General features: G+C 37.2%; 5 protein-coding genes, 1 long non-coding RNA gene and 1 other non-coding gene across 7 annotated transcripts in view; 4 read left to right on the top strand and 3 right to left on the bottom strand.

Moving 5' to 3' along the window:
- Positions 1-14,080: 14,080 nt before the first annotated feature.
- On the bottom strand, positions 14,081-15,893 carry LOC146930750 (uncharacterized). Its single transcript, XM_085702230.1, has one exon. The coding sequence runs from the start codon at positions 15,826-15,828 to the stop codon at positions 14,188-14,190; it is 1,641 nt and encodes a 546-aa protein (XP_085558356.1). The 5' UTR covers positions 15,829-15,893; the 3' UTR covers positions 14,081-14,187.
- Positions 15,894-22,680: 6,787 nt separating this feature from the next.
- LOC146930749 (uncharacterized) lies at positions 22,681-24,707 on the top strand. Its single transcript, XM_085702228.1, has one exon. It carries the CDS (start codon positions 22,848-22,850, stop codon positions 24,525-24,527), a length of 1,680 nt encoding a protein of 559 aa, XP_085558354.1. The 5' UTR covers positions 22,681-22,847; the 3' UTR covers positions 24,528-24,707.
- A 6,965-nt stretch (positions 24,708-31,672) lies between these two features.
- LOC146930746 (uncharacterized) lies at positions 31,673-67,932 on the bottom strand. Its single transcript, XR_015006459.1, has 2 exons — positions 67,767-67,932; positions 31,673-32,230 (listed from the first exon to the last, which is right to left on the bottom strand). It is a non-coding gene; the product is annotated as an uncharacterized LOC146930746 (long non-coding RNA).
- Positions 32,754-34,833, top strand: LOC146930748 (uncharacterized). The gene has a single exon (XM_085702227.1). The coding sequence runs from the start codon at positions 32,962-32,964 to the stop codon at positions 34,726-34,728; it is 1,767 nt and encodes a 588-aa protein (XP_085558353.1). The 5' UTR covers positions 32,754-32,961; the 3' UTR covers positions 34,729-34,833.
- Positions 37,404-37,509, bottom strand: LOC146930747 (small nucleolar RNA R71). The gene has a single exon (XR_015009235.1). It is a non-coding gene; the product is annotated as a small nucleolar RNA R71 (small nucleolar RNA).
- Positions 67,933-119,198: 51,266 nt separating the features above from the next.
- Positions 119,199-121,538, top strand: LOC146930745 (uncharacterized). The gene is made up of 4 exons (XM_085702223.1): positions 119,199-119,312; positions 120,551-120,615; positions 120,803-121,197; positions 121,278-121,538. The coding sequence occupies exons 2-4, from the start codon at positions 120,580-120,582 to the stop codon at positions 121,318-121,320; spliced, it is 474 nt and encodes a 157-aa protein (XP_085558349.1). The 5' UTR covers positions 119,199-119,312; positions 120,551-120,579; the 3' UTR covers positions 121,321-121,538.
- LOC146930744 (uncharacterized) overlaps positions 119,291-125,891 on the top strand; it is a 10,266-nt gene continuing 3,665 nt past the window's right edge. Inside the window, exon 1 of the mRNA XM_085702226.1 lies at positions 119,291-119,309. The gene's annotated coding sequence lies outside the window, so the exon portion shown is untranslated. The remainder of the gene's footprint in view (positions 119,310-125,891) is intronic.

The following is a 125,891-nucleotide window of genomic DNA, read 5'->3' as shown; positions in this document are numbered from 1 at the left end:
ATGTAAAGTGCATCAAAATCATTGGAGTTCATCCTTACACAAACAAACCAAATCAAATTCCTCGATTTTACGTCAGAGATACATGCCTAAAGATGATATATTATCTATTGTGATGTTTACTCAATCTAGCTCTAGTAATAAAGAAGTGTCTCACTAGCACAAAATCATATTCTCTGTTAGCTTGATCCATTAACATCCCAAAAAGTCTTGGGTTTCTCATTCTTCAAACCTTGCGTTTAATCTTATATTTCCAACAACCTACCTTCACTTTCCCTTATCGCAAGGTTGCTTACGATTTTAGTGAATTATGGTGTCTAAGATCTTTTAATCGCCTCATTATCAACTTTAACTTTCAGTCCATCGTGGATAACATCGAAAAATGATTGTAAGTTCTTGTTGTAATTAGACCAATCTAACTTGACAAGGCAATATCTTACTACAACTATATCATCATTATATTTGAAAAACAACAAGATTAAATTAGGTGGATGAATATCCTAAGTAAAAGAAAGAAAACAAGGATTATGAAAAGTTTATCATAAGACTACTTTTCATAATTCCAAAACTTAGAAAACTACTCACTCATCATAAGAATGAGCTTAATTAAATAAAATAAAGACAATGCAAGAAATAAAAATAAGAAAACTATATTGAAAGAACGATGCAAATACAAGAGATATTTGGTGCTAAGTGGTGTCAAATCAAAGAAAACCTAAGTATATTTATAGGCCATAAGCTAACACCTTCGTGCATAACATCAAAAGACTGGGATTAAATTACATTACAAGAGAATCATTCAAGTTTCTTTCAAAAAAAAAAAGAGAATCATTCAAGTTCTTAAATGAAAAAACAACAAACATGGAGTTATGCAGCCCATTTTGTCGTAGCCCCTCATTACGGGTGACCATAACAACCTCTGACTTGATTACATGACCATTACGCTTTGGAAGTTGATTGAATGATTTCTAAAGAGGTGTTGAGTGATATCCCTATCGTTGATCATTGAAAATGGTTTTGATTAACATTTTAGCGCCTTATGCCATGGTCTGTTAACGAGGAATAAAGATAGGTTGACACCCTTAATGTGTACACCCCTTTGTACCATTCTGAAAAATTTCAGTTAACTAAATATATAGTATGTGTGACCACATTTTTTCAGCATTTTTCAACACGATATAATGAAGTCTTCAATGGTGAGTTGGGTACAGGGCACCAGGAGCAACTAATTGTCAAACAAATTAATTGAGCTTTGAACTCATCTAGAATAATATGTCGAAGCTTGTGGTAACCGTGTAGTGAGACATAGAATCGTTGCAATATAATCCAAAAGGTGTTTATAAGGTTTAGCTCAACTAACAATACCAATATTAATATTATTAGGTTGGACACTTTCACTTAAATTTGAACTCGAGATCTCAAAGTTGTGTGCGTGAGTTTTATGGTCCTCTTTGTCATACACCAACGACAAAGAATCCAAACTTTCCGCATATGTTGAACCAAACTATATGATATTATTATTCTCGACACATTAAATTGAAGATGTGTTTGGTGTCCGATATGACAGAAACTAACGCATATAATTACATTTAATTTATTTATTTTCTCAAATAATTATTGATGTCCACCGTCGTTAGTAACCGTATTTGTGCTTCATAGATTATTAATTTTTGTCAAGTGAGAAAGGAGACATTACCAGGTCTTAGGAAACCGCAAGGAAACTAATAATACATGTACTTTCGTACAAGTATGTGTAATAAGCAGTTTTTTTTTTCTTTTTGAAAGAATATATTGAATTGTTGATAGTTACTATTTAACAAAGATTGAGAATACTTTAACAGGAGATAAAAACAAGAAGTATGATTAAAAGGATGAGGTGAGATACCGTGACTAAGGGGTATGTATTGGATTAGGATTCTATGAGATTTTAAAAGACTTTTTAATTATGAAAAAGTCTTGTGGTATTCAATCAAGACTTTTTGCAACTTAAAAAAAAGTCTTGTGGTATTCAATCAAGACTCTTTGTCATTTTAAAAAAGTCTTGAGGTATTCAATCAAGACTTTTCATCACTTAAAAAAAGTCTCATGGTATTCAAAATCATTCAAATTTCGAAGGATTGTTTAATAAATTGGATTTTGTGGGATTTTGTAGTGTAATTTTAACAAGAGAAAGTCTTTCATGAAAAGATGAGATTTCTTGGGATTGTTTTTCATTTAAAAATTACTATCTCTTTCTTCTTCCTTCTCTCTCTCTCTCTCTCTCTCTCTCTCTCTCTCTCTCCCCTCCCCCCTCTCTCCTTTCTCTCTTCTCTCTCTCTCCCCTCCCCCCTCTCTCCTTTCTCTCTTCGTCTCTCTATCTCTCCATTCTCTCTCTCTCTCTCTCCCTCCCTCCCTCCCTCCCTCTCTCCTATCCTCTCTCTCTCTCTCACCTCTCTTAGAAAAACTCAAACTACTTCTCTAATTTCAAACACAAAATGAGGGCTGACACAATATTTTTTTTTTTGAAAGATTTGTAAGGGCTGTCATAATTTTAAATATGTACAATTGAATTTTGTGGGAATAACATTTTTAACAAATAAAAAATGTGTACGGAGAATAATGTGTTAAGAGTGTTTTTTAGTCCCTTAAAATCTTATAAAATCCATAAAATCCTTAAAATTTTAAAATCAATAGTAAAAGAATTTTTTATTGGTTTTATTTTTCTTTATTCAAACGCTAGAATTTATTTGTTCATTATTTTTATCATTCACACTTGTAAGTTTGTTCTTTTTTCCCCTAAAATTCATTGAATCTTTTAAAATTTTAAAATCCCATAAAATCCTTTGAAATCCTTAAAAGTCAGTGTGATAAATCCATTAAAATCTTGAGTGTATAAAGTCTTTTACATAAAAAGTCTTTTAAAATCTCACAGAATCAATACAATCTCACACAGTCTTTTAAAATCTTAAAGACTTTTTTTATTAAAATAGTCTTTTAAAATCCTAATCCAATACACCCCCCTAATATATATGTTGCAACAAACTTTAATTCATTGTAACAAAAAAAAAAACTAACTTTAATTCATTCGTTAAAAAAAAATAAAAATTCCTTTCAAGAAATAACTTGCAATTAACTTGGTAAACAAATGAACACAATTTTCAAATTGAAGCAGAGTATAATAGATTATCAAAAGCAAGAAGAATGACTCTCCAAAATTCTGTATATTAATGTGTGTGACATCCACAAACAGCTAATTTTACGAGCACTTTAAATTGAGAAATACTAATAAACAATTTGTAATACACTCATTTTAACGGAAATACTAATAAACAGCTGATTTGATCAAGTTTTTTTCTTTCTTTTCCAATAGCAAAAGGGAATATATTAATATGGGGAAATTACCTTTACCTCCCATTAGGTTTCTTTCACTAACACATAACCCCCTCTAGTTTAAAAGTGAACACTCACCTCCCTTGTTTATTTCTTTAATTGACACATACCTCCTCTCATAAGTTACCATCGTTCAAAAAGTTATAGTGTAGGAGAGTTGTTCCATAGTTGAAGGAGATAAATGTTGTTCAGAAAGAAATCAGGAATCACAGAAGTTTGATTATAAATAGGCATGGCAATGGGGTGGGATGGGGACGGGTTTTGCATTCTCCGTCCCCATACCCGATTCTCATATATTTACCCGTTACCCTACCCATATCCAACGGGGATGAGAAATTGAACCCCATCCCCATCCCCGACGGGTTCGGGTATCCCCGCCCCATCCCCGTCCCTGCATTGAATATTTTGTTTTTAATAAAAAATAGAAGTTTTTTTGCAACCCCTAGAGAAATGTTGTAATGCATTATCCAGCAATATGCCCACTTTGATATTTGTTAGACCGATTGATTTAATTGCTTCTTTAAATATCAACAGTAGTTTTTATAACACGACAATTATCAAACAAAATAAGATGGCATAACAACATAAAATAATTTTCTACATTCAGGACGGGTTTGGGTATGGGTACTTATATACCCGATACCCGTCCCATACCCGTGTTTTGAAATCGGGGAAAACCCAAACTCATACCCAAACCCAGTCAAAACGGGGAAAACCCGTCAAATTGGGTCTGGTTCGGGCAGGTAACCACGGGTATGGGTTTTGTTGCCATGTCTAATTATAAACAGCTTTAACTAACAAAGGGGTGGTGAATTCTTTTTAAAAACTAGATGGGATCTATGTATGTGTTGTTTAATAAAACCTCAAGGATGATCAGTGTAATTCTCCCTATTAACGAGGAGCACAAAATAAGTGTGCATAAAAATTTACAACCAAAACCATTACCCAAACTTGGGCAAGAAAATGACATCGACAACAAGAATTTTTTTAGTAAGGGTAGAAAATTAAGAAAATATTTAAATAAAAAATAGAATTTTTTAACAAAACATGAATTTAATATGAATTTTTTAGCACCAAAAACATAAAAATTCATATTTAATTCATGTTTTGTTAAAAAATCCTAATTTTTTTTGGGAGAGGTTGTCATAATATTCTACCTATTTCTAGAAAATTTTATTAAAAAATATGAAGGTTAGACATGAGTTTACTAAAAAGTATGGACTAATTATATGTAAACTTCATGTTTACAATAATATGAGTTTCCATTGCACTAATATAAGCGTAGTAGAAATCAGAGATAATTATTATTTTTTTCGCTACACTTATTTTCTCCAGAGTATATTTCGTAATATACATTATTTGAACGATCCTTCAGGGATTGTTTAATATACTCAAGAATGAGCATTTGAAACATGATTTTTAACTTCTAGTTTACAATAATATATGATTCATTTGTTCTAATCCATTTGAAATTTGAAACATGTTTTGTAAACTTCTGGTTTACAATAGTATGTGTTTCATTTGTTCTTGTCTATTTAAAACAATAATGAACAAAAAAATATTATATCAAAGTGAAGCTATATAATAAATATTATAAAATCTTTATTTATCTTTTGCATTACCATAGATAGAAAAAAAAGTTAAACATAAATTTTTTGCAATAAATAAGACTTTATAAATCATACACATTTCTCTAGTTAGGCAACACGAATTATCAATAGAATATATTTTTTAAAGTTTGACATCTCCAAAGTTTATATTATATGTAAGATCAAAATCAAATAAATTTATTTCAAAAGAAAATATGCATATCTCCCATGTAATATTTATGAGATAAAATTCTTGTGGAATAAGAAAGAATGAAATCATAATCAACATATTTTTTTTTGAAAGAATAATCTAACATATTTGTTCATAGAATAAGTATTTTTTTTATTTTTTTTTGCAATATTCTAAAAGAAAACAAAGCATAAAACATAAGTTTAAAATATTACCTCATAAAAGAATTCTTTGATCAAATAATGAAATAAAATAACTTTTTGATCAAATACTAATTTTCCCTTGGTCTCCAGTGGCAAGGAGCTCCTTTCAAGGACCTACATGGGAAATACCGGGTTCGATTCCCAGGAGGAACAACACTTGGCCAAAGCGCATGCCTCTACACACGAACCAGATTAGTCGTCCACCTTTAGTGGGTCGGAAACTGGTACGAAAGCCAAAAAAAAATATTTGCTAAATCAACTACCATAACCACTATTGGTCAAAAAAAAAAAAAACTACCATAACCACAATGTTAGTTATATAAAGCAAATAACATGAATCATTCACTTCAGAGAATGACGTTCAATTTTTGATTTGATCTTTCACTATTTTACTCAGTAACCACTCTTTTCTGAATTGTAAATTTAACTAATACTTCAAATATATTCTTGAAGATGCTTTCTTAATTTTGCTACTTCAAGAGCACATTCAAAAGGCATAAAGTCATAATTTTGCAATCCTTTAAGTATGATTTAATATTAAATTTAGTTCTTCACGAACTATATTCCAAATCTTCATAACAATGATAATTTTTTTTTTTTTAATTGAGCGATCCTTCAACGATCCTTAAAAGAAAATTATTCTTCGACAACTATATTACATTTACAACGTGTTACTCTTCAATACTTTCATTTTAAAGGTTACACAAAGGTAAAATAGATCTTATTTTCAACCATAATTCTATCAACATCAAGGAAGATCATAATTTTTGCTATCCTTCGAGGATGTTTGATATTAAATATTTAGTTCTTCAAGAACTATATATATCTCAAACCTTCATAAACAATGATAAAAATTTGATTGATATCCTTCAGGGATGTTTTAGTCTTAATTTTTCTTTCTTTTAAATTAATATTAAGATCAAAGAGAACTTATAGACTACATTATGTTCTAGAAGTAGTTCTTCAGAAACTATACCACAAATCTCTATCAACAATGACCAAGGAAATCACAATATTTTTATTTTCCAATCTTTTACGAATGCTTGATGTTAAATTATTAGTTCTTCGAGAACCATATCTCAAATTTTCGTTAAATTATTAGTTCTTCCAGAACCATATCTCAAATTTTCATAAATAATGAGAAAAAAATTCTTGTTTGAGCGATCCTACAAGGATGCTTTAATATTAATAAAAATAGTTCTTCATGAACTATTTTAGACATGTTGATCAAGGATAATGCATTCTTTATGCAATCCTTCAGGGATGCTCCATATTTAATTAAAAATACACTCAATGCATTCTCCAAGCTGATTATCGAATCACTCATATTATAGAAACATACACCATTTTCATGATTTGTCTGCTTACTTGCAACTGCTAAGACCTTATTGTTGAAAACACAAAAACTTAATAAAAAAAATTGTTAGTAATCGATTTGAACAAAAATGAAGGATTCAAGAGAATATTTAAAAATTCAATATCATGATATGGATAATTGTAAATAAAAAATGGAGGAAATTAATTTAAAATCACGCTTATAAGAAAATCTAACTATTATATGATTTAAAGGATGAACATTACCTATTTCCCTCATGGATTCAAGCGATTGCTGAATCATTGTCTAAAACCATTAGACACTCAAATTGCTCTGGTATAGATCGTGTTGTTAACGTGTTATTAAATTAATCTAAAGTATTACAAGATATTGTACAACATAAAAGAGTATAGAGAAAGGGATAAAGAGATAATAAAGAGTATGTTGTATTACTTCTCAAGTGTGTTCTTTACAAACAATGTAGGTTCTATTTATAAGATACAAAAGTTGTAACTTACAAGTACATGAAGAGTCATGAAACTAAATATCAATAAGAATGAATAAAGCCATTTGGTCATAGTAGTTAAGGGATATTAAAGGTCTAGAGAAAATGGACATCCACGTTATATTAATATTATTCATAACAAAGTTAAAGGATATGGAAGGTCCAAAAAAAATGGATATCCACATCATATTAATATTATTCATAACAAAAATGAGATTTTATGTGTATCATTTTTGTTCTTTTATTTTTATTTATATTTGCATATATTTTATGATTTTGGCATTTAAATAATAGAAAATAAACCAAATATATTTAAATTATAGTAAGAGGTATTTTCGAATTATATAATTCGAAAATTCATGGGCATTAATTTTGGATTATTCTTTAAAAAAAAAAAAAATTGGATTATAAAATCCAAAAGGGACGCGAGTAACACATAGGGGTGGGAAAAGTAATAGTCTAATAATAATAGTTCCCTAATCTTTCAAGCTAATAGTAAACTACCAATATACAAGGGGAGGTGCTTTGAGGAACAACCACGCACAGTCGATGCAGCTTCCAGTGCCTTAATCCCTTTACCAGGTTCTTCCGTGTTCTCTTTCTTCTTAGAAAATCATTTACATTGACAATCATTTTATACCATGTGTATTGTGGCGCTCTATAGTAAACTGCCTGTTGCTTATTATTAATGGCAGCAGGGTTTGTGGCATTCCGGTAAACAACCACTTGTAAAAAAAGGTGACTGAAATTGCCATTATTTGCAAAACAATTCTCCATTTTTTACATGTCTGTTTGTTATGTCTGATTTGATTTGTGAGACTTGTAATATTTTGTTCTAGTTCTAAGGGTAGAATTCAGATTACATGTCTCTCTTAATTGAATGATCTAAATGCTAAAATTTCATTTATTTTTCTTAACTGAAGTGGTAAAATGAAGATAAACTGCATCATAATGATGCTGGCTGTTGTGGAAAATAGGTTAGGAAGTTGTGTAATGCAATTTGATCTCTTCTTGGTTGGTGTCATTATCATGCTCAAGCATGGGTGATGATTTTAGTTGTAAACTTTTATGCACACTTTGTGCTCATTATTAATATACTCCCTTTTATTCTTGCAAAACAAAACCTGATCAAATCAATGATTCAAATTGCATTAGTTACTGATAAGTATAAGCAAACTTTGACATTCAACTATGTTTGTATCCATCTTTATTTGCATAGTTTGTTGAACCGTCATAATATTCCTAAAGGGCTTAGACGCCCTCTAGAAGGGCTCAGACGCCCTCCAGAAAGGCTGCCAAGGCCCAGGCGCGTCCTCCTAAGGATGTCGCCCTCCTTAGCTTCCAGAAGCTTCCAGAAACCGCCCAAAATACACAAATACCCCCGTTGCTTGGGAGCCAAGCAACCGAAACCCAAGCCCATAGCAGGCTATAAATACTACTCTTGAGATCATTCTCAAGGCATCTAATCATCAGTCTAAACCCTAGAATCCTAGTATTCCTTACCGTACTTTTCTGCAAGTACAGTTGGCGCCGTCTGTGGGAAGAGGTAAAACTAACCTCGACCACCTTTCTAAACCGTAAACCGCGATTTAGAAACCCCCAATCCAAAAACTCTGAATCGTAACTACAAGCCACGATTTAGAGAACCGTTCAAATTACAAACCCTAAATCGCATCTCTCATCGCGATTTAGGAACTCAACCTCGCCGTCTCTCCGATGAGTTATTGTTCCTTCACCGCCATAGGTTTCACCTCGCCTCCTTTCAAGTTTACCACCATGAGACCGTTTTCTGCACAATCATGTCTGGTTGTGCCCCTTTTAACTTTGTTATTAGTTAATCCTTATATTTATATTTAAGCTAAATATCGGCCGACTATCAGAGTTAATCATGATTAATCGTTGTGAAAATAAGTTTTCGTATCATATTATCATGTTAGCTTGAGCGATTCCTTTGCAATATTTCTTGTATGGTCTCTGTTTTAATTTGATGATTACGTAATTATTTTTGCGTTCCCATGATTTTTGTTCGGAGCTTCCGTATAATATCTCTATTTGTGTTATATAAGGAGACATGCATCATATAAACTGAATTGATTGTTGTATCTATGTACATAGGCCACGGCCATCTTTTTTTAACATCATCATGGCTATTTCATTTTACTAGATACATATGCTGTATATTCATGTAATGATTAAAACTGCTGATCATGTTATTGTTTGAAGCTTGCTTGTATTGTAATTCATGTGTTTTACGTAAATTCCGATCATAAGAATATTATTTATGTTATGGTTTGACCTCGTGATTCGTGCACCTAATTAAGTTCTTGGTTAGTCAAGCGGTTTGCTTATTACTTCATTTTTATCCTCAATTTTATGTGTGCCCTTGGAGCTGCACAAAACGCCGCTGGATCCAGAGACGATCTCGAAAAGACGACGACTAGGGAAGACCAAACCAACAACAGGTCTCAAAACCTTGGCGACGACATACTCTCTCAAAGTGATTCTCCCACCCCGAAGCAATTCACTTTCGAAGGAATATCAGGTTCTATGTTTCCAATAAACTTTGAGAAAATATATCTACGCTTTGCGATTTAAAAAAAAAAAAAAATTATGTTCAATATATTTGGAGACAATATATCTCCACCTTTTGATTCGAAGAAAATTTGTTGACCAACAAATTTTGAGAAAATATATTTTACAACCTTAATTTCGAAGGCTCTTGTCGATTTCGTCTATTTTGCAATTATTTGTTGGTGCATATACATCATATGTGGATAATAAGTCTTAGAAGCAAATTAGGCTTGATTTTCGCTGGGCGATTTAGTTACAATGTAATAAAGAGGGAAAAGTAAGTAAAACACAAAAGGTAGGACTAAGTTATTAAAAGAAAGACTACTCTAGGGACCCGTAACAGAAGTAAAGTGTAACATTGTTAAGAGGTCACATGTGAGGAATTCTGGCGAGGAAAGCCTTGGTATTTAAGAGGTCCAAGTGACCCACCTCTCTTTCCTGGGAACCCCTTCCATGTGCCATTTACTTTGCGAGCTGGACTAAACTGTTTAGTGAAAACATAAATAATGGAGTAATAAGCTAGATTGGACAAAATCAACACACATAGAAGAATAAAGTTGAGTAGAAAAACTTAGTTCCAATTTCATATATAGAAGGAAATATATACATAGCAAATAATGGAGTGAGCGAATTAGTCCGGATTTAATAGAGGAGTAATAAGTTAATGGGCGACACATATGCGTAATATTTTATTTTGGTCGTCTTTGTTTATGAGAGTTTTGCTGTAGCAGGCCATTTTGACAAGTTACAATTCAGCTTGCTCTTGCCCAGTGCTTGGCCGGGCGATTTTTTCTTTGTTTGTGCAGTGTTTATGCAACAACCTTATATGGCAGCTTGTCATGATTCTTCACGGTGGAGTTTGCAATCATATTACCTCATCGTTATCTCAAGATTGCCATCAACATGGCGATTTCTACAAATCAGGTGCTTTGTTGCTGCCTTATGAACGGTCCAGGAACTCGATTCAGCAGCATGAATGTTACACATCACCTTATATGGCGTTATCTCCACTTCCACATACGTTTTCGGTGCATATCCATCATAGATTATACCTTATTGTTCCAGACCCTGGTTAAGGCGACTTTAATGGCGAAAGCGTGAGTATAGGACGCCATTGGTAAACAAGTTAGAGGGTGAAAAAGTTTGGAGGAGGAATCATGATGACAAGCCAGGGCGACTGATAGCATCCGTATGCTGATTTTAAGGCAATGACATATCAACTCATTTTGGCTGATACAAGAGCATGGTGTGATCGACTTCCCTGTCAGTTAAAAGCTTTCGTACCTTTGAAATCATCCATAAGGAATCAGGTACGTATTTTTTAAAAAAAAGAACTTCACAAAAATCATGAACTTTAAGTCAGTTTTGTGATTGTGTTGAGTTTGCCTAGAAACATATATGTTGTAATTGAAAGTGATAATCTCGTCCTTTTTGTGAAGATACTATGATTATCTTTAAATGGTATACTAAGAAAAATTATAGGAAGGCAGCAGATCATGAGCAGTAAATCCAAATTGCTAGAAAGTCCATGACAGATTCTTTCCACACATGCTAATGTACCAAGTTTCTAGCATTGATAAGCTTGACCTCTACTTTTAAATATCTTGTTAGGAAATATATTTGTTTTATCATCCTACTAACTAGTAGTCACGTATATAAGAATTAGCCTACTGAAGCTTGACTTCTCGGCAAGCATATGGTAATTCCCTTCATTAGTTAAGTATTTATTTAACATGCTAGCTGCCAAATATCCTTAGCTGCCAAATATCCTGATGTGTTATTTCCACCCATAAGAGCATATGCTAGTATCATAGCCAGATATCCATATTATTAATCAAACTTCCTGTCTTACGATTCGAATGATACCTTTTGTTTTGGAATTATTTTCGGTGTATGCACACATAAATTTAATATATGTGGATATATGTGGATAATCGGTTTTGCATAAAACTCTTTCTTATTTACCTTGGAAGCGTGGAAGAATTGTTTCAGATAAATCAAGGATGCGATACTAACAAAACCGCCAAGGGCTAGATGAACGAAAGGAGAGAACTCGCCAAACAACATGCCATAAGCACGGAAGCAACAATCCCACACCTTTGACAAAACAAAGATGAAACGCGGAATTATATTCTAAAACAACTTTTTCGACCTTTGAGAATTGTTTTGCAGGTTTTTAATGAGCAACCTTAATCTCTATAAATACTTTGCCATTTCAGTTTGTTATTTTGTCCAGGTGCTACTACTACAATATTCACGGAAATCAACGAATCAACTAAGCGCCCTAAACGTCAACCTTAAAAAGGCTCTGGCAGGGTTCGACATCAAAAAATCTGCAATCTACAAAGCGCCCTAAACGTCAACCTTAAAAAGGCTCTAACGGGTTGAAATTCCTAAATAAAACGGTTGAAAATCCTAAATAAAGGTTGAAATTCCTAAATAATACGGTTGAAAATCCTAAATAAAGGTTGAAATTCCTAAATAATACGGTTGAAAATCCTAAATAAAGGTTGAAATTCCTAAATAAAGGTTGAAATTCCTAAATAATACGGTTGAAAATCCTAAATAAAGGTTGAAATTCCTAAATAATACGGTTGAAAATCCTAAATAAAGGTTGAAATTCCTAAATAATACGGTTGAAAATCCTAAATAAAGGTTGAAATTCCTAAATAATACGGTTGAAAATCCTAAATAAAGGTTGAAATCCCTAAATATGCAAGACTTCCCACGATGGAAGGATAACAAGGTTGAAATTCCTAAATATGCAAGCCTTCCCACGACGGAAGAATCGACAAGGTTGAAATTCCTAAACAAGTGAAGAGTCCCCAAGGGGGAGCACCACGATTCAACAAGTTATGAAGACTTCCCAAAATAAACGACTATCTGTTTTTGAGCAAGAATTGAAACAAAAATAAACAAGAAGCTAAAGTATTTGGAGACCTCTCCCATATGAGGGACATCGACAAAAAAAGAGAGAAAAAAGGCTCGACAATTTCGCTAAAAAGCAAGAAAGCGCCAATCTGTGATTAAATATGATCTGAGTATGAGTTAACCACTTTGCTCTTATGAACCTCGTGTTTAGGGTTTATGAATCTTTAGAAAAATATAAAGGGGCGACCAAGCCAGACAAAACTCGCCATAATATTCCTAAATGATAGACGTCGCCCGCCCCTCTGTTTCTAAAGCAATTTTATAACAAACCATTCCGCCTTGTTCTAAGTCTCGTGCTTGGGGGGCTGTGGACTATTGACTTCATAATTAATCACTTCGCCTTGTCCCAAGACTCGTGCTTGGGGGGCTGTGGACCGTTAATGTACAATTAAGAGCTCAAACGCCCTCCAAAAGGGCCAAAAACGGCCTTAGGCAAGACCCCTTAAGGGTGCCACCTTTAAAGGCTTCTAGAAACATCTAGAACGCTCTAAAAGCATCCTATGCGACCGACGTTATAATATTCCAAAACTCGTGCTTGGGGGGCTGTGAACCGTCATAATATTCCTAAAGGGCTTAGACGCCCTCTAGAAGGGCTCAGACGCCCTCCAGAAAGGCTGCCAAGGCCCAGGCGCGTCCTCCTAAGGATGCCGCCCTCCTTAGCTTCCAGAAGCTTCCAGAAACCGCCCAAAATACACAAATACCCCCGTTGCTTGGGAGCCAAGCAACCGAAACCCAAGCCCATAGCAGGCTATAAATACTACTCTTGAGATCATTCTCAAGGCATCTAATCATCAGTCTAAACCCTAGAATCCTAGTATTCCTTACCGTACTTTTCTGCAAGTACATTTGTGATTTCAATTATATCCATGCTTGGTCATTCATTACCTCAATTGCATATTACATTTTTCACACTCATACACTGCATGCATATAGTATTAGAAGTTATATTGTTTTTAGTCATTGCAAACAAACTCATATGTTACTCACTAAATACTTATTCAGTTATCATTCAATCAAAACTATGTAATTATTGAGAACATAGCATCCAAGGAGAGAATACTAAACTCATCATTTTATTAGTATGTACTACTGGTACATTTGTCGTATGTAGGTTTCATTAATTCCTGAAAATTTCATTAATCATATTGGTAGTCTATTCATTTGGTCTGCGATACTGCTATTTATTTGGATTCATCAATGTATATTATCTTGTGAATTCACTAGATTCAAATAATCAAATAATATTTTTTGGAATCTAATTTTGTGTGTCAATTTTAGTGATAAGAAGGTAAAAACGAACAAAAAATATATAATTTTTTTTAAAAACAACTAAAGAAGATAAATAAATACAAACTTATGAATTAACACCATACATGCACAGATGCATTTGAATCAAAATAAGGCTCGTAATTCACTGTAAAGCATACACTTTTTTATTAACAAAAGCTTGAATACAAATTAACCACAACAATGCTGAATATAATTCATTGAAAAAATTTCAAATAATAGCCGGAAGCTTAATAGATGGGAGGCGGGGGTGAGCTGTAGAGGTAGGGATGATATGGAGGAGGTGATGGAGATGGTGGAGGTGGAGACTTGTAAATGTAAGGAGGTGGTGGTGAAGGCGAAGGAGGTGGCGGTGAGTTATAGACATATGGTGGAGGAGGTGATGGAGAAGGTGGAGGTGGAGATTTGTAGTAGTATGGAGGAGGTGGTGAAGGTGAAGGAGGTGGAGGTGACTTATAGACATAGGGTGGAGGAGGTGAAGGAGATGGTGGGGGAGGAGATTTGTAAACATATGGAGGAGGGGGTGAAGGAGAAGGAGGAGGAGGGGACTTATAGACATATGGAGGGGGTGGTGAAGGGGATGGTGGTGGTGGTGACTTGTAGATATATGGAGGAGGTGGTGAAGGAGATGGTGGAGGAGGAGACTTATAAACGTATGGAGGTGGTGGGGATGGAGACGGTGGAGGTGGTGACTTGTAAACATATGGTGGGGGAGGAGAGGGAGATGGAGGAGGTGGTGACTTATATACATATGATGGAGGGGGTGAAGGTGATGGTGGGGGTGGAGATTTGTAGACATATGGAGGTGGTGGAGATGGGGATGGTGGAGGTGGTGACTTGTAGACATATGGAGGAGGAGGTGAAGGAGATGGAGGTGGTGGCGACTTATAAATATAGGGTGGGGTAGGAGAAGGTGATGGTGGGGGTGGGGACTTGTAAACATATGGAGGAGGTGGGGAAGGGGATGGAGGAGGTGGTGACTTATATACATATGGTGGAGGAGGTGAAGGTGATGGTGGGGGTGGAGATTTGTAGACATATGGAGGTGGTGGAGATGGGGATGGTGGAGGTGGTGACTTGTAGACATATGGTGGAGGGGGGGATGGAGATGGGGGTGGTGGTGACTTATATATATATGGTGGGGGAGGGGAGGGTGATGGTGGAGGAGGAGACTTGTATATATATGGTGGAGGGGGTGATGGTGACGGTGGAGGTGGGGACTTGTAAATATATGGAGGTGGTGGAGATGGGGATGGTGGTGGTGGTGACTTGTAGACATATGGAGGAGGAGGTGAAGGGGATGAAGGTGGTGGTGACTTGTAAACATAAGGTGGGGGAGGTGAGGGTGATGGTGGAGGAGGAGACTTGTAGACATATGGAGGTGGTGGTGATGGAGAGGGTGGTGGTGGACTCTTATAGACATATGGTGGGGGAGGTGAAGGAGATGGAGGAGGTGGTGACTTGTACACATATGGAGGAGGTGGTGAGGGAGATGGAGGTGGTGGAGACTTGTACACATATGGAGGAGGTGGTGAGGAAGATGGCGGTGGAGGAGACTTATAAAAATACGGTGGTGGTGGTGGAGATGGTGGAGGTGGAGATTTGTAGTAATAAGGTGGGTATTTGTGAACATAGGGAGGTGGTGGTGATGGAGATGGTGGTGGTGGGGATTTGTAGTAATATGGAGGTGATTTGAAATAATATGGTGGCTGCTGTCCATGACTTGGTGGTGTTGGTTGTGGATAGTTGTTGTTTGGTTGGCCACCATAGTAAGGTTTATCATCATCAGCAGCGACACTGCTTGCAATTATGCAAAATGCTATTGAGTAGATGAGTTGAGGCAAGTGCCTCAACCCAAATGATGTTCCCATCTTTTCTAAGTTTGTGTATTTCTCTACTCAGTTCCTTGGAGGAGTGATAGCCAGTTACTGTGATTGCTTAAGTTTGCATTCTAACTCTTTATATAGTGTTGCCCAAGCATATATTAAGATTTTTAATTTCTCAAATGCATTAGGACAACCTGGCTTAAAGTTTTAAATTATATTCTTATTTCGTGGATGGTGTGCTTTCTATACCTTTTGGTTTTTGTTCATGTCATTTTGTATATTAAAACTTGATGCATTGTGGCTTTTAATTGAATGAGTTAATGTTTTCCACAAACAAGCATGAACAAAGTCAATGAAATTAGTAGGTTAAGGTAACAAGGTAGTGTTGAATGAGTTCTTTTGAGATATGAACAACAAATATTTGTTAAAACGCGTTAGAGCAGGTGTATATTTCAAATTAGTATATCCTTTGGCTTATAGATAGAAGAATTGGCAAGCATGATTGAGAGCCCAAGTGTGAAACATATGATAAAGTCAAATTAATTCCAAATTTGCCAGAATTCTCTAATGTTCAAAAGGAATAAAATATATGTAAAAGAAGGAAGTAGTACATTTAATCCAAATTTGGACTAAATAGATATACAGTTTTGCTTATGATACATGTAATATGGAGTGATGCATCATTTTTAATTTTCAATGTAATTTAAGTGGGAATGTATTTGATCGAAATTTGGATTTAATTTATTGGTCAAGAAAACCATATTTCTTTATAAAAAAGCAAAATTATCTTTTATGCTAGGGTTAATTATGTTTCTAGTCCCTATAAAATAGCGACCTTGTAAGTTTAGTCCCTACTTAATTTTAATAGCATTTTTAGTCCCTATAAAAAAAATTTACTTATAATTTTAGTCCCTGCTAAAACAAAGTTTGATTAATTATCCTTAAACTCTTAAATTTTTGAACGATTTTTTTGAGACAAGATTAGAACACTATGAAATGTTCGTGTACTAAAATTTAGAATTTTCTGACATGAAATGAATTAAATATGAATTTTTTAAAACGACAAAAGTTAAAGATAAAAAGTAATAAAATCTGGATGTAGAAATCAAATTTTGCGATAATTTTTTGCGGACAAACTTTTAGTAATGTTCTAAACATGTCTGCAAAAAATTGTTCAAAAATTTAAGAGTTTAAGCATAAATTAAACAAATTTGAATTGAGTAGGGACTAATACTCAATGCAGAAAAACAAAATTAGGGACTAAAAATGCTATTAAAATTAAGTAGGGACTAAACTTACAAGGTCGCTATTTTATAGGGACTAGAAACATAATTAACACTTTATGCTATAACTTTGTGTCACTATTGTCAATGAATTAATAAACTACAACCTAATTACTTGTCTTGTCGATATAGTACTTTATTTAATGAGAAATGGTTATATGTATTGTAGGAATATTTCGTTTTGGTTTAAAAAATTCAATTGACTTGGTGTATATATAATTACAGTCTATCTCTGTCTACCTACCTTAAAATTTAATGTTTTTAAAACAACCAATGAGTTCTTATAATAAATCTTTGATCAGTTCCACCAAGAGTTCGACGGTGGAAAGGAGGTTAGTTGCAACATATTATTCACGGTTTCTCAACGCATTCTGTTAAATAGTGACTATCAGCAATTCAACATGCATGTTATATTATATATACATAATTGTACAGAAGATTACATATATTATATTGAATTGCGGCTTCCTCAGACTCGGTAATGTCTCCTTTCTCATTTGACAAAAAATTAATAATTTATGAAGCACAAACATAACCACGAGCGACACGTCGACATCAATAATTATTTGAGAAAATAAATAAAATATAATTATATTTGTTGATTTTATGTTGATATCATACATCAGTATGTGTCAGACAAAGAGGACCATAAAACTCATACACAATTGTAAGGTCTCAAAATCAAATCTGGACGAAAGTCTTCTTCAAAAAAAAAAATCTGGACGAAGGTGTTCGGCCTAACAATATCGACATTATCAGATGAGCTATGCCTTACCAACGATTCTATATCACACTGCACGGTTCACACAAGCTTTGTAGCTTCAACATATTATTCTAGATGAGTTCAAAGCTTAATTAATTTGTTTGACAATTAGTTGCTCCTGGTGCTCTGTACCCAGCTCACCATTGAAGACTTCATTTTACATCGTGTTGAAAAAATGCTAATCAGAATTTTGAGAAATGCCCTCCATTCATTCCGCAAATATTCACATTTGTGTCCCACACTCTCCTAGTTTGAGAAAATGGCATGATAGGAAGAATTCTAATCATTCGTAGAGTGAAGCACCATTCACTATCTTCATATATTAGATGGAAAAATGTATCTTCAGTACAAAATTTATTGTAGTAATATATTGCTATTCAAAGTTGATCGAAGTGACGAATTTATTAGAAAAAATTGAGTTACACGTGCGGTAGTAAGAAAGGTTGATCTGTAGTACTAGTATTCACTTTTTCTTGGGTCTGTATTAATTGACTTACATGTTTCATATTTTATATTGCACTTAACAATTTTTTTAAAAAATATATCACAACCAAATAAAAATTTAACTGATTTTTTTAATTCAAGATTAAAATAATATTATAAAAAAGATAAAAATGTAATTACAATAGATTAAATGAAGTGCGTAATTGAAAAAAAAAGTATACAAAAACTATGCATTCTCTTTATATATACTAACGAAAATACGGACACTCACATGTCCGTCTTTTCGCTTTTTTATTACGCTAATGTTTGAAAATTACAAACGGTATTTTTTTTTATGAAATTTTGATTTTGATTAAAACTAAAAATATATATGTTTGTTGCTTTCAAGTTATAACAAATCAAACTAACCATGATTATCTATTTTAATGGCGCCAACAACAATCTTCATTATAGAAAAAGTTGTTTAAGGGTATAATTGGGATAATGAAAACACAACATCTACTCTATTACAATCAAACTATTTCAAATACATATGACTCCATGACCCACCAATCTTGTAGATCAGTACTGCCACTAACACCAGGCAAACACCAAAACATGCTAATCCAAAAATCAATGACTTCTTCAACCATGACCTTGTTTTCTCCGATTCATGCTTCAACTTGGCATTTTTCTTTTGCAACTTTGCAATCAACAAATCCCTCTCATCAGTAAGCTCTTCATCCAGTAACTTAAAAAAATTACAACCTTTATCAAAGTGATTCTTGTAGTTTTTGCATCCCCAAAATCTTTTCCCGCAATTTGGATTCGTGTATCAGTGATAGTACGATCACTGTTTCTTCACCACACCTACATTCAGTCACTGCTCTTCTTCTCATACTTGAACCAACAGACCCTACGGATTGACCCATTTGCTTTGACATGTTTTGGAATTGAATTCAATTGGATTCAAATTTTAAAGGAAATGGAAGATTTTTGCAGAAATTCGAATCTATGAAGATGAAGAAGAATGAATACGAAAATAAGGGTTAAGAATTTGAAGGAATGGAAGAGGAGAGGAGAAGAGATCTTGGAGAAAGGGAAGAAGATGAGGAAGTGAGAGGAAACCCTAATTATGGGGTTGGAATTTTTTTTTTGCCGTTTTTTATACTAGCCAGTAGGACGCGCCACGTGGCTCAAACTAACGGGAAAGCAATTTTTTGACGGATGGGATTTTTTGACAAACGGAGGAAAAATTGAGAGACCAAAATGTACGTTTTATTAATTGTGAGACCAAAATGAAAACTTGAAATTATTTGAGGGACCATTGGATCAAATAAGCCTATTTTATTTCATGAAGAGAAGATTTTTATTTAAGTAATACGATAATTGTATAAATTTATAAATGGGTACGGATTTCTGCGAGTCTGAATACTTAAAAAAATATTTATTTTATTTTATATGTGTTGATAATTTTACTAAATCCCGTTAATTTTTTCCCTAAAAAAAACTGAATCGCGTTAATTTCATCCGCATAGGCACCTATTAATCTTCTATGAGTATTTAAAATATAGTCTATTTTATTATATTTGTGTGTATCCATCAAAATATTCTTCCCATACCAGTCCATGGGGAATTTTATTTGCTCCTACCACACATGCAAAATTTTGTTCATACTTAATTATATATCTAACACAGGCAACGTCGGATAAATACACTAGTATATACTCATATCGTGTTTGTTATATATTTTTTAATATTTAAATTTATTTTTATCTATTTGTTACATGTGTTATTTGTATTGAAAATTGAGAACATTTTTGGAAAGAGAAAAAATCAGCCCAAAAGTGCTGAAAGAGGTTATTTTCTTTATTCAATACCATATAATTATATATAAAGAAAACTACCCCTTTCAGCACTTTTAGGCTGAATTTTTCTTTCCAAAAATACCCTTAATTTAATATAGTGCTAACAAATCTTTTTCTAAAATATTTTGAGTCCTTATTTTTTTTTCTAAAATATTTTGAGTCCTTATTTTTTTTTAGAGGATTTAAAGTTCGATCTTTAACATTATTTTTTGCCCACATTTATTATATAATGCTAACAAATCTTTTTCTAAAATATTTTGAGTCCTATTCTTTTTTCTGTGACTGTGGGACACAAATGTGGATATTTGGGGAATGAATGGAGGCCATTTCTCAAAATTCTGCTTAGCATTTTTTGAACACGATGTAAAATGAAGTCTTCAATGGTGAGTTGGGTACAGGGCACCAGGAGCAACTAATTGTCAAACAAATTAATTAAGCTTTGAACTCATCTTGAATAATATGTGGAAGCTTGTGGCAACCGTGCAGTGAGGATAACATTTGGGTGACATTGATGACATTAGTCAACCACAGTGTAATAAGTGGCTTTCTTCTTTCTCTTTCACAAGGATGTTTGTTTTTTTGTGCACTTGTGACATTGTGGTTGACTAGTGTCACCAATATCACCAACCTCAATGTCACCCAAGTGCTACCTTGTTAGCCTGAAAACCTTCGTCCAAAATTGGTCCTGAGACCTTACAATTATGTGTAAGTTTTACGGTCCTCTTTGTCGTGCACCAACGGTAAATAATTCAAACTTTATGTATATGTTAAACCAAACAATATGATATTATTGTCGATACATCTGATCGAAGGTAGTCCAATGTCCGACACATATTAATGTCTGATATCGACACGAAACCAACACATATAATTACATTTTTATTTTCTCAAATAATTATTGATGTCGACGTGTCATTCATGATCATGTTTGTGCTTCAAGCTTCATATATTGTTAATTTTTTTGGCAATAATATATGTAATCTTCTGTACAATTAAGTATATATAATATGCATGTTGAATTTCTGATAGTTACTATTTAACAGAATGCATTGAAAAACCATGAATAATAATATGTTGCAACTAACCTCCTTTCAAGAAAGAAATATATGTCTTGCAACTAACTTGGTACAATTAGGGACACAATTTTTAAATTGAAAGTATATAACTAAAAGCAAATATTTGTTCATCCAAAATCCAAATACCGATTAATGGAAGTATATAACTAAAAGCTAGAAGAATGACTCTCCAAAATTATTTGTCTACTAATGTGTGTGACTTCCATAAACAGCTAATTTTACGTGCACCTTAAATTGAGAAATACTAATAAAAAAATTATAATATGCTCATTCATGGAAATTCAAATAAGTTTGATCAAATTTATGAAAAATCCACATATATATATGAGTTTTATTTTTAAAATAGTAAAACTTATTTAAATTTCAACAAAGAAAAGTAATGTGTCTTCCTAACATTCATCTTTCAAACCTGATTGCGGAATCCCATCTAACAGTATTGACATTTTTACCGTTTGAGTTAAGATATATAGACACCATACCATAGTTAATTCAATAGACTAGCTAAATATTAAAAATATTCATACACAACTTAACGTGATAACTAACGTATTTGTTTTGTCTTCTTAAATCAAATAAACAATATAAAAAAAAAAATCATATCATATTACTAGTATACCACCAAAATAAACAAGAAATGATTAATATTTCAAACCTTTCCACCGTCGAACTCTCAGATGGAACTGATCAAAGATTTATTACAAGAACTTATGGTTGTTTTAAAGAAGAGGCTAAATGTGTACGTACAATGACCGATTACAAGAATTATAAAAATATTATATGAAGGTAGGTCGACTGAGATGGACAGTAATTATATATAGATTATACACCAAGTCAATTAAATTTTTTAAACCAAAACGAAATATTCCTACAATATATATAAGCATTTCTCATTAAAAAAAAAGGTACCATATCGACAAGACAAGTAATTAGGTTGTAGTTTATTAATTCATTGACAAAAGATAAATTTGCTTTTTTATAAAGAAATCTGGTTTTCTGGACCAATAAATTAAATCCAAATTACGATCAAAACTGTATTACATGTATTATATTATAAGCAAAACTGTATTTAGTCCAAATTTGGATTAAATGTACTACTTACTTCTTTTACATATATTGTATTCCATTTGAACATTAGAAAATTCTGGCAAATTGGGAATTTAATTTGACTTTATCATATGTTGCACACTTGGGCTCAAAATCATGCTTGCCAATTCTTCTATCTAAAATCCAAAGGATATACTAATTTGAAATACACCTTCTCTAACGCGTTTTCACAAATATTTGTTGTTCATATCTCAAGAACTCATTCAACATTACCGTTACCTTCACCTACTAATTTCATTGACTTTGTTCATGCTTGTTTGTGGAAAACATTAACTCATTCAATTAAAAACCATATTGCATCAAGTTTTAATATACAAAATGACATGAACAAAAACCAAAAGGTATAGAAAACACACCATCCATGAAATAAGAATATAATTTAAAACTTTAAGCCAGGCTGTCTTAATGCATTTCAAAAATTAAAAATCTTATAATCCATGCTTGGGCAACACTATATAAAGAGTTGGAATGCAACCTTAAGCAATCACAGTAACTAGCTATCACTCTTCAAAGGGACTGAGTACAGAAATACACAAACCTAGAAAATATGGGAGCCTCATTTGGGTTGAGGCACTTGCCTCAACTCATCTATGCAATTGCATTTTGCATAATTGCAAGTAATGTAGCTGCTGATGATTATAAGCCTTACTATGGTGGCCAACCAAACAACAATTATCCGCAACCAACACCACCAAGTCATGGACAGCAGCCACCATATTATTTCAAATCACCTCCATATTACTACAAGTCCCCACCTCCACCCGCTCCATATGTCCACAAATACCCACCTTATTACTACAAATCTCCACCTCCACCATCTCCAGCACCACCACCACCGTATGTCTATCAGTCTCCTCCACCACCATCTCCCTCACCACCTCCACCATACGTGTACAAGTCTCCACCACCTCCATCACCCTCTCCTCCTCCTCCATACGTCTACAAGTCACCACCTCCTCCATCTCCTTCCCCTCCCCCACCATATGTCTATAAGAGTCCACCACCACCATCTCCCTCACCTCCACCTCCATATGTCTACAAGTCACCACCTCCTCCATCTCCTTCCCCTCCCCCACCATATGTCTATAAGAGTCCACCACCACCATCTCCCTCACCTCCACCTCCATATGTCTACAAGTCTCCTCCTCCACCATCACCCTCACCTCCCCCACCCTATATTTACAAGTCACCACCATCACCATCTCCTTCACCTCCTCCTCCATATGTGTACAAGTCACCACCACCACCATCTCCTTCACCTCCCCCACCATATGTGTATAAGAGTCCACCACCACCCTCTCCATCACCACCACCTCCATATGTCTACAATTCTCCTCCTCCACCATCACCCTCACCTCCCCCACCCTATGTTTACAAGTCACCACCACCTCCATCACCTTCACCTCCTCCTCCATATGTCTACAAGTCACCACCTCCACCATCCCCGTCTCCACCACCTCCATATATTTACAAGTCCCCTCCACCACCGTCACCTTCACCACCTCCACCATATATAAATAAGTCTCCTCCTCCACCATCACCCTCTCCTCCCCCACCATATGTATATAAGTCACCGCCACCTCCATCCCCTTCCCCTCCTCCTCCATATGTCTACAAGTCACCACCTCCACCATCTCCATCTCCACCACCTCCATATGTTTACAAGTCCCCACCCCCACCATCACCTTCTCCTCCCCCGCCCTATGTTTATAAGTCGCCACCACCTCCATCTCCTTCACCTCCTCCTCCATATGTCTACAAGTCACCACCTCCACCATCCCCATCTCCACCACCTCCATATGTCTACAAATCTCCACCCCCACCATCACCTTCACCCCCTCCACCATATGTATACAAGTCACCACCTCCTCCATCTCCCTCTCCTCCGCCACCATATGTTTACAAGTCACCACCTCCACCGTCTCCATCCCCACCACCTCCATACGTTTATAAGTCTCCTCCTCCACCATCTCCTTCACCACCTCCTCCATATATCTACAAGTCACCACCACCACCATCCCATTCACCACCACCTCCATATGTCTATAAGTCCCCTCCTCCTCCTTCTCCTTCACCCCCTCCTCCATATGTTTACAAATCTCCACCCCCACCATCTCCTTCACCTCCTCCACCCTATGTCTATAAGTCACCACCACCTCCTTCACCTTCACCACCTCCTCCATACCATCCCTACCTCTACAACTCACCCCCGCCTCCTGTCTATTAAGTTTCCGGCTATAGTTGTTTGAAATTTTTTCAATGAATTGTATTCAGCATTGTTGTGGTTAATTTGTATTGAAGCTTTTGTTAATAAAAAGTCTATACTCTACAATGAATTAAGAGCCTTATTTTGATTCAAATGCATTTGTGCATGTACGGTGTTAATTCATAAGTTTGTATTTATCTATCTCCTTTTGTTGTTTTTATAAAAATATATATATTTTTTGTTCGTTTTTACATTCTTATCACTAAAATCTACACACAAAATTAGATACCAAAAAATAGTATTAGATTATTTGAATCTGGTTAATAGTTTTTACTATTCATATGCACAAGATACATTGAATCCAAATAAATAGCAGACCAAATGAATAGACCACCAGTAGTATGATTAATGAAACCTACCTACGACAAATGTACTAGTAGTACATACTAGTAAAATGATGAGTTGAGTATTCTCTCCTTGGATGTTATGTTCTCAAGAATTACACAATTTTGATTGAATGATGACTGAATAAGTATTAAGTGAGTAACATACGAGTTTGTTTGCAAAGATTAGAAATAATAGAACTCCTAATACTATAAGCATGCAGTGTATCAGTGTGAAAAATAGAATATGTGATTAAGGTGATGAATGAATAAGCATGAATATAATTGAAATCACAAGAGTCAAACACAAACTATGTGAATAAAGATCAATACAAACATAGCTAAATGTCAAAGTTTGCTTATACTTATCAGTAGCTAATGCAATTTGAATCATTGATTTGATAAGGTTTTGTTTTGCAAAAACAAAAGGGAGTATATTAATAATGAGCACGTGCATAAAAGTTTACATCCAAAATCATCACCCACACTTGGGCATGATAATGACACCAACCAAGAAGAGATCAAATTGCATTACACAACTTTCTAACCTATTTTCCACAACAGCCAGCATCATTATTATGCAGCTTATCTTCATTTTACCACTTCAGTTATAAAAATAAATGAAATTTTAGCATTTAGATCATTCAATTAAGAGAGGCATGTAATCTGAATTCTACCCTTAGAACTAGAACAAAATATTACAAGTCTCACAAATCAAATCAGACATAACAAACAGACAAGTAAAAAATGGAGGTTTGATTTGCAAATAATGACAATTTTAGTCGCCTTTTTGTACGAGTGGTTGTTTACCGGAATGCCACAAACCCTGCTGCCAATAATTATAAGCGACGGGCAGTTTACTATAGAGCGCCACAATACACATGCTATAAAATGGTGGTTATAATCTCCGCCTCATGACTTGTATGGTGGTTATCTTCATTTTACCACTTCAGTTTACTATAGAGTGCAACATTCTATAATACAACAAACCCTAGCCATTGTCTAGCAACTGTACAGTGTCCAAGGATCCAATAAACCTATTAGACTCTTTTTGGGTGTATAGGAGGGAGGGAAGGACTTTGGGAAAAGGGAAGGAGGAAGGAAAGGGGAAGGAGGATATTCCACACACTTGAATATGGGGTTTACTTTTCTTCATAATACAGAATCCCCCTAATATGGGAGAACTCAAAAAATGTACTGAAAGAGGACTTTAGAGAGCTTAAAAAATTATTCAAATCATTTCCATCTTTTTATAATACTCTCAAAATTAAAACTAAATAAAATACAATAAACATAAGCATTTCCTTTTCAAACAAACTGTGAGATTTATCTCTCTTTCCCTCTCCTCCCTTCCCTTCAAAGTCCTCTCATTCCCTCCTCTAGAGACTGCCAAACGGAACATAATGAACTTGGAATTTTTAAGATAAGCATATCTAAACATGCAGGTTAAAAGGGAGTTGACAAAAAGAAAGTAATTCAGATATCTCAAGGGGAAAGGCCACATGAAGAATAAATTGAGAGGCCATCATCCTTAAACTGTAGAGCTAATGAATCAGATATACAAAAATCAGGAACTTTCCTACACTATGAAAACTAAAAACCACATAGTACTAGTGCCTGCTTTTCTCATCTACTTTAATTTGGGTTCTGATAGTGTTAGTAAGCTCATGTTTTGCTCCATGCGTTTAGCCATGAGCTTGTACTATGTGATGTGATTATTACAAGCCTTGAGCTCACGATGCTACTAGGACTCTCATGACCATACCTAACCGTTAAATCATGAACTCGAGGCTTTCGTACCATTTTATATTTCTAATCAAATTAAATATCAAGGATAAGTTAACAATTGTTATGTGTCTGTCTGGTAAAACATAAAATTGAGCTAATGGCTTATAGCTTTATAAGCTTGTATGATCAAAAAAACCTGTTTGGTAATTGTCATTTTTACACGAGCTTATATCTTATTTTCATGAGCTTATAGCGGTTTTTGATAAGCTAATTCAAGTAGCTTATAGCTTATCAATTTTTATCTCTATTTTACCCCTGCAATCTTAATTTAAAAAATAAATATCAATTAAATGCATACTTATAAATCATCAGCTGTAAGTTCAACCGCTATAAGCTAGCGTATCAACTATTTGCTATATTTTACCAAACAAGCCTAGATTATCATAATCATAGTCACAGTTAACAAGTAATTCTTACCAATGTAATGCATCATTAAATAATTGTAGAGAAGATCAAAGTAACAAAAATATAAAATCATTTGCATTGACAATCATAAGTTCAAATTTATGATGTAAGAAGAAAGAGAATACGGAAGAACCTGGTAAGGAATTAAGGCACCGGAAGCCGCATCGACTTCCTAGGTCGCTTGAGCAAAAACTGTGCGTGGGTGGTTATTCCTCAAAGCACCTCCCCTTGCATAATGTAAAGCTTACGATTCGGTTGAAAGATTAGGTCAATCTATTTTTTTTTAGGGAATAATAATAATAATAATAATAATAATAATAATAATAATAATAATAATAATGAAAAAGAACCGCTAATAATAAAAGATACTTCCTCCGTTTCATACTACTTGTCCATTTTAGAAAATAATTTTGTTTCACAATACTTGTCCCTTTCAAGTTTCAATGCAACATTAATTATTGTCTTGTCAATAATACCCTTACATATTTATTGTAGAGAGAGAAAAAATATCTTTATTGAAAATCTCTTATTTATAAATAGGGTTTAAATAGGGTTAAGGATAGCTTGATGGGTTAACATTTATAAACAAGAGATGTATTGGTTATATATATCATTTTTGGAAGTAATATTATTTCAACAAAAATAGAAGTGTGCTGGCTAAATTTGTAAAGTGTAAGCGTACCTGATTTGATTCCTTAGAAACTATTTTTTATAAAAATTACTTACACCCACAAAAATAGGCGGGATTTCTTAGGGACTATTATTTATTTTTTTCAAGGAGGGGATTATTATTTGAATGTTCATTTTCAAAAAAAAATTCTTCATAAAATGTAAAATAAATATTCATTTGTTTCATAAAAATAAATATTAATTAAGTTGCGAATACACCGACTCGATATGCATACACAAGAGAGTGTTCCATCAAGGAGGCTTACCAAAAGAGTGTCGCAGCTACCTCAGGCTTGTGTCAAGGATGATAAGCTTGCTATTACCATTCATGACGACGATTATCTTGCTGGTGTTGAAACATGCAAGCATAATCTACACAGTAGGATTATATGGCCAAAGGGTGCAATACAATAACTGTTGTTTCCTTGAAAAACAAGTTTGCTCCCGATGCGAAAAGATCTGGGGAAATAGGGTATCACCTCCCTTGGTAGAGGTTTCCATGAATTCATGGTTTCAACCTTGGAGGATGTTAGAAGAGTTTGCACCACCGCATCATGGAATTTAAACCCATGTATGTTGAAATTATTTGGGTGGACAAAAGATTTTAACCCTAAAGTAAACCAAAATGCTTCTGCACAAGTATGGGTTGGGTTATATAGGTTATCGCAAGAGTACTAGAGACCCAACATCTTATTTACCAGTGCAAGTAGTGTCGGTACCCCTATTTGCAGTGATTCAACCACCGACGTAACATTTCACCAGTTTATGATATGATAGTTTCAATGGACATGGATCTTACTCAAACCCTAAGATACAAAGTTTTAGTTGAAAGAAGGGGCTTTGTGTTTTATTTTGAGCTTGATCATGAAAATCTTCCTAATTTTTTCACTAATTGCAAAATAATTCGTTACTGCCTTGGAATATGCAAAATAGTTAATATTGAGGACGAGGAAAACAAAGAAAAGGAACATACTAATGGAAGAATGAAATGAGCCATATAAAACTTTTGTGCAAAGGCATGATGACAAAGAGGAGAAAGGGAAACCAAAAGAAATGGTGATTGCAGTTTGCTCCTTTGAACTATGTTTTGATGATGTTTATGTTTACTCCTTTACTTGATTAGATAATGTTTTTGTTTAGCTTAGATGTTATTGTAAGGCACCCTTTAAATATAGGTATTCAATATCTCTTGTGTCATTCCATTGCATAAAAATCTTACTTCTTAAGTTGTGATTTTAGAAACAAGTTTGTTGATCATTTCTTTTCAATATCTCATATTTCAAGGTTTTGATTCAATTCATACATTGCTTTGTATAAATTGAATTGAATCATTTTTCTGACCAATTGTTTATGTGTTGGTGATTAGAATGAAATTCAGTAAAAAGGAATTTGATAGAATCATTTGATTTGAAACGACTTGAAATTTATTGAAAACTTAAAATCAGTTTGCATTTCTTCTTCTTCTCTATCATGTAAAGCAACTTTATATTTTTCTACAAATTCCTTTAATGTATTTTTCCTACATACATGTTTGTCCAAAAAAAAAAAATATTAATGCTCTCTGGTCTCTCACCAGTTGACATGCCACCAAAAAATGTATCTTTCATGTAAACAAGAACCAATGTTCACGTTCTTCATACAAAGAGTGAATCCACTCATCTCCCAATAGTTTAAATTTTTCTACCATTTCATGCCATTTATCTTCAAATTTATGTTTCGACCAAGACTTATAAATGCACATGTTGAGATCTCATGAAATCTTCATCGATCAACTTTGAATAGCAATAAAGTGGTTCCCTCCGGACACATTTATAAGCAAAAAAAACAAATTTTTAAGTACATCCAATAATTAATGTATTCCATAAATGTGACCGGATACATTAATTATTCAATGTACCTTTTTTTTTAGGAAAATTATTCAATGTACCTAAAAAGTCATATTTTGCTTATAAATGTGACAATTTTGGACAGAAGTTACATTTTTCCAACTAATACATGAAGATAGTGAATGGTGCTTCACTCTACGATTGATTAGAATTCTCTCATCATGCCATTTTCTCATACTAGCTAGGAGGCCATTTCTCAAAATTCTGATCTTTCAACACGATGTAAAGTCTTCAATCAACACGATGTAAATGAAGTCTTCAATTGTGAGTTGGATACAGGGAACCAGGAGCAACTAATTGTCAAACAAATTATTAAGCTTTGAACTCATCTAGAATAATATGTTGAAGCTTGTGGCAACCGTGTAGTGTGATATAGAATCATTGAAATATAATCCAAAATTGTTTGTAAGGTCGGGCTCATCTGGCAATGTCGATATTGTTAGGCTGAACACTTTCGTTTAAATTTGATCCTCAGACCTTAAAATTGTGAGTTTTACTTTACAATTTGTCGCGCATCAACGATAAATAATTCAAACTTTTAACTTGTATATGTTAAACCAAACAATATGATATTATTGTCGATACATCTGACAGAAGGTAAGTCCGGTGTCCGACACATATTGATGTCTGATATTGATACGAAACCAACAAAAATAACTCCATTTTATTTATTTTCTCAAATAATTATTAATGTCGACGTTTCATTGGTGGTCGTGTTTGTGCTTCATAAATTATTAATTTTTTGGCAAATGAGAAAGGAGACATTACCCGGTCGGAGGAAGCCGCAAGGAAACTAATAATATATGTAATTTTCTGTACAATTATGTATATAATATGCATTTTTTTTCTTTGACAAACATATAATATGCATGTTTTTTTGTAAAGTATATAATATGCATGTTGAATTGCTGATAGTTACTATTTAACAGAATGCGTTGAGAAACCGTGAATAATAATATGTTGCAACTAACCTCCTTTCAAGGAAAAAAAAAAGTCTTGCAACTAACTTGGTACAATTAGGGACACAGTTTTTAAATTTTTAAATTGAAAGTATATAATAACTAAAAGCAAATATTTGTTCATCCAAATACCGATTAATGGAAGTATATAAAAGCTAGAAGAATGAATCTCCAAAAATTATCTGTCTACTAATGTGTGTGACTTCCACAAACAGCTAATTATACCAGCACCTTAAATTGAGAAATACTAATAAAACAATTTATAATACACTCATTTAATGGAAATTCAAATAAGTCTCACCAAATTTATGAAAAATCCAACATATTTTAATGAGTTTTATTTTTAAAATAGTAAAACTTATTTAAATTTCAACCAAAGAAAACAATTGTGTCTTGCTAACAATCATCTTTCAAAACTTAGTTACGGAATCCTGTCTAACATTACCAACATTTTTGCTGTTTGAGTTAAGACATGTATACGTAATTCAAGAGACTAACTAAATATTATAAACTGATTTGTACACAACTTAACGTGATAACTAACGTTTTTTTTTTTTTTTTTGTCTTCTTAAATCAAATAAACAATATGGAAAAAACATATTACTAGTATACCACAAAAATAAACAAGAAATGATTAATATTTCAAACATTTCCACCGTCTAAGTGGAACTGTTCAAAGATTTATTATAAGAACTCACAGTTGTTTTTTTTGTTTTCCTTCAACAAAAAAAAACTCACAGTTGTTTTAAAGAAGAGGCTAAAGTGTACGTACAAGGACCGATTACAAGAATTATAAAAATATTATATAAAGGTAGGTCGACTGAGATAGACAATAATTATATTTACACTAAGTCAATTAAATTTTTAAACCAAACCGAAATATTCCTACAATACATATAACCATCTCTCATTAAATAGCCATATCCACAAGACAAGTAATTAGGTTGTAGTTTATTAATTCATTGACAAAAGATAATTTTGCTTTTTTAAAAAGAAATATGGTTTTCTGGACCAATAAATTAAATCCAAATTACGATCAAATGCACTATATTCTATAAAAAAAAAATTTGAAGAAATCAAAATGGATTATATTAACAAAAACAAGCCATCCCTTCGGCACAAGGTGTGCCAGAGTGGATAGACCAAAGTTTACAACGAGAGATCAAACAAAAAGATAACAATAATTAACCCACACCCAAGCATAACAATGGGTTTTGGCACCAATCATGAAACTGATAAGTGAACGCTGCAATTTTTGCCTTATGCCACCAGAAGGAAAGGTGTTTTATATTTTCCAGAAGATGAAAAGTAGTGTTCTCTTTGCCCCGGAAAATTCTATGATTTCTTTCCTTCTAGATGACCAAGATGTTGCAAACCAAATCAAAAACATGAAAGATCTCCGCATTTTTGCATAACCTACTACTGAACCAAACTGCACGAAATGATCCGAGTTATTAGACTGAAAAGCTGCGTACACCCCTAACCACTTCTGAACCATATTCCAAACCTGGCCAAAGAAACCTCAATTTAAGAATAAATGAACATTAGTCTCTTGCATTCCACACCCACCGGCGCACATTTGATCCTCATAATGAACAATCCCCCGAAGAAATAAATTAGTCTTAGTAGGCAATCTATTCCGAAAGAGCCGCCAAACAAAAATACATTCTATAAATTAAATCCAAATTATGATCAAATGCACTACATTAGTTTGAAAAATAAAAATGATGCATCATTCCATATTACATGGATTATTATAAGCAAGACTGTATATGTATTTAGTCCAAATTTGGATTAAATGTACTACTTCCTTCTTTTACATATATTTTATTCCATTTGAACATTAGAGAATTCTGGCAAATTTGGAATTAATTTGACTTTATCATATGTTTCACACTTGGGCTCTCAATCATGCTTACCAATTCTTCTATCTATAAGCCAAAGGATATACTAATTTGAAATACACCTGCATTGACGCGTTTTCACAAATATTTGTTGTTCATATCTCAAAAGAACTCATTCAACATTACCTTGTTACCTTCACCTACTAATTTCATTGACTTTGTTCATGCTTGTTTGTGGAAAACATTAACTCATTCAATTAAAAACCATAATGCATCAAGTATTAATATATAAAATGACATGAACAAAAACCAAAAGGTATAGAAAACACACCATCCACGAAATAAGAATATAATTGAAAACTTTAAGCCAGACTGTCTTAATACATTTGATAAATAAAAAATCTTATAATCTATGCTTGGCAACACTATATAAAGAGTTGGAATGCAAACTAAAGCAATCACAGTAACTTGCTAACACTCTTCCAAGGCATTGAGCACAGGAAAACGCACACTTAGAAAAGATGGGAACCTCAATTGGGTTGAGGCACTTGCCTCAACTCATCTACGCAATAGTATTTTGCGTAATTGCAAGTAGTGTCGCTGCTGATGATTATAAGCCTTACTATGGTGGCCAACCAAACAACAACTATCCACAACCAACACCACCAAATCATGGACAGCAGCCACCATATTATTTCAAATCACCTCCATATTACTACAAATCTCCCCCTCCACCAACTCCCTCACCACCACCTCCATATGTGTACAAGTCCCCACCACCTCCATCTCCCTCTCCTCCTCCTCCATATGTTTACAAGTCACCACCTCCTCCATCTCCTTCCCCTCCCCCGCCATATGTCTATAAGAGTCCACCACCACCATCTCCCTCACCTCCCCCACCCTATGTCTACAAGTCACCACCACCTCCATCCCCTTCACCTCCTCCTCCATATGTCTACAAGTCACCACCTCCACCATCCCCATCTCCACCACCTCCATATGTCTACAAATCTCCACCACCACCATCACCTTCACCCCCTCCACCATATGTATATAAGTCACCACCCCCTCCATCTCCTTCTCCTCCCCCACCATATATTTACAAGTCACCACCTCCACCATCCCCTTCACCTCCTCCTCCATATGTCTACAAGTCACCACCTCCTCCATCTCCTTCACCTCCCCCACCATATGTCTATAAGAGTCCACCACCACCCTCTCCATCACCACCACCTCCATATGTCTACAAGTCTCCTCCTCCACCATCACCCTCACCTCCCCCACCATATGTTTACAAGTCACCACCACCTCCATCCCCTTCACCTCCTCCTCCATACGTCTACAAGTCACCACCTCCTCCATCTCCTTCACCTCCCCCACCATATGTCTATAAGAGTCCACCACCACCCTCTCAATCACCACCACCTCCATATCTCTACAAGTCTCCTCCTCCACCATCACCCTCACCTCCCCCACCCTATGTCTACAAGTCACCACCACCTCCATCCCCTTCACCTCCTCCTCCATATGTCTACAAGTCACCACCTCCACCATCCCCATCTCCACCACCTCCATATATTTACAAGTCCCCTCCACCACCGTCACCATCACCCCCTCCACCATATATATACAAGTCCCCACCCCCACCATCACCTTCTCCTCCCCCACCCTATGTGTATAAGTCGCCACCACCTCCATCTCCTTCACCTACTCCTCCATATGTCTACAAGTCACCACCTCCACCGTCCCCATCTCCACCACCTCCATATGTCTACAAATCTCCACCCCCACCATCACCTTCACCCCCTCCACCATATGTATATAAGTCACCACCTCCTCCATCTCCCTCTCCTCCTCCACCATATGTTTACAAGTCACCACCTCCACCGTCTCCATCCCCACCAACTCCATACGTTTATAAGTCTCCTCCTCCACCATCCCCTTCACCACCCCCACCATATGTCTATAAGTCCCCTCCTCCTCCTTCTCCTTCACCCCCACCTCCATATGTTTACAAATCTCCACCCCCACCATCTCCTTCACCTCCTCCACCCTATGTCTATAAGTCACCACCACCTCCTTCACCTTCACCGCCTCCTCCATACTATTACAAATCTCCACCACCGCCTTCTCCATCTCCTCCTCCACCATATGTCTATAAGTCACCGCCACATCCTTCGCCTTCACCACCTCCTCCTTATATTTACAAGTCTCCACCTCCACCATCTCCATCACCTCCTCCATATCATCCCTACCTCTACAACTCACCGCCACCTCCCGTCTATTAAGCTTCCGGCTATTATTTGAAATTTTTTCAATGAATTATATTCAGCATTGTTGTGGTTAATTTGTATTGAAGCTTTTGTTAATAAAAAAGTCTATGCTTTTGTTCATATGTTTGTATTAATCTATCTCTTTTAGTTGTTTTATTCAAAAATTATATGTTTTTTGTTCGTTTTTACCTTCTTATCACTAAATTCGACACACAAAATTAGATACCAAAAAATATTATTTGATTATTTGAATCTAGTGAATAGTTTTTCTATCGATATGCACAAGATAATATACATTGATGAATCCAAATAAATAGCAGGAAAGCAGACCAAATGAATAGACCTCGAGTAGTACGATTAATGAAATTTTCAGGAATTAATGAAACCTACATACGACAAATGTACCAGTAGTACATATATACTAATAAAATGATGAATTGAGTATTCTCTCCTTGGATGCTATGTTCTCAAAGAATTACACAATTTTGATTGAATGATGACTGAATAAGTATTAAGTGAATAACATATGAGTTTGTTTGCAAAGATTAAAAATAATAGAACTCCTAATACTATATGCATGCAGTGTATGAGTGTGAAAAATATAATATGCAATTGAGGTAATGAATGAACAAGCATGAATATAATTGAAATCACAAGAATCAAGCACAAACTATGCAAATAAAGATGGATACAAACATAGTTAAATGTCAAAGTTTGCTTATACTTATCAGTAACTAATACAATTTGAATCATTGATTTTATCAGGTTTTGTTTTGCAAGAACAAAAGGGAGTATATTAATAATGTTGATGACATCTTGTCATTACGTAATTTTATATGTATTTTAGCACAAAAATGGAGTTCACAAGGAGACTTATGCAGCAAAAGAGCAGAAAAACTGAAGAAAATACAAAGAAAGAAAACGTGTCACGATTTATCAGAAACGTGACACGATTTAAGAAGCTTCAGAAAGGTTTGGTTCGACATTATGAAAACGTGTCACGATTGGTAAAACGTGACACGATTTGGTGAAACCCTAATTCAGTTTCTTGCTCCAGAAGGTAAAAACGTGTCACGATTCACTTAAAACGTGACACGATTTGGGCGAATTTCTGTGCCTATTTATGCTGAAGTCTATTCCAAAAACAAGAGTTACGAATTCTAGAGAGTCAAGTGCGATTTTGCAACTGCAAGGAAGGCCAGGAGGACGATTTCTTCATCTTCCAACCACTTTGTGTATGTTTTATTACCTCTAATGATTATGTTATTTGTAAACACTATTATGAGTAGCTAAATCCATTAGAGGTTAGGTCTGAGATGATTCGTTGTAACCCTAATTGAAATATTATGTTGTGAAACTCTATTTATTGTGAATGATATTCTAGTCTTTATTCAATTCAATTGTTCTTAATGCTTTTTATATCCTGATCAAATATAAATATGATTTTGTGAGAATGAATGACTACTGACCATAGCTTTCTACTTAGACCTATTGAATTGTTCTAATAAACATGGTTAGTCTAGGAATGGATAATCGTTTATTAGTGATATTAGGTTAACGTGCTTTAAACCTTCAAAGGTTATTAGACCACCTAAGGGATTAGGGGCTGTAGTTTAAGAAGAGGGTCCTAACTCAAGGGATTGATTAGGACTATTTTGTTAACTATCGTGGGATTAGAAGATCATTCATACGAATAGGTGCAACATAACAATTAGGGGAACATAGATGATTCGAAAGACCTAAACTCATCTCTCTCTTATTCTTGAAAACCAATTTATTTTTAGCAATTACTTTTATGCTATCAAACCAATCTACTGCCTAGTGGCAAATCAAAATAACCTTTATACATCCTAAAATACAACGTAGTTGAATTATTGAGATTAAAAACAGTCCTCGTGGGATCGATATTTTACTACTTCGATAGTATTTGGTGCACTTGCCAAACGTCTATCAAGTTTTTGGCGCCGTTGCCGGGGACTGTTAATTTATTTCAACGAGGCAATTACGTTATAATTTAGGATTTCTGCAATTTAATTTTCTGTTTTTTTATTTTTCTGTTTTCATATTCATTTGATTACTTTGCATTGTGCAGTGCTACTAAGGTATTTTGCTGTTTATGCGAGGTAAAACGAGCGCCGACGATCTCGAATTTGATCCAGAAATTGAAAGGACTGCTAGAGCACTCCGGAAAACTGTCCGGTCGCAAAGGTTAGCTCATTCCGTTCCACCGGGTGTTCGAGAGCAAATACCGGAGCCACTCTCCACTGAATCTGAAACATCTGCTTCTCCTAAATCTGCAACTATGGAAGGAGTTGTACCACCGAGACCTAAGCTAGGAGACTACGGGTTAGCCACTCATCGCGGTCAACTGACCCATACTTTTCAACCAGCTAACCCCGTTGCTTTCGACATCAAGACAAATATCCTCAACGGTTTGAGGGATAAACAATTCGATGGGACTGAAGCCATGAGTCCTCATGAACACTTGAGCCGCTTTGCTGAAACTTGCGAGTTTTGTGTGCAACCAGCCACCGTGACTGAAGCACAAAAGAAACTAAGACTATTTCCTTTCACCTTGACGGGAAGAGCAAAAGATTGGTTGCTAACAATTCCAAACGGGACTGTCCAAACATGGGAAGAGTTAGAGCTGAAGTTCTTGGAGAAATATTTCTCTATGTCTAAATATTGGGAAAAGAAGATGGAGATCTCTAACTTCAAGCAAGGAGAAGGTGAATCATTGTATGATGCTTGGGAGCGATTCAATTTGCTTCTGAAGAGATGCCCTAATCATGAGTTCACCGAGAAACAATACCTCCAAATCTTCACTGAGGGGGTGACACCAAACACTAGAATGTTCTTAGATGCTTCCGCGGGAGGTAGTCTCAAAAGTAAAACTGATCATGAAGTTCAAGCTCTAATTGAAAACATGGCTGGCAATGAGTATCGTGATCAAGCTAAGAAGAAAGAAAGAGGAGTGTTTGGGGTAAGTGAGCAAACTGCTATCCTCGCTAACCAAGCAGCTATGAACAAACAAATAGAGGCTCTTACTAAGGAGTTTCAAGGTTTCACTTTGGCTCATAAGCAACAACAAGTAGCTGCAATCAAGTGTGACTTATGTGGTGAAGAACATCCCAATGGTGAATGTGTTCCAGAAGGATCAAGTGAGGAGGCTAACTTCATGGGAGGATATCAAAGGCAAAATCAATACTACAATTCAGGTATCAACAAGCATCCCAATCTAAGCTACTCAAATAACAACGCTTTGAACTCTCAGATGCTCACTCCTCCACAACAACAAAGAAAGCCATCAGCTCTTGAGGAAACTATGATGAATTTCATGAAGATGACTCAAGGTAACTTTGAGGAGATGAAGAAGAGTCAAGAAGCTGAAAGAAAGAACAACGAAGCCTCCAGGAAGATGCTAGAAACTCAACTTGGGCAATTAGCTAAGCAGTTGGCTGAACAAAACAAAGGCGGATTCTCAGGTAATACTAAAGAGAACCCTAAGAATGAGTCTTGCAATGCTATTGAATTGAGGAGCAAAAAGGTTTTGACACCGTTAGTTCCAAAAGCTCCAAAGAAAGTTGATGAAGTAGTGGTAGAGGTGGAAAAAGATGGTGAAGTTGAAAAAGAAATTGAAGATGGAGTAGTTGAAAATGAAAAGAAGAAAAAAATAGAGGGAGATAAAAGTGAGAAATTGATAGATGAAGACTCAATCTTAAGGAAGTCAAAGAGTCAAATCTTGAAAGATGGAGACAAGCCACAAATTATTCCATCATATGTGAAGCTTCCTTACCCTCATCTAGAGAAGAAGAAAAAGAAGGAGGAAGGACAATTGATGACAGTCCGTCGTATCACATTTTTAGAGTCTTTTTAGTTAAGTTTTTATTCTATTTTTATTAATTTAGTATTTAATTTAGAGTCATTTTAAATAAATTGTCATTTTCTTATTTATTGAGTCAACTAATATATTACTACCTATTATTACTTAAGTGTGGCACATTGTAGTTAAAATGAAAAAAATCATGTCTTAATTCTTATAAGTGGCTACACGTGAGCAATTGTTTGGTGAATTAGAAAAAGCAACACAAATGGGCCTTTTACCCAACTGGATTTGAGTGACCCGAAATACCCAAAGGAAGGCAGCAAGCAAGGTTACAAAAACAAGAAGAAACACAACACACGTTTTGGGGTGGAAGCTTTTCTTGTACATATCACGTTTTGGGAACAAAAGGATGAAGCAGCGCTCTTTTCTTGTAGAGGTGCTTCACGTTTTGTAGGCATGGAACAGAGGCAGCAACATCATTTTTGGAGAGATGACATTTCTAGAGAAACACAAAGCAAGGTGTTAAGAGTAGATTCAACCTAAGATTTGTTGAGACATCATGAATCTAGGTATTGAATCTTCATCTTTCCTTCATACTTTGCATAGTTTACATGTCTATGTGTAGCTATCATCTACTCTTGTAGTATTGAGGTAATCAAACAAGCTATTATGTAATCTTTTGATCTTTTAATATATAAGGTTCTAGCTTATTAATTCAATATTGTTGTTATTCTTGATCTTAATGCTTTCAAAGAGATTCAAGATGATTTGGGCACGAACTCTTGAATCTAGAACTAGAATAACAATCTATCTTAAATTATATCACTCTTGACAAGTTTGTAAATCTTTGATAATCACTTTTAATCAAGAACTTAATGCTTTCGGACATTTAGTCAGGCTGGACACGGTCGATTAAGTTATCTGATCGACTTTGTTATCTTTTAAGGGATTTGGACACGAATGTTTAAACGATAACTTAGAAATAACGATATCGCTTTGGACACGAAGGATATTGTAGAAATGATTGTGATAATATTGGTTATAAAGCTAGAGTCTGTTAATCGATCGAGAAATTGCAGTTGTTACGCTTGGTTGAGTGTCTCTGACCCCAAGCGAAATGGTCCTATCTCTTCTCTATTTATTTTATGTCAAATAGTTTATATAGTTTACACAAACACACATTTTAAATCCATACACTTAGATCAATATTGATTGTTGAATGGTTTGAATATCGCGCTAGTCCCTGTGGAGACGATATACACAAGAATACTTACTTTTGATTGTTGTAAAAATACTACATCAAAGCATTTTGATGTAGTATTTTTACAACAATCAAAAGTAAGTATTTTTGTGTATCGTCTCCACAGGGACTAGCGCGACATTCTTACCATTAAACAATCAATATTGTTCTAAGTGTATGAATTTAAAATATTTGTTTGTGTAAACCTATAAACTATTTGACATAAAATAAAATGGAGAACAAATATGACCATTTCGCTTGGGGTCAGAGACACTCAATCAAGCGTAACAACTGCAATCTCTCGATCGATTAACAGACTCTAGCTTTATAACCAATATTATCACAATCATTTCTACAATATCCTTCGTGTCCAAAGCGATATCGTTATTTCTAAGTTATCATTTAAACATTCGTGTCCAAATCCCTTAAAAGATAACAAAGTCGATCGGATAACTTAATCGACCGTGTCCAGCCTGACTAAATGTCCGAAAGCATTAAGTTCTTGATTAAAAGTGATTATCAAAGATTTACAAACTTGTCAAGAGTGATATAATTTAAGATAGATTGTTATTCTAGTTCTAGATTCAAGAGTTCGTGCCCAAATCATCTTGAATCTCTTTGAAAGCATTAAGATCAAGAATAACAACAATATTGAATTAATAAGCTAGAACCTTATATATTAAAAGATCAAAAGATTACATAATAGCTTGTTTGATTACCTCAATACTACAAGAGTAGATGATAGCTACACATAGACATGTAAACTATGCAAAGTATGAAGGAAAGATGAAGATTCAATACCTAGATCCATGATGTCTCAACAAATCTTAGGTTGAATCTACTCCTAACACCTTGCTTTGTGTTTCTCTAGAAATGTCATCTCTCCAAAAATGATGTTGCTGCCTCTGTTCCATGCCTACAAAACGTGAAGCACCTCTACAAGAAAAGAGCGCTGCTTCATCCTTTTGTTCCCAAAACGTGATATGTACAAGAAAAGCTTCCACCCCAAAACGTGTGTTGTGTTTCTTCTTGTTTTTGTAACCTTGCTTGCTGCCTTCCTTTGGGTATTTCGGGTCACTCAAATCCAGTTGGGTAAAAGGCCCATTTGTGTTGCTTTTTCTAATTCACCAAACAATTGCTCACGTGTAGCCACTTATAAGAATTAAGACATGATTTTTTTCATTTTAACTACAATGTGCCACACTTAAGTAATAATAGGTAGTAATATATTAGTTGACTCAATAAATAAGAAAATGACAATTTATTTAAAATGACTCTAAATTAAATACTAAATTAATAAAAATAGAATAAAAACTTAACTAAAAAGACTCTAAAAATGTGATACGACGGACTGTCATCACAACCCCAAACTTGAGTCATTCCTTGTCCTCAAGGAATCTACTTGCAAAATTGACAATCGACAGTAAAATAACAATTACCTAATCAAGCGATAATAACTAAAAGTTCATCTCCCGACTAGTTAAAAATGAGTCAGTTTGACTTGTTTACATCCACCAATTCACAACTCCACGCAACAATATGATAAGGGTTCACATAGTCGACATACAGGTCTACATATTACCATACGCTTGAAATGTTTCTAAATGTCAATCAAAATCAATGTCATTACACACTTTGAGGTCTTTAAGGGTTATAATGGGGCTTAGGTAAAGGTGGGATAATATTTGGATAAGTAGGCTACACAAAATTTGAGTTAGGCACTCCTACGGATTTGAAACCCGGATTATTCCCTTATTCACCCTTGAAACAACAGTTGTAAAAGTACTAGAGATTATTTGTAACTATCGGGACAATCGAGTTTGAAATTACTCAGATTTTTCATTGTTTGTCCCTTTTTCTTTTCATTCTATTTTTCTCTCTTTTTTTTTTTTGATATACAATTTTTGTGCATATTTTTCATGCTTTGTTCTTTGTTCTCTAGTACCCCACCCCAAACTTAGTTGGTTGCAAATTCCAGAAGCAACCCCAAACTTATTGTTTAGCAACACCCTACTTAGCTTAACTCAAATATAGCATTTTGGGTTAAATCCTAAAAGTCTCTAGGCTAAATATGTAGTTTGTCACCGAACAAAAAGATCTAAACCTACCGGCTCAATTTGGCTTTCAAAAAGGATAATTTCAAATTAAATAAGGGTAGGCTTCAAAGGCTCACAGGACCAAGCACTTCCGCCTCAGTGTGTAAATGACAAAGACCAATCAACAATAAAGAAACAATGCAAGTTCTAGAAATGTAGTTGCACGGAACACTCTATATAAGTAAATTGAAAAATAAAATTTGGCTATGAACCTTACAGTGTTAGATTTCTGGGAGTTGTAACTACCTATCACATATGACGTACACTTCGCCTTTGAATTTCAAGTCACTACCTCCTTATGAACTTTTGGAATACCGCTTGACTACACAATTGTTACTAAACTGGAAAAAGTCAATAAACATGCAAATTCATCAATAATAAACAAGTTCAGATCCAATTACATAACAGGGGGTATACTGAGTTATCCAAGTAAACAACACAACAATTAAAAGTTCAACTGACACAACTGACATCTAACAATTACGAGTTATTGAAAAAAAAAAAGAACTGATGTGGACTTTGATTTTTTTTTTGTCCATCTTTTCATTTTTATTATTATTTTTTTTACCAAATAGAAATACCTTCTTCCTCTTTTGTTCACAATATTCTTCCTTGTTAAGTAACCGTTCCTTTTTCTCTACAACAATCATCACTTCTTCAATCTGAAACGGATATAACTAACAAGAAATTTTTCTTTGTATACCAAAGAGGGGTCAGTGCAAACAACAATACAATAGCAAAAAATATTTACAAATAATATACAAATGCTCAAAACAATACAAATTGTCGTCATGATTAAAATATCTAAACGCCAGTCCCCGGCAACGGCGCCATTTTGATGTAGTATTTTTACAACAATCAAAAGTAAGTATTTTTGTGTATCGTCTCCACAGGGACTAGCGCGACATTCTTACCATTAAACAATCAATATTGTTCTAAGTGTATGAATTTAAAATATTTGTTTGTGTAAACCTATAAACTATTTGACATAAAATAAAATGGAGAACAAATATGACCATTTCGCTTGGGGTCAGAGACACTCAATCAAGCGTAACAACTGCAATCTCTCGATCGATTAACAGACTCTAGCTTTATAACCAATATTATCACAATCATTTCTACAATATCCTTCGTGTCCAAAGCGATATCGTTATTTCTAAGTTATGATTTAAACATTCGTGTCCAAATCCCTTAAAAGATAACAAAGTCGATCGGATAACTTAATCGACCGTGTCCAGCCTGACTAAATGTCCGAAAGCATTAAGTTCTTGATTAAAAGTGATTATCAAAGATTTACAAACTTGTCAAGAGTGATATAATTTAAGATAGATTGTTATTCTAGTTCTAGATTCAAGAGTTCGTGCCCAAATCATCTTGAATCTCTTTGAAAGCATTAAGATCAAGAATAACAACAATATTGAATTAATAAGCTAGAACCTTATATATTAAAAGATCAAAAGATTACATAATAGCTTGTTTGATTACCTCAATACTACAAGAGTAGATGATAGCTACACATAGACATGTAAACTATGCAAAGTATGAAGGAAAGATGAAGATTCAATACCTAGATCCATGATGTCTCAACAAATCTTAGGTTGAATCTACTCTTAACACCTTGCTTTGTGTTTCTCTAGAAATGTCATCTCTCCAAAAATGATGTTGCTGCCTCTGTTCCATGCCTACAAAACGTGAAGCACCTCTACAAGAAAAGAGCGCTGCTTCATCCTTTTGTTCCCAAAACGTGATATGTACAAGAAAAGCTTCCACCCCAAAACGTGTGTTGTGTTTCTTCTTGTTTTTGTAACCTTGCTTGCTGCCTTCCTTTGGGTATTTCGGGTCACTCAAATCCAGTTGGGTAAAAGGCCCATTTGTGTTGCTTTTTCTAATTCACCAAACAATTGCTCACGTGTAGCCACTTATAAGAATTAAGACATGATTTTTTTCATTTTAACTACAATGTGCCACACTTAAGTAATAATAGGTAGTAATATATTAGTTGACTCAATAAATAAGAAAATGACAATTTATTTAAAATGACTCTAAATTAAATACTAAATTAATAAAAATAGAATAAAAACTTAACTAAAAAGACTCTAAAAATGTGATACGACGGACTGTCATCAACAATTCAAGAAGTTCATGCAACTTATCTCACAACTTCAAGTGAATATTCCTTTCAGTGAAGCTCTTGATCAAATGCCTTTGTATGCCAAGTTCATGAAAGATTTGCTAACGGGAAGAAGAAAGCCTAAAGATGATGAAAACATTTCTCTTTCCGAGAATTGTAGCGCCATTCTTCAAAAGAAGCTACCACCTAAGCTGAAAGATCCTGGTGCTTTTACTATCCCTTGTTCCATTGGACCGGTAGACATTGGAAGAGCTTTATGTGATCTAGGAGCAAGTATCAACTTGATGCCTCTTTCAATGATGAAGAAGCTCAAGTGCGGGGAGCCAAAACCAACGTGAATGACCATTACTTTAGCTGATCGGTCAATCTCTTATCCTTTTGGTGTGCTTGAAGATGTGTTAGTAAAGGTGAATGATCTTGTATTTCCAGCAGACTTTGTGATCTTAGACATGGCTGAAGATGAAGATATGCCACTCATATTGGGAAGACCTTTCCTTGCAACTGGTCGTGCTTTGATTGATGTTGAGATGGGAGAGCTAATGCTGAGGTTCCATAATGAGCAAGTGGTGTTCAATATCTTTGAAGCAATGAAGCACCGAGAGGAAAACCCCAAGTGTTACCGGATTGATGTTGTTGAAGAAATAGTAGAAGACAACTCTCTTGAACCTAAACCACCACAACCTCTTGAAAGAGCAATTGTGAATTCTATAGAGAGTTGTGAGCATGGTGAAGATCTTGAGGTGACTGATGGTGTTAAGCCACTTGAAGCAAGAAGAGAACAGGTGCAACCGCCACCACCTGAAGACATCCTGGCTGACAAGTATGGGGGATCGGGAACTTTGAATAAGGGTAGAGAAAAGTCTACTTTCAATGGTCAATTTGGTATATATGCTTACAGAAAAATGCCCTTTGGAATGCGTAATGGGCCTGCGACCTATCAATGGTGTACGCTTTCCATCTTCTCGGACACAATAGAGAGGGTTAGGAATTATTGTGACAAGCTAGTGATGGTAAGGAACACTTCTACTGATAACGCAATGGAGCGGAGGAAGTCTGGTAAACAACAAGAGCGACCTACCGAAGGCAAGGGTAGGACTTATTTTGAATGATCCTTAGGGGTCGTCATGAGTCAAGCTAGTGACGGTAAAGAAGCGCTTGGTGGGAGGCAACCCACATTTAGATTTCAGGTAGTATTTCTTATTTCTTTTTATTGCTTTCAAATATTCAAAAACACAAAAATATTTTAGCTGAAACAGACAGAGGAAAGAAAATTTTTGTTTTCCAATACTGTGCAAATCGTGACACGTTTTGGGCCAAACGTGACACGATTTGCCTCCCTCTGAAGCCCCTCTCAGAAATTTTTCTAAGTTAAAAAAGTGCCCATTCGACATTTTCAAAAACGTGGCACAATACTGAAATCGTGACACGATTTTTGGCACCTAAAATTTTTCTAAGTCTCAAACTGGTGCATTTCGACATTGAGAAATCGTGACACGTTGGCCAAAACGTGACACGATTTCTGGGCAAGAAAATTTTCAAAAATGAACAATCGTGACACGTTTAGCCCAAACGTGACACGATTTTAGCAGTTTCAAAAATTTAAACCGTTACAAAACAAAATCGTGACACGTTTTTGGCCAAACGTGGCACGATTTTCCCAGCCTATAAATATATCCAACACGATTTTCATTCCATTCACTTCCAAAAGTAGCCAAACTCTGCCAAAATTTTCCCAGAACCCTAACCTACGATTTTCTAACCCTTTTCTACCAAAAATCTTCATCTTTTCATCTTCTAATCACCAAACCATTACCATACACCTTCATCATCACCAACAAACAACCAAACCCATTATCTCCATCTTAACCCTAACCCTAATATCCATTTTTCTCCAAACCCAAACCCTAACCATGGTTGAGACCCGCAACAAAGGCAAGTCCCAAGCCACATCCCAACCAGCCAAAAAGGCCAAAATAGCCCCCAAACGCAAACAACCTGTCAAACCTAGCCCTAACACCGCACCCCCACCGTCCATCAACCACCGGTTTTATAATACTGCTGCCCGTGACCGTTTCAAGGACATCCGAGGCTATAGGGTGATCCCGGAGAGAGGTTTTGATTTCACCAAACTCATCTCCAACCCCGAATTCCATCAAGTGATCACTGAGGGAGGGTGGGAGTCTCTTGTGAGTATGATATTTGAGCAGGCCAACAAAACGATTGGGATAGAATTTTATTCCAATGCTAGGTATATGGGGAGGAAGTATGTGTCTTATGTGAGGGGGAAGGAGATAGACTATAGCCCGGAGAGGATTAATCAGTTGCTGGAGATTGTGCCACCGGAGATTTGTGATGTGAAAAGGAGGATGGAGGAGTGCAAGAATTGGGATGATGAAAGGTGGGAGGAGTTGCTATTGCAGATTTGTGTTGAAGGTGCTAAGTGGCATGGAGGGTCACATATGCTGTTGAGGGCTGACTTCAAGCCCCATGCAAAGGCGTGGGCATCTTTTGTGGTGCAAACTATTGAGGGCACCTCTTGTACTTCAGAGATTCCGCTGCCCCGCTTGTTGACGCTGTCTGCTATTCTTGATGGTGCACCCATAAATGTTGGTGAGTTAATTGCCGACAATATCTATATGTTTGCTTCAGGTACCAAGAAGGCACTCCCTCATTTGAGCCTTATCAATTGGCTTTGTGAGGAGGAGGAGTGCGATTTGTTTGCTAATGATTTGAGTGCAGCAATGATGAAGCCCATCACCGACACTTACATGGATGGCTTTGTCAAGGATTATCATGACCGCATGCAGACTATCATGGGTGCCGAGGCAGCAGCAGGACAGCCACAGCCGCCACCACCACAACAGCCACAGCCACCACCTCAGAGTCAGACTTTTGCTGGAGAGGGGAGCAGTCAGCAGGGTACCTATGCACCCATTCATCCGATGATGCTGGACTACATGTTCGGCCATGCCAACTGGATGAATGAGGTGTCAGATCAGGAATATTGGAACCGTCCGAGATTTGGTCAGGAGTTCACTGAGGCGGTCTGCCTCAACAGGAGGAAGATGACTGGGTCTTTCGAGCGCTTTGATGGGTCCGAGGAGGCTATGGACCACTACTTTGATGTCACCAGAGGTCGAGCTCAGGATAGAGAGCAGGAGATCCGAGCTGACTTTGCTGCTGGTGGAGCTCAGTCTAGGAAGCACTTTGGGGAGGATACCTATGCAGAGGAGGACCCCAACACTTGGACTCCGGAGGACCAGATGCAGGATTGAGTGGGCTACTGATGGCCCACCTTTTATTATTTTTCTGTTTTTGTTTCAGCACTTTGGTTATGTAACTTTAATTTTATGTTCGAACAATTTTAATTGCTTTTAATTAAGTTTAACTCGGTTTTACCCCCCCCCCCCCCCCCCCCGTTTATGTAATTATTCCTGCACTTGTTTATTATTGATGAATTTGTTTGTTTAGTTGACTTTTTACAGTTTGATAACAAATAGTTGTTCAAGTGGTATTCCAAAAGTTCAAAAGGAGGAGTGACTTGGTTTTCAAAGGCGAAGTGTACGGCGTTGCTAGGTAGTCACATACTCCCAGAAATCTCAGCCATAAGGTTCATTGCCATATTTTATTTTTCAATTTACTTATATTTAGCTTAGTTTTCCATGCAACTACATTTCTAGAACTTGCATTGTTTCTCTATTATTGATTGGTCTTTGTTAATTACACACTGAGGCAAAAGTGTTTGGTCCTGTGAGCCTTTTGAAGCCTACCCTGATTATAATTGTTAAACTTTATCCTTTTCTTAGCCCCTTTGAGCCGGTAGGATTAGAACTTTTTGTTCGGTGACAAACTACATTACAAACTTAGAGACTTTTAGGACTTGTCCCTTATTGTTTTTCTGAGTTAGGCATTGTAGAATGTTGCTTAAAATTAAGTTTGGGGTTGCTATTGGAATTTGCAACCAATTAAGTTTGGGGTGGGGGTACTAGAGAATAAGAGAACAAAAAGAAAAAGAATTGTCATGCAAAATGCAAAAATAAATTCAAAAAATTGATGTATGAAAAAAAAAATGAAATGAATGATGAAAAAGGGACTAAACTTTGAAACATGCGAGTAACTTCAAACTCGATTGTCCCTAAAAGTTATAAATATTCTCTAGTACCTTTGCATTGATTGTTATTCCACAAGGTGAATGATCGTAGGATTGAATTTGTTCTTTAACTTCCGTAGGAATGCCTAACTCAAATTTTGTGTAGCCTACTTATCCAAATATGTCCCACCTTTCACCTAAGCCCCGTTATAACCCTAAAGACCTCAAAAGTGTGTAATGATATTGACTTTGATTGATGTTTAGAAACTTTTCAAGCGTATGGTAATATGTAGACCTGCATGTCGACTGGTAGAACCCTATTTCATATTGATGTGTGGAGTTGTGAATTGGTGGATGCGAACAAGTCAAACTAGCTCATCTTTAGCTAGTAAGGAGTTGAACTTTTGGGTACTATCGCTTGATCAGGTAATTGTTATTTCACTGTCGATTGTCAGCTTTGCAAGTAAATTCCTTGAGGACAAGGAATGGTTTAAGTTTGGGGTTGTGATGACATCTTGTCATTACGTAATTTTATATGTATTTTAGCACAAAAATGGAGTTCACAAGGAGACTTATGCAGCAAAAGAGCAGAAAAACTGAAGAAAATACAAAGAAAGAAAACGTGTCACGATTTATCAGAAACGTGACACGATTTAAGAAGCTTCAGAAAGGTTTGGTTCGACATTATGAAAACGTGTCACGATTGGTAAAACGTGACACGATTTGGTGAAACCCTAATTCAGTTTCTTGCTCCAGAAGGTAAAAACGTGTCACGATTCACTTAAAACGTGACACGATTTGGGTGAATTTCTGTGCCTATTTATGCTGAAGTCTATTCCAAAAACAAAGGTTACGAATTCAAGAGAGTCAAGTGCGATTTTGCAACTGCAAGGAAGGCCAGGAGGACGATTTCTTCATCTTCCAACCACTTTGTGTATGTTTTATTACCTCTAATGATTATGTTATTTGTAAACACTATTATGAGTAGCTAAATCCATTAGAGGTTAGGTCTGAGATGATTCGTTGTAACCCTAATTGAAATATTATGTTGTGAAACTCTATTTATTGTGAATGATATTCTAGTCTTTATTCAATTCAATTGTTCTTAATGCTTTTTATATCCTGATCAATTATAAATATGATTTTGTGAGAATGAATGACTACTGACCATAGCTTTCTACTTAGACCTATTGAATTGTTCTAATAAACATGGTTAGTCTAGGAATGGATAATCGTTTATTAGTGATATTAGGTTAACGTGCTTTAAACCTTCAAAGATTATTAGACCACCTAAGGGATTAGGGGCTGTAGTTTAAGAAGAGGGTCCTAACTCAAGGGATTGATTAGGACTATTTTGTTAACTATCGTGGGATTAGAAGATCATTCATACGAATAGGTGCAACATAACAATTAGGGGAACATAGATGATTCGAAAGACCTAAACTCATCTCTCTCTTATTCTTGAAAACCAATTTATTTTTAGCAATTACTTTTATGCTATCAAACCAATCTACTGCCTAGTGGCAAATCAAAATAACCTTTATACATCCTAAAATACAACGTAGTTGAATTATTGAGATTAAAAACAGTCCTCGTGGGATCGATATTTTACTACTTCGATAGTATTTGGTGCACTTGCCAAACGTCTATCAAGTTTTTGGCGCCGTTGCCGGGGACTGTTGATTTATTTCAACGAGGCAATTACGTTATAATTTAGGATTTCTGCAATTTAATTTTCTGTTTTTTTATTTTTCTGTTTTCATATTCATTTGATTACTTTGCATTGTGCAGTGCTACTAAGGTATTTTGCTGTTTATGCGAGGTAAAGCGAGCGCCGACGATCTCGAATTTGATCCAGAAATTGAAAGGACTGCTAGAGCACTCCGGAAAACTGTCCGGTGGCAAAGGTTAGCTCATTCCGTTCCACCGGGTGTTCGAGAACAAATACCGGAGCCACTCTCCACTGAATCTGAAACATCTGCTTCTCCTAAATCTGCAACTATGGAAGGAGTTGTACCACCGAGACCTAAGCTAGGAGACTACGGGTTAGCCACTCATCGGGGTCAACTGACCCATACTTTTCAACCAGCTAACCCCGTTGCTTTCGACATCAAGACAACTGTCCTCAACGGTTTGAGGGATAAACAATTCGATGGGACTGAAGCCATGAGTCCTCATGAACACTTGAGCCGCTTTGCTGAAACTTGCGAGTTTTGTGTGCAACCAGCCACCGTGACTGAAGCACAAAAGAAACTAAGACTATTTCCTTTCACCTTGACGGGAAGAGCAAAAGATTGGTTGCTAACAATTCCAAACGGGACTGTCCAAACATGGGAAGAGTTAGAGCTGAAGTTCTTGGAGAAATATTTCCCTATGTCTAAATATTGGGAAAAAAAGATGGAGATCTCTAACTTCAAGCAAGGAGAAGGTGAATCATTGTATGATGCTTGGGAGCGATTCAATTTGCTTCTGAAGAGATACCCTAATCATGAGTTCACCGAGAAACAATACCTCCAAATCTTCACTGAGGGGGTGACACCAAACACTAGAATGTTCTTAGATGCTTTCGCGGGAGGTAGTCTCAAAAGTAAAACTGATCATGAAGTTCAAGCTCTAATTGAAAACATGGCTGGCAATGAGTATCGTGATCAAGCTAAGAAGAAAGAAAGAGGAGTGTTTGGGGTAAGTGAGCAAACTGCTATCCTCGCTAACCAAGCAGCTATGAACAAACAAATAGAGGCTCTTACTAAGGAGTTTCAAGGTTTCACTTTGGCTCATAAGCAACAACAAGTAGCTGCAATCAAGTGTGACTTATGTGGTGAAGAACATCCCAATGGTGAATGTGTTCCAGAAGGATCAAGTGAGGAGGCTAACTTCATGGGAGGATATCAAAGGCAAAATCAATACTACAATTCAGGTATCAACAAGCATCCCAATCTAAGCTACTCAAATAACAACGCTTTGAACTCTCAGATGCTCACTCCTCCACAACAACAAAGAAAGCCATCAGCTCTTGAGGAAACTATGATGAATTTCATGAAGATGACTCAAGGTAACTTTGAGGAGATGAAGAAGAGTCAAGAAGCTGAAAGAAAGAACAACGAAGCCTCCAAGAAGATGCTAGAAACTCAACTTGGGCAATTAGCTAAGCAGTTGGCTGAACAAAACAAAGGCGGATTCTCAGGTAATACTAAAGAGAACCCTAAGAATGAGTCTTGCAATGCTATTGAATTGAGGAGCAAAAAGGTTTTGACACCGTTAGTTCCAAAAGCTCCAAAGAAAGTTGATGAAGTAGTGGTAGAGGTGGAAAAAGATGGTGAAGTTGAAAAAGAAATTGAAGATGGAGTAGTTGAAAATGAAAAGAAGAAAAAAATAGAGGGAGATAAAAGTGAGAAATTGATAGATGAAGACTCAATCTTAAGGAAGTCAAAGAGTCAAATCTTGAAAGATGAAGACAAGCCACAAATTATTCCATCATATGTGAAGCTTCCTTACCCTCATCTAGAGAAGAAGAAAAAGAAGGAGGAAGGACAATTCAAGAAGTTCATGCAACTTATCTCACAACTTCAAGTGAATATTCCTTTCAGTGAAGCTCTTGATCAAATGCCTTTGTATGCCAAGTTCATGAAAGATTTGCTAACGGGAAGAAGAAAGCCTAAAGATGATGAAAACATTTCTCTTTCCGAGAATTGTAGCGCCATTCTTCAAAAGAAGCTACCACCTAAGCTGAAAGATCCTGGTGCTTTTACTATCCCTTGTTCCATTGGACCGGTAGACATTGGAAGAGCTTTATGTGATCTAGGAGCAAGTATCAACTTGATGCCTCTTTCAATGATGAAGAAGCTCAAGTGCGGGGAGCCAAAACCAACGTGAATGACCATTACTTTAGCTGATCGGTCAATCTCTTATCCTTTTGGTGTGCTTGAAGATGTGTTAGTAAAGGTGAATGATCTTGTATTTCCAGCAGACTTTGTGATCTTAGACATGGCTGAAGATGAAGATATGCCACTCATATTGGGAAGACCTTTCCTTGCAACTGGTCGTGCTTTGATTGATGTTGAGATGGGAGAGCTAATGCTGAGGTTCCATAATGAGCAAGTGGTGTTCAATATCTTTGAAGCAATGAAGCACCGAGAGGAAAACCCCAAGTGTTACCGGATTGATGTTGTTGAAGAAATAGTAGAAGACAACTCTCTTGAACCTAAACCACCACAACCTCTTGAAAGAGCAATTGTGAATTCTATAGAGAGTTGTGAGCATGGTGAAGATCTTGAGGTGACTGATGGTGTTAAGCCACTTGAAGCAAGAAGAGAACAGGTGCAACCGCCACCACCTGAAGACATCCTGGCTGACAAGTATGGGGGATCGGGAACTTTGAATAAGGGTAGAGAAAAGTCTACTTTCAATGGTCAATTTGGTATATATGCTTACAGAAAAATGCCCTTTGGAATGCGTAATGGGCCTGCGACCTATCAATGGTGTACGCTTTCCATCTTCTCGGACACAATAGAGAGGGTTAGGAATTATTGTGACAAGCTAGTGATGGTAAGGAACACTTCTACTGATAACGCAATGGAGTGGAGGAAGTCTGGTAAACAACAAGAGCGACCTACCGAAGGCAAGGGTAGGACTTATTTTGAATGATCCTTAGGGGTCGTCATGAGTCAAGCTAGTGACGGTAAAGAAGCGCTTGGTGGGAGGCAACCCACATTTAGATTTCAGGTAGTATTTCTTATTTCTTTTTATTGCTTTCAAATATTCAAAAACACAAAAAGATTTTAGCTGAAACAGACAGAGGAAAGAAAATTTTTGTTTTCCAATACTGTGCAAATCGTGACACGTTTTGGGCCAAACGTGACACGATTTGCCTCCCTCTGAAGCCCCTCTCAGAAATTTTTCTAAGTTAAAAAAGTGCCCATTCGACATTTTCAAAAACGTGGCACGATACTGAAATCGTGACACGATTTTTGGCACCTAAAATTTTTCTAAGTCTCAAACTGGTGCATTTCGACATTGAGAAATCGTGACACGTTGGCCAAAACGTGACACGATTTCTGGGCAAGAAAATTTTCAAAAATGAACAATCGTGACACGTTTAGCCCAAACGTGACACGATTTTAGCAGTTTCAAAAATTTAAACCGTTACAAAACAAAATCGTGACACGTTTTTGGCCAAACGTGGCACGATTTTCCCAGCCTATAAATATATCCAACACGATTTTCATTCCATTCACTTCCAAAAGTAGCCAAACTCTGCCAAAATTTTCCCAGAACCCTAACCTACGATTTTCTAACCCTTTTCTACCAAAAATCTTCATCTTTTCATCTTCTAATCACCAAACCATTACCATACACCTTCATCATCACCAACAAACAACCAAACCCATTATCTCCATCTTAACCCTAACCCTAATATCCATTTTTCTCCAAACCCAAACCCTAACCATGGTTGAGACCCGCAACAAAGGCAAGTCCCAAGCCACATCCCAACCAGCCAAAAAGGCCAAAATAGCCCCCAAACGCAAACAACCTGTCAAACCTAGCCCTAACACCGCACCCCCACCGTCCATCAACCACCGGTTTTATAATACTGCTGCCCGTGACCGTTTCAAGGACATCCAAGGCTATAGGGTGATCCCGGAGAGAGGTTTTGATTTCACCAAACTCATCTCCAACCCCGAATTCCATCAAGTGATCACTGAGAGAGGGTGGGAGTCTCTTGTGAGTATGATATTTGAGCAGGCCAACAAAACGATTGGGATAGAATTTTATTCCAATGCTAGGTATATGGGGAGGAAGTATGTGTCTTATGTGAGGGGGAAGGAGATAGACTATAGCCCGGAGAGGATTAATCAGTTGCTGGAGATTGTGCCACCGGAGATTTGTGATGTGAAGAGGAGGATGGAGGAGTGCAAGAATTGGGATGATGAAAGGTGGGAGGAGTTGCTATTGCAGATTTGTGTTGAAGGTGCTAAGTGGCATGGAGGGTCACATATGCTGTTGAGGGCTGACTTCAAGCCCCATGCAAAGGCGTGGGCATCTTTTGTGGTGCAAACTATTGAGGGCACCTCTTGTACTTCAGAGATTCCGCTGCCCCGCTTGTTGACGCTGTCTGCTATTCTTGATGGTGCACCCATAAATGTTGGTGAGTTAATTGCCGACAATATCTATATGTTTGCTTCAGGTACCAAGAAGGCACTCCCTCATTTGAGCCTTATCAATTGACTTTATGAGGAGGAGGAGTGCGATTTGTTTGCTAATGATTTGAGTGCAGCAATGATGAAGCCCATCACCGACACTTACATGGATGGCTTTGTCAAGGATTATCATGACCGCATGCAGACTATCATGGGTGCCGAGGCAGCAGCAGGACAGCCACAGCCGCCACCACCACAACAGCCACAACCACCACCTCAGAGTCAGACTTTTGCTGGAGAGGGGAGCAGTCAGCAGGGTACCGATGCACCCATTCATCCGATGATGCTGGACTACATGTTCGGCCATGCCAACTGGATGAATGAGGTGTCAGATCAGGAATATTGGAACCGTCCGAGATTTGGTCAGGAGTTCACTGAGGCGGTCTGCCTCAACAGGAGGAAGATGACTGGGTCTTTCGAGCGCTTTGATGGGTCCGAGGAGGCTATGGACCACTACTTTGATGTCACCAGAGGTCGAGCTCAGGATAGAGAGCAGGAGATCCGAGCTGACTTTGCTGCTGGTGGAGCTCAGTCTAGGAAGCACTTTGGGGAAGATACCTATGCAGAGGAGGACCCCAACACTTGGACTCCGGAGGACCAGATGCAGGATTGAGTGGGCTACTGATGGCCCACCTTTTATTATTTTTCTGTTTTTGTTTCAGCACTTTGGTTATGTAACTTTAATTTTATGTTCGAACAATTTTAATTGCTTTTAATTAAGTTTAACTCGGTTTTACCCCCCCCCCCCCCCCCCCGTTTATGTAATTATTCCTGCACTTGTTTATTATTGATGAATTTGTTTGTTTAGTTGACTTTTTACAGTTTGATAACAAATAGTTGTTCAAGTGGTATTCCAAAAGTTCAAAAGGAGGAGTAACTTGGTTTTCAAAGGCGAAGTGTACGGCGTTGCTAGGTAGTCACATACTCCCAGAAATCTCAGCCATAAGGTTCATTGCCATATTTTATTTTTCAATTTACTTATATTTAGCTTAGTTTTCCATGCAACTACATTTCTAGAACTTGCATTGTTTCTCTATTATTGATTGGTCTTTGTTAATTACACACTGAGGCAAAAGTGCTTGGTCCTGTGAGCCTTTTGAAGCCTACCCTGATTATAATTGTTAAACTTTATCCTTTTCTTAGCCCCTTTGAGCCGGTAGGATTAGAACTTTTTGTTCGGTGACAAACTACATTACAAACTTAGAGACTTTTAGGACTTGTCCCTTATTGTTTTTCTGAGTTAGGCATTGTAGAATGTTGCTTAAAATTAAGTTTGGGGTTGCTATTGGAATTTGCAACCAATTAAGTTTGGGGTGGGGGTACTAGAGAATAAGAGAACAAAAAGAAAAAGAATTGTCATGCAAAATGCAAAAATAAATTCAAAAAATTGATGTATGAAAAAAAAAATGAAATGAATGATGAAAAAGGGACCAAACTTTGAAACATGCGAGTAACTTCAAACTCGATTGTCCCTAAAAGTTATAAATATTCTCTAGTACCTTTGCATTGATTGTTATTCCACAAGGTGAATGATCGTAGGATTGAATTTGTTCTTTAACTTCTGTAGGAATGCCTAACTCAAATTTTGTGTAGCCTACTTATCCAAATATGTCCCACCTTTCACCTAAGCCCCGTTATAACCCTAAAGACCTCAAAAGTGTGTAATGATATTGACTTTGATTGATGTTTAGAAACTTTTCAAGTGTATGGTAATATGTAGACCTGCATGTCGACTGGTAGAACCCTATTTCATATTGATGTGTGGAGTTGTGAATTGGTGGATGCGAACAAGTCAAACTAGCTCATCTTTAGCTAGTAAGGAGTTGAACTTTTGGGTACTATCGCTTGATCAGGTAATTGTTATTTCACTGTCGATTGTCAGCTTTGCAAGTAAATTCCTTGAGGACAAGGAATGGTTTAAGTTTGGGGTTGTGATGACATCTTGTCATTACGTAATTTTATATGTATTTTAGCACAAAAATGGAGTTCACAAGGAGACTTATGCAGCAAAAGAGCAGAAAAACTGAAGAAAATACAAAGAAAGAAAACGTGTCACGATTTATCAGAAACGTGACACGATTTAAGAAGCTTCAGAAAGGTTTGGTTCGACATTATGAAAACGTGTCACGATTGGTAAAACGTGACACGATTTGGTGAAACCCTAATTCAGTTTCTTGCTCCAGAAGGTAAAAACGTGTCACGATTCACTTAAAACGTGACACGATTTGGGTGAATTTCTGTGCCTATTTATGCTGAAGTCTATTCCAAAAACAAGGGTTACGAATTCAAGAGAGTCAAGTGCGATTTTGCAACTGCAAGGAAGGCCAGGAGGACGATTTCTTCATCTTCCAACCACTTTGTGTATGTTTTATTACCTCTAATGATTATGTTATTTGTAAACACTATTATGAGTAGCTAAATCCATTAGAGGTTAGGTCTGAGATGATTCGTTGTAACCCTAATTGAAATATTATGTTGTGAAACTCTATTCATTGTGAATGATATTCTAGTCTTTATTCAATTCAATTGTTCTTAATGCTTTTTATATCCTGATCAAATATAAATATGATTTTGTGAGAATGAATGACTACTGACCATAGCTTTCTACTTAGACCTATTGAATTGTTCTAATAAACATGGTTAGTCTAGGAATGGATAATCGTTTATTAGTGATATTAGGTTAACGTGCTTTAAACCTTCAAAGATTATTAGACCACCTAAGGGATTAGGGGCTGTAGTTTAAGAAGAGGGTCCTAACTCAAGGGATTGATTAGGACTATTTTGTTAACTATCGTGGGATTAGAAGATCATTCATACGAATAGGTGCAACATAACAATTAGGGGAACATAGATGATTCGAAAGACCTAAACTCATCTCTCTCTTATTCTTGAAAACCAATTTATTTTTAGCAATTACTTTTATGCTATCAAACCAATCTACTGCCTAGTGGCAAATCAAAATAACCTTTATACATCCTAAAATACAACGTAGTTGAATTATTGAGATTAAAAACAGTCCTCGTGGGATCGATATTTTACTACTTCGATAGTATTTGGTGCACTTGCCAAACGTCTATCAAGTTTTTGGCGCCGTTGCCGGGGACTGTTGATTTATTTCAACGAGGCAATTACGTTATAATTTAGGATTTCTGCAATTTAATTTTCTGTTTTTTTATTTTTCCGTTTTCATATTCATTTGATTACTTTGCATTGTGCAGTGCTACTAAGGTATTTTGCTGTTTATGCGAGGTAAAGCGAGCGCCGACGATCTCGAATTTGATCCAGAAATTGAAAGGACTGCTAGAGCACTCCGGAAAACTGTCCGGTGGCAAAGGTTAGCTCATTCCGTTCCACCGGGTGTTCGAGAACAAATACCGGAGCCACTCTCCACTGAATCTGAAACATCTGCTTCTCCTAAATCTGCAACTATGGAAGGAGTTGTACCACCGAGACCTAAGCTAGGAGACTACGGGTTAGCCACTCATCGGGGTCAACTGACCCATACTTTTCAACCAGCTAACCCCGTTGCTTTCGACATCAAGACAACTGTCCTCAACGGTTTGAGGGATAAACAATTCGATGGGACTGAAGCCATGAGTCCTCATGAACACTTGAGCCGCTTTGCTGAAACTTGCGAGTTTTGTGTGCAACCAGCCACCGTGACTGAAGCACAAAAGAAACTAAGACTATTTCCTTTCACCTTGACGGGAAGAGCAAAAGATTGGTTGCTAACAATTCCAAACGGGACTGTCCAAACATGGGAAGAGTTAGAGCTGAAGTTCTTGGAGAAATATTTCCCTATGTCTAAATATTGGGAAAAAAAGATGGAGATCTCTAACTTCAAGCAAGGAGAAGGTGAATCATTGTATGATGCTTGGGAGCGATTCAATTTGCTTCTGAAGAGATACCCTAATCATGAGTTCACCGAGAAACAATACCTCCAAATCTTCACTGAGGGGGTGACACCAAACACTAGAATGTTCTTAGATGCTTTCGCGGGAGGTAGTCTCAAAAGTAAAACTAATCATGAAGTTCAAGCTCTAATTGAAAACATGGCTGGCAATGAGTATCGTGATCAAGCTAAGAAGAAAGAAAGAGGAGTGTTTGGGGTAAGTGAGCAAACTGCTATCCTCGCTAACCAAGCAGCTATGAACAAACAAATAGAGGCTCTTACTAAGGAGTTTCAAGGTTTCACTTTGGCTCATAAGCAACAACAAGTAGCTGCAATCAAGTGTGACTTATGTGGTGAAGAACATCCCAATGGTGAATGTGTTCCAGAAGGATCAAGTGAGGAGGCTAACTTCATGGGAGGATATCAAAGGCAAAATCAATACTACAATTCAGGTATCAACAAGCATCCCAATCTAAGCTACTCAAATAACAACGCTTTGAACTCTCAGATGCTCACTCCTCCACAACAACAAAGAAAGCCATCAGCTCTTGAGGAAACTATGATGAATTTCATGAAGATGACTCAAGGTAACTTTGAGGAGATGAAGAAGAGTCAAGAAGCTGAAAGAAAGAACAACGAAGCCTCCAAGAAGATGCTAGAAACTCAACTTGGGCAATTAGCTAAGCAGTTGGCTGAACAAAACAAAGGCGGATTCTCAGGTAATACTAAAGAGAACCCTAAGAATGAGTCTTGCAATGCTATTGAATTGAGGAGCAAAAAGGTTTTGACACCGTTAGTTCCAAAAGCTCCAAAGAAAGTTGATGAAGTAGTGGTAGAGGTGGAAAAAGATGGTGAAGTTGAAAAAGAAATTGAAGATGGAGTAGTTGAAAATGAAAAGAAGAAAAAAATAGAGGGAGATAAAAGTGAGAAATTGATAGATGAAGACTCAATCTTAAGGAAGTCAAAGAGTCAAATCTTGAAAGATGAAGACAAGCCACAAATTATTCCATCATATGTGAAGCTTCCTTACCCTCATCTAGAGAAGAAGAAAAAGAAGGAGGAAGGACAATTCAAGAAGTTCATGCAACTTATCTCACAACTTCAAGTGAATATTCCTTTCAGTGAAGCTCTTGATCAAATGCCTTTGTATGCCAAGTTCATGAAAGATTTGCTAACGGGAAGAAGAAAGCCTAAAGATGATGAAAACATTTCTCTTTCCGAGAATTGTAGCGCCATTCTTCAAAAGAAGCTACCACCTAAGCTGAAAGATCCTGGTGCTTTTACTATCCCTTGTTCCATTGGACCGGTAGACATTGGAAGAGCTTTATGTGATCTAGGAGCAAGTATCAACTTGATGCCTCTTTCAATGATGAAGAAGCTCAAGTGCGGGGAGCCAAAACCAACATGAATGACCATTACTTTAGCTGATCGGTCAATCTCTTATCCTTTTGGTGTGCTTGAAGATGTGTTAGTAAAGGTGAATGATCTTGTATTTCCAGCAGACTTTGTGATCTTAGACATGGCTGAAGATGAAGATATGCCACTCATATTGGGAAGACCTTTCCTTGCAACTGGTCGTGCTTTGATTGATGTTGAGATGGGAGAGCTAATGCTGAGGTTCCATAATGAGCAAGTGGTGTTCAATATCTTTGAAGCAATGAAGCACCGAGAGGAAAACCCCAAGTGTTACCGGATTGATGTTGTTGAAGAAATAGTAGAAGACAACTCTCTTGAACCTAAACCACCACAACCTCTTGAAAGAGCAATTGTGAATTCTATAGAGAGTTGTGAGCATGGTGAAGATCTTGAGGTGACTGATGGTGTTAAGCCACTTGAAGCAAGAAGAGAACAGGTGCAACCGCCACCACCTGAAGACATCCTGGCTGACAAGTATGGGGGATCGGGAACTTTGAATAAGGGTAGAGAAAAGTCTACTTTCAATGGTCAATTTGGTATATATGCTTACAGAAAAATGCCCTTTGGAATGCGTAATGGGCCTGCGACCTATCAATGGTGTACGCTTTCCATCTTCTCGGACACAATAGAGAGGGTTAGGAATTATTGTGACAAGCTAGTGATGGTAAGGAACACTTCTACTGATAACGCAATGGAGCGGAGGAAGTCTGGTAAACAACAAGAGCGACCTACCGAAGGCAAGGGTAGGACTTATTTTGAATGATCCTTAGGGGTCGTCATGAGTCAAGCTAGTGACGGTAAAGAAGCGCTTGGTGGGAGGCAACCCACATTTAGATTTCAGGTAGTATTTCTTATTTCTTTTTATTGCTTTCAAATATTCAAAAACACAAAAAGATTTTAGCTGAAACAGACAGAGGAAAGAAAATTTTTGTTTTCCAATACTGTGCAAATCGTGACACGTTTTGGGCCAAACGTGACACGATTTGCCTCCCTCTGAAGCCCCTCTCAGAAATTTTTCTAAGTTAAAAAAGTGCCCATTCGACATTTTCAAAAACGTGGCACGATACTGAAATCGTGACACGATTTTTGGCACCTAAAATTTTTCTAAGTCTCAAACTGGTGCATTTCGACATTGAGAAATCGTGACACGTTGGCCAAAACGTGACACGATTTCTGGGCAAGAAAATTTTCAAAAATGAACAATCGTGACACGTTTAGCCCAAACGTGACACGATTTTAGCAGTTTCAAAAATTTAAACCGTTACAAAACAAAATCGTGACACGTTTTTGGCCAAACGTGGCACGATTTTCCCAGCCTATAAATATATCCAACACGATTTTCATTCCATTCACTTCCAAAAGTAGCCAAACTCTGCCAAAATTTTCCCAGAACCCTAACCTACGATTTTCTAACCCTTTTCTACCAAAAATCTTCATCTTTTCATCTTCTAATCACCAAACCATTACCATACACCTTCATCATCACCAACAAACAACCAAACCCATTATCTCCATCTTAACCCTAACCCTAATATCCATTTTTCTCCAAACCCAAACCCTAACCATGGTTGAGACCCGCAACAAAGGCAAGTCCCAAGCCACATCCCAACCAGCCAAAAAGGCCAAAATAGCCCCCAAACGCAAACAACCTGTCAAACCTAGCCCTAACACCGCACCCCCACCGTCCATCAACCACCGGTTTTATAATACTGCTGCCCGTGACCGTTTCAAGGACATCCAAGGCTATAGGGTGATCCCGGAGAGAGGTTTTGATTTCACCAAACTCATCTCCAACCCCGAATTCCATCAAGTGATCACTGAGAGAGGGTGGGAGTCTCTTGTGAGTATGATATTTGAGCAGGCCAACAAAACGATTGGGATAGAATTTTATTCCAATGCTAGGTATATGGGGAGGAAGTATGTGTCTTATGTGAGGGGGAAGGAGATAGACTATAGCCCAGAGAGGATTAATCAGTTGCTGGAGATTGTGCCACCGGAGATTTGTGATGTGAAGAGGAGGATGGAGGAGTGCAAGAATTGGGATGATGAAAGGTGGGAGGAGTTGCTATTGCAGATTTGTGTTGAAGGTGCTAAGTGGCATGGAGGGTCACATATGCTGTTGAGGGCTGACTTCAAGCCCCATGCAAAGGCGTGGGCATCTTTTGTGGTGCAAACTATTGAGGGCACCTCTTGTACTTCAGAGATTCCGCTGCCCCGCTTGTTGACGCTGTCTGCTATTCTTGATGGTGCACCCATAAATGTTGGTGAGTTAATTGCCGACAATATCTATATGTTTGCTTCAGGTACCAAGAAGGCACTCCCTCATTTGAGCCTTATCAATTGACTTTATGAGGAGGAGGAGTGCGATTTGTTTGCTAATGATTTGAGTGCAGCAATGATGAAGCCCATCACCGACACTTACATGGATGGCTTTGTCAAGGATTATCATGACCGCATGCAGACTATCATGGGTGCCGAGGCAGCAGCAGGACAGCCACAGCCGCCACCACCACAACAGCCACAACCACCACCTCAGAGTCAGACTTTTGGTGGAGAGGGGAGCAGTCAGCAGGGTACCTATGCACCCATTCATCCGATGATGCTGGACTACATGTTCGGCCATGCCAACTGGATGAATGAGGTGTCAGATCAGGAATATTGGAACCGTCCGAGATTTGGTCAGGAGTTCACTGAGGCGGTCTGCCTCAACAGGAGGAAGATGACTGGGTCTTTCGAGCGCTTTGATGGGTCCGAGGAGGCTATGGACCACTACTTTGATGTCACCAGAGGTCGAGCTCAGGATAGAGAGCAGGAGATCCGAGCTGACTTTGCTGCTGGTGGAGCTCAGTCTAGGAAGCACTTTGGGGAAGATACCTATGCAGAGGAGGACCCCAACACTTGGACTCCGGAGGACCAGATGCAGGATTGAGTGGGCTACTGATGGCCAACCTTTTATTATTTTTCTGTTTTTGTTTCAGCACTTTGGTTATGTAACTTTAATTTTATGTTCGAACAATTTTAATTGCTTTTAATTAAGTTTAACTCGGTTTTACCCCCCCCCCCCCCGTTTATGTAATTATTCCTGCACTTGTTTATTATTGATGAATTTGTTTGTTTAGTTGACTTTTTACAGTTTGATAACAAATAGTTGTTCAAGTGGTATTCCAAAAGTTCAAAAGGAGGAGTAACTTGGTTTTCAAAGGCGAAGTGTACGGCGTTGCTAGGTAGTCACATACTCCCAGAAATCTCAGCCATAAGGTTCATTGCCATATTTTATTTTTCAATTTACTTATATTTAGCTTAGTTTTCCATGCAACTACATTTCTAGAACTTGCATTGTTTCTCTATTATTGATTGGTCTTTGTTAATTACACACTGAGGCAAAAGTGCTTGGTCCTGTGAGCCTTTTGAAGCCTACCCTGATTTTAATTGTTAAACTTTATCCTTTTCTTAGCCCCTTTGAGCCGGTAGGATTAGAACTTTTTGTTCGGTGACAAACTACATTACAAACTTAGAGACTTTTAGGACTTGTCCCTTATTGTTTTTCTGAGTTAGGCATTGTAGAATGTTGCTTAAAATTAAGTTTGGGGTTGCTATTGGAATTTGCAACCAATTAAGTTTGGGGTGGGGGTACTAGAGAATAAGAGAACAAAAAGAAAAAGAATTGTCATGCAAAATGCAAAAATAAATTCAAAAAATTGATGTATGAAAAAAAAAATGAAATGAATGATGAAAAAGGGACCAAACTTTGAAACATGCGAGTAACTTCAAACTCGATTGTCCCTAAAAGTTATAAATATTCTCTAGTACCTTTGCATTGATTGTTATTCCACAAGGTGAATGATCGTAGGATTGAATTTGTTCTTTAACTTCCGTAGGAATGCCTAACTCAAATTTTGTGTAGCCTACTTATCCAAATATGTCCCACCTTTCACCTAAGCCCCGTTATAACCCTAAAGACCTCAAAAGTGTGTAATGATATTGACTTTGATTGATGTTTAGAAACTTTTCAAGCGTATGGTAATATGTAGACCTGCATGTCGACTGGTAGAACCCTATTTCATATTGATGTGTGGAGTTGTGAATTGGTGGATGCGAACAAGTCAAACTAGCTCATCTTTAGCTAGTAAGGAGTTGAACTTTTGGGTACTATCGCTTGATCAGGTAATTGTTATTTCACTGTCGATTGTCAGCTTTGCAAGTAAATTCCTTGAGGACAAGGAATGGTTTAAGTTTGGGGTTGTGATGACATCTTGTCATTACGTAATTTTATATGTATTTTAGCACAAAAATGGAGTTCACAAGGAGACTTATGCAGCAAAAGAGCAGAAAAACTGAAGAAAATACAAAGAAAGAAAACGTGTCACGATTTATCAGAAACGTGACACGATTTAAGAAGCTTCAGAAAGGTTTGGTTCGACATTATGAAAACGTGTCACGATTGGTAAAACGTGACACGATTTGGTGAAACCCTAATTCAGTTTCTTGCTCCAGAAGGTAAAAACGTGTCACGATTCACTTAAAACGTGACACGATTTGGGCGAATTTCTGTGCCTATTTATGCTGAAGTCTATTCTAAAAACAAGGGTTACGAATTCTAGAGAGTCAAGTGCGATTTTGCAACTGCAAGGAAGGCCAGGAGGACGATTTCTTCATCTTTCAACCACTTTGTGTATGTTTTATTACCTCTAATGATTATGTTATTTGTAAACACTATTATGAGTAGCTAAATCCATTAGAGGTTAGGTCTGAGATGATTCGTTGTAACCCTAATTGAAATATTATGTTGTGAAACTCTATTTATTGTGAATGATATTCTAGTCTTTATTCAATTCAATTGTTCTTAATGCTTTTTATATCCTGATCAAATATAAATATGATTTTGTGAGAATGAATGACTACTGACCATAGCTTTCTACTTAGACCTATTGAATTGTTCTAATAAACATGGTTAGTCTAGGAATGGATAATCGTTTATTAGTGATATTAGGTTAACGTGCTTTAAACCTTCAAAGATTATTAGACCACCTAAGGGATTAGGGGCTGTAGTTTAAGAAGAGGGTCCTAACTCAAGGGATTGATTATGACTATTTTGTTAACTATCGTGGGATTAGAAGATCATTCATACGAATAGGTGCAACATAACAATTAGGGGAACATAGATGATTCGAAAGACCTAAACTCATCTCTCTCTTATTCTTGAAAACCAATTTATTTTTAGCAATTACTTTTATGCTATCAAACCAATCTACTGCCTAGTGGCAAATCAAAATAACCTTTATACATCCTAAAATACAACGTAGTTGAATTATTGAGATTAAAAACAGTCCTCGTGGGATCGATATTTTACTACTTCGATAGTATTTGGTGCACTTGCCAAACGTCTATCAAATGTGCACAAAGTGTGCGTAAAAGTTTACAACCATAATCATCACCCATACATGAGCATGATAATGACACCAACCAAGAGATCAAATGGCATTACACAACTTTCTAACCTATTTTCCACAACAGCCAGCATGACTATGATGCAGTTTATCTTCATTTTACCACTTCAGTTAAAATAAATTAATTAATTTATAGGATTTGGATCATTCAATCAAGAGAGGCATGTAATCTGAACTATACCCTTAGAATTAGAACAAAATATTACAAGTCTCACAAATCAAATCAGACATAACAAACAGACATGTACAAAATGGAGGTTTGTTTTGCAAATAATGGCAATTTTAGTCGCTTTTTTTTTACGAGTGGTTGTTTACCTGAAAGCCACAAACCCTGTTTCCATTAATAATAAGCGACGGGCAGTTTATTATAGAGCGCCACAATACACATGGTATAAAATGGTGGTTATAACCTCCTCAAATATACTGTTGAAAATAAGTGCAACATTCTATAATACAACAAAACCCTGGCTATTGTCTAGCAACTCTACAAAGTATCCAATGATCCAATAAACCTATTAGACTCTGTTTGGGTGTTTAGGAGGGGATGGAAAGACTTCAGGAAAAGGGAAGGGGAAGAAGGATAATCCACACACTTGAATATGAGGTTTTCTTTTCTTCATAATACAAAATCCCCCTAATATGGGAGAACTCAAAAAATGTACTGAAAGAGGACTTTAGAGAGCTTAAAAAAAATTATTCAAATCATTTCCATCTTTTTATAATACTCTCAAAATCAAAAATAAAACTAAATAAAATACATTAAACATAAGCATTTCCTTTTCCTTCTCTACAATAACACTCAAATAAACTGTGAAATTTATCTCTCTTTCCCTCTTCTCCCTTCCCTCCAAAGTCCTCTCATTCACTCCTCTCGAGACTGCCAAACGAAACATAATGAACTTGGAATTTTTAAGATAAGCCTATGAGCCTATCTAAACATGCAGGTTAAAAAGGCGTTGATAGAAAGTAATTCAGATAGCTCAAAGGGAAATTGAGAGGCCATCATCCTTAAATTAATGAATCAGATATGCAAAAAACAGGTACTTTCCTACACTATGAAAACTAAAAACCACATAGTACTAGTACCTGCTTTTCTCATCTACTTTGATTTGGGTTCTGATAGTGTTAGTAAGCTCATGTTTTGCTCCATGTGTTTAGCTATGAGCTTGTACTTGTAGTAACAATGTGCTTATTACAAGCCTTGAGCTCATGATGATACTAGGACTCTCATTAGTCATTACCATACCTAACCGTTAAATCATGAACTCGAGGCTTTCCTACCATTTTATAATACAAAAAAAAACCTGGCTATTGTCTAGCAAATCTACAAAGTATCCAATGATCCAATAAACCTATTAGACTCTGTTTGGGTGTTTAGGAGGGGAGCGAAGGACTTCAGGAAAGGGAAGGGGAAGGATATTCCACACACTTGAATATGAGGTTTACTTTTCTTCCTAATACAAAATATGTACTGCAAGAGGACTTAAGAGAGCTTAAAAAATGATTCAAATCATTTCCATCTTTTTATAATACTCTCAAAATTAAAAGAAAATAAAATACAATAAACATAAGCATTTCCTTTTCAAACAAACTGTAAGATTTATCTCTCTTTCCCTCTTCTCCCTTCCCTTCAAAGTCCTCTCATTCCCTCCTCTAGAGACTGCCAAACGGAACATAATGAACTTGGAATTTTTAAGATAAGCATATCTAAACATGCAGGTTAAAAAGGAGTTGACAAAAAGAAAGTAATTCAGATATCTCAAAGGGGAAAGGTCACATGAAGAATAAATTGAGAGGCCATCATCCTTAAACTGTAGAGCTAATGAATCAGATATAAAAAAATCAGGAACTTTCCTACACTATGAAAACTAAAAACCACATAGTACTAGTACCTGCTTTTGTCATCTACTTTGATTTGGGTTCTGATAGTGTTAGTAATGTTTTGTTCCATGTGTTTGGCCATGAGCTTGTACTTGTAGTAACAATGTGATGTGATTATAACAAGCCTTGAGCTCATGATGTTATTAGGACTCTCACGACCATACCTAACCGTTAAATCATGAACTCAAGCTTTGAAATTAAATATCAAGGATAAGTTAACAATTGCTAGGTGTCTGTTTGGTAAAACATAAAATTGAGCTTATTATGGCTTATAGCTTATAAGGTCGTATGATTAAAAAAGACCTGTTTGGTAATTGTCATTTTTACACGAGCTTATATCTTATTTTCATGAGCTTATAGCGGTTTTTGATAAGCTCATTCAAGTAGCTTATAGCTTATCACTTTTTATCTTCATTTTACCCATACAATCTTCATTGAAAAAATTAATTAAATGCGCGTTTTTTTACGTCATTTCATATTTATAACTTACGTCAACAGTTAATTTACCAAACACTAGAAATACAATATCTAGCTTATAAGTCATCCGCTATGAGTTTCCCTTACAAAAAAAAAAAAAAAAAGTCATCCGCTATAAGCTAGTGTATCAACTATCCGCTCTTTTTTACCAAACAAGCCTAAATGTAATCAAGATTGCCATAATCATAGTCATAGTGGACAAGTAATTCTAACCTATGTAATGCATCATTAAATAATTGTAGAGAAGATGAAAGTAACAAAAAATAGAAAATCATTTACATTGACAATCATAAGTTCAAAATTATTGAAGTAGCCTAAGAAGGGATGTAAGAACTAAGAAGAAAGGGAATACGGAAGAACCTGGTAAGTGATTAAGGCACTGGAAGCCGCATTGATTCCTTGAGCACTCACTGTGCGTGGTTGTTCCTCAAAGCACCTCCCCTTGCATATTGGAATTTGGAAAGCTAGGTAGTTTACAATTCGGTTGAAAGAAAGATTAGGACAACTATTATTATCAGTTTTTTACTACATTAAACATAAGCATTTCCTTTTCAAATTGACAAATTTGAAAAGTCAATTTTATTTTACAACGAACTATTCCCTCCTTAATATAAGCAAAATTGACTTTTTAAAACCACATACATCATTAAATGAATGAACTTAAAAAGTCAATTTTGCTTATATTTAAAAACAGAGGGAATTACCCTAACCGATTCTTCAATTCTAGGATAAAAACATTTGGGTCAACAAAAATTAATTTATCTTGACCAAATTTTAAACTAGACAAATAAATTTTTGTTAATTAAAATGTCTTTAAGAATATGATTGGAGGTAAGAGAAATGTTAGGAACAGTCTTTTTCTAGCACATTCTCTAATCGTCGCTCTTTTGTTCGGTGAAATTTATATGGGTTTCACCACTTTACGTGGAATCCATTTTCAATGTGTGGAACCTACGTGAATTTCATCAAATAAGAGAGTGATTTAAGAGAGTGATTGTTAGATAGAGTATTAGAAAGAGAATGTCATTAATACAGGGAGTATTGTTAGCAGGTGAATATTTATCTTTAAATTCAATTATTTATTTTTAATTACAGTTTTGATCTCGTATTTTTATCATTTTGTAAAATTTCTCCCGCTATGTTAAAATTCGGCAGTTTTGATCATTTCATCAAATATTTGTTGTTATACCGTCACCTTTGGGTCTGCGTAGCTTTCTACTCAACTACTCGTGAATCTGGAAAGAAAATAGAAGATGAAGGGGGTAAGTCACAAAGATTTAGTGAAGAGACTACAATCATCATCAACTAGAAGGGAGATACACAAAAGCAAGGGTATATGCTTTTATCAAATCTTGCAGTAATTATGTTCTAGTAACCACGAAAAATGTAGAAATTAGAGTATAATTAAAAGGAATCAAAATAATCAACTCTAAAGAAAGTATGAAAATCCAACTTTAGTGAAAATGAATTACAATGATTGTCATATGTGGAGAAACCTAGAGAACAACTATCGTTCATCACCTTCAACATTAAGCAAACATTGTCCACCGTCTTGCCTTTTCCTTCACTGACCATCATGATTCCCTTCAATATCCCATGGATGCTTAGATCCTTCACTTATTGCATCCAGTTTAGAAGAAGAAAAAATAAACAGAAAACATAGAAAACCATCGCGCAATCCCTTTCTAATGTTTGTGACATTCCGGTGTCGCAACTACCTTAGGCTTTGTGTCAAAGGTGATAGGCTTGCTATTACCATCAATGAGGACGAATATCTTGCTGGTGTTGAAGCATGCAAGCATAATCTACACAGTGGGATTAAATGGCCAAAGGGTGCAACACCATTAACCGTTGTTGCCTTGAAGAACAAGCTTGCTCCCATGTGGAAAGATCTAGGAAAATGGGTGTCACCTCCCTTGATATAGGTTTCTATTGTTAGGAAACTACGCACAATTTCCCCATGGTCAGATTAAGTAGAAGTGAAATAAATGCGGAATAACAACACACAAGATTGTTAACGAAGTTCGGCCAATAATGCCTACTCTCCGGACTGCTGCTGCAGATCTTTTAATAAAAGGAAATATATGTGTTTACAAACACTCACAAACTCTCACTACCCACAACCCAATTACACCCAGGAATTTTCTCCTAAAATTCTCACACTGAGTTTTTCTAAACTCTCTACTGATGTAATATATTTTGTGTTGTTGTTGTTCTGTGTTGTGATTACAATGGTTTGCAAGCAAGCTATTTATAGGGGTGCAAAGTCATTGCCTCACCTACTACCAATTACCTACTACCAATTATTCACCAACAATTGCACTATGTAGTAGGTACCCAACAATGTTCACAAACAATTGCCATGCTTTAGAAACATGTATTGCTGTCAAATGCCAAAAAATTTCGGTCATTTATTCATTCTTTTATTCACACATGCAATGGTGGGTCCCTCCATTTGCCAACAATCTCCCACTTGAAGACTGATTTCAATCGGTCTTCACACCTCGATCATGCAGCAGCCTTCTCTGGTCTCTTATTCTAACAGGCCAACTGAAGTTGAGCACAACTTCAGTTTGTCGATAGTCACCACCTTTGTTAACATATCTGCGGGATTCTTACTTCCTTGAATTTTGATCAATGTTAGAACCTCATCCTCAAGAAGAGATCTGATGAAGTGATAACGAAGACCTATGTGCTTTGTTCTCGAATGAAATGCTGAATTCCTTGCCAGATGTATCGCACTCTGACTATCATTGTACAAAGCACATTTCTCCTGCATGAATCCTAACTCTGTTAACAATCCTTGAAGCCATATCAATTCTTTGCTAGCTTCTGTTACTGCTACATACTCAGCCTCTGTAGTGGATAAAGCGACAATCTTTTGTATTCACGACATCCAACTAAATGCTCCAGTACCAACAGTAAATATATAACCAGTTGTACTTCTTCGGTGATCAACTTCACCAGCAAAGTCTGCATCTACGTAGCCTTCTACTTTTATCTCTCCTTTGCTGAAGTACAAACATTTCTCTGTGGTGCCTCTTAGATACCTCAAAATCCATTTAACCGCTTCCCAATGAGCTTTACCTGGATTTGACATAAACCTGCTAATAACTCCCACTGCATGGCCAATGTCTGGCCTCGTACAGACCATTGCGTACATCAAACTTCCAATTGCTGAAGCATATGGAATCCTGGCCATGAGTTCTTTTTCTTCCTCCGTCTGAGGTGATTGTTCTTGAGATAGGCGAAAATGACTTGCCAACGGTGTGCTAACCGATTTGGCATCGCCCATGTTGAATCTTTGCAAAACACGGTTGATGTACTCTGCTTAAGATAACTGCAAAACTCTTTTTTGCTTATCTCTCGTGATTTGCATACCAAGAATTTTCTTTGCCTGACCTAAATCCTTCATGTCAAACTCTTTTGACAATTGCATCTTCAAGTTTTTGATCTCATCAATGTCTGAGCCTGCTACTAACATATCATCAACATAAAGTAGCAAAATGATATAACTTGACTTATATCTCTTGAAGAAGCAACAATGGTCGGCATTGCACTTCTGGAAACCTTCCTTGTGCATGAAGCTTTCAAACTTCATATACCACTGCCTTGGAGCTTGTTTCAGGCCATACAAGCTCTTCTTTAACCTGCACACCATATTCTCTTTCCCTTTTTCTGAGAATCCTTCTGGTTGGTGCATGTATATCTCCTCATTTAAGTCTCCATGAAGAAATGCAGTTTTCACATCTAACTGCTCAAGATAGAGATTTTCGCTGGCAACAATACTTAAGACAGACCTGATAGTATTGAGCTTCACCACTGGAGCAAAAATCTCGGTGTAGTCAATTCCTTCCTTCTGCTGGAATCCTTTGACCACTAGTCGGGCTTTGTATCTCTTAGAGCCATCATGGTCCTCCTTTACTCGATACACCCATTTGTTGTGAAGTGCCTTCTTTCCTATGGGTAACTCAGCTAGCTCCCATGTCTGATTTGAGATCAAAGACTTCATTTCATCTTTCATGGCAAGCTCCCACTTACTAGCATCCGTGGTCTGACATGCTTCATCATAATCTTCAGGCTCTCCTCCATCAGTTAACAACATGTAGTTTATGTATCTACTGTTTGGAACACGAAGTCTAGAAGACCTTCTTAGTTCGGGAACAGGAGTAGGATGCACCGGTGTGTCAGACGGTTGTCTGATGCTTGATTCTGCCAATTCCTCTGACTGGGGACTCTCATCTATGGGACTTCCTGGAACATCTTCCATCTCTACATAAACAGGCTCGCTCAATCCTGAGTCGTTGGTGGTTGTGTTATGCCTGTCTTTGTACATCACTCTTTCAATGAAGATCACATCTCTACTGCGAACCATCTTTTTGTTTTCATCATCCCAGAGGCGGTAGCCAAACTCATCTTCACCATAACCGATGAAAGTGCACTTCTTGGATTTGGGATCAAGTTTATTTCTACCTTGATCACTAATATGCACATATGCTACACAGCCGAAAACTCTAAGATGTGAGAGTTTTACCTCTTTTCCACTCCATACCTCTTCTGGTATTTTATGCTCCAATGGCACCGATGGACCTCGGTTGATTAAGTAAGCTGATGTGTTGACTGCTTCTGCCCAGAAGTTCTTTGGTAAGCCTGACTGCACACGCAAGCTTCTGGCTCTCTCAGTCAATGTTCTATTCATACGCTCAGCTACACCATTGTGTTGGGGAGTACCTGGCACAATTCTTTCCATTCGGATCCCGTGCTCGTAGCAAAACTTCTTGAATTTGGTGTCTTCATATTCACCACCATTGTCGGTTCTGAGCTTTTTGATCTTCAAACTTGTCTCATTTTCCACCATGGCTTTCCATCTTTTGAAAGCTTCAAATACTTCAGACTTATGCTTCAGAAAGTATACCCATACCTTCCTAGAGTGATCATCGATAAAAGTCACGAAGTAATGCTTCCCACCAATGGATGGGACTGTTGTTGGACCCCAAACATCAGAGTGAACAAGCTCAAGTTTCTCCTTCTTTGGGATTCTTCCACTTGTCTGAAAGTTGACTCTCTTCTGCTTTCCAAGTATACAGTCTTCACATATGTCAATTTCTATTGACCGAAGACTTGGTAGTTTTCCTTTTGAGTGCATAACCTTCATCCCTTTTTCACTCATATGGCCTAATCTCTTGTGCCATAGATTAGGATTTTCATTTGTTGCAACTGCAATCAAATGGCATGCTCCAGCTGTCTTGTAAAGAGTACCACTCTTTCTACCGCGAGCTATCGTCATTGCACCTTTTGAAATCTTCCAATCATCACCGTGGAAGACTGTTGTGTAGCCTTCGTCAGCCAACTGGCCTACGGAGATTAAGTTTTTCGTGAGGTCGGGAATATGTCTGACATTTTTCAATTCCCATACAGACCTATTCAACTTAATCTTAACTTCACCTTTGCCCACAACCTTACATGATTGTTCATTTCCAAGGTAAACTTTACCAAGGTTACCAGGGACATAATTCTTGAACAATTCTTTCTGGGAAGTTGCATGAAAAGACGCTCCAGAGTCTAACACCCAAGACTCTTCCTTGCTCTCCAAAGAACATATCAACGCGTCACCTCCTCCTGAGGTGGAAGCAACATTTGCCTCATCTTTCGCCTCTTGATTCTTTGCTGGGAGCCTACACTGATTTTTGAAGTGTCCCATCTTTCCATAATTCCAACACTCGATAGATTTCGAGTTCTGAGAACTACGATGATTTCTGGATTTGGATCGTCTGGCCTTTGATTTACCACGTCCATTTCCTCTGGTTGAATTTCTTCCTCTTGACTCTGTATGCAATACTGAAGAGGATGAAGATTCACCCAACTCTCTTCGTCGGATCTCTTCACTGAGAACCAGATCACGAACATCATCAAATTTCATCTTTTTGCTTCCCGAGGAGCTACTCACAGCTGTGACAGTAGCGCTCCAACTATCTGGTAGGGAAGACAAAAGTATCAATGCTCGTACCTCATCGTCAAATTCAATACCAACTGAACTTAATTGGGTTGTGACAATATTAAGTTCATTGATATGTTGCGCCACTGATGCGCCTTCTGTCATCCGAAGTGTAAACAACCGCCTCATCAAATGAACTTTATTTGATGCTGAAGGCTTTTCGTACATGCTAGAAAGAGCCTTCATAAGACCAGCGGTGGTTTTCTCTTTTGCTATGTTAAAAGCAACATTTCGAGATAACGACAATCGCACAACACCAAGTGCTTGTCTATCGAGAAGGTTCCACTCATCATCCTTCATCGATTCTGGTTTCTTTTCTGTGAGAGGTTGATGTAGCTTTTTCTGATACAAATAATCTTCGATCTGCATCTTCCAAAAGCCAAAGTCCGCACCATCGAACTTTTCAATTTTCACCTTTCCTTCGTCTGCAGCCATAACTCCCACTTGAATCTAACCTCCTCTGGATCTTCTTTGACAAATTTTGTGAATCACTGTGTTTTAGAACACCTCCGTGAACAAATTGGTAACACTGACCAAATTTTCACTATTCACGAAAATTACTATTCACGCGAATTACTATTCACGAATAGTACTTTTGCCAAAAATAACAGAGATACCGAGCCAGGAGCTCTGATACCAGTTGTTAGGAAACTACGCACAATTTCCCCATGGTCAGATTAAGTAGAAGTGAAATAAATGCGGAATAACAACACACAAGATTGTTAACGAAGTTCGGCCAATAATGCCTACTCTCCGGACTGCTGCTGCAGATCTTTTAATAAAAGGAAATATATGTGTTTACAAACACTCACAAACTCTCACTACCCACAACCCAATTACACCCAGGAATTTTCTCCTAAAATTCTCACACTGAGTTTTTCTAAACTCTCTACTGATGTAATATATTTTGTGTTGTTGTTGTTCTGTGTTGTGATTACAATGGTTTGCAAGCAAGCTATTTATAGGGGTGCAAAGTCATTGCCTCACCTACTACCAATTATTCACCAACAATTGCACTATGTAGTAGGTACCCAACAATGTTCACCAACAATTGCCATGCTTTAGAAACATGTATTGCTGTCAAATGCCAAAAACTTTCGGTCATTTATTCATTCTTTTATTCACACATGCAATGGTGGGTCCCTCCATTTTCCAACATCTATGAATTCACATTTTCAACCGAGGAGGATGTTAGAAGAGTTCGCACCATGGCATGATGGAATATGAACCCAAGTATGTTGAAATTAATTGGGTGGACAAAAGATTTTAACCCTAAAGTACAACAAAATGCTTCTGCATAAGTATGGATTAGGTTATATAGGTTATCATAAGAGTATCGGAGACCCAACATCTTATTTACAATTGCAAGTAGCGTTGGAACCCCTATTTGCAGTGATTCAACCACTGCGAAACCAATGATAGTCATAACATTTGGCCTATTTGTGAGAGTTTACGTGGACTAGATCTTACTCAAACCCTAATTTACAATGTTTTAGTTGAAAGAAAGGGCTTTGCGTTTTTTTGTTGAGATTGATTATGAAAATCTTCCTAATTTTTGCACTAATTGAAAAATCATTGGTCATCATTACCTTGAAATATGAAAAAAGGTTAATATTGAGAATGATCCAAACAACGAAAATGAACCTGTTAATAAAAGAAATGAAAGGAGCCACATAAAGCTTTTGTGCAAAGGCATTATGGTAGAGAGGAGCAGGGGAAACCAAAACAAGTGGTGATTACTGATGAAACTGAGAATATCAACAATAATGAGGTTAAGGATAGAGATAGAATGCGAGAAAAACAAACTCAAAATGATGTACACTTACAAGGGTCTTCATCAAAACAACTTGAAGTTCACAATGATAAGGAAGTTGTTCCCCAACAAAATAGATTCAATGCTATAAACAACCAAATATTGATAATGAAGGATGAGACTAGCTCCCAAGAGTCTGAATTTGTGGATGTTACTTAACTTGAAGAGGAAGAGAACAATTTAAATGATACTGACACATGGCATACAAATTGTAATGATATGGTGAAGAAGAACGTGCATTTCCAACATCAATCTTGGGCTAACATTGTTGAAGATGAAGAAGCTGAGAGGAACCCGTGAAAGCATTTAGAGGAAAAGTTGAGATTGATGGAGACAAAGAAGACGATCAGGATCCACCATTCAAAATTGTCAAAGACACAAGTACCATGCTCTTCTCATTTTGAGCTCTTGATGACAGAGCACTATATGATATTTTATACTCTGCTTTTAGTTATTTTCTTTGCATTTGAAGACAAATAATAGGTCATTTAGAGGAGTTGTCCATGTTATGAGGAACATTTTGTATTTTTTTCATTCGAGTCGTTGTAATTCACTTTTATCCTAAATCATGTAACTCCATAGGTGTTTTGAGTCTTTTTTAGTGAAAAATCATGTAAATCAGCAAAGCAAGACATCTTGTTTTATCTTGGTTTTCGGGTGTCAAACATTGATTACGTTTGAACCTTTTTAACCGGTGATATCTTATTTTTTCTTGGGAAGGGAAAAAGTAAGCAAAACCCTTGAGAATCGAGGTCCGGGAGTTGTTTTCGCTACGGGAAGGTGTTAGGCACCCATAACGACTATAGTATCCTATAGGAACCGTCTTTAATTTCTACGCGCGCGCTTTATTTTTAAATGCTATTTTGAAATGATATTTACACCTAAGAGTTACTAAATGAAGAATTGGAGGGAGAAGAATGTTTTTGAATTTTTGTTTTATTTGAATTGAAGGAATTTTGTTCCTTGCCTACGTACCCGTTTAAGGGATCAAATCCACCGTAGTTCTCTTCCAAAAATGTTTTTGTTTTTGTTGGTTGATTTTAAGTTTGAAAATGGAATTTTGAAGAATAGAAAGAGGCCTCAAGGGCATGAGATTTAGAAAAGGTGAGGTGGAATTAGTTATTTGCAAAAACAAGTCAAAGTATGATTAAAGTTCATTGAAATTTGATTAAGAAAATAAAAGGGAAAATTACAATGGGATTTTGATCCCAAGGTTTATTTAGAAAAAAGGATTGAGTGATGTTGTTCACATTTTTTTGGAAAATTGATTTTTTCTAAGTATAAAGCCTAAACATTCATCTAAACATACAATCCTAAACATACATCTAAACATGCATATTCTAGCTATATATTTAAAGTGATGTGTGTGCATGTGTGGTGCTTGTGTCGGTGTACATTATTAGAGTCCATTGTCCTTTACATCATTGGCCTAGATACATTCTATGGTCTTGCAAGAAATTAAAAATTGCATGAAGTAAAATATTACAAAAGCTCCTAAGTGTTACATTCTAAGCCTTGGTACAAATTAAATTGCAAGAAGATAAAGGTGAATATGAGATGAGATGGGAATGCTTATGAAGTGATATGAGACATGAAATGAAATGGTTAGTAACACATGGTAATATCAAAAGAAATAAAGCAAGAGAAACACTACCACACAAAGCATAGGAAACACTCCAAAATAAAGGTAAAATAAGTGCAAAACATGACCAAATCTTACTCATAAAATGCAAGAGCCATATAACCTATAATTCTCCCATTCCAACACACTTTAAAAGGTTTAGAATCAGATTTTGGAATGGGAATTAAGGCAACATGATTAACTTGACATTTGGAAGAAAACTTAGACATATTTGCATTATTTACTTACACTAGTAACTTGTAAACTAAGTAACCTATCAAGATTCACAATTATGCAGCAATATCAAACACAAACAGTAGCTAAAACTTCATAGAGATCAAGTGGTATAGGTCCCAAGCATTCATCAAGAAATTGGAATTGGAATCAAGCAAATTTTCATCAATTTTTAACACCAAATATCACAAAATAGCAAGGAAATTGACCACATTATTTTTACCAATTTTAATATGCAAAAAAAAAATATCACAAAATACTACAAAAATATCAAGAAGCCTACATGAATTTTTTGGGAATTTTTGAAGGATTTTAGACACAAGAAAAATGTAAAATTTCACAAACTTTATCAAAAAAAAATAACAAACAACCAACAAGAAAAATTCCACACACATTTTTAATCCAGAAAAACAGATCAAAAAAAACAAGAAAACAACTAGAAAAATTTTAGGAAGCTTATTAAAGTTTTCAAGTGAGACAGGGGTGTAAAAAGTTAAAGCGTAGTAGTAAAATAGCAAGAAAATCTAAGGAACTAAGGAAAACTACCAGACCTAAGGTCCAGGCCCAAGCACCAACTGGATTTGGGTCTCAGGAAGCCACGTGAGCCACACGATGGATCCAGAGACCCAAGCCCTCAGATCTAACGGCGCTCATGCATCCACTAAAATGAAGGTTGACAGTGGCCGTTAGATCAAAGATCTAACGGCTCACAAGAAGGGCGCACGGTGAGCTTCCTAGACGCGCCCACACTGGATTGGGGAGGGGTATATAAACATATTAACACATGGCAGCTCATTTCTAACCCTAATCTTCTAACCTCTCCGCCGTTCTTCTCCCTCGTTCTCCCATCCTCCATCCATTTTCTTCCTACCACACTCATGGATTCAAACCACATATCACAAATAAACCACACATCAACACAGTTTGGGCAAAACGTTTTGGATCTTGGTACTTTTTCGAAGAGAATCCGTTCGAAATGCTTCGATGTTGTTGTTTTTTGAAGGAAACCGTTTGAAATGATTCGATCTAAGCATTTCTCCATGGAATCAGTTCGAAACGTTTCGATCTTGCTACTTTTTGACGAAAGTCGTTTGAAATGATTCGATCTGGATATTTCTTGTTTGAAATGCTTCGACCTGGATATTTTTCTGAAGAAAATCATTCGAAATGTTTCAAACTTGATGTTTTCTGAAGAACACCGTTTAAAACGTTTCAATCCAGATTTTTTCAAAGAAAGTCGTTCGAATCACTTTAAACTTGATATTTTTTGAGGAAAATCAAATCGAAATGTTTCAAACCGCACTGATTCGAACGGATTCTATCCTAATCCTTCACAAATTCGAAACGTTTTGGATTTTGAAGCTTTCTTGGAATTGAAACCCTAATCTGATTCGTTTCTTATGCTAATGATGAATTTACACTCTGAATTAAAAGTAAACGGTGAATCTTTATGATTTTTGTGTTTTAGGGTTTCAATTTTCAACTCATTCGAATTTTTCAAGCTTTTCACTCGGATTCACCGTTTATCTTTAATACGAAGCTTCAATGATGAATTATGAGAAGATTTTTCGTATTTTTACCTGAATGTGCTTGGAGATTCGAACAAGTGGATCCTTGCGAGCTTTGGATTCTTCTGGTAAGCTTCAAAGCCGAAAATAAATCGGCGTTCAATCTTCTTCTTCTTCGAACTGGTTTGATCTTGCTTCAATTTCTCTTCTTCTCTCTCTCAAATCTTCTTGTGATCGTCTTTAGACTTGAATTGCAAGAAGATGAAGGAAAAATAGTTCGATGATGATGATTTTCGTGGAAAATCTCTGAGAACAATCCTAACTCAAAAGGATTTTGTTGAATTGAATGCTTCGGTTTTGATTCTCTCGAAATTCATGTTGATTTTGAATGTTTGATGATGAATTTTGCGAAAACTGGTACGAATTTGAGTTTGTGTGGTGGTTTCTGAGTTTGTTACGATTCTATTAGGGTGGCGCGTGGGGCGCGTGGAAATGAGTGGTGACTGTGTTTTGGTGAGTTGGCAATGAATGTGTGGCTCTGTGATGATGATGTGTTGTATTTATAGCTGACATGTGTACTTGCAACCCAGTAGAAAGTTGACACCTGGACTGGACTCTAACTGATTCGGCTTGGCTTATTTTGGACATTTGGACCTTTTTGCAATTTTGGAACTCTTAAGGACTGACCTGCAAAAAATTGAAATTAAAAAAGGAACTTGGACAAAAGTCAGGACCATTTTGCAATACTTGAAACTTTGGGGACCAAAATGTAATTGACCAAAAAAAGAACTTAAGACGAAAATTGACCTAAAATTAACAAAGACTTAAAATAAAATGACACAAGGACCAAAATGCAAAGTTTAGAATTTTTAGGGCTAAAAAAAATGAAAAATAAAATTGAATTAAAATTGGTAAAATGAAAATAACGTAAAGTGAAACGATTAAAATTGACAAAACGGACTAAAACGAACCAATGGCCTAAATGAGGTACTTTAAAGTAACCTCTCTCTGCCGAAATTTCGTGTGAAATGACCAAAATGCCCCTGGGGCTAAAACGACTGAAAATGACTCAGATGCAATTTTAAAATGGATTTTTAACAAGAAATTGAAGCAAGAACTTATACACACAAAATTGACAGACTCAGAGACAATTTTAAGGGTTTAAACAGAGCTTTGACACCTGAAAAGACTAAAATGCCCCTGGGGGCAAAACTGACTCAAAATGACTTCAAATGCAATTTTAAAATGGACTTTGACATAGAATTGAAATGAAGACTTATTCAAACTATTTGAAAGGACTCAACCACATTTTTAAAAGACTGAAAGAAATTTTAACATAGGAAATGACTAAAATGCCCTTTTTCATGAATTTTGCAAATAACATTGAAATAAAATGCAGAGAAAGATGTAATGAATCAGAGACAGTTCAAATGATTTAAAATGCAAGAAAAGAAGAATTGAGTTAGTATTTTTAGGTCCAAAATTAGGGTATAACAGCTGCCCCTATTTAAGTTTCTTTGTCCGGAGAGTCAAGAGACGAAGTCTTTGATTTGACAAGACGAAGATACTTGAATATTAACATTTGCACTGTTTTTGGACATAAAAATACGTTCTTAGATTTTTAAAAAACACGAATGCCATGCAATACTTTGATTATGAATGCAAGACAAACGACTGGAGTCCATAGAACATGTCATGTCACTGGGGGTCCAGGTGGACATTGATAGGGTGGATAGACCAGGGAGTAGAAAACAAGGTACAAGTTGTTCTTTGGGTCGAACTAGCCACTTGACCAAGGAATACAAAACAAGAGATAGGTACAAGCTGTTTTTGGGATCGAACTTGGCACTTGACCGGAAACATAGACATATAGGCGGATACAAGCTGCTCTTTGGATCGAACTTGACACTTGATTGAAGATACAAACAGATAGGCAGACACAAACTGTTCTTGGGATTGAACTGGCCGTTTGGCTGGAGATATAGACAAAAGGGTAGATACAAATTGTTCTTTGGATCGAACTTGCTTGTTGGATTATCACCACGTCATGTGGGAAGGTGCAAACTGTTCTTCAGATCGAACTTACTGTTTGACCGGAAATGTAGATATATAAGCAGGTACAAGTTGTTCTTCGGAGCGAACTAGGCACTTGACCAATAACAAGACATGTTGGAAGTCTAATTTGACAAGATACCCATTGAGGGTAAATTGTCATTGACTTGATTTGGAGGTAGACATGACCATTTTTGTTGGTCCAAAAGCAAATTGAGAGTGAATTGACATTGATTTGAATTGGATTGAAAGTTGACATTGAACGAGAGATTGAAAGTTGAGATTGAGCAGAGACATAGACATAGACATAGACATTGGATTTGGAGAGTTGCAATTGACATTGAGCTTGGATTAGAATTGAATTGAAAATTGAAATTGACATTGACATTGAGATTGGATATTGACATTGACATTGAGATTGGATATTGACATTGACATTGAGATTGGATATTGACATTGACATTGAGATTGGATTGAAATTGGAGATCCAGTTGAAATTGAAATTGAGATTGCTTCGAATTTGAGATTGAATTGAATTGAAATTGAGATTGCTTCGAATTTGAGATTGAATTGAATTGAAATTGGAAATTGCTTCGAATTTGAGATTGAATTGAATTTGACATTGGAGTTTGAGAGTTGAGATTGCATCGAATTTGACAGTTGAAATTGAATTGAATTTGACAGTTGGAATTGAAATTGGAATTGACATTGAATTTGACAGTTGAAAGTTGGATATGCAACATGTATGTATGGTATAGCAAGATTATTGGATGTATGAGCACATAAAATGCATGATTATGCATGTATGAATGCTTGAAATGCATGATTGGTCTGAAACTTGACAGAGAAATTTCACAAAGGCAGACAAAACATTGGAAGATTGGGCACGTAGTGGCTCGTGCTGCAACATATTCACAGGGGAAAACCTCTTTGGGAGAGACCGTCGTTGAGAGACGTATCGAAACCATGGCTGAGGGCAATAACACTTGTAGAGGAGAGATCCTTGGAAGGTTCTTGAATACAGATCGCCGTTGCTAGGCGTGTCAGTGCCGGGTAAACATTAGATGTTCGCATCTGTGGTCAATGCTTTTCAATATTTCATTCTTTCATTTTTCATTTTCAAGCCCCATTTTTGCCTGAACCGCCCTTTCGGGTTTTCGATTCACCGGGGAATAATATTCTTTTCATTGCCCCATTTTTGCCTGAATTGCCTTCATAGGTTGTCAATCAGCGGGGTGCTCATTTTTGCCTAAGCCGCCCTTTCGGGTTTTCAACTTAGCGAGCTTTTCATTTGTATTTTTTTCATTTTTTCATTTTCATTCTGTTTTTTTTCATTCTTGCCATTGACCACAGATCATCCTGCGGAGTAACCTGCTTGTAACATGTATTGAAATAGACATTGACATTCATTTATCCATGCATGTTTCATTGAAATGTACCTTATTGCTCAGGTTTGCTTTCAAAATAGACAGAAAAAGATTTTTCAATTTTCAAAGATGCTTGTTTCAGACATTGACATTATCAATTAGAAAGAAAATGTTTTGTATATAGCATTGAAAGTAGAAAGAAAATAGAGTTTCAAACAATAGAAAGGCTCAAATTGATGTAGAAGAGTGAGAGTCAGCCAAAGGCATGACTTCACGGATTTACAAAGCTTGGAAAATGGTAATTTTATTGGTTGGTGATACATTGAACACGATGTCCGCTATATTTCATAGAAATTTTGAATTCACAAGTACAGAAGCCTCTGATGAAGACGATCATTGATAGTTGCAGATGCCCCAAGGGGTGATGGTGATTTGCCATATATAGTTACTTGTCTTTTATTGTCAACCTCATTTTTGCATGAACCGCCCTTTCGGGTTTTCGGCTCATCGAGGCGCTCATTCTTGCCTGAGGTGCGTACAATCTCAGCGAGCTCTTTCATATTCATTTTTTTTGTCCCTAACTTTTGCCTGGATCGCCCTTTCGGGTTTTCGATCCACCGGGAAGCGCATTTTTGCCTAGGCCGCCCTTTCGGGTTTTCGACCTACCACGCTGTTCTTTTCTTTCTAGACAAAGTATTTCTTGACTATATCGGCATTAACGGGATTTGGAAGCTCAACACCATCCATGTGTGTAAGAATCAAAGCACCACTAGAGAAAGCCTTTTTGACAACATAAGGACCTTTATAGTTAGGTGTCCACTTGCCCCTTGGGTCGGGTTGCTGACTTATCCTTCTTTTCAATACAAGTTCGCCTTCCTTGAATTCTCAAGGACGGACTTTCTTGTCAAAAGCATTCTTCATTCGTACTTGATACAACTGTCCATGAGCCATAGCATCGATGCGTTTCTCTTCAATCAGATTCAATTGATCATACCGACTTTGACACCATTCAGCCTCAGTTAATTTTGCTTCCATGATCACTCGAAGAGATGGAATCTCCACTTCCAGAGGGAGAACTGCTTCCATACCATACACAAGAGAGAAAGGAGTTGCCCCGGTTGAACTGCGCACTGTAGTACGGTAACCATGCAAGGCAAACGGTAGCATTTCATGCCAGTCTTTGTAAGTAGTGACCATCTTCTGAACAATCTTCTTGATGTTCTTGTTAGCGGCCTCGACTGCACCATTCATCTGAGGTCTATAAGGAGAAGAGTTGTGATGTTCAATTTTGAATTCTTCACATAAAACTTGCATCATACTATTGTTCAGATTGGAACCATTGTCAGTGATGATCTTGTTGGGAACACCATATCGACAGATGATGTTATTCTTGATAAACTTGACAACCACTTGCTTGGTCACATTTGCATAGGAGGCAGCTTCAACCCACTTGGTGAAGTAATCAATTGCCACTAGAATGAAACGATGTCCATTGGAAGCCTTTGGTTCAATTCTTCCGATCATATCAATGCCCCACATAGAGAAAGGCCATGGGGAAGATATAACATTGAGAGCGTGTGGAGGCACATGAATCTTGTCAGCATAAATTTGACACTTGTGGCATCTCTTAGCATGTTTATGGCAGTCACGCTCCATGGTTATCCAGTAATAGCCGGCTCTTAACAGTTTTCTTGACATGGTGTGACCCGAAGCATGGGTCCCAAAGGTACCATCATGTACATCATGCATCAATTTCTCAGCTTCTTGCTTGTCAACGCATCTCAACAAGACCATGTCATAGTTCCTCTTGTATAGGATTTCTCCGTCCAGAAGGAATTTGCTAGCCCATCTTCTCAAGGTCTTTTTATCTCTGTTGGAAGCGCCAGGTGGATATTCATGATTCTGCAAGAATTGCTTGATGTTGTAATACCAAGGCTTTTTATCATTCACATCTTCCTCAGCTCGATCTGGTATATTTTCAATAGTAAACACATGAGCGGGCCTATCAAGACGCTGTACTTTGATTACGGGCACATCGTTCCAGTGGTTGACACGAAACATAGGAGACAAAGTAGCAAGAGCGTCAGCCATCTGATTTTCATCCCGAGGGATATGGTGCAGCTCAACCTTGGTAAAATATGTCAACAGACATCTTGCATAGTCACGGTATGGGATCAGCTTCTCGTGATGAGTTTCCCATTCACCCTTTATCTGATTAATAACAAGTGCAGAATCTCCATAGATGTCAAGGTGTTTGATTCTCAGGTCAAGGGCTTCTTCAATGCCCAAGATGCATGCTTCATATTCAGCTATGTTGTTTGTGCATTCAAAAGTTATTCGAGCGGTGAAAGGAATGTGGTGCCCCTGCGGAGTTACAATGATGGCCCCAATTCCTTTACCATAAGCATTAACAGCACCATCAAACACCAATCCCTACTTGCTATTGGGATCCGGCCCTTCATTGATCAGTGGCTCTTCACAGTCTTTTGCTTTCAGATACATAATCTCTTCATCAGGGAAATCAAACTTAATTGGCTGGTAATCATCAAGAGGTTGACAAGCAAGATGCTCAGCAAGGACACTTCCTTTGATTGCTTTCTGAGCTTTGTACACAATATCATATTCAGACAACAACATTTGCCAACGCGCAATCTTTCCCGTAACAGCAGGTTTTTCGAAGATGTACTTGATTGGATCCATTCGGGATATCAACCAAGTTGTATGATTCACCATATAATGACGCAGGCGTTTGGCAGCCCAGGCTAAAGCACAACAAGTCTTTTCAAGCATCGTATACCGAGTCTCACAGTCGGTGAACTTCTTGCTCAGATAGTAGATAGCATGCTCTTTCTTACCAGTCTCGTCTTGTTGACCGAGAACACAACCCATTGAATCATCTAACACTGACAGATACATAATCAAAGGCCTTCCTTCCACTGGCGGGACAAGGATAGGTGGCTCTAACAGGTATTCTTTAATGCTATCAAAAGCTTCCTGACATTCATCATTCCACACAACAGGCTGATTCTTTCTAAGCAATTTGAAAATTGGTCCACAAGTAGTAGTCATGTGAGATATGAATCTTGAAATATAATTCAGGCGTCCGAGGAAACCTCTGACTTGCTTCTCAGTTTGAGGGGTCGGCATCTCTCTGATGGCTCGGACTTTGTCAGGATCAACTTCAATGCCTCTCTGACTGACAATGAAGCCTAGCAACTTTCCAGATCGTACACCGAAGGTGCACTTGTTAGGATTCAACCGCAGCTTGTACTTTCTCAGTTTTTCAAACATCTTTTTCAAATACACAACATGCTGCTCTTCATCACTTGACTTCACAATCATATCATCAACATATACTTCAATCTCTTTGTGAATCATATCATGAAACAGAGTGGTCATACCCCTTTGATAGGTAGCACCAGCATTTATCAAGCCAAACGACATCACTTTATAACAGAACGTTCCCCATGGAATGATGAAGGACGTCTTTTCTCTATCTTCAGGAGACATTCGTATCTGATTATAACCAGAGAAACCATCCATAAAGGAGAACACTTTGGATTGAGCAGTACTGTCAACAAGCACATCAATATGAGGCAATGGGAAGTTATCTTTTGGATTGGCTTTGTTCAGATCTCTGTAATCAACACACATTCGCACTTTCCCATCTTTCTTTGGTACTGGTACGATGTTGGCAATCCACTCAGGGTATTCAGCCGTCATGAGGAAACCCGCATCAATTTGCTTTTGTACTTCATCCTTGATCTTAAGAGCCTTGTCTGGACGAGACCTTCTCAATTTCTGTTTGACAGGAGGACATTCAGGCCTTGTCGGTATCCGGTGCTCCACAATCTTGGGATCTAGACCCGACATATCTTCATAGGACCATGCAAAGACATCTGGATAATCATGGAGAAGCTGAGTGATCTTCTTTTTCACTTCTGGCTCAAGTGCCGCACCGATCTTGATCTCTCGCTTGTTCTCTTCAGTACCCAGGTTGATAAGCTCAATTTCTTCCTGGTGAGGCTGAATGGCTCTTCTTTCTTGCTCAAGCAGTCGAGTGATCTCATACGGTATCTCTTCATCATCATCATCCTCATCTTCGGCTTCATATACAGGGAATTCAAAATTTGGAGGAACCATAGGGTCACTGTGTTCAACGGGTTTATTATGGTTCAATCTGCATAATATGATTGGGATGATTTTAGAAAAAGTTTTTCATGCAGATTTTTGAAATTAATAAGAAAAATACAGATGTTTTGGTTTTTTCTGGCATTACCATTATTTCCAAGAAAAAAGGCACTAAAAAGTAAAAAAAACAAAGAGTCGCGGAAAAGACGACAACTTTTATTGATAACGGCAATGCCGAAACAAACATGCCCTTACAATGATATCACTTTCGCCTTGGGCAGAGCGAAAGGATTGTTATTTTGAAAACAAAAAACATGAGCAACAAAGACACATTACATGGAAGCATGCATGACTAAAGGAACATCAATGGCCTCCCAATTTCTGACAGTGCCTCCTGGTACAACAAATGTAGGCACGTAACTACTTTCAGCAGCATCTTCAGCAATAGCATTGATGAACCCTGCACTATAGAAAGTTCCTGTTGAAACACCTGATGTCGGGGAGAATCCAAGGCCCTCTTTACGCTTGTTTTCCAAGATCTGAATCACTTTGCCCCAGCCGGCAGCCTGCCCTTCTTGAACAGCCTTCTGAGCATCTTTTAGTGAAGCCATGCTAGCACCAGCCCTCCGGGGTTCTGCACCTTCAACAGTCAAGCCTTGAAATGACGTCCCTTCAGCGGACCCTGCTTCAACACAAGAGAAAGATGACACTTGGCTAACCAGATATGCTTCTTCACCATGCACAGTGACAATCTTACCATTCCTCATGAACTTGAGCTTTTGATGCAAAGTAGAAGTTACTGCTCCAGCGTCGTGGATCCACGGCCTTCCAAGGAGACAACTGTAAGAAGCATTGATGTCCATGACTTGGAAAGTAATCTGAAATGTCTCAGGACCAATGGTAATTGGCAAGTCTACTTCCCCAAGAACATCTTTGCGGGATCCGTCGAAAGCTTTAACCAGATAGCTACTTCCCCTTAAGGAGATTCCATGATGACTCAACTGCCTTAGTGTAGATTCCGGCATTACATTCAAAGATGATCCAGTGTCCACCAACACATTGGATATCATGTCAGACTTGCAGTGCACTGAGCTATGTAGAGCCAAATTGTGGTGTTTCCCTGCTTCGGGGAGTTCATCGTCACCAAACCCCAGGTTATTGCAAGCAGTAATGCTGCCCACTATTCCATTGAACTGATCCACAGAGACTTCATGATTAACATAAGCTTGCTCAAGTACTTTCATCAACACTTTCCTGTGAGCTTCTGAGCTCATGAGCAGAGACAAGATGGATATCTTTGACGGAGTTTGCAGCAGCTGGTCAACAATCTTATAGTCACTCTTCTTAATAAGCCTCAGAATCTCATCCAGATTAGACTCTTCAATAGATTGGCCTGATGGGCTGGGATTTTTGTCAACAGGAGGAGCAACTGGTGGAGTTATCGTGGCAATGGGTGTAACCACCTTCTTTTGGAACAAGGGTGGACGGACTTTTCCGCTTCTCAGAGCTGTAATTTCACCGGCAACATTGTCAACTGTAGCTGGGGATACCAGAGGCACCTCCACTCCATTCTCAATCATGGTTGCATTGTATTTGTAAGGAATTTCCTTTGTAGAGGCATAAGACACCGGACCAGGTAACCTGATCACCAAGGGCTCAACATTCCTTGTCTGAGATACACTTTCAACAGGAGAGTCATGGAACACTGGCACAATCACATATACATCACTGGCAATCAAGTGCTTGTCGTCCATCAGGCTCTGGATATCATCTTGCACTACACAACAACCCATAGGATTCTGAAGACATCCTGAACAAGAAGCATGATCGTGACTGAACAAAGAAGCCTGGCAAAGTTTGATATGTAACGGTACCAAAGGAGTAACAACATTGCGGACATCCAACATTGGCTCCTCTTGAGGAACAGAGATTCTTTCGAAAGCCTCGATCATATTAACAGCAGCATGGTTTGGAAGTGGATTGTCAAGAACATGAGGGACACTGTTTTCAAAAGTCAACCGTCCCTTTTCTATCAGGTCTTTCACAATATATTTCAGAGCAAAGCAACCTTCAACATCATGGCCTTGAGCACCCTGATGGAATTCACATGTTAGATCCTGTCGGAACCTGGGAGGCAATGGATTAGGCGGAGGCTTGCCTGGTCTAGTGACACAGTGTCCCTTAGCCAGTAGAGTTGGGAACAGCTCACCATACCGCATTGGTATTGGTGGAAAAGAGGGTTTGGGTCGGGGACCCTGTTGTTGTTGCCGTTGCTGTTGAGCAGGAGGCTGTTGTTGTACTTGCTGAGTGATGGCGTAGACGGGCACTGGTGGTTGACCCGGTGGCAGAGGGTACTGCTGGTAGAATGGCGGGAAGAAAGGATGTTGAGAGTACTGCATGTAGTGATAGGGCAGAGATAATTGTGTAGCAGCTGCAGATGGGTTACCAGATACCATCCCTACTTCAGATTCTTTCCTCTTATGGTGGCCATTACCATACTTCTTTGGTGCACTGGCTGAAGATTCACCCTTTTCAAGAACAATGATACCCTCTCTGACAGCCTCCTCTAGACGAGTTCCCATAGTAACCATGTCGGAGAAGTTGTTTGGAGCAGAGACTATCATTCTTTCCTTATATTCCTTCTCCAGAGTCTTCAGGAATGTTTGTGTTAACTCTTCCTCATCAAGTCGAGGAGAAACACGGGCAGCTACCCCTCTCCACCTCTGAGCATATTCACGGAAGGTTTCATCTGATTTCTGAGACAAGGCCTTAAGGGAGTCCCTATTTGGCTTCAAGCGAGTGTTGAATTCATAATGACTTTCAAAAGCAGCAGCGAGTTCCTCAAAAGTATGAATGTTGTCTTTGCTCAAACTAGTGTACTAATCTGCTGCATCGTCTGTCAAACTACTCTGGAAGCAATGGATCATCAGTGCGTCATTATCTGCGTAGTTAGCCATCTTTCGGACGTACCGGATGACATGGTTGTGTGGACAAGAAATTCCATTGTATTTGTCAAATTCTGGCTCTTTGAATTTCTTAGGAACCTCAAATCGGGACACCAAGCATAGGTCACGAGCTTTAGCGGGAGCACCATTGTTTCCACGGCTAGCCTTGACCTCACGGAGTTCTCCAGCCAACTCCTTCAATTGTCTCTTCATAGCTTCCATTGCGGGATCTTGTCCGCGCGGAGTGTCAACATCAATCAGCTGTTGCACGGTGTGTACAATAGGGTCGGTAACAACAGTAGTCACTTGAGGCATAGCAGTGGATACAGGAATCTGTCCTTGACCAGCAAAACCAGAGACACCAGCAGCAGTATTAGGAGAGTAGTAAGCTGAGAGGCCATAAGGACGGCCGTTGGGCATAACAAACCGAGCATCGGTAGCCACAGCATACAGTGGGATAGAGGGAATTGCTTCAGTAGAGACTGGAACAGATGTGGCTGGTTGTTCCTGTGCAGCCATCATAGTGGACATAGCGTCGTGAGCCTTAGCCAAGTCTTCTTTCATAGCAGCCAATTCGGCACGGAGCTGAGCATTTTCTTCTTCAAAGTTAGCCATCATTCTTCTCTTGTGAAATCTTGTTTGATGAACTCAATCTGGTTGGTAGACTTTGCGAACACGAGCCACTTTTCAGACTGCGACGGACAAACCCAGGAGGCAATGAGCACGAGAGAAGTTTTTTGTGACCAATGGATGCATATGATGCATGAAATGTGTTAATGCATATGCAAAGAGACTCTTTTTTGTGCTATCGAAGGGTTTTAGACAAATTAGAAACTTGTAAACATTACTAAACAGCAATTAACAAGAACGGGAAACAACCAACATATAGTTTTACAAGACAATTTCGACATAAACAAATGGAAATCACAACAGGAAATGGAGATCCTCAAGCATAGGAAGTGGAAGCGTCATCCTCAGACTCAGACTCATAGCTGCAGTATCGTGCATAGAAGTCACGGGCACCCCTAGCCCTCTTGGAGTCTCTCATAAGCAACCTGTTTTTCTCTTCAATCTCTCTCTTAGCCTTAGCTAACTCTTTCTTCAGTGTCAAGACCTCATGAGTCTGCTGCTCATCCTTTCCATCCAAAGTTATGATCAAGTTCTCAGCCTCATAGTATCTAGCCCTCCACTGATGCTTCTCCCGACTCTCCATAGCTAGATGCTCCCGATACATCTCCTGGGTAGGTGGGAGTAGAGGCAAAGGCATGGTAGGAATAGATGCAGACACATATCTCATAGAGGGGTAAGGCATACCAATCTCCTCAGCTTGGTTTATCACCCACTGTGTATAGGCCTCATGAGCAACACAGGACCTTACACCCATGTGCCTCACCTCTTTCTTCCGAAGCTTAGACCAAGCTTCCATGAAATCCTCTCTTATCCCAGTGGGAGCATTGGAGTAGTGAAAGAAATAAGGAGCTGTAGCAAGATTGATGGGCTTTTCTTTCATCGGGAAACCAAATTGTCGCAAGGCGAACTCCGGGTTATAGTTGATTCCACCCCGGGTACCAAGAAGAGGTACATTAAGAAACTTTCCACCACCAAAGATGATTTCCTTGACTCTAGAAGCGGGAGTAAGCCAAACCACTTCATTAGAAGTGAGAGCCATAATCCTCTGTGAAATGGACAAATTCTCCGGATTGTCGTGGAAAGACTCCGGAAGGTGCGAAATAAACCACCTATAGAGGAGAGGCACACAACAAAGAATATATCCACGACCTTTGCCGGAACGATCGTGAATAGCATGGTATGTGTCAGCTAGCAAGGTAGGAACCGGATTCTTGGAGTGGAAGATCATAATAGCATTCATGTCCACGAAGTCATCAAGATTTGGAAAGAGAATAAGCCCATAGATGAGGAGTGCAAGAATAGCCTCAAGAGTGTCCTGACAAGTGGTATTGAGGTTGGCTTTCCCAAGAAGATACTCGGAAGTGAACCCTCGGATACGAGCCTTAGTGACAAGATTCTTGGAGACATCGGAGGTTGTAAGATGGAGATCTTTAGCAATAACCAAAGAAGTAGGAGGATGCTCAAGTCCCGCAAAGGGCACCCCCTTAGCAATAGCTAGACCCATCAAGTGAGAATAAGCCTCTAGAGTAGGCACCAACTGAAAGTCTGGGAAAGTAAAGCACCGATACTTCTGATCATAGAATTGCACTAGAGTGTGCACAAGCTTCTCATCCACATTAGTATGAAGAATAGGAAGTAAAGCCCCATAACGGTGTCGGAAACCAGTCGGATCCTCGACCTTGAGTGCCAAATCTCTCAAACTAGCCAAATCCACTTCCTTAAACTTGTAGGACTTAGTCTTCTTCATTCCTACAACGTTTACAAATTCAATTTGTCTAAGCCCTTTGATAACAATGCATGGAAAAAGGTTTTATGCATGTATGCATGTATGCATGAATGCATGATTATGTTCAAGTTCGGAGAAAACATGGTGGGTTGAAGTTCAAAGTCGAGGAGTCATGGGTGGGCACGGCGTCCGGTGAAACTAGGGCTTTAGGAAATAGTAACCGGGTTCTAAAAAGGTTCCCAAGTTGCAACCTCTCCGACGTACATCACGGTGTCACGAGACAACACTCGCTCCATGATTATACGTGGAAGGTCTAACTTGAGTGTAGTATCGCATGACGACTAAAACTCGAGACAACACTCGGTTTAGCGTCCGCACTACATCCTAGAAAATGGCCATGGATGGGTTTGGTTATCTACGGTTCATAGTGTCATAGAACAATTAGAAGTAAAGTGCCTAAACGCGACAACACGCGCCGACAACATCACCCCCAAAATGCCTCAGCTATGTGGGATTGATCGCATAATCCAAAACACGAGGCAACCCCCGGAATGAATTGTCGATTATATCCCTCCTAAATTCTAAGTTCACTCAGCCCGGGTGCAGGACTTTTGATATTCTCACCCCACACGTTTACAAGAAATTAAACATTTATTCACATAGGAAAGCAAGTGAAAGAAACAAGTAAAAAGAGCGCAAGCGTGGAAATAAAGACTAGGCGTAACTCTCGAATCTCCCCAGTGAAGTCGCCAGCTGTTTTATCTTGGTTTTCGGGTGTCAAACATTGATTACGTTTGAACCTTTTTAACCGGTGATATCTTATTTTTTCTTGGGAAGGGAAAAAGTAAGCAAAACCCTTGAGAATCGAGGTCCGGGAGTTGTTTTCGCTACGGGAAGGTGTTAGGCACCCATAACGACTATAGTATCCTATAGGAACCGTCTTTAATTTCTACGCGCGCGCTTTATTTTTAAATGCTATTTTGAAATGATATTTACACCTAAGAGTTACTAAATGAAGAATTGGAGGGAGAAGAATGTTTTTGAATTTTTGTTTTATTTGAATTGAAGGAATTTTGTTCCTTGCCTACGTACCCGTTTAAGGGATCAAATCCACCGTAGTTCTCTTCCAAAAATGTTTTTATTTTTGTTGGTTGATTTTAAGTTTGAAAATGGAATTTTGAAGAATAGAAAGAGGCCTCAAGGGCATGAGATTTAGAAAAGGTGAGGTGGAATTAGTTATTTGCAAAAACAAGTCAAAGTATGATTAAAGTTCATTGAAATTTGATTAAGAAAATAAAAGGGAAAATTACAATGGGATTTTGATCCCAAGGTTTATTTAGAAAAAAGGTTTGAGTGATGTTGTTCACATTTTTTTGGAAAATTGATTTTTTCTAAGTATAAAGCCTAAACATTCATCTAAACATACAATCCTAAACATACATCTAAACATGCATATTCTAGCTATATATCTAAAGTGATGTGTGTGCATGTGTCGGTGCTTGTGTCGGTGTACATTATTAGAGTCCATTGTCCTTTACATCATTGGCCTAGATACATTCTATGGTCTTGCAAGAAATTAAAAATTGCATGAAGTAAAATATTACAAAAGCTCCTAAGTGTTACATTCTAAGCCTTGGTACAAATTAAATTGCAAGAAGATAAAGGTGAATATGAGATGAGATGGGAATGCTTATGAAGTGATATGAGACATGAAATGAAATGGTTAGTAACACATGGTAATATCAAAAGAAATAAAGCAAGAGAAACACTACCACACAAAGCATAGGAAACACTCCAAAATAAAGGTAAAATAAGTGCAAAACATGACCAAATCTTACTCATAAAATGCAAGAGCCATATAACCTATAATTCTCCCATTCCAACACACTTTAAAAGGTTTAGAATCAGATTTTGGAATGGGAATTAAGGCAACATGATTAACTTGACATTTGGAAGCAAACTTAGACATATTTGCATTATTTACTTACACTAGTAACTTGTAAACTAAGTAACCTATCAAGATTCACAATTATGCAGCAATATCAAACACAAACAGTAGCTAAAACTTCATAGAGATCAAGTGGTATAGGTCCCAAGCATTCATCAAGAAATTGGAATTGGAATCAAGCAAATTTTCATCAATTTTTAACACCAAATATCACAAAATAGCAAGGAAATTGACCACATTATTTTTACCAATTTTAATATGCAAAAAAAAAATATCACAAAATACTACAAAAATATCAAGAAGCCTACATGAATTTTTTGGGAATTTTTGAAGGATTTTAGACACAAGAAAAATGTAAAATTTCACAAACTTTATCAAAAAAAAATAACAAACAACCAACAAGAAAAATTCCACACACATTTTTAATCCAGAAAAACAGATCAAAAAAAACAAGAAAACTAGAAAAATTTTAGGAAGCTTATTAAAGTTTTCAAGTGAGACAGGGGTGTAAAAAGTTAAAGCGTAGTAGTAAAATAGCAAGAAAATCTAAGGAACTAAGGAAAACTACCAGACCTAAGGTCCAGGCCCAAGCACCAACTGGATTTGGGTCTCAGGAAGCCACGTGAGCCACACGATGGATCCAGAGACCCAAGCCCTCAGATCTAACGGCGCTCATGCATCCACTAAAATGAAGGTTGACAGTGGCCGTAAGATCAAAGATCTAACGGCTCACAAGAAGGGCGCACGGTGAGCTTCCTAGACGCGCCCACACTGGATTGGGGAGGGGTATATAAACATATTAACACATGGCAGCTCATTTCTAACCCTAATCTTCTAACCTCTCCGCCGTTCTTCTCCCTCGTTCTCCCATCCTCCATCCATTTTCTTCCTACCACACTCATGGATTCAAACCACATATCACAAATAAACCACACATCAACACAGTTTGGGCAAAACGTTTTGGATCTTGGTACTTTTTCGAAGAGAATCCGTTCGAAATGCTTCGATGTTGTTGTTTTTTGAAGGAAACCGTTTGAAATGATTCGATCTAAGCATTTCTCCATGGAATCAGTTCGAAACGTTTCGATCTTGCTACTTTTTGACGAAAGTCGTTTGAAATGATTCGATCTGGATATTTCTTGTTTGAAATGCTTCGACCTGGATATTTTTCTGAAGAAAATCATTCGAAATGTTTCAAACTTGATGTTTTCTGAAGAACACCGTTTAAAACGTTTCAATCCAGATTTTTTCGAAGAAAGTCGTTCGAATCACTTTAAACTTGATATTTTTTGAGGAAAATCAAATCGAAATGTTTCAAACCGCACTGATTCGAACGGATTCTATCCTAATCCTTCACAAATTCGAAACGTTTTGGATTTTGAAGCTTTCTTGGAATTGAAACCCTAATCTGATTCGTTTCTTATGCTAATGATGAATTTACACTCTGAATTAAAAGTAAACGGTGAATCTTTATGATTTTTGTGTTTTAGGGTTTCAATTTTCAACTCATTCGAATTTTTCAAGCTTTTCACTCGGATTCACCGTTTATCTTTAATACGAAGCTTCAATGATGAATTATGAGAAGATTTTTCGTATTTTTACCTGAATGTGCTTGGAGATTTGAACAAGTGGATCCTTGCGAGCTTTGGATTCTTCTGGTAAGCTTCAAAGCCGAAAATAAATCGGCGTTCAATCTTCTTCTTCTTCGAACTGGTTTGATCTTGCTTCAATTTCTCTTCTTCTCTCTCTCAAATCTTCTTGTGATCGTCTTTAGACTTGAATTGCAAGAAGACGAAGGAAAAATAGTTCGATGATGATGATTTTCGTGGAAAATCTCTGAGAACAATCCTAACTCAAAAGGATTTTGTTGAATTGAATGCTTCGGTTTTGATTCTCTCGAAATTCATGTTGATTTTGAATGTTTGATGATGAATTTTGCGAAAACTGGTACGAATTTGAGTTTGTGTGGTGGTTTCTGAGTTTGTTACGATTCTATTAGGGTGGCGCGTGGGGCGCGTGGAAATGAGTGGTGACTGTGTTTTGGTGAGTTGGCAATGAATGTGTGGCTCTGTGATGATGATGTGTTGTATTTATAGCTGACATGTGTACTTGCAACCCAGTAGAAAGTTGACACCTGGACTGGACTCTAACTGATTCGGCTTGGCTTATTTTGGACATTTGGACCTTTTTGCAATTTTGGAACTCTTAAGGACTGACCTGCAAAAAATTGAAATTAAAAAAGGAACTTGGACAAAAGTCAGGACCATTTTGCAATACTTGAAACTTTGGGGACCAAAATGTAATTGACCAAAAAAAGAACTTAAGACGAAAATTGACCTAAAATTAACAAAGACTTAAAATAAAATGACACAAGGACCAAAATGCAAAGTTTAGAATTTTTAGGGCTAAAAAAAATGAAAAATAAAATTGAATTAAAATTGGTAAAATGAAAATAACGTAAAGTGAAACGATTAAAATTGACAAAACGGACTAAAACGAACCAATGGCCTAAATGAGGTACTTTAAAGTAACCTCTCTCTGCCGAAATTTCGTGTGAAATGACCAAAATGCCCCTGGGGCTAAAACGACTGAAAATGACTCAGATGCAATTTTAAAATGGATTTTTAACAAGAAATTGAAGCAAGAACTTATACACACAAAATTGACAGACTCAGAGACAATTTTAAGGGTTTAAACAGAGCTTTGACACCTGAAAAGACTAAAATGCCCCTGGGGGCAAAACTGACTCAAAATGACTTCAAATGCAATTTTAAAATGGACTTTGACATAGAATTGAAATGAAGACTTATTCAAACTATTTGAAAGGACTCAACCACATTTTTAAAAGACTGAAAGAAATTTTAACATAGGAAATGACTAAAATGCCCTTTTTCATGAATTTTGCAAATAACATTGAAATAAAATGCAGAGAAAGATGTAATGAATCAGAGACAGTTCAAATGATTTAAAATGCAAGAAAAGAAGAATTGAGTTAGTATTTTTAGGTTCAAAATTAGGGTATAACACATCTCATGAAGGATCAAGGGATATTGGAGATCAATGGTTTTTAGAAGGGTTTTTAAATACAATACAAGTTGGGGGAAATCATCTCAAGTTCCAAAGTATTTCAAGACGTAAGAACGCTCGAAAAAAGACAGAAAACTGCAAAATTCTCCCCTAGAGGTTGTCCAAGGCGCCTAGGCGCATGGAAAAAGCGCACCGGTGCACAAGAGCCCCCCTGATTACTGCCTCACGCGCCCAGGCGCATATGTACAGGTAAAATGCTGATTTGCTTGGTTTTAAAGTTGGATCGGAGGAAAAAGCTCAATTCTTATTTCTTAACCTCTAGGAAATGATGCACTATAAATAGAGACCCTTGCACACAAGACAAGGGTCATGCATCAGAGCTTTAAAGCAAAAGGTTTTCTTTTCCTCTTGTTCTCTCTGAGGTATGTTTTTCTATTATTTTGTAATGATGTCGATTACCATGTGTAACTAAACCTCTTTAGATTAAGGTTCCACGATGAACCTCTACTTATTTGTTGGATTTAATTAATAAAGTTTTTAGTTAGTTGATGATTCAATTGCCTGATTTAATTTATATATGTTTCGTTCTTAATGCTTTTCAACTAGCGGTTGGCCTGACCTTTAGGCTAAGGTCTAGGAATGACTATCCTGCCAATGCCCGAACAAGAACAGTAGTAAATTGCTTATTTTAAAATTAATCTATTTTGGTTGAATATAAGTATTGTTGTTAGGGTTGTGATTCATATTTTGGGAATGTCGCAAATATAGCCTTTGTCGCGGCACAAATACTCGAACTTTCCACCGTTACATCACAGGGGTCATGTCCTACTCTCTTTTGTCAAGGAAGGTCATAATCTAATATTAAACCGAGTTAATTCTAACAAAGAAGGTAGATAAGATTCGCGGATACTCTAATCGTCGTTAAACTTCTGAATCAAAACCTAAACTCGCATTGCGCAAGACAATTAAAAACTTGCAAAACCCATTTAACTCTTTTACTACTTTTACTCAAATAAATTTCGTTAATTGCTAAGTTGAACGACAATCCTTGTAGAAACGATAATTTACTACTTTATTACTTGTTACGATTTGTTGTATTTGCCAATTCGTCCATCAGTTCTTCTCAGTTTTTTTATCCTTTGTTAAATTTGAGTTTTTATCAATTAGTTAAGCATATGATTAATTCAAAATGTCAAAGTATTCACAATAAACTATGTTTTCTTTTAAAATAACCATGTTAGATTTTGTTTTATCTTGGTTTTCGGGTGTCAAACATTGATTACGTTTGAACCTTTTAAACCGGTGATATCTTATTTTTTCTTGGGAAGGGAAAAAGTAAGCAAAACCCTTGAGAATCGAGGTCCGGGAGTTGTTTTCGCTATGGGAAGGTGTTAGGCACCCATAACGACTATAGTATCCTATAGGAACCGTCTTTAATTTCTACGCGCGCGCTTTATTTTTAAATGCTATTTTGAAAGTGTTTATTTAAACCTAAGAGTTTCTAAGTGAAGAATTGGGGGGAGAAGAATGTTTTTGGATTTTTATTTTAGTTGAATTGAAGGAATTTTGATTTCTTGCCTACGTACCCGTTTAAGGGATCAAATCCACCGTAGTTCTCTTCCAAAAATGTTTTTGTTTTTTGTTGGTTGATTTTAAGTTTGAAAATGGGAATTTTGAAGAATGAGAGAAAGAGGCCTCAAGGGCGTGAGATTACGAAATTGTGAGGTTGAATTAGTCATTTGCAAAATGTGGTCTAAGTATGGTTATTTTTCATTGAAATTTGATTAAGAAAATGAAAAGGAAGATCAATGGGGTTTTGACCCCAAGGTTTATTGTGAAAAAGATTTGAGTGAAGTTTGTTCATATTTTTTTTGGAAAATGATTTTTCTAAGTATAAAGCCTAAACATTCATCTAAACATACAATCCTAAACATACATCTAAACATGCATATTCTAGCTATATACCTAAAGTGAGGTGTGTGCATGTGTCGGTGCTTGTGTCGGTGTACATCATTAGAGTCCATTGTCCTTTACATCATACCCTAGATACATTCTATGGCCTCTTTGCCAAGAAATTAAAATTGCATAAGAAAAACTATTACAAAATTTCCTAAGTTTTACATTCTAAATCTTTGTACAAATTAAATTGCAAGAAAGTAAAGACTAAGAATATAAGAGGGAGATGAAATGCTCATGGATGAATGAAACATGAAATGAAAGAGTTAATAGCACAAATGATATAGAAACTAGTATTAAAAAGCATAGTAAAGCTATTTGTAATTTGCAAGAAAAGTAAACTAGCAATCTTAGCAAAAAAAGTGATAAAAGGACTTGAAATTCAATATAATCCTAAAGCAAGCTTAAGACCTAGATTCTCACAACATTAAGACATTTCAAGAGGTTCATTTAAAGGGAACAAATATGAGAACCAAGGAAAATTAACACGACAAAAGTTATAAGATTTTCAAGCTCTTTATGCACCCTTATTTCACAAAAGATTTTCACATTATTTACCAAACACAAGGTCTTCAAGCACTAAACCAAAGCAGCAAGCAAAAATCACATTAAGAGGCAAATTTATTCCACAAAATTGTATGTCTAGATGCCACAACTTTATACCAAAATTTCAAGGTCAACATCATATTAAAACTTCACGAAATTCTTCAAAAAAAGTGGACTAAAAGCGAGACAAAAACACACATACTCTTGGAGTGAATTTTGGCATGAAACCACATCCCAAGAGATAGGTTTCAAATGCCAAAATCACCTCAAAAGAATTCATAAAACTTGAAAGTTTTTACAACGACATTTTAACAAGAATCAAGACGTTGAATTATCAAAGCCACAAAATATTTTCCTACGCCTCTAATCAATTTTCGACAAGCAAAAACATATCAAGAAACAAAAAAAACATCAAAAACAAATAGTAATTTTCTTGGAATTTTATCATAAAGAGAAGACACACCGGAGGCGTAAACAGCAATTATCAGTACTAAAATAGCAAGAAATAAGGCAGAAAACGAAATCAGTAAAGGAGCAAAAGCCCAAGCCCACATATGCAGAAACGGGTAGGGTCATGGGTTAAACCCATGGGTTATTGGGTATGGTTCATGGGTTGAATGAAATTAAAACAAAACACGTGAGCACAAAAGAAAAACACAGTTCCCTCTCCTTCTTATCTTCTTCTTCGCGTGAACTCCCTCCCTATACACCTTCTCCTTCAACAACTTTCCGGCGGCGGTTGGCCGGCCAGGGGTGGCGCCGCCGCCGCCTAAACTTGCCTCTTTCTACGTTATTGCTTTTTCTACCCTTCTCTATATGCATCTAAGCTTATCTTTTTTTAAAGAAACAAACCAAATAGGATCTACCATTGAAAGGAAAGAAAAGGATGAAGTGAGACTTTACCCTTCTTCAATTTCGAAACTGATTCTCACTGATTCAAATCCGAAATACACAAACACATAGCTAATTGACAGAGGAAGGGATTCGAAGGACTTCTTACCTTGCGTTTGATGCGGTTCTGATCTGCTTCAATTCCTTTTGATTCACACGCCTTGCTGCGATTCTGTGTTGCTCCGCTTCGATCTGATTCGAATTCGCCGTTGTTGAATGGATCCGATGCTGTTGTGATCTTCCGGTGACGGTTTCGAATTCGGTTTCTTCTTTTCTACGAACTTGACTCCGTTTCCATGAAGATTTGTTGTTGATTTTCGCTGATTTGGACGCCTGAGGTATTGTGCTGCCTGAATCCGAGTTTGATTGTTGTTGTATGGAGTAGTTCACGGATGAAGATTGTGGTGGTTTTGATGGAGGTGTTGTGGTGGTTTTGATGGAGGTTGTGGTGGTGGAATGAAGAATGGAGGTGGTTAGAGGTGGAGGAGAAGTTTGTTATGGAGGTTTGGGTGGTTGAAGTGAGTTAGTTATGGTGGTGGAGTTAGTTAGAGGTGAGAAAAGTGGTGGTTATGGAGGATGAAAAAAAGCCACGTGAGAGAAAAGAAAAGAGGGAAAGAAAATGGATTTTTTTATGATTTTTTTGTAAAAATGATTGAATGTGAAATTTTGACTAAAGGTTTGACTTATATAGGTGATGAAAGGGATGCTTAGACCAATGAGGAAATGCCACATGGACTAAGTAGTAACAAACTCTTAAGGACCAATAACATTTGGACACATGGCACTTGGACTCTAACAAACTTAAAAGGGATTAAAATGTAAATAACAAAAGTGCGCGGACTAAAATGAAAATTAAAACTAAAATTGAATTGAAAAAGTAAATTGAAAATTAACGTAAAGCGAGACGATTAAAAACAACAAAGCAGATTAAAATGAAACAGAAATATTATGTGAAATGACCAAAATGCCCCTAGGGACTAAAAATGACTCGAAACGACTCAAATGCAATTTTAAAATGATTTTTTAACAAGGAATTAAAGCAAGAATTTATTTAAACCAAATAAAAAGACTCAGAGACAATTTTAAGAGTTTAAACAGGGTTTTGACACATGAAAAGACTAAAATGCCCCTAGGGGCAAAACTGACTCGAAATGACTTCAAATGCAATTTTAAAATAGATTTTGACATAGAATTGAAATGAAGACTTATTCTAACCAAATGAAAAGACTCAAACCAATTTTTAAAAGACTGAGAGAAATTTTGACATAGGAAATGACTAAAATGCCCCTAGGGGCCAAACTGACTAAAAAAATGACTCAACTGATACTTTTTGAAATGAATTTTGACATAAGATTGAAACAAGGGCTTATACAAACCAATTTAAAAGACTCAAACAATTTTCAAAGATTAAAATGAATTGAATGCAGGAAATGACTAAAATACCCTTCTATGTGAATTTTGCAAATAACATTGAAATAAAATGCAGAGAAAGATGCAATTGATCAGAGACAGTTCAAATGACTTATAATGCAAGAAAAGAAGAATTGAATAAGTATTTTTAGGTCCAAAATTAGGGTATAACAGCTGCCCCTATTTAAGTTTCTTTGTCCGGAGAGTCAAGAGACGAAGTCTTTGATTTGACGGGACGAAGATACTTAAATATTAACATTTGCACTGCTTTTGGACATAAAAATACGTTTTTAGATTTTCAAAACATGAATGCCATGCAACATTTTGATTATGAATGCAAGACAAGCAACTGGAGTCTAACAGAGCATGTCATATCACTGGGGATTTAGGTAGACATTGACAGGGTAGACAAACCAGGGGATAAAAGATAGGTACAAGCTGTTCTTTGGATCGAACCTGCCACTTGACCGAGAGATACAAACAAGAGATGGGTACAAGCTGTTCTTTGGATCGAACCTGCCACTTGACCAAGGAAATAGAAACAAAAGATAGGCACAAGCTGTTCTTTGGATCGAACCTGGCACTTGACCCAGGAATACAAACGAGAGATAGGTGCAAGCTGTTCTTGGGATCGAACTTGGCACTTGACCGGAAACATAGACATATAGGCAGATACAAGCTGTTCTTTGGATCGAACTTGACACTTGATTGAAGATACAAACAGATAGGCAGACACAAACTGTTCTTTGGATTGAACTGGCTGTTTGGCCGGAGATATAGACAAAAGGGTTGATACAAACTGTTCTTTGGATCGAACTTGCTTGTTGGATTATCACCACGTCATGTGGGAAGGTGCAAACTGTTCTTTTAGATCGAACTTGCCGTTTGACCGATAACAAAGCATAAGCCGGGTACAAACTGTTCTTCAGATCGAACTTGTCATTTGTCCGGAAGTATAGGTATACAAGCAGGTACAAGTGGTTCTTTTTTGGATCGAACCTGGCACTTGACCAATAACAAGATACAAATTGAAAGTCTGGTTTAACAAGATACCAATTGAGGGTAAATTGTCATTGACTTGATTTGAAGGTAGACATGACCATTTTTGTTGGCCCAAGAGTAAATTGAGAGTGGATTGACGTTGATTTGAATTGAATTGAAAGTTGACATTGAAAGAGAGATTGAGAATTGAGATTGAGCAGAGACATAGACATTGATTTGAGAGTTGAAATTTGAAAGAGACATTTGGAAATTGAAATTGGATTGAGACATAGACATTGACATTGAATTGGAGAGTTGCAATTGACATTGAGATTGGATTGAAATTGAATTGAAAATTGACATTGACATTGACATTGGATTGGAGAGTTGCAATTGACATTGAGATTGGATTGGAATTGAATTGAAAATTGACATTGACATTGACATTGAGATTGGATTGAAATTGGAGATTGACATTGACATTGAGATTGGATTGAAATTGGAGATTGACATTGACATTGTCATTGGATATTGGCATTGACATTGACATTGAAATTGAAATTGAGATTGCTTCGAATTTGACAGTTGAAATTGAGATTGGAAATTGCTTCGAATTTGACAGTTGACATGATTTGAAATTGAGATTGGAAATTGCTTCGAATTTGACAATTGAAATTGGATTTGACAGCTGGAATTGAAATTGACAATTGGAATTGAGTTTGACAGTTGAAACTTGGATTGAATTTGACAGGATATGCAACATGTATGTATGGCATAGCAAGATTATTGGATGTATGAGCACATAAAATGCATGATTATGCATGTATGAATGCTGGAAATGCATGATTGGTTTGACAGTTTGACAGAGAAGTTTCACAATGATAGACAAGACATTGGAAGATTGGGCACGTAGTAGCTCGTGCTGCAACATATTCACAGGGGAAAAAACCTCTTTGGAGAGACCGTCGTTGAAGGACGTATCAACCATGGCTGAGGGCAATAAAACTTGTAGAGGAGAGACCCTTGGAGGGTTTTTGGATACAGGTCGCCGTTGCCAGGCGTGTCAGTGCTGGGTAAACATTGGATGTCTGCATCTGTGGTCAACGCTTTTCAATATTTCATTTTTCATTTCCAAACCCCACTCTTGCCTGAACCGCCCTTTCGGGTTTTCGATTCACCGGGGAATAAATTCTTTTCATTGCCCCATTTTTGCCTGAATTGCCTTCATAGGTTGTCAATCAGCGGGGTGCTCATTTTTGCCTAAGCCGCCCTTTCGGGTTTTCAACTTAGCGAGCTTTTTATTTTCATTTTCCATTTTTTCATTTTCATTTTCATTCTGTTTTTTTTCATTCTTGCCATTGACCACAGATCATCCTGGGGAGTAACCTGCTTGTAACATGTATTGAAATAGACATTGATATTCATTCATTCATGCATGTTTCATTGAAATGTACCCTGTTGCTCAGGTTTGCTTTCAAAATAGACAGAAAAAATGTTTTAATTTTCAAAAATGTTTGTTTCAGACATTGACATCATCAAATAGAAAGGAAGTATTTTGTATATAGCATTGAAAATAGAAAGAAAAATAGAGTTTCAAACAGTAGAAAGGCTCAAATTGATGTAGAGGAGTGAAAGTCAGCCAAAGGCATGACTTCACGGATTTACAAAGCTTGGAAAATGGTAATTTTATTGGTTGGTGATACATTGAACACGATGACCGCTACATTTCATAGAAATTTTGAATCCACAAGTACAGAAGCTTCTGATGGAAACGATTATTGACAGTTGTAGATGCCCCAAGGGGTGATGGTGATTTGCCAGATATAGTTACTTGTCTTTTATTGTCAACCTCATTTTTGCATGAACCGCCCTTTCGGGTTTTCGGCTCATCGAGGCGCTCATTCTTGCCTGAGTTGCGTACAATCTCAGCGAGCTCTTTCATATTCATTTTTTTGTCCCTAACTTTTGCCTGGATCGCCCTTTCGGGTTTTCGATCCACCGGGAAGCGCATTTTTGCCTAGGCCGCCCTTTCGGGTTTTCGACCTACCACGCTGTTCTTTTCTTTCTAGACAAAGTATTTCTTGACTATATCGGCATTAACAGGATTTGGGAGTTCAACACCATCCATGTGTGTAAGAATCAAAGCACCACCAGAGAAAGCCTTCTTGACAACATAAGGACCTTCATAGTTAGGTGTCCACTTGCCCCTTGGGTCGGGTTGTTGACTTATCCTTCTTTTCAATACAAGTTCGCCTTCCTTGAATTCTCGAGGTCGGACTTTCTTGTCAAAAGCATTCTTCATCCGCACTTGATACAACTGTCCATGAGCCATAGCATCCATACGTTTCTCTTCAATCAGATTCAATTGATCATACCGACTTTGACACCATTCAGCCTCAGTTAACTTTGCTTCCATGATTACTCGAAGAGATGGAATCTCCACTTCCAGAGGGAGAACTGCTTCCATACCATATACCAAAGAGAAAGGAGTTGCCCCGGTTGAACTGCGCACTGTAGTACGGTAACCATGCAAGGCAAAAGGTAGCATTTCATACCAGTCTTTGTAAGTAGTGACCATTTTCTGAACAATCTTCTTGATGTTCTTGTTAGCGGCCTCAACTGCACCATTCATCTGAGGTCTATAAGGAGAAGAGTTGTGATGTTCGATTTTGAATTCTTCACATAAAGCTTGCATCATGCTATTGTTCAGATTGGAGCCATTGTCAGTGATGATTTTGTTGGGAACACCATATCGACAGATGATGTTATTCTTGATAAACATGACAACCACTTGCTTGGTCACATTTGCATAGGAAGCAGCTTCAACCCACTTGGTGAAGTAGTCAATTGCCACTAGAATGAAACGATGCCCATTGGAAGCTTTTGGTTCAATTCTTCCTATCATGTCAATGCCCCACATAGAGAAAGGCCACGGGGAAGATATAACATTGAGAGCGTGTGGAGGCACATGAATCTTGTCAGCATAAATTTGACACTTATGGCATCTCTTAGCATGTTTGTGGCAGTCACGCTCCATGGTTATCCAGTAATAGCCGGCTCTTAACAATTTCCTTGACATAGTGTGGCCCGAAGCATGGGTCCCAAAAGTACCGTCGTGTACATCATGCATCAATTTCTCAGCTTCTTGTTTGTCAACACATCTCAATAAGACCATGTCATAATTCCTCTTGTATAGGATTTCCCCGTCCAGAAGGAATCTGCTAGCCCATCGTCTCAAAGTCTTTTTATCTCTGTTGGAAGCACCAAGTGGATATTCACGATTCTGTAAGAATTGTTTGATGTTGTAATACCAAGGCTTTTTATCATTCACATCTTCATCAGCTTGATCTGGCATATTTTCAATAGTGAACACATGAGCGGGTCTATCAAGACGCTGCACTTTGATTACAGGCACATCATTCCAGTGATTGACACGAAACATAGAAGACAAAGTAGCAAGAGCGTCAGCCATCTGGTTTTCATCCCGAGGGATGTGGTGCAGCTCAACCTTGGTAAAGTATGTCAACAGACGTCTTGCATAGTCACGGTAAGGGATCAGCTTCTCATGATGAGTCTCCCATTCGCCCTTTATCTGATTAATAACAAGTGCAGAATCTCCATAGATGTCAAGGTGTTTGATTCTCAGGTCAAGGGCTTCTTCAATGCCCAAGATGCATGCTTCATATTCAGCTATGTTGTTTGTGCATTCAAAAGTTATTCGAGCGGTGAAAGGAATGTGGTGCCCCTGCGGAGTTACAATGATGGCTCCAATTCCTTTACCATAAGCATTAACAGCACCACCAAACACCAATCCCGATTTGCTATTGGGGTCTGGCCCTTCATTGATCAGTGGCTCTTCACAGTCTTTTGCTTTCAAATACATAATCTCTTCATCAGGGAAATCAAATTTAATCGGCTGGTAATCATCAAGAGGCTGACAAGCAAGATGCTCAGCAAGGATACTTCCTTTGATTGCTTTCTGAGCTTTGTACACAATATCATATTCAGACAACAACATCTGCCAACGTGCAATCTTTCCAGTAACAGCAGGCTTTTCAAAGATGTACTTGATTGGATCCATTCAAGATATCAACCAAGTTGTATGATTCACCATATAATGACGCAGGCGTTTGGCAGCCCAGGCTAAAGCACAACAAGTCTTTTCAAGCATTGTATACCGAGTCTCACAGTCGGTGAACTTCTTGCTCAGATAGTAGATAGCATGCTCTTTCTTACCAGTCTCGTCTTGTTGACCGAGAACACAACCCGCTGAATCATCCAACACTGACAGATACATAATCAAAGGCCTTCCTTCCACTGGCGGGACAAGGATGGGTGGTTCCAACAGGTATTCTTTAATGCTATCAAAAGCTTCCTGACATTCATCATTCCATACAACAGGCTGATTCTTTCTGAGCAATTTGAAAATTGGACCACAGGTAGTAGTCATGTGAGATATGAATCTTGAAATATAATTCAGACGTCCGAGGAAACCTCTGACTTGCTTTTCAGTTTGAGGGGCCGGCATCTCTCTGATGGCTCGGACTTTGTCAGGGTCAACTTCAATGCCTTTTTGACTGACAATGAAGCCTAGCAACTTTCCAGATCGTACACCGAATGTGCACTTGTTAGGATTCAACCGCAGCTTGTACTTTCTCAATCTTTCAAACATCTTTTTCAAATACACAACATGCTGCTCTTCATCACTTGATTTCACAATCATGTCATCAACATATACTTCAATCTCTTTGTGAATCATATCATGAAACAGAGTGGTCATACCCCTTTGATAGGTAGCACCAGCATTTATCAAGCCAAACGGCATCACTTTATAACAGAACGTTCCCCACGGAGTGATGAAGGACGTCTTTTCTCTATCTTCAGGAGACATTCGTATCTGGTTATAGCCAGAGAAACCATCCATAAAGGAGAACACTTTGGATTGAGCAGTACTGTCAACAAGCACATCAATATGAGGCAATGGGAAGTTATCTTTTGGACTGACTTTATTCAAATCTCTGTAATCAACACACATTCGAACTTTCCCATCTTTCTTTGGTACTGGTACGATGTTGGCAATCCACTCAGGATATTCAGCTGTCATGAGGAAACCCGCATCAATTTGCTTCTGTACTTCAGCCTTGATCTTAAGAGCCATGTCTGGACGAGACCTTCTCAATTTCTGCTTGACAGGAGGACATTCGGGTCTTGTCGGTATCCGATGTTCCACAATCTTGGGATCTAGACCCGGCATATCTTCATAGGACCATGCAAAGACATCTGGATAATCATGAAGGAGCTGAATAATCTTCTTTTTCACTTCTGGCTCAAGTGCAGCACCAATCTTGATCTCTCGCTTGTTTTCTTCAGTACCCAGGTTGATAAGTTCAATCTCTTCCTGGTGAGGCTGAATGGCTCTTCTTTCTTGTTCAAGCAGTCGAGTGATCTCATACGGTATCTCTTCATCATCATCATCCTCATCTTCAGCTCCATATACAGGGAATTCAAAATTTGGAGGAACCATAGGGTCACTGTGTTCAACGGGTTTATTGTGGTTCAATCTGCATAATATGATTGGGATGATTTTAGAAAAAAGTTTTTCATGCAGATTTTTGAAATTAATGAGAAAAATGCAGATCTTTTGGTTTTTTCTGGCATTACCATTATCTCCAAGAAAAAGGCACTAAAAAGTAAAAAACAAAGAGTCGTGAGAAAAATGACAACTTTTATTGATAACGGCGATGCCGAAACAAACACGCCCTTACAATGATATCACTTTCGTCTTGGGCAGAGCGAAAGGATTGTTATTTTGAAAACAGAAAAACATGAGCAACACGACACATTACATGGAAGCATGCATGACCAAGGGAACATCAATGGCTTCCCAATTTCTCACAGTGCCTCCTGGTATAACAAATGTAGGCACATGGCTTCTTTCAGCAGCATCTTCAGCAATAGCATTGATGAACCCAGCACTGTAGAAAGTTCCTGTTGAAACACCCGAGGTTGGGGAGAATCCAAGGCCCTCTTTACGCTTGTTTTCCAGAATCTGAATCACTTTGCCCCAGCCAGCAGCCTGCCCTGCTTGAACAGCCTTCTGGGCGTCTTTTAGTGAAGCCATGCTAGTACCAGCCCTTCGGGGTTCTGCACCCTCAACGGTCAAACCTTGAAACGACGTCCCTTCAGCGGACCCTGCTTCAACACAAGAGAAAGATGATACTTGGCTAACCAGAAATGCCTCTTCACCATGTACAGTGACAATCTTACCGTTTCTCATGAACTTGAGCTTCTGATGCAAAGTAGAAGTGACTGCTCCAGCATCATGAATCCATGGTCTTCCGAGGAGACAGCTGTAAGAAGCATTGATGTCCATGACTTGGAAAGTAATCTGAAATGTCTCAGGACCAATGGTAATTGGCAAGTCTACTTCCCCGAGAACATCCTTGCGAGATCCATCAAAAGCTTTAACCAGATAGCTGCTACCCCTCAGAGAAATTCCGTGATGGCTCAATTGCCTTAGCGTGGATTCAGGCATTACATTCAGAGACGATCCAGTGTCTACCAACACATTGGATATCATGTCAGATCCACAATGTACTGAGATATGTAGAGCCAAGTTGTGGTGTTTCCCTGCTTCGGGGAGTTCATCGTTACCAAATCCCAAGTTGTTGCAGGCGGTAATATTACTCACTATCCCATCAAACTGATCCACAGAGACTTCGTGGTCAACATAAGCTTGCTCTAGTATCTTCATTAACACTTTCCTATGAGCCTCTGAGCTCATGAGCAGAGACAGGATGGATATCCTTGACGGGGTTTGCAGCAGCTGGTCAACAATCTTGTAGTCACTCTTCTTAATAAGTCTCAGAATTTCGTCCAGATTGGACTCTTCAATAGATTGGCCTGATGGGCCGGGGTTCTTGTCAACAGGAGGAGCAACTGGTGGTGTTATTGTGGCAATGGGTGTCACCACCTTCTTTTGAAACAAAGGTGGACGGACTTTTCCGCTTCTCAGAGTCGTGATTTCACCGGCAACACTGTCAACCATAGCTGGGGATACCAGAGGTACTTCCACTCCATTCTCGACCATGGTGGCATTGTATTTGTAAGGAATTGCTTTGGTAGAGGTATATGATACCGGACCAGGTAACCTGATCACCAAAGGCTCAACATCCCTTGTCTGAGATACATTTTTAACAGGAGAGTCATGGAACACTGGCACAATCACACATACATCATTGGCGATTAAGTGTTTGTCATCCATCAGACCCTGGATATCATCTTGCACAACACGACAACCCATGGGATTCCGAAGACATTCTGAACAAGAAATATGATCATGTTTGAAAAGAGAAGCCTGGCAGAGCTTGACATGTAACGGCACCAAGGGAGTGACAACATTGCGGACATCCAATATGGGCTCTTCCTGAGGAACGGGGATTCCTTCGAAGGCCTCGATCATGTTAACAGCAGCATGGTTTGGAAGCGGGTTGTCAAGAACATGAGGAACACTATTCTCAAAGGTCAACCTTCCTTTTTCTATCATATCTTTCACAATATACTTCAAAGCATAGCAACCTTCAGTATCATGGCCTTGAGCACCCTGATGGAATTCACATGTAAGATCATGCCGGAACCTGGGAGGCAAAGGGTTAGGCGGAGGCCTGCCTGGTCTGGTGGCACAATGTCCCTTAGCAAGTAGAGTTGGGAGCAGATCAGCATACCGCATTGGTATTGGTGGAAATGAAGGTTTGGGTCGGGGGCCCTGCTGTTGTTGTTGCTGTTGAGCAGGAGGCTGTTGTTGTACTTGCTGAGTGATGGCATTGACGGGCACTGGTGGTTGACCCGGTGGCAGAGGATATTGCTGGTAGAACGGTGGGAAGAAAGGGTGTTGAGAGTACTGCATGTAGTGATAGGGCAGAGGTAATTGTGTAGCAGCTGCAGACAGATTGCCAGATACCATCCCTACATCAGATTCTTTCCTCTTATGGTGGCCATTACCGTACTTCTTTGGTGCACTGGTCGAAGATTCACCCTTCTCGAGGACAATAATACCATCTCGGACAGCCTCCTCTAGACGAGTTCCCATCGTGACCATATCAGAGAAGTTGTTCGGAGCAGAGACTATCATTCTTTCCTTATATTCCTTCTTCAGAGTCTTCAGGAATGTCTGTGTTAATTCTTCCTCATCAAGTCGAGGAGAAACACGGGCAGCTGCCCCCTCCATCTCTGAGCATACTCACGGAAGGTTTCATCTGATTTCTGAGATAGGGCTTTAAGAGAGTCTCTATTTGGCTTCAGACGGGTATTGAATTCATAATGACTTTCAAAAGCAGTAGCGAGTTCCTCAAAAGTATGGATGTTGTCTTTGCTCAAACTAGTGTACCAATCTGCAGCATCATCTGTCAAGCTACTCTGAAAGCAGTGGATCATCAGTGCATCATTATCTGCGTAATTAGCCATCTTTCGGACATACCGGATGACATGGTTGTGTGGACAAGAAGTTCCATTGTATTTGTCAAATTCTGGCTCTTTGAATTTCTTAGGAACCTCAAATCGGGATACCAAGCATAGATCACGAGCTTTAGTAGGAGCACCATTGCTTCCCCGGCTAGCCTTGACCTCACGGAGTTCTCCGGCCAACTCCCTTAACTGTCTTTTCATAGCTTCCATTGCAGGATCTTGTCCACGCGGAGTGTCAACATCAATCACCTGTTGCACAGTGTGTACAATAGGGTCGGTAACGACAGTAGTCACTTGAGGCATAGAAGTACTTGCACCAGCAAAAGTTGTCATAGGAATCTGTCCTTGACCAGCAAAACCAGAGATACCAGCAGCAGTATTAGGAGAATAGAATGGTGGGAGTCCATAAGGACGGCCGTTGGGCATAACAAACCGAGCATCAGTAGCCACAGTAGACAGTGGGATAGAGGGATCACCTCAGCAGTAACTGGAATAGAAGTGGCTGGTTGTTCCTGTGCAGCCATCATAGCGGACATAGCGTCATGAGCCTTAGCCAAGTCTTCTTTCATAGCAGCCAATTCGGCACGGAGCTGAGCATTTTCTTCTTCAAAGTTAGCCATAATTCTTCTCTTGTAAAATCTTGTTTGATGAATTCTATCTGGTTGATACACTTTGCGAGCACGAGCCACTTTTCAGACTGCGGCGGACAAAACCAGGAGGCAATAAGCACGAGAGAAGTTTTTTTGTGACCAATGAATGCATATGATGCATGAAATGTGTAAATGCATATGCAAAAAGATTCTTTTTATGTTATCGAAGGGTTTTTAGACAAATTAGAAACTTGTAAACATTACTAAACAGCAATTAACATGAACGGGAAACAAATAACCAACATATAGTTTTACAAGACGATTCCCTTTGAAATGCTAAGCCAAGGGATAGACTTTGAAACGTAAGACAACACGAACAAATGGAAATAACAACAGGAAATGGAGATCCTCAAGTATAGGAAGTGGAAGCATCATCATCAGACTCAGACTCATAGCTGCAGTATCGTGCATAGAAGTCACGGGCACCCCTAGCCCTCTTGGAGTCCCTCATAAGCAACCTATCTTTCTCTTCGATCTCTCTCTTAGCCTTAGCTAACTCTTTCTTCAGTGTCAAGACCTCATGAGTCTGCTGCTCATCCTTTCCATCCAAAGTCATGATCAAGTTCTCAGCCTCATAGTATCTAGCCCTCCACTGATGCTTCTCCCGACTCTCCATAGCTAGATGCTCCTGATACATCTCCTGGGTAGGCGGGAGTAGAGGCAAAGGCATGGTAGGAACAGATGCAGACACATATCTCATAGAGGGGTAAGGCATACCAATCTCCTCAGCTTGGTTTATCACCCACTGTGTGTAGGCCTCATGAGCAATACCGGACCTTACACCCATATGCTTCACCTCTTTCTTCCGAAGCTTAGACCAAGCTTCCATGAAATCCTCTCTAATTCCCGTGGGAGCATTGGAGTAGTGAAAGAAGTAAGGAGCTGTAGCAAGATTGATGGGCTTTTCTTTCATCGGAAAACCAAATTGTCGCAAAGCAATCTCCGGGTTGTAGTTGATTCCACCCCGGGTACCAAGAAGAGGTACATTAAGAAACTTCCCACCACCAAAGATGATTTCCTTAACCCTAGAAGCGGGAGTAAGCCAAACCACTTCATTAGGAGTGAGAGCCATGATCCTCTGTGAAATAGACCAATTCTCCGGATTGTCGTGGAAAGACTTCGGAAGGTGCGAAATAAACCACCTATAGAGGAGAGGCACACAACAAAGAATGTATCCACGACCCTTGCCGGAACGATCGTGAATAGCATGGTATGTGTCAGCTAGCAAGGTAGGAACCGGATTCTTGGAGTGGAAGATCATAATGGCATTCATGTCCACGAAGTCATCAAGATTTGGAAAGAGAATAAGCCCATAGATGAGAAGTGCAAGAATAGCCTCAAGAGTGTCTTGACAAGTGGTATTGAGGTTGGCTTTCCCAAGAAGATACTCTGAAGTGAACCCTCGGATGCGAGCCTTAGTGACAAGATTCTTAGAGACATCGGTGGTCTTGAGATAGAGATCTTTAGCAATAACCAATGGAGTGGGAGGATTTTCAGGTCCCGAGAAAGGTACCCCCTTAGCAATAGATAGATCCATCAAGTGAGAATAAGCCTCTAGAGTAGGCATCAACTGAAAGTCTGGGAAAGTAAAGCACCGATTCTTCGGATCATAGAATTGCACTAGAGTGTGCACAAGCTTCTCATCCACATTAGTATGAAGAATAGGAAGTAAAGCCCCGTAACGGTGTCGGAAACCAGTCGGATCCTCGACCTTGAGTGCCAAATCTCTCAGACTAGCCAAATCCACTTCCTTGAACTTGTAGGACTTAGTCATCTTCATTCCTACAATGTTTACAAATTCAACTTGTCTAAGCCCTTCGATAACAATGCATGACAAAAGGTTTATGCATGAATGCATGTATGCATGAATGCATGATTATGTTCAAGTACGGAGAAAACATGGCGGGTTGAAGTTCAAAGTCGAGGAGTCATGGGTGGACACGGCGTCCGGTGAAACTAGGGTTTTAGGAAATAGTAACCGGGTTCTAAAAAGGTTCCCAAGTTGCAACCTCTCCGACGTATATCACGGTGTCACGAGACAACACTCGCTCCATGATTATTCGTGGAAGGTCTAACTTGAGTGTAGTATCGCGTGACGACTAAAACTCGAGACAACACTCGGTTTAGCCTCCGCACTACATCCTAGAAAATGGCCATGGATGGGTTCGGTTATCTACGGTTCATAGCGTCATAGAACAATTAGAAGTAAAGTGCCTAAACGTGACAACACACGCCGACAACATCACCCCCAAAATGCCTCAGCTATGTGGGATTGATCGCATAATCCAATACACGAGGCAACCCCCAGAATGATTTGTCGATTATATCCCTCCTAAATCCTAAGTTCACTCAGCCCCGGTGCAGGACCTTTGATATTCTCACCCCACACGTTTGCAAGAAATTAAACATTTATTCACATAGGAAAGCAAGTAAAAGAAACAAGTAAAAAGAGCGCAAGCGTGGAAATAAAGACTAGGCGTAACTCTCGAATCCCCCCAGCGGAGTCGCCAGCTGTTTTATCTTGGTTTTCGGGTGTCAAACATTGATTACGTTTGAACCTTTTAAACCGGTGATATCTTATTTTTTCTTGGGAAGGGAAAAAGTAAGCAAAACCCTTGAGAATCGAGGTCCGGGAGTTGTTTTCGCTATGGGAAGGTGTTAGGCACCCATAACGACTATAGTATCCTATAGGAACCGTCTTTAATTTCTACGCGCGCGCTTTATTTTTAAATGCTATTTTGAAAGTGTTTATTTAAACCTAAGAGTTTCTAAGTGAAGAATTGGGGGGAGAAGAATGTTTTTGGATTTTTATTTTAGTTGAATTGAAGGAATTTTGATTCCTTGCCTACGTACCCGTTTAAGGGATCAAATCCACCGTAGTTCTCTTCCAAAAATTTTGTTTTTTGTTGGTTGATTTTAAGTTTGAAAATGGGAATTTTGAAGAATGAGAGAAAGAGGCCTCAAGGGCGTGAGATTATGAAATTGTGAGGTTGAATTAGTCATTTGCAAAATGTGGTCTAAGTATGGTTATTTTTCATTGAAATTTGATTAAGAAAATGAAAAGGAAGATCAATGGGGTTTTGACCCCAAGGTTTATTGTGAAAAAGATTTGAGTGAAGTTTGTTCATATTTTTTTTGGAAAATGATTTTTCTAAGTATAAAGCCTAAACATTCATCTAAACATACAATCCTAAACATACATCTAAACATGCATATTCTAGCTATATACCTAAAGTGAGGTGTGTGCATGTGTCGGTGCTTGTGTCGGTGTACATCATTAGAGTCCATTGTCCTTTACATCATACCCTAGATACATTCTATGGCCTCTTTGCCAAGAAATTAAAATTGCATAAGAAAAACTATTACAAAATTTCCTAAGTTTTACATTCTAAATCTTTGTACAAATTAAATTGCAAGAAAGTAAAGACTAAGAATATAAGAGGGAGATGAAATGCTCATGGATGAATGAAACATGAAATGAAAGAGTTAATAGCACAAATGATATAGAAACTAGTATTAAAAAGCATAGTAAAGCTATTTGTAATTTGCAAGAAAAGTAAACTAGCAATCTTAGCAAAAAAAGTGATAAAAGGACTTGAAATTCAATATAATCCTAAAGCAAGCTTAAGACCTAGATTCTCACAACATTAAGACATTTTAAGAGGTTCATTTAAAGGGAACAAATATGAGAACCAAGGAAAATTAACACGCCAAAAGTTATAAGATTTTCAAGCTCTTTATGCACCCTTATTTCACAAAAGATTTTCACATTATTTACCAAACACAAGGTCTTCAAGCACTAAACCAAAGCAGCAAGCAAAAATCACATTAAGAGGCAAATTTATTCCACAAAATTGTATGTCTAGATGCCACAACTTTATACCAAAATTTCAAGGTCAACATCATATTAAAACTTCACGAAATTCTTCAAAAAAAGTGGACTAAAAGCGAGACAAAAACACACATACTCTTGGAGTGAATTTTGGCATGAAACCACATCCCAAGAGATAGGTTTCAAATGCCAAAATCACCTCAAAAGAATTCATAAAACTTGAAAGTTTTTACAACGACATTTTAACATGAATCAAGACGTTGAATTATCAAAGCCACAAAATATTTTCCTACGCCTCTAATCAATTTTCGACAAGCAAAAACATATCAAGAAACAAAAAAAACATCAAAAACAAATAGTAATTTTCTTGGAATTTTATCATAAAGAGAAGACACACCGGAGGCGTAAACAGCAATTATCAGTACTAAAATAGCAAGAAATAAGGCAGAAAACGAAATCAGTAAAGGAGCAAAAGCCCAAGCCCACATATGCAGAAACGGGTAGGGTCATGGGTTAAACCCATGGGTTATTGGGTATGGTTCATGGGTTGAATGAAATTAAAACAAAACACGTGAGCACAAAAGAAAAACACAGTTCCCTCTCCTTCTTATCTTCTTCTTCGCGTGAACTCCCTCCCTATACACCTTCTCCTTCAACAACTTTCCGGCGGCGGTTGGCCGGCCAGGGGTGGCGGCGCCGCCGCCTAAACTTGCCTCTTTCTACGTTATTGCTTTTTCTACCCTTCTCTATATGCATCTAAGCTTATCTTTTTTTAAAGAAACAAACCAAATAGGATCTACCATTGAAAGGAAAGAAAAGGATGAAGTGAGACTTTACCCTTCTTCAATTTCGAAACTGATTCTCACTGATTCAAATCCGAAATACACAAACACATAGCTAATTGACAGAGGAAGGGATTCGAAGGACTTCTTACCTTGCGTTTGATGCGGTTCTGATCTGCTTCAATTCCTTTTGATTCACACGCCTTGCTGCGATTATGTGTTGCTCCGCTTCGATCTGATTCGAATTCGCCGTTGTTGAATGGATCCGATGCTGTTGTGATCTTCCGGTGACGGTTTCGAATTCGGTTTCTTCTTTTCTACGAACTTGACTCCGTTTCCATGAAAATTTGTTGTTGATTTTCGCTGATTTGGACGCCTGAGGTATTGTGCTGCCTGAATCCGAGTTTGATTGTTGTTGTATGGAGTAGTTCACGGATGAAGATTGTGGTGGTTTTGATGGAGGTGTTGTGGTGGTTTTGATGGAGGTTGTGGTGGTGGAATGAAGAATGGAGGTGGTTAGAGGTGGAGGAGAAGTTTGTTATGGAGGTTTGGGTGGTTGAAGTGAGTTAGTTATGGTGGTGGAGTTAGTTAGAGGTGAGAAAAGTGGTGGTTATGGAGGATGAAAAAAAGCCACGTGAGAGAAAAGAAAAGAGGGAAAGAAAATGGATTTTTTTATGATTTTTTTGTAAAAATGATTGAATGTAAAATTTTGACTAAAGGTTTGACTTATATAGGTGATGAAAGGGATGCTTGGACCAATGAGGAAATGCCACATGGACTAAGTAGTAACAAACTCTTAAGGACCAATAACATTTGGACACATGGCACTTGGACTCTAACAAACTTAAAAGAGATTAAAATGTAAATAACAAAAGTGCGCGGACTAAAATGAAAATTAAAACTAAAATTGAATTGAAAAAGTAAATTGAAAATTAACGTAAAGCGAGACGATTAAAAACAACAAAGCAGATTAAAATGAAACAGAAATATTATGTGAAATGACCAAAATGCCCCTAGGGACTAAAAATGACTCGAAACGACTCAAATGCAATTTTAAAATGATTTTTTAACAAGGAATTAAAGCAAGAATTTATTTAAACCAAATAAAAAGACTCAGAGACAATTTTAAGAGTTTAAACAGGGTTTTGACACATGAAAAGACTAAAATGCCCCTAGGGGCAAAACTGACTCGAAATGACTTCAAATGCAATTTTAAAATGGATTTTGACATAGAATTGAAATGAAGACTTATTCTAACCAAATGAAAAGACTCAAACCAATTTTTAAAAGACTGAGAGAAATTTTGACATAGGAAATGACTAAAATGCCCCTAGGGGCCAAACTGACTAAAAAAATGACTCAACTGATACTTTTTGAAATGAATTTTGACATGAGATTGAAACAAGGGCTTATACAAACCAATTTAAAAGACTCAAACAATTTTCAAAGATTAAAATGAATTGAATGCAGGAAATGACTAAAATACCCTTCTATGTGAATTTTGCAAATAACATTGAAATAAAATGCAGAGAAAGATGCAATTGATCAGAGACAGTTCAAATGACTTATAATGCAAGAAAAGAAGAATTGAATAAGTATTTTTAGGTCCAAAATTAGGGTATAACAAATTTCTTCTCTCTTCCATTCATTCCCAACAATCACTCTTCTTCTAGTCTTTCTTCGCCATCATGTGAAAGAAAAACTGCACTCTCGATTATTAGCAAAGTATGACAATAAAAAAACAGCCAAAATAAATAAATAAATAAAAACAAGAGAAAATAGAGGGTGTGTGAGCCTAATGGTTTGAACTTGGAAGCTACTAGAGACAACACTTGTTGTGAGCATCCATAACCATTCATATGGAAGGAGTGGAACTCTTTCTGGTATTTGCAATGAAAAGTATTTCCATGTAACCAATGTGGTCCGTGTAAAACAAATAGAAACATTACCATATGAGTTTATAATGAAACCTAAACCAAAGAAGAAGAAAAAAGAGAGATTAAAAGCATAAACCATCAACAACGAGTTTATAATGAAACCTAAACCAAAGAAGAAGAAAAAAGAGAGATTAAAAGCATAAACCATCAACAACAGCTGCAAAAATAACATATTAACATGTTAGGAAGGTAGCCTATAGCCCTATACACGTAACTCATTCGATTGATAGAAGAAACACATATGCCATACACTGTGTAACACCATCACCAGGTATCTTACCAATAAGCATTGATATCAAAATAGTACTTCCATTAAGGGAGCACACTAACAAAGTTGCAATTGAGAGGAGATGTTTGTAGAGGCGCCCTAGGTTAATGTTAAAATTTGATGATATAAAGTTATAGGTTGAATTCAATTAGTAATTTTTTTAGGTGTTAACTTGAAGGAATTGAGTTTTTATAAACTATTAACATTAGAATATTATAAATAAATGAGATGTACATGTGAGCTCCACTTAAATGTTTTAATAAGTAGTAAAGGTAATGACAATGAGAGCTTGGGGAACAAACAACTATTATCAAACAAAAGATTTGTTAAAAAAAATCAAACTAAAGATTTTAGAAGTAGTTCTTTAGCAAATGAGAGCTTGTTTTAATTTCCCGTCTTTGTGTCTTTGTGTGGTGTGTTTTTGATTTCCCGTCTTAGTGCGGTGCTTATTTGATTCAGGTTGAAAGATTAGCTTTGAGCAAGTGCAGATCCGATCAATGACAATGACTTTGGCGTCGACAACGTTGCAGATCCGGAGACATGGGTATTCCGGAGACTTGAATATAGTCATATTTGTAGGCATATGTACTTTGCAGTTTTATGCTATTAACATGGATGTTGTGAGTTTGTTCATAGATTCATCCTTTTTGTTTTTAGCGAATTTGGATTTGTATTGTATCGATGTACTCTATCAATTTGAATGAATGAATGTCGTTTATTTTGTCAATATATATATATATATATATATATATATATATATATGTATGTATGGTTTTTTTCCTTTATAATTTAAAAATGTAACAAAGTAGATTAATATATTTATACTTACTTTTTCATTATCTCAATTATACCTTTAAAATAGATAATCATGATTAGTTTGGTTTGTTATAACTTGAAAGCAACAAACATTTATATATTTAGTTTTAATCAAAATTTCATAAAAAAAAAAAAAAAAACCATTAATAATTTTTAAACCTTTACGCAACTAGTTAATTATAAAGTTTTTGTTTATTTTTATAAAATATTATGGAATTGAACTATTTACAAAAAAAATAAAATAAAAAAGAATTCATTCCAAAAAGTAAAAACAAAAATCGCGTTTTAAGTGGTAAACCTAACAACAAAACTCGGTAGCTCGGCGCCTCTGAACAAATTGGAGTTGTGAGAAAATCATCATCATCATCATCATCCAGGTTTGTTTGTTTCCCCTTCTCTCTTTTTCTGTTCGGATTTTCTTTCCCCTTTCTCGATACGGCGGCGCACGAGTATGCGATTCCATCGCTGGCTGCCGTATCCGCCCCTTCAATTCGGCGCGATTCACAACATAGATCAGGAAAGTTAAACGGTTGAGTAGACGACTGTTTGGTAGAACTTACAACTTTTGACATTGTTCATAAGCTATTTTCAACTTATTTTCATTCATTCTCCAATATAGCTTATTAAAACAGCTTTATTTTATATTTTCCCATAGAACCTATGCTATTGACAGCTTATGTTTAGGAGAACTTATGCTATAAGCTTAAAATTAGGTGTTTATCCATACACACCCTGACTATAAGTTGATGATAATGTTTATGTTAGAAATGAAATTCTTGAAAATGTGGTTAATACTGAAAATATAGAGGATAATGTTGATGCTACCGAAAATGATCATTTAGATGATATTGTTGCTGAAAATATTGATTTTGTTGATGATATTGAAGATGTGGTTGCCATAATTTAAATAGAAGATTTGTTCTTTTACAAAATTTTGCATTGTTATTTTATTTGGGGCATATTTTTACTTAGAGTCGGGTCTCCAGTTTGATAGGGTCAACTCTATTACATTGTACTTGAATTACTTTATTATTTGATAAACTGTAAATTTTAGTATTTATCACTTTTAAAAATCAGTAGATGAAGTATTATCAATGTTAAGCAATTAATCATAGTTGATCCCTGATTGTATACTCCGCTGTCATATTTAGATTTAATTAGTGCAAAGACATCCATAAATGTCTCTTTTATTAATCATTTTGGTCATCAAATCACTATTTAGATTTAGGATAATGCGTGTAAATTTAAAAGTTGAGGGGGTTCGACTGAATCCCCTGGTTAGTAGATGGCTCTGCCAATGATTGCTAATGATTAATTCCCTCTGTATTGAAGTAGTCACTTGTTTATACAAGCCTGTGCTCCTGGGATACTTTTTAACATAAACTAATTCATATGTTAGGTCACTTGTTGAATAGGTTATTAAGTATAAGCATGCAGTGTTTTAAGTTTGATTAGTCTGTGGATGTTCTTGTGGATGATTATTGATTAGGATCGGTTTATAATAATCACGATTCATGAACTGATATCCAATAGTGTTGCTAGGCTTTTGGCTTGATATCCAATTGATTGTGCATAAATCAGATTATTCTAAATATTTATTTATTATTGGGTGTAGGAACAAAATTGAGGTAAACTTTACTCTAAATGAAGTTCAACATTTCCGAGAAGTCCAAGAAAAAGGTGCGACATACATATATGTTTTATTTATATGTTTATGATCATTTTTACCTGCTTTTGAAAAAAAAATGTTTCTTAGGAAAATGATAAATGTGTAGAAGAGAATAAGCAAACGGTAAACTTGAATTTGGCTGTAAATGGATGGGTTTTTCTTATTTTGCTGCTTACTAGAAACTGTTTGTGGCTGCAGCAAATTGATGAATTGATTGCAGCCGAATTGGAAGAGGATATGTCTCTTCAGGATTCATTGAGAAAGGTTAATGACTTGTTTATAAAAACCCTAAAAGAGAACGAGGTTTACGCTACTATTTTGAAAGAGGAGATGGATGCATTAATTGCGGAACAACCGGAGCATCTTGCAGGTCCATTATGTAAAGAGGTCACTAAAATGTACATGAAAGCGAGAAAAGAGGTCAGTGAATTGTACAATATTGATAAATTTTTTGAGGAAGAGACGGATCATATTCCAGGTGCATTGAAAATAGAGATCATTAAATCGTACATGAAATTGCAAAAATTTGTCAATGAATTGTACATGGATGGACAAGAAAGGTTTGCTGCTTTGTATGTGGAGAAGTCTAGTGGGTAAGTTATACACTGGATTTGTGTTGTGAGTAATTCTTGTTTTCCCTTTTGACTTCTTACAGTTTTTCTTGTCACTGTAGGCTAATCAAAGACAAAACAGAAAAGCAAGACAGAAAGCCATAGATATGGGGAAATTAGGCGAAGCACTGTGTTTTTTCAAATAGATAGTGGTTAAATTGTGGACTGGTCATGAGATGTAAGAAGTAGCTACCTATTTAGAAAGTAACTGTGAAACAAGAACATATTCTTTAGAAGGTTCTCTGAGATATTTGTTTGGAAAGAGGATGTACCTAAATCACGTCCTCTCATGTTTAATTTGATACTATCTGCTACGTTCCTGCGACGTTCTTTGTTTAGATAATTATCATATATTTCAAATATGCATGCGAGTCGAAGTGTTGGACTTGGTTACCTAAATTGTTTTAGCTTGTTTCGTCTCGTTTTTTGGCGGGCTTAAGCGTGGTGGACGGTCCACTTTACTATCCTAATAGATGATTATTGCTTTGAATTAATTTACATGGTTGATTGACTAGAAAAATTATGTTGGTGGATTTACTTTGAGGCTTATTTTATGTTTTTGGGTATGTTTTGGTTTTTGAATTATTTTTTTATTTGTTTGATGTTGATGAATTTCTTTTATTTTGAGATTTTTATTTTGTACAACTTTGAGATTCGCTCAATGTTGTTGGTTTACAAGTTATGATAGTGGGAGCTAGATTCCAAACGAGTTGTGGGGATAGTTTCCATAGTATTTAAGAGTGATGTATCTGATTTAAGAGCTATCATTAGAGAACGCATAAGTGCATTCTCATCCTTCTCTACAAACTTGAAGGTAGAGTTTATTAGAAGACAAGCTAATGAGGTTGTCCATAGACTTGTTAGGACGTGCGCATCTTATGCTAGTTCTCCCCCTAATATGGGAGAACTCAAAATGTACTGCAAGAGGACTTTATAGAGCTTAAAAAATTATTCAAACCATTTCCATCTTTTTATAATGAGTTGTGTTATTTGAACATCTATTTTTATGACAACCTTTGTGACATCCAAACTTATATTTTGACATCCATTTGATGACAACTTTGTTGACAACCTTGTTTTTCTCACTTCTTATTGGTCAAAAACAATGGAGAGAGAAAAAGGAAGCGAGAGGATAACAACATCATGTGAGTATGAGAGAGAAAGTTGTCCAAAAGTTGTCAAAAGTGGTTGTCAAAATATCATTTCTCCAAAGAAAATGAGGGATTGACACAAAAATCAAAGCAATAGAGAGAGAGAAAAAAAAAACATAATGTGAGTATGAGAGAGAAAGTTGTCACAAAAGTTGTCAAAAATGGTTGTTTAAATATCATTTCTCTTTTATAATACTCTCAAAATTAAAACTATATAAAATACATTAAACATAAGCATGTCCTTTTTCATTCTCTACAAAAACACTTAGGCTTTGTTTGGGAGTTTGGAGGGGAGGGGAGGGGAGGGTTTTGGAAAAAAGGAAGGAGCAAGTGGAAGAAATAGAAGACATTAGGAGGAGAGGGCTTTGGAGGTTAATTTTTTACTCGAGGAGAGGGCTTTGGAGGTTAATTTTTTACTCATAATAAAACACCCCTCATTTGGGGGAACTCAAAAATTGTATTGGGTGAGGGTTTTGGGGGGTTATGGAGGGTTTATATGAATTTTTCAAATTCAATCTATGTTGTTATAATATTCTTAAAATTAAAAGTATATTAATCATAAGTATTAGTTTATCATTCTCTAAAAGACTGTTTTTTTAAAAAATGTGAATTTTTTGTCCATTTTTCTATTTATTTCCAACCCCCCAAAACCCTCCCCTCCCTTCCCCTCGAAACTCCCAAACAAAGCCTTAAATAAACTGTGAAATTTATCTCTCTTTCCCTCTCCTCCCTTCCCCCCAAAGCCCTTTCATTCCCTCCTCTCGAGACTGCCAAACGAAACATAATGAACTTGGAATTTTTAAGATAAGCCTATGAGCCTATCCAAACACGCAGGTTAAAAAGGAGTTGACTTTAAGTAATTCCGAGACTTAATTAATTCTTTGGTCCCTTAACTTATTTTTGGATTTAAATTTGGTCCCCTAACTTTAAACTGTCTCAATTTGGTCCCTTAAGTATCTTTCCGTTTACCAAAGTGGTCCCTTCCGTTAATTTTTGTTCAAAACCGTTAAGATTCATCTTCCTCCTTCATCAACTTCATCCTTAAACTCAGAAAATTCATCATCTTCATAACCTAACCCAGAAAAATTAATTAAATTCATCAGAAAACTCAAAAAACAAAAAAAATCAAAAATAAAACCCAGAAAAAGACCAAGATAGCTTCAGTCTTCTCTTCTCAATCCACAAATTCCTTCCAAACAACAACAACAACCGAGAAAATTCCCTTCTCTTCTCTTCTCAATCCACAAATTCATCAACAACAACAACCCAGAAAAATAGATCTAATAACTTATCCCTTCTTCCTTCCAAACAATTCACGAAAAGTCACCGTTTTCTTCTTCTTCTTCTATCATGCTTGCTAAACTCTTTCTCTTCCATTCCACCATTTTTTCTAAAACTTCTCTGTCCAAAAAAGACCAAGATAGCTGGAAAAACACCATCCGTAATCGCTGCTTCTTCGTCTTTGATTCGTTCATTTTCAAATCAAATTGTGAAACTAAGGTTTTGGTTTTGGATTTGGATTTGGATTTTTTGAATTGCCTTTGTCTGATGCGGAAGGATTTAAGAAGAGTAACATGATTGAATTGCTGAATTCGAAGGGAGGATTATCTTATTTAAGTTTGTTCCTCTTCCTCTAATTTCTTTTTTTATCTTCCGGCAAACAAAACTAATCCCTACTTTATTCACTCTCTCGTTTTCATCCTTCCATTCATCACTGTCACAACTGTATCTTCTTCCTTCGTAATTCTTCGTTCAATTTGAATGAAAAGTTTGCTTTTGGGTAGATTTGAGATGACATTGAGAGATGTGTTTGAAACAAGTTGAGATAGTAAAAGATGAAGAATTGAAAGGACCTTCAATCGTCTTCTTCTTCTTTTTCATCTTCAAATTAATTTTACAAAATTTGCATTTGTTGTTGTTGTAATTTGTATGAAATAATCATGATGGTTTTTCAGCTTGTTTGTAATATTTTGGGTTTTATTTTTGATTTTTTTTGTTTTTTGAGTTTTCTGATGAATTTAATTAATTTTTCTGGGTTAGGTTATGAAGATGATGAATTTTCTGGGTTTAAGGATGAAGTTGATGAAGGAGGAAGATGAATCTTAACGGTTTTGAACAAAAATTAACGGAAGGGACCACTTTGGTAAACGGAGAGATCCTTAAGGGACCAAATTGAGACAATTTAAAGTTAGGGGACCAAATTTAAATCCAAAAATAAGTTAAGGGACCAAATGATTAATTAAGCCTAATTCCGATAGCTCAAAGGGAAAGGTCACATGAAGAATAAATTGAGAGGCCATCATCCTTGAATTGTAGAGCTAACGAATCAGATATGCAAAAAACAGGAACTTTTCTACACTATGAAAACTAAAAACCACAGAGTAGTACTTCTAGAGCTAATGAATCAGATAAGCACCTATCTTCTCATCTACTTTGATTTGGGTTCTGATAGTGTTAGTAAGCTCATGTTTTGCTCCATGTGTTTAGGTATGAGCTTGTACTTGTAGTAACAATGTGCTTATTACAAGCCTTGAGCTCATGATGATACTAGGACTCTCATTAGTCATTACCATACCTAACCGTTAAATCATGAACTCGAGGCTTTCCTACCATTTTATAATACAAAAAAAACCCTGGCTATTGTCTAGCAACTCTACAAAGTATCCAATGATCCAATAAACCTATTAGACTCTGTTTGGGTGTTTAGGAGGGGAGGGAAGGACTTCAGGAAAAGGGAAGGGGAAAGTATAAATAACTTCCTATACTTGGTATAATTGAAAGACACTAGAAAATAACTTCCATGCACTTTAATTGTAACTTCAGATTATTCTGATTATCTTTGGTCGAAAACCATATGCATGCAACACATTAAATCACTCAGTCGAAATTGTGGTATGTCAAAGTCTGTATGCTCTTGGTCGAAATCCCTTTGCACTATGCAGCATGTCGAAATATTTTATTTTTGGTATTAACACCTGTCAACTGAGTTATGCTCACGGGACACACTTCATTATTTTTTTCATTGTACTATTTATAGTTTTTTTTTTTTGTATATCATTTCCCTTTATCTATACTATATATAAAGAAAATAATCCCTTTCAGCTTTTTTGGGCTGATTTTTTCTCTATAAAAAAATGCCCTCAATTTTCAATACAAATAAGACATATACTCCCTCCGTCTTTTTTTATAAGCAAAAAACACTATTTCACACTTATTAAGAAAACCAATACTTAGTGATTTGAGGTATAATTTTTTGTGTTCTCCTTGGAATAAGTTTCATGGAAAGATGTAAAAATAATTCTCATTGGTTAAAAATTATGGAGAAAATAAAAAGAGAAACAAATTGAATGCAACATGCATTTAATTTTATATTGGAAAAGATGATTTGTTTGAAAAAACAAAATAATAACATAAAAGTTGGTGTTTTTTGCTTATATTTTGATACAAAGAAAATGAGATTTTTTTGCTTATATTTTAGGACGGAGGGAGTAACAAATAGATAAGAATAAATTTAAATATTTTAAA

Source organism: Medicago sativa, chromosome 4, assembly GCF_051527215.1.
Source record: "Medicago sativa cultivar Bolivia chromosome 4, Bolivia_mono, whole genome shotgun sequence".
In the NCBI taxonomy this organism is placed as follows: Eukaryota; Viridiplantae; Streptophyta; class Magnoliopsida; order Fabales; family Fabaceae; genus Medicago; species Medicago sativa.
Note: the sequence above shows the minus strand (reverse complement) of the source record. Positions and strands in the feature narration are given on the sequence as shown.

What these genes read in the sequence shown, in the direction of transcription:
- LOC146930750 (XM_085702230.1), bottom strand. Translation starts at nt 15,828, where the DNA reads ATGGGAACATCATTTGGGTTGAGGCACTTGCCTCAACTCATCTACTCA.
- LOC146930749 (XM_085702228.1), top strand. Translation starts at nt 22,848, where the DNA reads ATGGGAGCCTCATTTGGGTTGAGGCACTTGCCTCAACTCATCTATGCA.
- LOC146930748 (XM_085702227.1), top strand. Translation starts at nt 32,962, where the DNA reads ATGGGAACCTCAATTGGGTTGAGGCACTTGCCTCAACTCATCTACGCA.
- LOC146930745 (XM_085702223.1), top strand. Translation starts at nt 120,580, where the DNA reads ATGAAGTTCAACATTTCCGAGAAGTCCAAGAAAAAG. An exon ending in CCGAGAAGTCCAAGAAAAAG is followed by an intron (nt 120,616 to 120,802) that starts GTGCGACATACA and finishes TTGTGGCTGCAG; the next exon opens with CAAATTGATGAATTGATTGC. An exon ending in TATGTGGAGAAGTCTAGTGG is followed by an intron (nt 121,198 to 121,277) that starts GTAAGTTATACA and finishes TTGTCACTGTAG; the next exon opens with GCTAATCAAAGACAAAACAG.